The 144,179-nt window shown below is 37.7% G+C and overlaps 1 non-coding gene and 2 pseudogenes across 1 annotated transcript; all 3 read left to right on the forward strand.

Moving 5' to 3' along the window:
- The first annotated feature begins 11,081 nt into the window (after positions 1-11,081).
- Positions 11,082-80,525, forward strand: LOC115283526 (annotated as a pseudogene).
- On the forward strand, positions 60,350-60,453 carry LOC115284461. The gene has a single exon (XR_003905215.1). It is a non-coding gene; the product is annotated as a U6 spliceosomal RNA (small nuclear RNA).
- A 55,438-nt stretch (positions 80,526-135,963) lies between the features above and the next one.
- Positions 135,964-143,622, forward strand: LOC115283527 (annotated as a pseudogene).
- The last annotated feature ends 557 nt before the right edge of the window (positions 143,623-144,179 follow it).

Here is a 144,179-nt window from a genome sequence, read left to right on the forward strand (position 1 = left end):
CCTTAGAATAAAACCAAAACCCCCTGAGAAGATTGTCTTTTCTGTTTTAAAGAGAGATCTCATACACACACACACACACACACACACACACACACACATATACATATATATATGTATAGTGTGTGTGTATGTATGTAGACATAGACTATATATAATATATATACTATATATATAGTACGTATTTACATATATTTAAACATGAGAGACATTCCTTCCTTCTTGGAGGATTAACAAGTGCTAGCTTTTGTACTATGTGATTTGACAAAATTCCCAATGGTTCAGGTTATGTTGAAGCCAGCTCTAAAGCACTCCCTTTTGTGTGTGTATGTAAAATCTGTTTTTGTACATCTGAACCATCTTTCCTCTCCTTGTCTGCAGCTCTCTCTCCTATCCCCACCCCCCACTTCTCTTCCCCATCTTATGAAACTTTAAAAATTAATCAAAAAGTAATTCAGTTATTTTGCATGCACTCTAGGGATACCTAGTCTAGATAAACAACCAGAATTGTCTATAAGATTTAAAAAAGGGAAAGTTGTTAAATGGTGTTTCTTTTTTGTGGACACTGAAAAGTTTATATACACAATGGGCTTTCTTACTACAGCTGCAAGGTAATAAGTGCTTTAGTTAAAAAATATCAGAGTCTTTAAAAAATTAGCCACATAAAAACAATGTTAGCATAATATTTTGGTTTGTTCAATACCAAGGTTAAATTCCTTATAATTCAGGTTTTCAGTATTTCCCATGTTGGCTTAATGAGTTTAAAATCTTATCATTGTTTCCACAAATTGTATAAAATTTAAAAATTTTATGTAGAAAATTATATTACACTTAATTGAGTAACAATAGTGGGTGTCTTTCTTTTTGAGAGAGAGGGAGAGAGAGGATTAGATACAGGGCAAACAGGGGACAGGGAGACAGAGAGAGAGAGAGAGAGAGAGAGAGAGAGAGAGAGAGAGAGAGAAAGAGAGAGAGAGAAACCTAAGCAGGCTTCATGCTCAGTGCAGAGCCCTATGTGGGGTTTGATTCCACAACCCTGAGATTATGACCTGAGCTTAAGTCAAGAGTGAGACACTCAACTGGCTGAGCCACTCTGGCACCCTAACAATAGCGGATGTCTTTTTAAAGGATTTAATTTTATATAATTTTTAAAATGGTATCAGTCATAAAGATTTAATATGTTAACTATGTTCTAATTTTCAGATTCTTAACATTAATATCTTATACCTCAGTCAATTGATAAATGATCTCTGAATGTCTGGACAGTTAAAAAAACAACAAATACAAAAAATGATTACCAAACATTTAAATTTATTTCTGTTTCTTAAAATGACAACAGATTAAATAGACTGACAAACTATGTAAATATATTTTGCTGATATTTCAGGATGCAAAATTAACATAAAAATCAATTGCACTTCTATACTAAAAATGAAATGTCTACAAAAGAAAGTAAGAAAATAATCCTCTTTACAATAGCATCAAAAACAGTAAAATACTTGTGAATATAAATTAATCAGAGATGAAAGATCGGTATACTGATAACCATAAGGTATTGGTGAAAGAAATTTTTAAAAAGACACATTTAAGTGGAAAGATATCCTGTGTTCATGGGTCGTAAAAAAATATTTTTAAAATGTCCATATTACTCAAAGCCATATATACATTGAATGAAATTCCCCATCAAAATCCCAGTGAAAATTTTTAGAGGAATATAAAAGGCAATCCTAAAATTCTGCCAGAACCACAACATATTCCAAATGGCAAAGCCATCTTGAACAATAGAAACAAAGCTAGAGTCATCACACTGCCTGATTCCAAAATATACTAATATTGGAATATATTATATAATATACATGAATCCACATACATATGTAAACTAATCTTGGACAAAGATACCAAGAACACACAGCAGGGAAAGGATAGTCTTGTCAATAAATGGTGTTAGGAAAACTGCATACCCACACATAGAAGAATGACATTGGATTCTTATTTCACATCATAGACAACAATGAACTGAAAATGGGTTAAAGACTTAAGCATAAGACCTGAAACTATGAAACTGTAAGAAAAAACCCACAAAGAAAAGACTTCTTGGCGTAGGTCTGGGCAATGATTTTCTTAATGTGATCATAAAAGCCCAGGCAACAAAAGCAAAAATGAGTAAATGGGATTGCCTCAAGGTAAGAGGTTCTTCTCAGTAAGGAAAGCATTCAACAGAATGGAGAGGCAACCTACAGAGTGGTAGAAAATACTTGTAAACCATATATCTGAAAAGGGATTAATTTCCAAAATATGAAAAGAACTCAATAGCAAGAAACAAATAAATGGGATTAAAAAAAGGCCAAAAGACCCAAATACACTGTTCTCCAAATATGACATACAAATGCCAACAGGTATCTGAAGGGGTATGCAAAGTCACTGACCATCAGGGAAATGCAAAATAGTGAGATATCACCTCACACCTGTTAGGATGGCTATTATCCAAGAGACAAAAGATAAGTGTTGATGAGAATGTGGGTAAAAGAGAACCCAACCCTTGTTGGGAATGTAAATAGTTGCAGCCATTATGAAAACCAGCATGGAGGTCACTCAAAAAATTAAACAGAACTGCCATGTGATCCAGCAATCCCACTTCTGGGTATATGTCCAAAGGAAATAGAATATTTTGAAGAGATATCTGTCCCCCTATGTTCATTGCAGCATTATTCACAATAGCCAAGATATGAGAACAACCAAAGTGTCAGCCATTGGATGAATACAAAAAGAAAATATGAAGAAAAAAATAAAACAATGGAATATTTTCCAACCTTTTAAAATATTTTTAAATATTTATTTTGAGAGAGAGAGAGTGCAAGAGAGAGGGGCAGAGAGAGAGAGAGGAGGGCGGAGAGAATCCCAAGCAGGTTCTGCACTTGTCAGCACAGAGCTGGATGCGAGGTTTGATGCGGGGCTCTATCTCAAGAATCACGAGATCATGACCCTAGCCAAAATCAAGAGTCAGACTCTTAGCTGACTGGGCCACCCAGGCACCCCTTATTCATCCTTTAAAAAGAGGGAAAACCTGTCATTTGCAACAACATGGGTGAAACTGAAGGATGTGCTGAGTGAAATAAGCCAGCCATGGAAAGATGAATATTGCATGGTCTCGCTTGTATGTAGAATCTAAGAGTAGAGTTCCTATCAGAATAGAATGGTGGATACTAGGGTCTGGAGAGTGGGGGGAAATGGGGAAATGTTAGTCAAAGGGTACAAATGTGGAGGATAAGATATGCAAAGAGAGCAGAGTAGGTAGGAGGGACTATCATATTATGGTGCACTTAGTATTCGTTATTGCTCTCTCATACTTTTGTAAAAATGTAGTTACGAGCTCTATTCAAAAGTCTCACATTCTGCTTATGTGGGACGTACTTGATAATATAGGTTCATCCTTATTAAAAACTCAGCATTCTGATCATCTATGTAGCAATGTACAGAGCACCATTACATTTATCACAAAGTACCTGAGGATCTTGGAGGGAGTTGTGGGACTTCTCTGTCACTGTGCTCTGGCTCCAGACCTGGAGGTGACATTTGTATAGGCAGGCAGCCTTCAACACCTCATTCAGTGCTATCAGAAATTTTTGGTGGACACAACTCCAGGTAACACCTACTCTTCAGTGCAAGGTATTTACATACACTCAACAGTCAGTCACCTCCAATAAGTGCAAAGCAAGATGTGACTCAGCAGTAGGGGATTTTGATGGAAGGAAATTTTGGTAGAAATAGAAGCTGTAGAAACTGCCCTAGGTTCTTCATGGAGGCATTAGCGTATAATCCAGGGAAGAGTGCAGACTGGAGTTTTAGCCAGAACTTGACTTTAATCTTAGCCAGGTAGTTAACAGCTTGGTGACCTTAGGCTAGCCAGTTAATCTTGTTGAGCTTCAGTTACTTTGCAGAGTTGTCGAAAGGATTGTAGACCATGTATAATAATTCACTTGTCAAAATGCTTATCTCACAGTGGGTATATATCATAACTGCTATATGTTTTCTTGGTGGTGTTGTGATTACTATTACCACCTCTATACGTCAGCTAAGTATAGACTGTCAGAAGGACAGAAATGCATCTGGAAACCTTAATATCATGCTTCTTTTAAAAAAGTTTTTTACAGCTTTATTGATGTATAATTGACATATAACTTTGTATAAGTTTAAGGCATACGATGTAATGACGGGATACACATATACATTGCAAAATGTTTACCACAATCCTTCAGTTCAGGTAATTACCATTTTGTCATTCTTGTTATTATGGTGAGAATCTCATAGGAACTTTCGAGGTTAACAGTGTTGTTAACTAGCGTCACCACGCTGTCCCTTACATCCTCAGAACATATTCATATTATACCTGAAAGTTTGTACCCTTTGGCCAACATCTCCCCTTTCCCCCACCCCTACAGCCCCTGGCAACCACCAGTCTACTCTCTGTATTTATGAATTTGGCTTTTTGTAGATCCCACATACTAGTGAGAACACACAATGTTTGTCTTTCTTTGTCTGACTTATTTTGTTTAACATAATGCCCTCAAGGGTCATCCATGTTGTTGCAAATGGTAGGATTTCCTTTTTTTTATGGCTGAAAGTATTAAATTATATACATTTTCTTTCTTCATTCATCCATCAGTGGACATTTTGGTTGTTTCCATGTCTTGGCTATTGTGAATACTGCAATGAACATGAGGGTGCAGAGATCTCTAGGAGACAGTGAAGGTCACCTTTATGTACATTACCTGGAGTGCCTGACCCATTCATTTATTTAGCACATCCCTAACCTCTCTTGAAGATTACTGTCTACTGGTTGGAGACAGGTATTAAAAAGGATAAAATGGATATTATAGGCCATATGATGACCTTTTTTTTTTAACCTAAGTGAGATGGGAAACCACTGGATGGCTTTGTTATATTTTAACAAGTTTATTCTTCCGTGGGAATGCAGCCTGAAGTGGGAAGAAGATAGAAACAGGGAAACCAATAAAGATGCTTTTGTGACAATCTAGGAAGGAGATGATGGTGGCTAAGGCCAGGGTGTTAGTAAGAAGTAATCATGTTCTGGATATATTTTCAAGGTAGAGGCAAGAAATTTCATGACAATTTGGATATGAAGTGAAAGAAAGAGGAATAAAAAATGGCTTCAGTTTTTGGCCCGAGGAATTGGAAGGAAGCAATAGTCTTTAATAGATATAGGGAAGATTAAAAGGCAGTTTAAGTTTAGTTTCTGACATGTTCAATTTGAGAATTGGGTTATTGGACAAAGTCCTTAAGTACTTGATCATTAAGAGTTTGAAGAGATGATAGGTACCAGTTAAAGATAGTAAGATAGATCAGCTAATGAGATAGAAAGAAAACTAGAAGTTTAGTATCCTGGTAGTCAATGGAGAAAGTATTTCAAGTTGAAGGAAGTAACAACTTTATGAAATGCTGTTGATGAATCAGAGATTGAAGATTGAGAAATGTCTGTGGGATTTAGTAACATGAAGGTCACTGTTGACCATGAAGAGAGCAATTTCAATGTAATGGTGGGGGCAAATGCCAGATATGGGTGTGTCAAGAGAAAACATAAGTCTTATTTTAGGTATTGACTTCTGGAATTGGAAAAGGTGAGTCATAACTCTTTTCTGGAGATTAACTGTGGTGGGAAGGAGAATGGTGGGGCAGTAACTAAAGGGAGAAATGTGGTCGAGTGAAATTTTTGTTGCTGGAGCACCTTGATGGCTCAGTCAGTTAACCGTCTGAGTTCAGCTCAAGTCATGATCTCACAGTTTGTAAGTTCAAGCCCCACATCAGGTTCTGTGCTGACAGCTTGGAGCCTGGAGCCTGCTTCAGATGCTGTGTCTCCTCTCTCTTCTGCTCCCCTGTGGGCATTCTCTCTCTCTCTCTTTCTTTCTCTCTCTCTCTCTCAAAAATAAACATTAAAAAAATTAAGAAAGAAGTTTTTGTTATTAAGATAGGGAAAACGATGGAATATTTATATGTTTATGGAATTATACAGTAATGATAAATCAATAAAGCAAGAGAAAGAAGGAATAATTGCTGGTGTGATCTCCTTGAGTAAGTGAAAGGAGATAGAATCCGGTGCACAGGTGGTGGTGTTGGCCTTTTCTAGAACAGAATTTATCCTCTGTAACAGAAGAAAAAGCACCATATATGGGTAAAGGTTCAGCAGTGATGGTGGAAGCCCATAAAATTTCTCTTTTGATTATTTCTATTTTCTCACTGAAATAGGATGTCAGGTCATCAGCTGAGTATAAGGTTGAGGGAGGAGGTGTTAGAGGTTTAAGGTGAGACAAAAGTGTGGAATAGATAGTTAAGAAGTTGGGAGAGTGGATGAATCGGGGTCCTATACCATTATTGTGCTGGTAGCAGTAAGTGACCTGTTGATGTTCTTGGCCATGAATGCTAAGTAGTCAACATGATTTTGTGGTTTTCTCCATCAATGTTCAAATGTACATGTGTAAGTGCAAAATGGGCAGAAAGTTGACTTTAACCAGGGTGGTTTTTCTTTTTTAATAGTTTAGTGTCAAATTGGTTTCCATACCACACCCAGTGCTCTTCCCCACAAGTGCCCTCCTCCATCACCACCACCTCTTTTCCCCCCTCCCACCTCCCCTTCAACCCTCAGTTCATTTTCAGCATTCAATAGTGCATCCCTCTCTCTCCCCAACTCTCCCTCTCCTTTCCCCTCCCCCTGGTCCTCCATAGATGTCTCCTGTTTTCCTGTTAGACCTATGAGTGCAAACATATGGTTTCTGTCCTTCTCTGCCTGGCTTATTTCGCTTAGCATGACACCCTCAAGGTCCATCCACTTTCCTACAAAGGGCCATATGTCATTCCCTCTCATTGCCATGTAGTACTCCATCGTGAATATATACCACATCTTCTTGATCCATTCGTCAGGGGATGGACATTTAGGCTCCTTCCATGTTTTGGCTATTGTTGACATTGCTGCTATGAACCTTGGGGTACAGGTGCTCCTATGCATCAGCATTTCTGTCTCTCTTGGGTAAATCCCCAGCAATGCTATTGCTGGGTCATAAGGGAGTTCTATCGATAGTTTTTTGAGGAACTTCCCCACTGTTTTCTAGAGCGGCTGCACCGGTTTACATTGCCACCAACAGTGTAGGAGGGTGCCCGTCTCTCCACACCCTTGCCAGCATCTATAGTCTCTTGCTTTGTTCATTTTAGCCACTCTGACTGGTGTGAGGTGGTATCTCAGTGTGGTTTTGATTTGTGTTTCCCTGATGATGAGTGATGTTGAGCATCATTTCATGTGTAACCAGGGTGGGTTTTGCCTAAGCAGATATAAAGATGAAAGAGACAGACAAGGTAGTTGAGGGTATAGGCAAGGGATTGGAACATGAAACTCAAACTTGGTAAGGATGGAGGTAAAGGTGTCAAGGGAGTGAGGGCGATACCAATGTTGTAGGATCAAGGATTCTAGATTCTTGTGTATTCAAGGATTGTTGGGTTTAGAGCTATTGAAGAGAATGGGTTGGAAAGATCAGAGGTGGTTATGAGATTGGAATGCTTGCCATTGTAATTAGGGAGAGATTGCAGTTATTGATAATGATACAGATTGAAGAGCATGGTTATGGGAGTAAATGAACTAGACTGGATGGAAGATACATTTAATTTGGAGGAGAGGAGGTCAAGGAAGTGAAAGTACAGCATGTTGAAAGGGTCATCCATGGGAGACCGAAGTCACCTAGATAGGGGACTGGGAGGAGAGAAAGGTATTCCTTTGACTCCAGATTGTGCCTTCCAGCTCCTCCCTCCATCTCATTACCACCATGTACACTAGCTTTGAATCCCTCATCAGATTACTACCTTCAACTATAGTCATCTATAGATTCTAGGCCCAAGGTTAGGAGGGGAATAAAACAGGTCTAATGTGAGAAACCTTCAGGGAAAGCAGTGTCAGGTTTCAGTTAGATTCTAAAGGAAGAAGGGAAAGGAAACCTTGAGAGAAGAGCTTGAGAATATAAAAGATTTTGCTGATGAGTTCCAGAAGGCAGTAGAAAGGTTTTAGGGATTGGGATGGAGTGAGGGACAATGTAAAATAAAGGTATGTTGGCAGGGGCAGGGATAAATAGTGAAGGGGAGGAAGAAATTTTCCTTGGTCCAAGGTTCTAATAAGCAGGACTAAGAGTTAAATGTAGAGGGGACAGATTAAGAGGAGGAAAAAAGCAAAGTTTTATCATGTGTACATGGAATGGCAGTAATGAAATTGAGACCTAAAGAAATGACCAAAACAGGCAATGTTTTTATGCTTTTTAGGCAAAGAGATAATAAATATGTGAGGAATTGATAGGACAAAGAAATCTGAACTGTGGGAACTCCAGTTAGTAAAGAATTCTAAACAGGATTTGAGCTGTGGTAGTAAATTAGTAAAAAGTAACAAGGATTGTTTATACAGCCTTCTCAGCTTTACATTCCCTATCTCTGGTGAGAAAAAAAAGAGTCTCTAAGGGCTCTAAGGGGCTCCTGGGTGGTTCAGTTGGTTAAGTGTCTGACTTCCACTCAGGTCATGATTTCATGGTTCATGAGTTCCAGCCCTGCATCAAGCTCTGTGCTGATGGCTCAGAGCCTGGAGCCTGCTTTGGATTCTGTGTCTCCCTCTCTCTCTCTGCCCCTCCCCTGCTCACACTTTGTGTGTGTCTCTCTCAAAAAATAAATAAACATTAAAAATAATTTTAAAAAGTCTCTACTGATACAGGGTGTATTTTAAAAGGGGGATTTACTTCCTGCTTTCAAGTGAACAGAAAACGTTCTGAGTGTCCTTCCCTGGACAGGCTGTCTCTTAAGTAACTTTTACTTAAAATAATCAATATGCCAAAGTGGCACATTTTGGGGTGGACTGTTCTTGGTCTGCTATAACAGCCATGAGTAAAAATATGTTGCATGTTTTACTGATACCTTTCTACAATCTCATCTTCCCTAAACTTTATGTGTTGAACATTACGGAATAAGATCATGTATGAAAAAATTCTGTAAACTCTAAAAGTCCACTGCAAAATTAAAGTTTTGCTATTATTGAGATACAATTATGATTTCCTGCTACGTCTGAAATCCTTGAAAGTAAGTTCTTCATAAAACACTGGAAATTTTCAGCCACAGCAATTTTATTTCTGTTTATTTTTAAGGTTTTATTTAAATTCCAGTTAATGTGCCATGTAACACTAGTTTCGGGTGCACAATATAGTGATTCAACACTTCTATACAACATGCAGTGCTCACCACAACAAGTGGCCTCCTTAATCCCCATCACCTATTTAACCCATCCCCCACCCGCCTCCCCTCTGGTGACCATCACTTTGTTCCCTATACTTAAGGGTCTGTTTTTTGGTTTGTCTCTCTCCCTGCCTTTTGCTTGTTTGTTTATTTCTTATAAAAATTTTTTAATGTTAATTGTTGAGAGAGAGAAAGACAGAGCATGAGCAAGAAAGAGGCAAAGAGAGAAGGAGATAGAATCCAAAGCAGGTTCTAGGCTCCGAGCTGTCAGCACAGAGCCCGACATGGGGCTCCAACTCATGAACTGTGAGATCATGACCTGAGCCGAAGTCAGACGCTTAACCGACTTGAGCCACCCGGGTACCTCTAGTGTTGTCTCTTTTATATGATTTTTTTAAACTGCTGCTGTATTCTGTGCCCAAGGACAGAGGGATCTGTTTCTGGTCCCTCAGTACTGTCCTTCCCTGCTCCTGTTCACAGTGTCAGGGGTAGAGGTTCCCTTTGTTCCTGTGTTTCCGCCGTGTCTCTTGCTACTCTCTTGCCATCCTGTCTTTTTGTTCAATAGCTATCTAGTCAGCCCTCACTTCTTCTTTAGGAAGAATTGTTCTATTAATAGTTGTAATTTGATGTGTTCCTTCGAGGAGGTGAGTTCAGTTTTCCTACTCGCTATCTTGAGCCAGAACTCCAACATTTCATAAGTTTTTTGCTGGATAAAATTAATGATCTTTCCTCCCAAGGGAAGCAATATATCAAAATAGTTATAAACCTTAGTTTTAAAATTTAAAAAGTCTTGAATTCTAATCTCAGATCTGTCACTTACAAATACCATGCTTTAGAACAAATTAGCTCCCTATATTATTTGAGTTTCACTGTCTTATGAAAAAGGAGATAATAATAATATCATCTTTATAGGATTGTGAACATTAAATTTGATGTGGTGAGGAACGCATGTAGCATGTTGCATGTTACATAGTAAACATTCCATAAACCTGAGCAATGCTTTGAAGAACAGAAAACAGGTTTGGAGCAACAGAAGAATTTGTGTTTTGGCTGGATCTAAAAGCAATTCATCTAGTTTAGTGTTACTAGATAAAATACAGAATATCCAGTAAAATTTGATTTTCAGATAAAGAACAAATATAGAGGCACCTGCCTGGCTCAGTAGGTAGAGCATACGACTCTTGATCTCAGGGTCGTGAGTTCAAGCCCCATGTTGGGTGTGGAGCCTACTTAACCAAATAAAGAACAAATATATATTTTTAATATGTGTCATGCAATATTTGGGGCATACTTATAAAAATTAATTTTTGCTTTTCAATTTAACTGAGCGTTCTATATTTTTATTTGCCAAATCTGATTACCTGACTTGGGATCCTTTTGTGAGTTCTCATTTTCTTGAATTAGTACATCAGTCCTGCCTGCTTTGGAGTCAAGGCCTGGTTAGAGCTCCTTCACATGGCCAACAGCCTGCTAGCTTGGTTCTCTCCCTTATGTCAAGGCCAACATCATTTACGTGAATTTTTTTTTAACTAGGTTTTTGCATTTCATTAATGAAATTCAAATCTCCATAGCAGACACTGTTGTCTTTTGATATCTCTCAACTTTATTGTTTCTGTCACGTGACACAGAATGCTACAAACTGTCATTCCAGCATGCTTTGAGGTTCCATTGATAATTAGGAGTATAAAGCATAGATATTCTTTCTGGATAGTCTGTTTTGTTTCTTTAAAGCCAGAAGAAAAACCTCTCAGTGTAGACCTGATTTATCTCAGAATCTTCAGAGAGGGCCCATAGGAGGTATTTTTAATTCAGGTGTCATGGCGGAGACCATATTCAATTGCTCTCTAGAACCACGCGAGAGTGGGTTAGTCCTGCCCTTGCTGCTATCTATCTTTCATTTTTACGGCATCCTGTCCTCCTTCCTAAGAGGTGTTATATCAGGTAGCAGTGAGGCAGGTAAGGGGGACTCAGGTCCCCCGCAGCCCCTTATTAGAACTAAAGCTACTCAACCAAAGCCTTATCTAATATGCTGATTTCTGAAATTAGAAGATGACAAAAAACGAAACAGATATTTAACCATAGTACTTTCTATATACAACATCTTACTCTCTGTCCGAATTTCCCCCCTCCCCTGGTGGTCAATGATCTACCCCATCCTGTTTCATCATTCAAATTTCAGGCGCCATAAATCGTTGCCTGGATGAATTATATAATCTTCCTGCTCACTGTGAGAATCAAATATCTTTAATTTGTTTTAGTAGAATGCTTTGGACTGGCTGAAGACAGCATGATTAGTTTGCATTACATACCATACAATCTGAGGGTAGGTCCTCACAAGGAGTTTTAATCAGGGTGCTGTGGCTTAGCTCCGAAAGCCAAAGTGTCCTGAATTGCGTGCACACGGCCACCTTACTGGTCCCAAAATGTAAGCAGTAGTTGTGGAATTGGGCTCTGGGACAGACGGAGGTGCCAGACTGTAGCTCATCTGTAGGGATGTTAGGATGCAGGCCTAGAGAGATGCCCTTGAGTTCAGACAGAGACCCAGTCATGCTGTGCTGTGTACTGCATTGGCCCGGAGCCTGAGAAATTCTCAAATATATATCCCATGAAGCTCCTTAAGGAGTTCCACATCAGCCATGCAACTTTTAAGTTGGGGAGTTTTATGTTAACTCAGCAATAGGCACTATTCGAATCAGGGTTTTATTTCCCAGAACAAAGCAGGTCTTTTGAATTTATATTCTTCCCAGTAAACCCATAAGGAGCAAATTAAATGCAAGTATTAGGGACTGGGATTGAGTATTGCTACCAAGTGTTATAGACCATAGATCTTACATACTCAGGATAAATGTGGTTTCTTCTACCTAATGGTGGTGCCCTTTTCTTACATTCTCTTATATTTACCCTGTGGAAAAATGTTACTCCAAGAGTGTGAACTGTTTCTGATGCCCTCTTTAACATTACCTGTGTAAACTATCAACTGGCCTACAAAATACAATGGGTATTTCAGTCTTTTTTTTTCTTCCCAAAGGGCCACAAATTACTAAATAGCTCTATACATTCAAGGATTTAGAGTTTCCTGTGAGTCCTTTGTGCTCACAAAAAGACATTGAGGACTAGTATCCCTCTGAATTGGTAATTCATCTCGGTTTTCTTTGGGGTGTTTTTGATGATATTCATCAACTTAAATGATACTCTTGCAAACAGATCACAATTTATACTTTTTTGAATACTATGGCTTTATAACTGAATGATAAAACAATATGACCATGAGATGTTGTTTTGTATACCACTGGTCAATAACATCTTAATATGAAAAGGCATCTTGCCTAGACTTTCATTACACATAAGAAATTACCAAAGGTTGCTTTAAACTCCTAATATAGCTGTGTGTGAACTTTCCAAGAACAACTCAGACACCTCTTCCTGCCACTTTATGCATAAATTATCGTATCAAAGAGCTGGTATTTATTCTGAGCTCTTTGAAATTCTAATCACTTTGTATACATGTTCCAGGCCAGTTGTCTTTTGAAATTTGGATTACTTACAATTGGCTATTCACTCCACCCATTTAGAAGCCTTTAAAGATTCATTGTTCCATTTTCTTTAATGGAAATTTAAATGTTTGATAATGATTTTTAAATGACTCTGCAATTTTCTTTATTTTAATATTAATATCCTTTATAATATCTTCTGTGCACATTGAATAGTTTTTTAGTTAAACAGATAGGGTACCCAGAAATCATAGGCTGGAAACCACCTAAAGATGTCATCAAGTTAATTTCTCTTGATTTGACCCACATGGTGTGAATATGTATTGGAGTGTGGGTTCATGTGTGCACTGCCACACACACACACACACACACACACACACACACACACACACACACACACAATTTCTTTTCCTCAAAATATCTACAGAAGGCTTTGTAGTCTTACTTGATATCAAATGTATGTTCCATTCACTACTATTTCATCCATCTCATATCTGCTTTGATCTCCTCTTCTGGAAGTTTTGGTTCTTGCCCTGCATCTGAGGTGAAATATGCCAAAACATTTCCCTATTTTGTCACTTGCTGGAGGACCAACTTTGTAGCCCCTATATATAAAAATGAAGCAAGAGACATACCTAGAACTTTAGGGAGGAGCTCCAGAGGAGCTACCTAAGATATATTAGACCTAGTTACTATGAGAAAGCCATCAGATAATAATAACCCATTGCATATGCTTTTCTTAGATACATTCAGTACTAAAGCACATTACTTACAGTTTGTTCTATACACTGTTTCATGTGTAGGACACAGTTTACACAACATTGGCCCATGATTTCTGTTATATAATGTTAATGATAGAAAAATTGATTCTGTGAATTATTCAAGAAGTTTAAAACAACTTAGAAGCTGTTGCTGCATTTCTTAAATGGATTTCTTCTCTTGAGAAAAGAAAGAGCTACATATTTTTGTATTTGAGGGAAAGATATAAAGTATTTTGTTTCAGTTTACTTCAGCTAATGTTTCTAAACTTACTGTTTGTTAATGATTCTACACTGGGATATTTTAGGAGATCACAAAATATTATCTTTTCAAAGCATTGTTAAATTTAAGTCGATATTGTTTAATATTCTGTGAAAAACTAAATTCTGGGCTAGATTATCAACTTATCAAGTCTTAAAAGTTAATTTAAGTTACTATAGCAAATCATCATGTTATGACTAAAATGCTCAGATCTAGTTTCATATTATGAGTTCCGTATGTTCACAGAAAAGCAACTAACAATTTAATGACTTCATCTTAGATTTCTAAGAAATCATTGAAGGATACAATATAGGTTAAAATTTAAGTACCAGATTTTGACTAGAGGAGATTTAATATTAGTGATGCTTAGGCAGCAAAGATCAGGATATATTTTAGAAGACATTCTGTTTTTATTTTCAGGAATGACATATAAGTGTCCAGAAATTGTTAGTTTAGGTACAACACTTATTTGAGAATCCTAAAGTTAGAATTGGGTGTCACGTAGTATCTCAAGATGATTTTTGCTGTAAGGAATACAGTATCCAACTAAAAGTGGCTTAAAGAATGACATTTATTATCCCATGTAACACCAAGTCTGAAGCAGACTTGGTTCATTCAACGCTAAATGACAACTTCAAAGGTCTAGGCTCTTGCCATCTTTCTGCTCTGCCATCCTCAGCAAGTTGTTTTTCAACTTTAGAGTTGTACTTTCCTGGTTGTAAAATGGCTGCCAAATGTTACATTCTCACTGGCCATATTCACAGGCAGGAAATACTGATCCTGTTCACAGATTTTGCTTCATGTATCTCTTCCCCAGAAACCTCCTAGCAGGCTTGTCCTTAGCTATCATTTTCCAGGATTCAGTCACACATGTTACCTGCTACAAAGGTGGCTGGGAATTGATCCGGCACAAAAATGCAAACTGATTCCAGGATGATGGAATAGGCATACTCTCTTCTATTCTTCCCACTAAGTACAACAAAAACCCAAGGCATCAAAAATAGATTCCAAGAGGTAGAGAAAAAAAGGTACCCTGGCTAGGGACTTGGAGATCCGAGGAACAACATGGACATGTTTCTTGGATTTCCTTGTTGCTTCATATATCCTAGAATTGGAGATGAAGAAGCCAACAACCCAGAACACCAACAAGTATAGAAAAATAGCCTCCATTAAAGCCTGGTCTCTCTGTTCAAAGGATCAGGAAAGGGGCAGCCTAGCAAGACAAAATACTATTAGAATATAGTCACTCCACTCCAGCCAAGCATCACAGAAAAAACTGTGGGACCATTCTTACCAATGCCAGAAAAAGCTAAATAGTGAACCTGTACTTCCACCCTCACCAGTCTTTAATGAGGCACCCTGACCCCCATGCACTTCTGGCAAGGTTGTGTCAGAGAATTGAATTGGGTAATGGACTTTAATCACCTCCAGTAGGTAACAAGATATCCCCTCAATCCACAGTGTCATTAGAGACCATGCGGAGAGCTAAGAGTTTCATTGTCATCATAAACTAATATGGTACCCTTCTGCCTCCCTCCTAGTGGTATAAGAGGAGGCCCAGTGGTATCATAGGATGCTTGGTGACAAGGTCACCACCTCACATAGTGTCAGAGCAGGCTACATGGGGAGTGGTGATGAGGAACTCCTACCCCTTCTATCCAGAAAATTATCAATGAAAGTGGAGCCTTCCCCTCAGTGTCAATAGAAGCCAAATGGGGAATATAGACTTCTACCACCACCTGACAGTAGCAAGGTAACACACCTCTCTTTCCCTCCCAGAGTAGAGTCAGAGGAAGCCAGCTAAGATGGAATGTTTAAATGGTATTCAGAATCTCATAACATTTTGCCCAAAATATTTGCCCAAAATGACTCATACTGAGGACCATACAGATCTTCTCTTAAATTGAAAAAAAAATCAAGAATTCAATAGATGCCAACACTGAGATGTCAATACAGATACTAGATTTTTCTGACAAAGGTTAATATAGTCATCATAAAAATGCTTCAAATCAGCATTTATGAACATGCTTGACACAAATGGGGAAAAAATGTCTCAAAAACCGAAATAGAAGATAAAAAGAAAAGCCAGATGAAATTTTAGAAAAGAAAAATAGAATAACCAAAATTTAAAAAACTCAATGGATGGACTCTTGTTCTTTTTTATTCTCACCAACACTTTGGATAACATAAAAGATATGGATAAATTCCTAGAAACATACAACTTACCAATACTAAATCACAAATAAATAGAAAATATGAACATTTTAATAACAAGTAAGAAGCTTTAATCAGTAATAAAAAAGCTTCCAAGAAAGAAAAGTCCAGGACAAGATGGCTTCACAAGTGAATTATACTGAACATTTAAAAAATGAATGTTCAATGTTTCTCAAACTCTTCCAAAAAATTGAAAAGTAAGGAACATTCTCAGATTCAATTTATGAGACCAGCATTACCCTGACACCAAAACCAGATAAGGACACTACAAGAAAAGAAAACTATAGGAATATCACTGATGGAAACAGATACCAAAAAAAAAATACTAGCAAATGGAATTCAACAGCACATTAAAAAGACCGTATGCCATGACCAACTGGAGTTTATTCCTGGGATACAAATATGGTTCAGCATCTCCAAATTAGTAGTGGTGGTACACCGCATTAACAAAATAAAGGGTAAATATCATAATCACCTCTATAGGTTCAGAAAAAAACATTTGAAAAAAATTAACATTGTACTTCTGTCTGGATCTTTATCCATGGATGTAAGTGGGATATTAAAGGTCCCTACTATTGTATTGCTGTCTATTTCTCCTTTGATTTATGTTAATATTTGCTTTATATGTTTGGTTTCTTCTACATTGGGTGCATAGATGTTTACAAATGACATGTCCTCTTGTTGGATTGACCACTTTATCATTATGTAACGCTCTTCTATGTTTTTTTGTTACAGTTCTCTTTTTTAAAAGTCTATTTTGTCTAGTATTAGTGTTGCTACCACAGCTTTGTTTCCATTTCCATTTTCATGGTATATCTGTATCCATCCCTTCACTTTCAATCTGTATGTGTTCATGTTTGAAGTGAGAATCTCTTGCAGGCAGCATATAGAAGAATGTTTTTTCGTACATTGACCAATCCTATGTCTCTTGATTGGAGAATTTAGTCCATTTCCATTAAAGCATTTTGTTAATTGTTTTCTAGCTGTTTTTGTAGTTCCTTTCTTTTTCTCTTTCTGTTGTTGTTTGTTTTCTTTAGTGTTGCATTTAGATTCCTTTCTCTTTTTTTGTGTGTTTACAATAAATATTTTCTTTGTGATTATCATGAAGCTAATGTATAACATCTAATATATATCCAGGCTCAGGATGCCTGATGTGGAATATAGTCCTTTCACTTCTTAAGGGAGAATTCTGCATTTTTGGGATCGCTTTTTTTTTTTTTATTTTGTGATCACTGCATTTGAGATAGGGTCCTGGGTAAGGTCATGTTTCTGCCTCTCCTACCCTTTTCAATAGTGTCTCTCCTGTGTTTGTCATGGAAGAACTGTTTACCTAGTTCTTGGATCCTTTCCAGAGAAAAATCATAATGTATGTAGCTATGAATTTGTCAGTGGGAAGAAGTGAGTTCCAGGTCTTCCTGTGCTGCCATCTTGAATCCCCTTTGCATAGAACAATAAATTCTTTTATTATTTTTTTATTTTTTTAATGTTTTTGTTTATTTTTGAGAGAACAAGAGACAGCATAAGCAGGGGAGGGTCAGAGAGAGAGAAGGAGACACAGAATCCAAAGACAGGCTCTAGGCTCTGAGCTGTCAGCACAGAGCCCGACGCAGGGCTGAACCCACAAATTGTGAGATCATGACCTGAGCAAAGTCAGATGCTCAACCACCTGAGCCACCCAGGTGCCCCTAGAAAAACAAGTTCTGATAGCAAAGTCTTTGTTTTCAATGACTTGAGCCTCATAGAGGGTAACAGATATGAATTAATAAGGAGAGTATGTACAGTTATTTTCTTTAAAAATTTTTAATGTTTATTTGCTATTTGAGAGAGAGAGAGAGACAGAGACAGAGAGAGACAGAAAGAGAGGGAGATACAGAATCCGAAGCAGGCTCCAGGCTCTGAGGTGTCAGCAGAGAGCCCGACGCAGGGCTTGAACTCAGGAACTGTGAGATCATGACCTGAGCCGAAGTCGGGTGCTTAACCAACTAAGCCAACCAGGCATGCCTAATTCTTTTCTCAGGGGAAGTTAGATTACAAAAGATTTAATAGAAAAGGAACTGCTTTAATTGTTAAAAATGCCTAGATAAATGCTGTGGGCACAGGAGCTGGATGATATTTTACATAGAGGAATCAGTGAAAGTAGAGGCTTATTGGACTTAAGAGTTTCAGGTTGGGGCAGATTGAAATAAGGGTTAAGAAATCAAAGCACTCTGGGGTGCCTGGCTGGCTGAACTGGTAGTACATGTGACTCTTGATCTCAGGGTCCTGAGTTCAAGCCCTGTTTTGGGCATGGAGCTTACTTTAAAAAAAAAAATAGTCCAGATTCTAGACAACCTGGCATATATTCCCTGGTAAGTAGTTTGGGCATAGTCCCAAATGCAGGGGAGTTATCGTGAGATGAAAGCTCATTCCTCCTGTATTCATGGATCTTTTGATTACTAGTATAACCTAAAATGGAAGATAACTTGGCAAGGAAAATCTTAAAAGGTCTTATTGTTAATTTTTCTATCATGTGGCAGTCAGATTATACCCTCTATTCAACTCTGACTCTGAAAGGAGGTGTTCTAAAATATTTCAAAATTTCCAAATTACAATAACTTCGCTAATTTTCTCTCATTAATTGCATCATTCTCATAAAAGGATTTTAGTGGTGATGGTGGGAAAGAGGGTACTTGGCAGGTTTTACTGAAAGATGACAACACAGTTAAGTGGAATTCTGAAATATCCTACTATCCTTTGGTATTCCAAGTATATACCCCAGGGTGTACGCCCTTTTCTTATGGTTAACTGACCCCAAACAAAAGCATGGACAAAACCTAAGTAGCTATTCTAGTTATGGTATGAAATGAACAATTGGAAAGCCATCATGTAGAAGTAATTACATTGAAAGCCATTTTACCTTAAGAGGAGTCTGCCAATGGGAGAGAAAGCAAAGTGTGAAGTTTTCTACCCTCTTTGAGTTCCTTGCTAATTATATTTTAATATGTATAATTAGTAATATCATAACTCACTCTTTGCCTCCAGCAGAATGGCATAACTGAATTGGTGTCATAGAAAGATAATTTTGAATGCCTTGCGAGAGATGGATGTCAGTGAGTCCATGCCAGAGGCAAGGTGACCAGTTAAGAGGTTCTTGGAAAATCCTTCTCTAGATTGATTGAAAATATACCTGACTGCAACTTCTGATGGTGAGGTTCTTGCTTTTGGAATCTGTATGGCATATGGTTTTCCTACATTTTGCTGCATTTGGCATTGTTAGGCTTTCAGTCTAACTCCTTCCTGACATTGTACCAAATCAATATTGCTTTCATGTGCTAAACCTGAGTTCCTTTATGAATTCCTAGAGGTTGACCATGTAGCATGTCCAGCTCATTAGAACGACATTTCCCTTTTTGCAGTCCAGTGTTAAGGAAGCCTTCTCAAGTAGGAGTGGCTCCAGAAAGAAAGGACTACTAGTGCATGCAGATAATGATCCAGTAAAGGTATCTATATAAATGATGGTTTTTAGGCAGATAAAAGACATTTTACATTTTTATGGAGGCTTTTTTTTTGAGAAAGCAGGTTGTATGTAGTCTGTTTAAAGCTTCAGCTTTTCAGTCATTACTTTTTTTTTTTAGTTTTTAAATTTTTTTAAAAATTTATTTTTGAGAGAGAGAGAGGCAGGGTGTGAGTGGAGTAGGGACAGGGAGAGTGAGACGCAGAATCTGAAGAAGGCTCCAGGCTCTGATCTGCTAGCACAGAGACTGATGCAGGGCTTGAACTCACAAATTGCAAGATCATGACCTGAGCCAAAGTCAGACACTTAACCAACTGAGCCACCCAGATGCCTGTGTAGTCATTACTATATCAAATCCATTCTGGAGTGTGCTTCCCTTCATCACTCCTATTGTAAATTCTTTTCTTTATATTCCTCTCTTATTTCTTCTTTACTGTGATCAGTGATCATAGTTTAAAATTTTAAGACTCAAAATATGAGCTCCTTTAAAATTTGATAAACATAGCACTGCATAAAAGGCTGTAGGCAATTCAATTATTAAAGATCTCTAGAAAACAAAAAGTTTGAGAACCCTTTTCTTATCCTAGCTCTAACTATCTCACTCCCCGGAATTGACCACTTTTAATAATTTTTTGAAAATACAAATGTATCATATTGTAAATATCTATTACAGATTTTCCTCTTTGCTTAAAATACATGATGATCATATTTTCATAGCATTACATATGGATTCTGCTTTTTCTTTTAGCTATCTTTCCAATATTCCTTTGGATGGCTTTACTGTAAGTTATTTAACCAGGTTCCTATTGATGAATAATTAGAATGTTCCCAATTTTCCATGATTGCAACCCATATTGCTGTGAGCATAGAACAGTGAGCATGTATAATAATATAACATGAGTGAAAATACCTATAAATTATATTGCTGATTCATAATGTATATTCATTTTTGAAATAACAGAAACCTAGTATTTTCACAATAAGAACATGGAGTATTTTTTGTTCGAATATTTTCTTTTTGACCCTGATTCCTGACACAGAGATTCTAAATGCCTCGTAATTTCCTAGGTGATAAGAATATCCTTCATTGTAATGAAGTGAGTCTTGGAAGGTTCCTGGCTGCCAGCCGTTATCAAAAGTTCAAGCCATAATTTAAAGCTTGGAATTTGTAGCCCTACCCCCCATTCTCCAGAGAGGTGAGAGAGGATGGAAATCAAGTTAGCAATTGGTCATGGCTACATGATGAACTCTCCAAGAGGACCCTAATAGTGTAGGGTTTGAGGAGCTTCTGGGCTGGTGAGCATGTGGAGATGCTTGTAGAGTGGCTGGCATGGGACCCTGGGCATCTCTTCCCAGGATATTCCTGAGTTATATACTCTTTTATAGCAAACTTATAAGCTAGGAAGTAAAATGTTTTCCTACCTTCTGTGAGCCACTTGAGCAAGTCAGTCAAACCCAAGGCAGGGGTCCTGGGAGCCTCTGATTTATAGCCAGCCAGTCAGTGTGGGTGGTGTCTTGTGGGACTAAACTCTTATCCTGTTGGATTGGGCACTGTCTCAAGGTAGGCCATTTCAGCTTTCCATTTCTTCACTATTACAAACACTTAGAATGATGACGTTTCCTATATTGTTCAAACCACTGTCATGTGTCTGGTCAGAATTAAGAGTTGTGGTTCCCTTCTTTATGTTGTATGTTGGAGCACAGGGTTGATTGTTCATCCAGCATCCATGACCCTGTTTGTTGTAATCACCCTCCAAGAGAGAGATGAATTCCCCACCCAACATTCTTTCCACTGTTGAGACTGATAATGCCAGTAGGCTCCAAGAGGATGCAAAGAGATTTTATTAATGATATAAGGAGGCTTTCTGGGGGGAGAGTTGGTGGCTCCCGAACAGGTCAGAAAATGGCTTAAAAGCTAGGAAGAGGAACTGGTGGGGTTGGGGTAAGGATTCTCACAGATGGGCCAGGCTGGAGTAAACTTCCTGCTGATACTAAAGAACATAGGGCATAGGATTTCTTCTTTGCTTGGCCAAATGTGGTAAAAGAAGAGAAGAAAGAGGGGGTGGGGCTTGGAGTTTGTCAGCCAACAAAAAAATGGAGTCCGATATTTTGTTACATCCTTCCTAATATATTCTGATATCCACCCTTATTCTGGATTGTATCTCCTATCCCGCAGTGGAAGATGATCCCATCCCCCAACTCCAGAAGTGGGCCTGATCAGTCTAAACAATTCCATGTATTTGCCAGTTATGAGTTTATAACAGGCATATGTCAATCAGCACATATGCTCCTGGCCATAGGAAATTGGTATATGACCAAATTTTGTCCTATAACGTATAAGGGGAGGTTTCTTTTTTGGGAGTTGGGGTGGGTATGTAGGAGGGCAATTCTAGCAAAGTTTTTTCTCACTTAAGAGAAAACCAGTGTAAGAGATAAGCTTTCTCCTTCTGGGCATTGTTGTGTGCATACCTGAGGCCCAACAGTGCCAAAGTCACTGTACTTCTGGCTTGCTCCTCAAGAGAATAAGAAACAGAGTCAGATTTCTGGCTATGTCATGTCTGATGACTATCCTACATCACTCCATTTTTAGTCACTTGAGCCAAGCAATTGACTATAATTGTTGATACTAATTTTCATATGATTTTCTCTTAATTCATCTCAAAACAAAAACGAAGTCTGATACACATCCAATTTCTCTTCCAAGACAAAGAATTTTCAGGAAAAGTCTTATTGAGTGCTGTGCTTTTAGAAGAATGAAATCTTCCATGAAACACAGACAGCTCACGGCCTCCTTTCCATCACTAGTTGTTTGTTTTAATTGCCAGTTTGACAATCTGTACTGGATTCCACTATCCCCAGGTTCTTCCTGTCTCAAGAATTTATACTCTGATCTGTTTCATAATTATATCATTTTGGTTCCTCTTATTTTCTCTTCACCCAAGGGTTTTCTCTAGACCTGAGGTATTTTGTTTTGGACAGCAAGTGATCATCCTTTATCCCTATTCCTTTTGAACTGCTTATTTTGCATAATGTAAATCTTAGATTGCCAGTTTTCACTCATGAGCTTCATTCTAGGAACTCGTCCCTTCCTGCCAGGTTTTGAGGCTATTCAGGAGTCAGTTAAAGAAGTATATTAAGTAAATTCAACTTGATAATAATCTTTGGTATAGTCTATTCTTTTGTTGGCATTTGTCTTCATTGTTTCATGTTTTATCTACTCCACACACTCGTTGGATCCCAGTGTCTAAAGTTATTTCTAGGAACAGTCAATTTTATATATTGTACCATTTTTATTCTACATGATTGTGACTTTTGGTCATTGTAGAAACTTACTAGCTTGTTCATCATGGCTGAATGTCCATGCCTGTAAATCTCTGGAAAGCAAAAGGAATATTACAAGGTAACTTTAAGAAATAATATTACTTGGGGCACCTGGGTGGCTCAGTTGTGTTGGACTCTTGACTTTGGTTCAGGTCATGATCACACGGTTCATGGGGTCAAGCCCCGTGTCTGGCTTTGCACTGACAGTGTGGGGCCTGCTTGGGATTCTTTCTCTTTCCCTCTCTCTCTGCCCCTCCTCTACTCTCTCTCTTTCAAAATAAATAAACTTAAAAAATAGTGTTACTTAGTGATTTTTGCTTTTTAAATATTATTTCCACATATACTTTCATAGAAGCAGTACACGTTCCCCAGCAATTATTAGACTCATGTTGCCTAAGCCTCTTTTGTGAGAAACTTCAGAGAGAAGCCATTATCAATTTATCAAACTGGTCATTTCATTATATGTATGAAGATGCATTTATTAATATATGCAAAAGAAATTTATGACATGAAATATCAGTACAGTTAATGGTTATTATATTGTCAGGATGATGATGATTGTTTTTAATTCTGTTTCTAGGTGATACAGATGTTAATGTTATTTAAGGAATATTTTTATAACTTTAAGGTCAATACCTGCATATTTACATATACAAATTACAAAATATTTTTGCCTTACTTTCTTTTAACACTGTGTGTATGTGTGTGTGTGTGTGTGTGTGTGTGTGTGTGTGTCTTTGTGCACACGTGCATGCATATTTTGGTGCAGGAGAATTGAACGAATGTTTATGACACTAACACAGTATTCATTTTGTTCCCATGGAGCAATTCTACCACTTATCACCCTCTGACAGGCAATTAGTTCCTGTTGTGTAATTAATTATTAAAGTCATCTTATTGCATTTTAAAAAACTGGCACACACTATAATGTAAATCACAATGATATCTATTCTAACGTGTGTAATGCTATTCTGTCTAAATAAATAATGTTTGTACTTAATGTAAAGGAGATGGATTATTGTCACTCTGAAAGGTAGCATAATTTTCTTTAATGTCATGTCAGCAAATATTTTGGCAAAGCTGTATTTGTATTGGTGAGCATGTTTTCCCACCTGAAGAAATGTACATTTATTACTAATTGATAAAAATTTTGCTCATATCAATATATTCACATTTCCTGAATTTCTCAAGGCTTTAATATGATCAATACACTTACTAGTAGTCCTTAATTTCAAATACCAAGGAAAGCTTTATCAAAAGTGGAAGTCATTGGGCTTAGACTTAACACCAGATCTTAGGCCAGCTACTATACCATTAGAAAGATAGGTATAGAAAGTTTCCTGGCACATGATCAATAAGAATTTTTCAAGCTCCTACAGTGTGCTGGATGCTGTGTTAGGAAATTTTGTAAGTAACAACACAATTTGATAGTATTGAAATTTAGTTTGACAGCCTTTTGTAGTTTGGGAATTTTAACACATTTAGTCATTCCTCAGATGAGGGCCAGACAGATCAAATAAATGAACGAAAGGCGCCTGGGTAGCTCAGTCAATTAAGCGTCCAACTCTTGTTTCAACTCAGATCGTGATCTTGTGGTTTGTGAGTTTAAGTCCAACATGGAGCTCAGTTCTGACAACATGGAGACTGCCTGGGAGTCTGTCTCTCCCTCTCTCTCTTCCCCTTCTCTCTTGTCTCTGTCTCTCAAAATAAATAAATTTAAAAAAATAAATAAATGACTTATGATGGAGTGGGGGGTTTGCAAAACGAAGAGAGAAGATTCTGCCTAAAAAGAGCCACAGTTACTCTGTTAATCAGTTTTTTTTCCCCAAATAAAAATCCAAATCCAGTGCTATGATAACTCCTAAGTAAGTTCTGTGCCCAGTGTGGGGCTTGAACTAATGACCCTGAAATTGGGAGTTGGATGTTCCACTGATTGGCCCAACTTGGCACACTTGTGATAACTTCTCATTATTCAAGTGAAGACAGAAATTTAGATTTTTATGTGAACTTACATACTTTGTAAAATATCAAGTTTATTTTACCTGTCTTAGAAACAGGAAGTGTTGTTTGTTGTATGTTTTAAACATATTTATTAAAAAATAATTCACATAACATAAAATTCATCCACTTAAAGTGTACATTGAATGATTCACTCCCTCCGCAGATGTGCAACCATCATGGCTATTTAATGATGGAATATATTTTTCACTCCCAAAATAATGTTTGTACTCATTAGAAGTCATTCCTCATCCTTCCTTACACTCAGCTCCTGGGAATCACTAATATAGTTTGTCTGTATGAATTTCCTTATTCTTGAAATTTTATGCAAATGAAATCATATATTGGGGTGCCTGGGTGGCTCAGTTGGTTAAGCATGTGTCTTTGTCTCAGGTCCTGATCTCACGATTTGTGAGTTTGAGCCCCATGTCGGACTCTGTGCTAACAGCTCAGAGCCTGGAGCCTGCTTCAGATTCTCTGTCTCCCACTATCGGCCCCCCTCTCCAACTCGCGTGCTGGTGCTTACTCTTTCTCTCTCTCTGAAAAATTAAAAAAAAAATCAAATGAAATCATATAATGTGTGGACTTTGTGTCTGGTCTCTTCCAATTAGCATTGGTTTTTACGGTTCAAACAAGTTATAGCATATATTATTACTTCATTACTTTTTATGGTTGAATAATATTCCATAGTATGGATAGTATGGCTATATGGCATTTTGTTTATTCATTCATTAGTCGAGGGGTACTTGGGTTGCTTCCACTTTTTGACTGTGATATGTAATGGTGCTCTGAACATTCGTGGACAAGTTTTTGTACGGACATATGTTTTCATTTCCTTTGCTTATGTATCTAGGAATGTAAATGCCCAGTCATGTGGTAACTCTGCATTGAACATGTTGAAGAATAGTCTGTTTCCAAAGTGGCTGAACACTTTACATGCCCACCAGCAGTACATGAGGATCCAGTGTCTCCACACCCTCCTCAACTCTTGTTGTTGTCAGGTCATATTGATTATAGCAACCTTAGTGGGTGTGAAACGATTTCTCATTGTGGCTTGACTCACATTCTGCTAACAGTTAATGATGTTGGGAATCTTTTCATGTGCTTATTGGACATTCATACATCTTCGGAGAAATGTCATTGAAATCCTTTTTCCATTTTACAGCTGGGTTCTCTTTTTTTATTTTTGAGCTGAGTTTTAGATATATCCTGAATACGAGATCACTACCAGATACATGATTTGCAGATATATTTTTCCCAGTTTGGGTTGTCTTTTTTGCTTTATTGATGGTGTCTTTTGAAATATAATAGTTTTCAATTTTTATGAAGTACACATTTTTGATGTTATATTCAAGAATCTATTGCTTAATTCAAGGTCATACAGATCCACATTTGTTTTCTTCTATGGATTTTATAACTTTGGTGCTCACATATATATCTGTGTTAATTTTCAAATACAGTATGGGGTTGAGGACCAGCAGATATCCAGTTACCCCAGCAGTATTTTCTGAAAAGACTATTCTTTTGGGGAGTCTTGCCAAAAGTAAACTGAATAAAAATATAAGAGTATGTTTCTGGCCTCTCAAGACAATGCAATCGGTCTAAATGTTTCTCCTTATTCCAGTACCACACTGTCTTGCTTGACTATTGTCTCTTTATACTAAGTTTATGAGTTAGGAAATATGAGTACTCCAACTTTGTTCTTCCTTTCAAGCCTGTTTTGGCTATCCTGGGCTCCTTACAGAAGGTCTGGCATATAAATATTGGATCAGCATATCAGTTTTAAGGAAAAAAAGCCAGCTGGGATATTGACACACATTGCATTGAATTGTGGATCAATTTGGGGAATATTACTATTTTATTAATTTTAAGTTTTCTAATTCATAACATGTCTTTCCATTTTTAAGGTCATTCTTAATTTCTTTTAAAAACACTTTGTAGTTTTCAGGGTACAAATCTTGTATTAATACATTTATTCCTAAGTATTATATTCTTTTTGATATTATGAATGAATTTGCTTTTTATTTTTTTAATTTATTTATTTTTTTCCATGGAAAAACCCTCTTGTTTATTTGATTAAACAAAAATAAAATAAGCTGCATAGGAAAAATTTTAAAGTCCAAAGAGACACCAACTTTGTTTTAAGGCCGTCGTAGCTGACACTGCATCTCCTTGCTACCTTCTCCAGCCTTCTCTGAGGACCACAGGGATACATTCAGAAGCCTTGTTAGCTAACACACGAGTTTTCGAACACTTTCCCATTGGTTCTTCCCCTGCTCATTGCCCGTCATGCCTGCAGCTGCAGGGTAACCTCTAAGATTTAAAAGTAAAAATTCAGAGGGTAGGAAAACCAACCCCGAACGAAAACAAAAACAAAACAAAATAAAAACCCCTTTAAAGGTTTGGGTGGAAACCTTTGCTTCACCTTTCTTCACTTAATTGCTGGGATCTGGAACTAATAATGTCTTTCAGCAAAGATGCAGGATACAAGATCAATATACAAAAATCAATTTTACTTCTACAAACTAGAAATGAATGATCTGGCCATGAAATTTAAAAAGCAAACTTTAGCTTGAATTTGCTTTTTTTGTGTTTGAACTTGTTTTTATTCTTTATTTAAAATTTTTTAAATTTAAATTCCAGTTGGTTAACATACAGTGTAATATTAGTTTCCAGTCTACTTTCTAGTGATTCAATAATTCCATACATCACTCGGTGCTCATCACAAGTACACTCACTAATCACCCTTAACCTATTTTACCCATCCTCCCACCTTCCTCCACTCAGGTAACCATCAGATTGTTCTCTGTAGGTAAAAGTCTATTTCTTGGTTTCTCTCTCTCTCTCTCTCTCTCTCTCTCTCTCTCTCTCTCTCTCTCTGATTTTTGTCCCTTTGCTCATTTCTTTTGTTTCTTAAATTCAACATATGAATGAAACCATATGTTATATGTCTCCTGACTTATTTTGCTTAGTATTATACTCTCATTGTGTATACTTCATCTTCTTTATCTAATCAATTGATGGACACATGGGCTATTTCAATAATGCAACTACATCATGAGACCCCCTGTATAACACCTGTTGATGATGACTCATTGTTCTTGGGATAAAATAAAGTCCAACTTCCCTGTTATTGGATATGTCATTAGCAAATATCTTCTCCCATTCCATAGGTTGCCTTTTAGTCTTATTATTGTTTCCTTCCCTGTGCAGAAGCTTTTTATTTTGATTAAGTCCCAGTAGTTTATTTTTGCTTTTGATTCCCTTGCTTCAAGAGGCATATGTAGAATAAAGGTGCTATGGCTGATGCCAAAGAAGTTACTTACTATCTGTGTTCTCTTCTAGGATTTTTATGGTTTTAGGACTCACATTTTAGGTCTCTAACCCATTTTGAGTTTATTTTTATGTTTGGTGAAAAAAAAGTGGTCAAATTTTATTCTTTTCCATGTAGCTCCACAGTTTCCCAACACAATTTGTTGAAGAGATAGTCTTTTCCCCATTGGATATTCTTTCATGCTTTGCCAAAGATTAATTTACCATATAATTATGGGTTCATTTCTGTGTTTTACATTCTTTTCCATTGATCTATATGTCTATTTTTGTGCTAGTACTATACTATTAAGGTTACTACTGCTTTATAATATAACTTAAAGTCTGGAATTGTGATGCCTCCAGCTTTGCTTTCCTTTTTAGGTTGCTTTGGCTGTTTGGGATCTTTTGTGGTTCCATACAAATTTTAGGATAGTTTGTTCTTGCCCTGTGACAAATATTGGTGGTATTTTGATTGGGATTACATTAAATGTGTAGACTGCTTTGGGTTGTGTAGACATTTTGACAAGATTTGTTCTTCTAATACATGAGCATGGAATGTCTTTCCATTTCTTTGTGTCCTCTTCAATTTCTTTCATCACTGTTTTATACCTTTCAGAGTAAAACTCCTTTACCTCTTTGGTTACATTTATTCCTAGATATCTATTGCTTTTGGTGTAATTGTATGTGAGATTGATACCTTAATTTCTCTTTCTGCTGCTTAATTATTGGTGTATAGAAATGCAACAGATTTCTGTATGTTGATTTTGTATCCTGTGACTCTACTGAATTCATTGATCAATTCTAGCAGTTTTTGGTGGAGTCTTTTGGATTTTCTTTATAGAGTATTATGTCATCAGCACATAATGAAAGTTTTACTTTATCCTTGCTGATGTGGGTACCTTTTATTTCTTTTTGTTTTCTGATTGCTCTGGCTAGGACTTCCAGTACTATGTTGAATAAAATTGGCGAAAGTGGATATCCATGTCTTGTTCCAGACCATAAAAGAGAAACTCTCAGTTTTTCCCTATTGAGGATGATATTAGCTGTGAGTTTTTCATATATGTTCTTTATATGTTCTTTATTATGTTAGGGTGTGTGCCCTCTAAACCTACTTTGTTGAGGGTCTTTAACATGAATGGATATTGTACTTTTTCAAATCTATGCATCTATGTACTTTGCATCTATGGAAATGACCATGTGGTTATTATCCTTTATTTTATTAATATGATGTATCATGATTGATTTGCAAATATTGAACGGCTCTGCAACCCAGGAATAAATACCACTTGGTTGTTGATACCTATGAATTTTGATTAGAGCATTTAGTCCATTTACATTTAAATTAATTATTGATAGATATGTATTTATTGCCATTTTATTACTTGTTATTGTTTTGTGGGATTTTCCTTTATCCTTTCTTTTCTTTCTCTTTTCATGTTTTGCTGATTTTCTTTAGTGATACATTTGGATTTCTTTCTATTTATTCTTTGCAAGTTTATTAGTGGTTTTTGATACATGGTTACTATTAGGCTTGTATTAAGTTGGTGGGTATTAAATTTGAATCCTTGCTTTTCTCCTCTCCTCTCCACATTTTCGGTATGTATTATTATATTTTATATCCTTTTCTGTGATTTCCTTGACAAATTTTTTACACAATATTCATCTTTTACTGCTTTTGTATTCTTACCTTTATACTGTCATTTTTGTTCTCTCCTTTCTACTCAAAGAATTCTCTTTAATATTTGTTGCAGGGCTAGTTTAGTGGTCATGGACCCCTTTAGTTTTTGTTTGTGAAACTCTTTCTCTCTCCTTTTATTCTGAATGATACCTTTGATGGATAGAGTATTCCCATTTAGCAGTTTGACATTATCATGAAATTCCTTTGGCTTTCAAAGTTATTGTTAAAGAGTCTCCTGAAAACCTTATGGGATTTTCCCTTGTAAGTTACCCACTTCTTTTTTGTCTTGCTGCTTTTAAGATTTTTTTAAATTAAAAAACTTTTTTTAATGTTTATTTATTTTTGAGACAGAGAGAATGAGAGAGAGAGCAGGACAAGGGCAGAGATAGAGAGGGAGACACAAAGTCTGAAGCAGGCTCCAGGCTCTGAGCTGTCAGCACAGAACCTGATACAGGGCTCAAACTCATGAACTGTGAGATCATGACCTGAGCTGAAGTTGGACACTCAACTGACTGAGCCACACAGGCACCCCCCTGCTTTTAAGATTTAAAATAAAAATTTAGTGTTTATTTATTTTTGAGAGACAGAGAGAGAGCAAACAGGAGAGGGGCAGAGAGAGAGGGAGACACAAAATCCAAAGCAGGCTCCAGGATCTGAGCTGTCAGCACAGAGCCTGATGTGGGGCTTGAATTCACAGACTGCAAGATCATGACCTGAGCTGAAGTCTGACGCTTAACTGACTGAGCCAACCAGGCGCCCCTTAAGATTTAAAAACAATGTTTATTTTTGAGAGAGAGAGCATGAGTTGGGGAGGGACAGAGAGAGAGAGGGGCAGAGGATCTAAAGCTGGCTCTATGCTAACAGCCGTGGGCCCGAGTGGGGCTCAAACTCACCAACAATGAGATCGTGACCTGAGCCAAAGTTGGACACCTAGGGAGCCCAATATATTTTTTCTTTATCACTGTATTTTGCAAATTTAATTACAATATGTCTTGACATTGGCCTACTTTTGTTGGTTTTGATGGGAACTCTCTGTTCCTCCTGGATCTGGATGTCTGTTTCCTTACCCAGATTAGGGATGTTTTTGTCTATCATTTCTTCAAATAAATTTTCTGCTCCCCTTTCTCCCTCTTCTTCTTCTGGAACTTCTATGATATGAATATTATTGTGTTTGATGGAGTCACTGAGTTCCTAAAGTCTATTCTCATATTACATAATTCTTCCTTCTCTCTTGTTCATCTTCATTATTTTCCATTACTCTGTATTCTAGGTGATTAATTCATTCCTCTGATTCTTCTAGCCTGCTGTTCTTTGCATCAAGCCTATTTTGAATCTCGTTTATTCTATTTTTCACCTCTGATTGCTTCTTTCTTAACTCTTTTATCTCTGTGGTAACGGTATCACTGATGTCTTCTCACGCCCAGTGAGTATCCTTATGATTATTGCTTTAAATTCTCCATCAGCCATGTTATATCTGTTTCACTAGATCTCTGGCCATAGCCTTATGTTGTTCTTTCATTTGAGATAAATTCTTCCATATTCCCATTTAGTCTAAGTCTTTGCCTTCTTCTCTGTGTTAGAAACTCCAATTATGTCTCCTGCTCCTAAAAGTAATGGCCTTATGAAGAAGAGGTCATGTACTTCCCATGGCTTGGTACTTCAGGGACTGTCTCAGGTGTGTGCTGTGTGCCCTTTGCCATTGTGATCTGGCTGCTCTGTCCTTCAGGCCAGTTATCTGTAGAGGCTCTACTTGCCTGCTGTGGACAGTGTTTGGTACCTGGCATGAATATGAGGAGTTTTAACTAGGTATGCTCTGGTCTGCTTGTGAAATGGGACCTGACACTACCTCTACCAGAACTGATGCCCTGCAGAAGTCTCTGGTCAGGAGACCTGGTATAGGCAGGGGTTTGTGCTGGTCTGGGCAAGGAGCCCACTGCACTGGAGCTAAGGCAAGTGTGATTGAGAAGGGCATTTCCACTGGAGCGCTTAGTGTAAACAAGTTAGGCAGCCAGTTTCTATGCTGTGCTGCTATCTGCTGGTGGCTCTCTGTTTATGGTGAGGGGTGGGAAATGGTAATGGTGCTGGCCAGCTCCTTTGTTCCTGGACAGGTGTCTCTGTGAATGCTGCCTCTCAAGTACATGCTCTGAGATGAGTGAATAATCTCCACACTGTGTTCCCCAGGTGCTCTTCAGATCGCTGTTTCCATGCTATCTGTCCTCGGGTTGTTTGCCTGCTTTCTCTCTAAGAGCAGTGCAGTGACCTCTGGGTTCTCTCAGCCAAGCTTTCCGACCTTTAGAACTCCAAGGCTATAAGCCCCACTAGTTGCAAGAATTCATGAAATTCAGCCCCTCACATTCTCTGAGTCAGTGGCTGTGGAGAAGCATTCTCCTTATGTGTTCCCCTGTGTTCTGCCCTCTTTCATTCTCTGTGAAAGCTCCCTCCCCCTGCAGCAGCCAGGATCTGTTTCTTCTTGAACACATCTCCACACTTCCTACCTTCTTCTCTTGACCTCTTCTCTCTCTTTAGTTTTGGTGTTGGTTCTGTCTTCAGGTTGATTTGTGGGGCACTTAGGATGACTTGAGAGTTATCTAGTTGTATTTGTGGGATAAGGTGGGTCTAGGGTGTTCCCATCATCTTCCTGTCTCTGTGTGTGCACTTTCAATAAACAAGATCATATGAATGGTAAGTACAGAATATGTTGCCTCTTCCTTTCCAAATTGGATACTTTCATTTCTTTTTCTTGTCTAATTTGTCTGGCTAGAGATCCTAGTATCTATTAAATGGAAGTGATGTCATGCGCTGAATTTTGTCTACCATCTCTTAAATTCATATGTTGAAATCTTAACCCCTAGTACTTCAGAATGTGACCATATTCGGAGACAGGGTCTTTACAGAGGTTATTAAGTTGAAATGAGGCCATGATGGTGGATCCCAGTGCAATATGACATATTCTTACAAGAAAAGAAAATTTGTATACAGACTCATATTGAGGGAATATAATGTGAAGACAGAGAGAAAGATGGCTATTCACAAGTCAAGGAGAGAGTCTTGGAACAGATCTTTCCTACATGGCCCTCAGAAAAACCAACTCTATTGACACATATTTCTATCCTCCAGAATTATGAGAATAAATTTAGGTTGTTTAAGCTGCCAGTCTTTGATACTTTATTATGGGAGTCCAAGCAAAATAATACAAGTTGCAAGAGAAGACATCTTTGTCTTGTATCTGATATTATGGAGAATGCAGTTTTTTACCAGTAAAGGATTTAATGAGTTCTAAGACTTTAGAACGGATAAAATGAAAAGACATGACTATGAGATGACATTATTGCAGAATAAGTAGCATTGGGCAAAGTTTGGCCAGAATTACATGAGAGGGGAAGTTCCCTGGGGTAGATCTTCCAGAGATGAGGGACTTGGTCACCACCCAGCAGGAGAAGAGGGCAAGGGATTTGCTGGGAGAGAGAACTGATATGTGTGGGCGATGTTGCTCAGCAGTGTAGAGTGTTGACAGATTCTCTGTCAGAGAGCCCCAAAGGGCAGCAGTGGTTTGGGATATTTTATAGAAACAGAGTTTGTCCATGGCTAGCAGATGCTGGCCACAAATTTTCAGGTTATGCAAGGCAGGCATATTCTGAAACGCAAAAACTATTATTTTAGGGGATGTCTTTGAGGTAATTAGATGTGTAAAAAATTGAGTTTGATACTAGCAGGCTTCCTAGCCTGCTATGAAAAAACAAATAGCAAAGAAGGCAACATACAGCAACTGTCTTTTACCCATTTTATGACAAATGTGATGCTATCTGTGTGTTTTTATAACTAGTTTGAAGAAGTTGAGAAAGTTCCCTTGTGGTCCTAATTTGTTGAGTGTTTTTATCATGAAACGTTGTTGGATTTTGTTCAATGCCTTTTCTGCATCCAGGGAGACAATCCTGTCATTTTGTCTTGTATTCTATATGTTATATTACGATAATTGATTCAGATGTTAAACTGATCTTGTCTTCCCAGGATAAATACCATTTGGTCATGGTATATAATCTTTTTTATATTTTGCTGAACTTGTTTGCCAATAATTTTTTGAGAATTTTTGCATCTATATTTGTAAGAGATAATGGTTAGTGGTTTTCTTTACTTGCAGTGTCTTCTGGTTTTGTTAACAGAGTAACACTGTCTTCATAGAATGAGTTAGGAAGTGTTCCATCCTTGTCTAGTTTTCAGAGAAGTGGTGAAGGATTGATATTAATTCTTCTTTCAGTGTTTGGTAGAAGTTACCAGTAAAGGCATCTGTGCTTGTTCTTTTCTCTGTGTGAAGACTTGAAATTATGTATTCAGTGTTTTTACTTGTCATATTCAGACTTTAATTGTCAATTCAGGTTTCTGTTTTTTCTTACATATATTTTGGTAATTTGTATCTTTCAAGAAATTTGTCCATTTCATCTATTTTTATGTACATACAGCACTTCATTATATTGCTGTATAATTCTTTTTATTTCTACAAGTTCTATAGTGATACCTCCTCTTTTATTCATGATTTTAGTATTTTGAGCCCTCCCTCTTTTTGTTGCTTTGCCAGTCTAGCTAAAGTTTTGTCAATTTGTTTATCTCTTCACCGATTTTCTCATTTTCTATTCTCTATTTTATCTATTCCCATTCTAATATTTATTATTTTGTTCCTTCTGAATGATATGTATTTACTTTTCTCTTATTATTCTACTTTTATAACAGAAATTTGGCATGTTGATTTGAGATTTTTCTTCTTTTTGAAGATAGGCATTTGCAGGTTTAAATTTCTCTTTAAACACTGGTTTAGCCCCATCCTCATAATTAGGTTTGTTGTTTTCATTTATATTCATTAGCAATTAGGCAAGACAACAAAACAAAAGGCTTTCCAATCAGAAAGGAATTAGTAAAACTGTCTCTGCAGATGACATGATGTTACATATAGAAAATCCCTAATGCCAGAAGTCCAGCTCCAGCAGGTCCAGGGTTCCCTGAAGGATGGATGGTGTCAGTGAGAGAGAGTGAGAGAACCTCAAGTTTCTTTCTGATCACCAGGCAGGCATCTCTGCACTGACCTGAAAGCCAGCTTTATTTATCAAAAAAATGTATGGGGCCAGCACAGAAGTGGTATTTGCCTTAGACAGTGATTTCTGGTGACAAATTTCTTTCTGGTAAAAATGTCCCAGAACATAGATTGGTAGAAGACTCATGCATAATCTTTATCAATAGTGATTGATGTAGGTGATTTAGATGCTTATCATATGGGGAAGGAAGGTATATTCAGCATTCAAATACAAGACCATGTTTTTAGCATAAGAAAGGCAAAAGTTAGTTCTTTGTGAGCAGAGGTCAATAGCCTGTGTTCTTGAGGGGAAGTAAAACGGATTTCTCAGTAAATGCAATATTTGCTCCTATAATCATAAAAGAAGAAATTCCTATAATAAGTTCCTTCACAAGGTGCAATCAGCATATTTTAGAATAAGGGGAAAAGTCACTCCTGATGTCAGTAAACAAGGTGCCTTGAGGGTCTGTGCTCAAGCAAAAATAATTGAGTGGGGGTGGATATCAGTCACCATCTGATGGCAGGAGGCCTTGCAAACCCACCTTACCTCACAAGGAGTTTTCTCAACTTAGTGAGTTCAGAAAATGGCTTCCAACACTCTAACATACCACCAAGAAACTGTTAGAACTAATAAATGAATCCAATAAAGTTACAGAATACAAAATCAACATTAGAAGTCAGTTCCATTTCTATATACTAACAGAACTATCCGAAGAAGAAATAAAGAAAGTCTTATTTACAAGAGCATCAAAACAATAAAATAGTTAAGAAAAAATTTAACCAAGGAGGTGAAAAATCTGTATACTTATAATTATAACACATTGATGAAAGAAATTGATGAGGACACAAATAAATGGAAAGATATCCTATATTCATGGATCATAAAAATTAATATCATTAAAATGTTCACATTACTGAAAGATATCTATAGATTCAATGCAATCCATACCAAAATTCTAATGAAATTTTTCACAGAAATAGGTAATCCATCCTGAAATTCATATGGGGCCATGAAAGTCCCTGCATAGCCAAACCAGTCTTGAAAAAGAAAAACACAGGTGGAGGCATCAAACTTCCTATTTTCAAACTATAGTACAACCTTGGTTTGAGAACATAAATCATTCTGGAAACATGCTTGTAATCCAAAGCACTTGTATATCAAAGTGAACTTCAAGTTGTGATCATATGATATTCAGTGTCATGTACTACTCATATTGCAAGATATCACTATTTACCAAGTTTAAATGTGTCAGAAATATTTGCTGGTCTTGCAGAACACTCACAGAACAAGTTACTTGAAATCCAAGGTTTTACTTATAATATAAAGGTGTGGTGATAAAAACAGTATGTTACTGGCATTAAAACATATGCAGAGACCAGTGGAACAGAATTGGTAGCCCAGAAATAAACCCATACATATACTATCAACTAATATTTGACAAGCAATCCAAGAATACTCAGTGGGGAAGTGATATTCATGTGGAAAAGAATGAAATTAGACTCTTATTTATACCACTCACAAAAATTAACTCTAAATGGATTAAAGACCAACATGTAATACCCACAACCATAAAACCTCTGGAAGAAAACATAAGAAAAATCTCCTTGGTATTGGCCTTAGCAATGATTATTGGATATATCACCAAAAGCACAAGCAACAAAAGAAAAATTCAACAAATGGAGTACATAAAACTGAAAAGCCTCTGCACAGCAAAGGAAGCAATCAATAAATCGGAAGGGCAACCTACAGAATGGGAGAAGATATTTGCAAACCATATATTAAATAAGGGTTTGATTTCCAAAATATGCAAGGAACTTACACAGCTTGATAGCAATGAGACAAATAATCCAATTAAAAACAGGTGAAGATCAGAATAGACATTTTTACAAAGAAGACATATGACTAGCAGATGCATGAAAAGGTGTTTGACATCACTAATCGTAAGGGAAATGTAAATCAAAACCACCATGAGTTTCTACCTCACAATTGTTAGATCGGTTGTTATCAACAAAACAAAATATAGGTGTTGAAGATGAGAGGAAAAGCGACCATTATGTACTGTTGGTAGGAATGTAAATTGGTAGTTAGTATGGAAAACAGTATGGAGGTTCCTTAAAAAATTAAAAATAGGACTACATATGGTCCAGAAATGCTAATTCTGGGTATATATTAGAAGGAAATGAAATTACTGCCTGGAAGGGTATCTGCAACCCAATATTCCCTGAAGCATTAATCAAACAGCAAAGTGATAGAAACCACCAAAGTGTCTGTTAATGGACAAATGCAAAAAGCAAAAATGTATATGTATGTATACATATGCACACGCACATACACACAATGGACTATTATTCAGCCATAAAAAGGAGGAAATACTGACATTTATTACAACATGGATAAGACTTGAGAGCATTATGCTAAGTTAAATAAGGCAAATAGAGATAAACAAATACTGCATGATCTTGCTTATGAGTGGAATCTGACAAAGCTGAACTCACAAAAACACAGAGTAGATCTGTGGTTGCCAGGAGCTGGGGGTGTGGGAAGTAGGAAGATAATGGTTAAAGGGTGCAGACTTTCAGTTACACGATGAATAAGCTGTGGGGTTTACTGTACAGCATGGTGATTACAGTTGACAATACTGTACTATCCACTTGAAAGTTACTAAGAGGGTAGAACTTAAAGGTTCTCACCACACACACACACACACACACACATGCACATGGTTATTATGTAAGATGATGGATCTGTTAACTAACCTTATTGTGGTAATCATTTTGCAAAATTATGTATATCAGATCATGGATTTGTACACATTAAACTTACACAATGTTATCTGTCATTTATAACTCAACATAGCCGGAAAATTTTTTTAAGTGTATTTATTTATTTTGAGAGAGCGCAAGTAGGGGAGGGGCAGAGAGAGAAAGAGAGAGAGTATCCTAAGCAGGCTCAGCACTGCCAGCACAGAGCCTGATGTGGGTCTCAAACTCATGAACTGTGAGATCCTGACCTGAGCTAAACCCAAGAGTCAGACTCTTACCCAACAGAACCAACCCGGGAGCCCTCAAAGGAATACACTTAACTCCCTTTTTAGGGGCAGGATGTTTCTAGTCCTGGAACCTGAGTCTCCCTACAGAAGGGCACGTCTTACTTTCTCTTTCTCTTCTCTCTTAGAATTCCAGGTGATTTACCATGTTGTTTGTTGCTCACCACCTGGATCTCCATTGTTTTTTGTAATTCTCTTATCTATGAACTTCTACACATTCTGTTCCACCTAAAGTCAGTCTGCTTAGGAAGAGCTGTGGTTATATCTGTTCCCATAGCCTGCTTCTCCACCTGAGTGAGAACTTTTTCCACTGCATGGAGGCTAGAGGCAAGGACAGTGGCTTGCTTCTCCTGAAGTATACTCTTGAACTTTGAATGAGGGAACTAGATTGCGATGGTCGCCCCGGGTCTTTTCACCTTGCCCTTTTGTGCGTGGAACGTTCATTCTACAAGCAAGCCACAGCTGGGCCAATTAGATTCCAGTATTCTTACCCCACCTCACCTTGGGCAAACTTCTGTGTAAATGGGAGCTACTTAGAGGAGAAGGGATCCCCAGTCCTTTCAGCATCTGCCAGAAATATGACCTCGACCACACAGAGCTGTTGCTGAATGAGAGAGGCTGGCATTAGGACCCTCTCGTGTTGTATCTACTTCAAGATGCCATCAATTGTAATATTTTTAAATTGTACGATGATTTAATACTGAACTCTTGGAAAAGAAAAACTGTTGTGTTTAATTTCAGGTTTCACAAACTAAAAGAATCCCACATCAAGTAAGTAAGAAATTGTGAATAATCGAACCCATATTGTGAAAATAGAATTCTATATGGTTATTGACTGTGGCAGAATTTTTGTGTCTGGAAAGAACTTTGAACTAACTCCTCTGTAACATAGGCACTGCATCTGGCATAGAGATTGCTGCACCTTGTATTGTGGCTGTTACTTTATTGCAGAGGATTCTCTGACTTGTTGATAGTTTTCATGCCTGCTTCTCTAGATCTAGATATTTTGTCTTTCTTTGCATAGAATGTAAGATATGCCCCTCTCTTCTGAAATACCCTGCTAAATGTTTTCTATTTTCTTGAAGAATTTCACCCTCTACTACCATCTAGATGGCCCTGGTGTGCTCTGTTTTCATAAGTTGAGGAAGTTTGCCACTTTACCACCCTAGCTATGTCTCTCAATGAGGAAACAGAAACCTCGACATTGACTCTTCCTTGGCCATATATAATGTCTAGATTGCCTCTTTCTTGGACATATATAATGTCCCCAATATTACATAATTGGACAAAAGCTTCTGTAGCACTCACTACTTTCTTAGGCGCTTATTTAATCCTCCTCACAATTCTGGGGCTACAAATCTAGCTATTGTTCTTATGATTCACATTTTACAAAAGATTCTAATTCGCTATAGGATACATGGCCAGCAAGTGTCAAAGCTGGACTCTGAACTGCTGAAATCTGGCTTTTGATTGCTCACTGTTGACGTCTGTAATCTATGAGGACTGAAGGAGTGAATCGGCCAGAGCTCTCTAAGGGGAGTCGGAATTTCACTTCTGTTCTCTCAACTCCTTGTCTGCTGTTTCACTGCTCCCCACAATCCCTCTCCCGGCCACTAGGTTTTCAGTCCCCTGTAAGAGGCTGCATGAGAGGTTGGAATCCTTTCTGGATGGCCTCCAATGGAAATCTACTCAACATCAGAGAGCTAGAGGGAAGCTGGGGTGTATTGGTTCCCAGGGTCTTAAGCTTTCTCTTTCCTGCCGCTACTGCTACTGCTTCCATTCCAGCTGGCTCCTCCGTCCCTCCTAGATGGCTGCCTTCATTCACCTAGCCGCTGAAGAATCACAGCTGTGCCCCCTTTTCATAATCCCTAAAGCTCCCAAACCAATATTCACTTGAACGAGCTTCTATCACTCTGTACACACACACACCAGAAGCTATTCCTGGGCAAGATGAATGAAATCATTCTTTGTTTCTATGACAAGTTCACAGGCAGCCAAGATTTCCCTATCCCATTTAGAAATAGAGGCAGGAAGTTACTAACATCTATATAAGTACTGAAAATTAACTGATTTCGCATTAGATGCCCTTGAGGTAGCCAGGCCTCCAGCCAACTTCATTTCCATCGCCCCCCCACCCCCAAGCCTCAGTACCTTGGACTTTTTGCCAAAGCTGCTTGTTCAGCTGTAAGACCTCATGCTGTGACAAAGATAACTGACTGTATAAATTAGAAGTGGAACCTCTAGCAGGCACAAAGAGAGCTATAGAATCCCACAATCTCAGGGAGTGTTTCACACCTATTTTGCCAAAGTGTGTCTGTGTTGGTGAATGTGGGTACTTTCTGACAGTAAAAATCCCTACTTCGGCGTTACCATGTTGCACTTCTTTCTTGTCCTCAAAAGGGTTATTTCCTTCTTAGATATTTCCCAGAAGATACTATGGAGCCAGTAAATATTGCAACTACCTGCATTTTTTTCTTGATGAAATTCGTATTATAGCATTTTTCTCCTACGAAACTGTCAAATCTTGCACTGGGCTCACTCATCCTCAAAAATGGATAAGGTCCCTTCTTTGATATTTGGGCTTGAGAGTTCAGTGAGTTTGTTCTAACCTTCTGTGTCCCGACTGCCCTACACTGCTCTCACGACACTTTACATATACACATATATGTGTGTGTGCCTATATATAATATATATTTTAAAGTTTATTAAGTGATAGGGCCATCTGAGTAGCTCAGTCAATTAAATGGCTCAGGTCAGGATCTTGCCATTTGTGAGTTTGAGTCCAGCCTTGGGCTCTGTGCTGACAGCTCAGAGCTTGGAGCCTGCTTCGGATTCTATGTTTCCCGCTCTCTCTCTCTGCCCCTCCCCTCTTCAGGCTCTGTCTGCCTCTCTCAAAAATAAACATTAAAAAATTTTAAATTTATCAACTTATATATACTATACATTTTTAATTTACTAAAACAATTTTTCTTAATATTCCACAACCAGAAAGTAAACACAGTTATTTATTTTGAGTATTTATGATTGAGTTTTATTAGAATTCTCTTTCTTGAAAGCAACCAAATGAATAAGAAAAACATTTAGATTTTCAATTTGGCCTTTTGTCCGAGTCAAGACTGTGTATACATTGTATTCTACATCCCCCAAAGTCTTTAAAACAAAAGTGGAAAACATATACAAAATTGATAATTCGGTGACGGTCAATCTGTTGAGACTATTTTCATTAATGAGAGAAACTTTACCCATGTTAAGGCCACCTAGATAATTTGACCAGCTACGTTCTGGAGTTCTGGTAAAAGTAGAACGCTATCTAAAAAGAGTTATCATATAAATAATATTAGTAATATTTACTCCTCATGTGTATATAGAACTTTCTGGTTTTGAAATCTTTTTATATCTCACTTGATACTAAATTCCTCATTTGATACAAAACCCCCAAAATTTTTTTTACTTGTATTAAGGTGACTTAGAGGAATTCTAAGAGCAGGATGTGCAGTCCCAGGGCCTCATACAGGAAGCAGCAAGTATTTCGTGTTTGGTAAACATTTGCTGATTGAATGAATCGATGTCCTGCCCTTAGATGGCAACCCCACAATCGGTTGGCCTTCCCTGTCTGGGGGCGTTTGGAGAGTACAATGCATTGAGGAGGCCATGTTCTGAGTGGACAGTAAGGTTGTAAAAAAGGTGGCTGTTATAAGAAAAATAAAAGATCAGAAATTGCTATATGTCTGTGTCTCTGAGCTCCTCACGCTAACCAGTTGTGGCCACTTACGGTGTCCTACGAGTGCCCAGGCTGGCCTTATTCTGTAGCAGTATCTCACTGCTCTGTAACAAGTTCATGTGACAATCTTAAAACCTCATTGCTTAAAAGGATGATTCTGACATGGATTGTATCTTGCTTTTGGCCTTCTGAATTATTCGTTTAAAAATTTAAAAAAAAATTTTAATGTTTATTTATTTTTGGGAGAGAGGCAGAACACAAGTGAGGGAGAGGCAGAGAGAGAGGGGGCACATACAATTCCAAGCAGGCTCCAGGCTCTGAGCTGTCAGCACAGAGCCCAATGCGGGACTTGAACCCACAAAACCGTGAGATCATGACCTGAGGTGAAGTTGGACTCTTAACCAACTGAGCCACCCAGGTGCCTCCCTTCTGAGTCATGCTTGCTGTGATTCTTCAGCGGCTAGGTGAATGAAGGCAGCCATCTAGGAGGGACGGAGGAGCCAGCTGGAATGGAAGCAGTAGCATTAGCGGCAGGAAAGAGAAAGCTTAAGACCCTGGGAACCAATACACTCCACCTTCAGTGGAATGGCCATCGCTTACTTCAGGCTCCTTATTAGTGATGACAGTGTTACTGGCCTTTGCCTATCACTCCAAGGACTGACTCAGAAATCTGCTTTCTCACATAAATCTTCTGGGTTGTGATCTATGTAGTAGCTGAGTAACATTTCAAAATGTCACTTTAAAGGAGTAGGCATTGCTGCCTAGAGAAGACACTAAGAGTAGGTCCATTTGTGTGGCTGCAGAAAGCTTCCCGGAGACAGTGTTGAGCACTTGGCAGGTATGGCAGCCATGGAGGTGTGCTGCTCAGACCCCCTTTCAAAAGAACCTGATGCAAGGCCCACAGTGGCCCACAGCCTCTAGCTGCTGCATCTTTATATTGACCATAGTACTTTCTGCAAGTCCACACTTCTGCCCGGGAGTCCTCCCAGGTAGGGACTAATCACAACAGGCAATAGGGGTACTGGCGCCAGACCATTGTTGCCTGATACGGGACTCCTCTAATGAGCCAACTTTGCCTGGAGCCTTCTTATTGGTCAGGCTGAGAATTTCTCAGTACTGTCGTCAGAAAGCTGTGTCAGTCTAAAGGCTTTTCCTGCTTATTCCTGCTCCTTCCCCCGTTATCAGTATGTCTCTTGTATGTCTAATCGCATCTCTACATCTGCTACTCCGAGGACCCAAGTACATGAGAGGGACAGGAGCTATTCAAGAAAAAAGATGGCGAGATCGGTTTTGAGACTGGCTTGCTCCCTGCCTGGCAAGAACAACATTTTTCCAGTTAGATAGGAGATAAGGATAATCCTTAGCACAACATGATAGCCCAGTTGCTGAAGATTTCATCAGTAGTGACCTGAGAGAATGTCTGGGGAAGAGAGGAATTCAACAGCTGGAGTGAAAGTTTGGATATTTGAAAGATTTGGTTGTGGTGGTGAAGGGGGTGTGGTGGAAAGCAATGCCTACAACAACAATAGAATCAACTAATGATCATTAAATGGCATTATCCCCTGAAAAAGGATTTAGAAAACTGAGAGTGGGTAAGAAATAGATAAGGTGTAACTGTGGGAACTGAACTAGAGAACATTTTTGATAGCTTACAAAGAGGCCCTTCTATAGTCAAAGAGTAGACAAAGTGAAGACAGATTCAGAACTTAAGGAAGTTCCAAAACTGAAGAGATATTGTAATGCTTAGCATTTTGGCTCAGAAGACATCCCTTAACCTTCAGAGCTTATAGAGGAGGCCCAGTACTCCTGTGAGCCAGAAAACCTCTTCTATGTGAGAAGACATAGTAGAGACTTCATTCAAACAAGCAAGAGACAAGAGATCCCCTCAGAAACCACCTTCACCTATTTTCTTGGTTGCCAGACCAATAACTAGGATTAAGTTCAAGCAAAACTCAACTAGGAAAGTTTTAGAAGGATTGTACCCCAAATGAGCTGCAAGAATTAGCTAATGTACTGGCAGGAGACAAGAGAGTACCCTTGGAATTGGATATTGAAGGTGCTTGATCAACAGATCCAGATCATAATACCAGATAAAGAAGAATTCGCTGAATAGGGGCATGAAGCTTTTTTTTTTTTTTCAGAACACAAAATTTAACACCTTTGCAAGGACCTCAGTGGATCGTGTAAAGTTGCTGCTATGATGGCTACTTTAGAGACCAAGAGAAAGCAGGGCACCTGGGTGGCTCAGTCAGTTATGTATCCAACTTTTGATTTCAGCTCAGGTTGTGATCTCATGGTTTGTGAGCTTGAGTCCCTCATCGGCTCTACGTTTCCCAGACAGAGCCTGCTTGGGATTCTGTCTCTCTCTCTCTCTCTCTCTCTCTCTCTCTCTCTCTCTCTCTGCCTCTCCCCTGCTCCCTCTCTCTCAAAATAAACTTTAAACACTCTTTAGATACCAGGAGAAAGCAATGGCACATACCAGTGACATGGAAATTCTTGAGTTTCTGTGGCAGATGAGGAGGGAGAAATTAAAAATGCTTAGAGCATGCTTAAACAGATATAATATGTGATACCAGAAGACTTTCCAGAGCATTATGTTCTACAGAAGGGCCCAGATGATACACATAAATGTGTTTCTGAGAAGGCACTAGTAAGTGTTGGCTGTCTTCTGTGGGCTAGGACTAATGGTTATAGAGATAGTCACAGAGGTAAGCTTTTTTAATATTCAAGAAAATGATGATGCCTCCAATTAATAGAGGCCAGGTGGTGGTGTTTAACTGTCAGAAGCTAGAAAGATAAAATTACTGCAATAATCACCAAGTTTGGAGAAGCAACAAAAGGGCCTTGTCCCACAGGGGGCTGCAGAGTTTGCTAATAGTGTGGTGTGACTAGGTACAGAATAGGAAGTAGACAAAAACAGTGCTATTTAATATCTACAACCAGACAAATGGCAAGAATGGAGGACCAGGAGGCTGATGGTCGTTGGCCCAATAAAAATTTATCATCTCCCACTCAATACCTGGATCTGAGCCATTTTTCAGATGTAGAACCTATTGACTGAGAATTTGAAGCATCCATAGGAGTAATGACTATGCCACACAATGGCCAGTATATACTGTAATGATTTCCCCAAACAGACATGCAGCCCTTTATTTCGATAACTTCACACTGAGGAAAGGGGACTACTCAAAATTTTGTGGACTATTGGACACTGGGTCTGAGTAGACATTAATATCTAGAGACCCAAAGTATTATCATGGTCCTCCTGCTAGGATGTGACCTCATAACCCAGGTAGTAAATGAAGTACTGGCTAATGTCTGGATTATAATGGATTGGCTGGCTCTTCAGAACCACCCCCTGTTCACATCTCCAGTGTCTGAGTGTAATACTGGGTTGACATATTTGGCAGTTGGAATAACATCCACATGGGGTACTTAGTCTGCGAGTTATAAGGTGTCAGTAATACCAAGTGGATGCCTTTAAAACTGCTCCCCATCCTCAAGCTAAGATAGTAAATAAAAAGCAGTATTGCATCCCTAGCAGGAAGAGAGGATGGTAGAGAACAGAGTGGTCCCTATTATCTCTCTATTTAATTTGGTGTTCTATGCCTTGAAGAAACCAGATGGATCCAAGAGTATGACTATAGATTACTACAGGCTACACCAAATAGTAACCTTGATCATAGCTATGATGCCAGGGTTCAAAGCAAAACAGGACCTGAGGGAACGAGCAGATAGCCCAAACCCTCCCATGCCACCCACCATGGTTGCTCAAGAGGCCCACCTTTACTGCATACCAATGGCCACACGGGGAATCCTTTATGGTTAATTGGAGAAGAAGGAAAAATCTTAACCTTGTTGTAGGGGTGGATTGGCTTAGCCTGTAAGTACAGACCAAAAATGGATAATGGCTGTGTTATACTCACATTTAGGGTTAGCCTTGAGAGAAAGAGGAGAGAGGAAATTTTTCTCAGTGTGTAGAGCTAGGAGTGGTGCATCTAGAAGTAGAAGTCACCTAGGTGAAATTTGAACAGATACCTAGGCATTGTCCAGTGGCGTAGCTGTTATGGTCAGGGGTCCGGAAGTCTAAGGACTACAAGATTGAAAGTAAGGAGATTTGTAATAAGTGTACGTGAATGGACATGGGAGAGGACACAAAATGTACAATGTACATAGCAACGGGTACCAGAAACCATCTACCATGAAAAAAAGCACTGAATAGCCAAATAGACACTGGTGACTCAACGATTTGTCATTAGCCTTGTCTCACTGATGGCAACATGAAAACTGGCATATTGGGCACATGAAAGGACTGACCCCCATAGAAGATGTGGAAGCTGTGCATGAGCCCAACAAACATGGACTCTCACCGAGACCAATCTAGATACTTCTGCCTCTGCAAACCTGAAGTGTTAGTGGTTACAAGTTCCCCAGGATAGCACTTTATTCCTGCAGCTAATTGGGTCACTTGACAGCAAGTCAACTCTATTTCTAGAGTTCTGTTAAGAATATGAGAGAGATACTCTCTGAGTTGCAGGTATAGAGGAAGGGCAGGATAGAGCAGCAACATTGAGAAACATTATTGACCAACTAGCCCAAGCACAAGTCATTCTAGAGGAGTTTGTAATTAAAGGTTCATCAAGGATAATGACAGCAATAACAAAACCCAAACTGAGTCAACTCCTGATGAGATTAATTTAACCTATAACAGCCATGGCGTAGCAAAAGAAGGCTGCCAATGTGCAGTAATTAATTGTATTTACCTCAGTCTCTACAATTCTATACAGAGTATCTGGAATTTAATAAAACATGAGATATACAGAAAGGCAAAAATAATCTACTTTCAAGAGATAGGTCAATCAAGAGAACAAGATTCAGATTTGATCCAGGTATTACAACTCTCAGAAAAAAAAAATTAAATGACTATGTGTAAATTATTTTTTATAATAGTTTATTGTCAATTGGTTTCCATATAACACCCAGTGCTTCTCCCCACAAGTGCCCTCCTCCATGACCATCACCTCTCCCCCCCACCCCCTCCCCCTTCAGCCCTCAGTTCCTTTTCAGTATTCAAGAGTCTCTCAGGTTTTGCGTCCCTTTCTCTCCCCAACTCTCTTTCTCCCTTCCCCTCCCCAGGGTCCTCCATTAGGTTTCTCTTGTTAAACCTATGAATGCAAACATATGGTATCTGTCCTTCTCTGCCTGACTTATTTCACTTAGCATGACACCCTCGAGGTCCATCCACTTTCCTACAAATGGCCACATTTCATTCTTTCTCATTGCCATGTAGTACTCCATTGTGTATATATATATATATATACCACATCTTCTTGATACATTCATCAATTGATGGACATTCAGGCTCTTTCCATGATTTGTCTATTATAGAAAGTGCTGCTATGAACATTGGGGTCTATTATTCCTATGCAGCAACACTTCTGTATCCCTTGGGTAAATCCCTAGTGTAATTATTTTAAAAGCTTTAAAGTGGGGCATCTGGGTAACTCAGTGGATTAAGCCTCTGACTTTGGCTCAGGTCATGATCTTACCATTTGTGGGTTTGAGCCCCGCATTGGGCTCTGTGTGGATAGCTCAGAGGCTACAGCCTGCTTCAGATTCTATGTCTTCTATCTCTCTCTCTCTGCCCATCCCCTGTTCACACTCTGTCTCTCTCTCAAAAATAAATAAACATTTAACAATTAAAAAAAACAAAAGCATTAAAGGAAAATGTTGACAACATGTATGATCAAATAGGGAATTTCAACAGAAAGCTAGAAACTATATGAAAGATGTAAGCGAAAATGCTAGACATAAAAACAAAAAGAGTCACAGAAATACGATTTAACTTTGGGCTTTTTATTGGATTCAAGAATCAATTAACTGAAGATAGGTTAATGAAAACTACCCAAATTTAACATGAGAAGAGAAAAAAATGAAAGAATAAAACCAGAATATCTGAGATATCTAGGATAATATCAAACATTTTAACACATGTGTGAATAGAATCCTAGAAGTGTTCAAAAAAGTAATACAGAAAACTTTTGAAACACAGATCAAAGGTGCTGAAAGAACCCCAAGCAAGAAAATAATACACACACACACACACACACACACACACACACACACACAATTCCAATCTAGGTCCAGTAGTGTCATGTATCAATTATCTTCTGTATCTCATGCTAATCTGCATTCTGACACCATCTGCACTGGTGTGACTGTCTCTCTCTCTTTTTTAAATTTTTAATATTTATTTTGAGAGAAAGAGAGAGAAAGAGACATACAGAGTGTGAGTGGGGGTGGGGTAGAGACCAAGAAAGACACAGGATCTAAAGCAGGCTCCAGGCTGCGAGCTGTCAGCACAGAGCCAGACATGGGGCTCAAACTCCTGAACCATGAAATCATGATCTGAGCTGAAGTCAGACGCTTAGCCGACTGAGCCAGCCAGATGCTCCTGTCACTTTTTAAAAAAATTTTATTCACTTATTTTGAGGGGGGTGGGGCAGAGAAAAAGGGAGTAAGAATCCCAAGCAAGCTCCACACTCAGCATGGAGCCCAATGTGGGGCTTGATTCCATAACGGTGAGATCATGACCTGAGCCAAAATCAAGAGTCAGATGCTTAATTGACTAAACCACCCAGGTGCCCTCTATGACTGTCTCTTTATGTCACCACTTTCCTTGGTTGTTCTGCCTGTAGTTACCTGAGCTCATACATTGACTGTAGAGTCTTTAATATCTCAATTTGTATTTTCCTAAATTTACTTACTTCCTTTTCTTTAGTAATCTCTACACCCAACATGGTGTTTGAATTCATGAGCCTGAGATCAAGAGTCACATGCTCTTCTGACTGAGACAACAAGGCAACTCCTTTATTTGTATTTTTAAGGTTAGTTTTTCCTCATTGGACATTGTCTAAAATTCCATTGGTCAATTTTGAGCCCTATTTGATATTCACTATCTCCATTTTTGGTGTATAAATAAGAAGTTTCTTATTAGTCCCTGAATTATTTGGGGGAAAATAATTCTTAGCAGTTTCGGTATAACCAGGAAAACAAATCTCCCATTGCAAAGACATTGTGAAAATGAAGGTGCTTCATCTTTTACTATGTACTCTTTCTTTTGACTACAAACATCTAATGGTTTCCACGTTAGCTCTTTCATGCTGACCAGCTATAGACTGCATATACTTGACACAGGCAAATTTATGAAGCAGAAGGGGTGACAAAACAGATTTGTTTGGCCCAGTTTTTAAAAGCCATCCAATGGCCCTTATTTTCTCTAAAAGTCACCCTAGAGATACACTAAAGAAGCACCTGTTAAATGAATGACCGCTGAGGATATTTTTCACTTGTGAATTGTTGCAGCGAGACTAAGGCAGCAACATAAAGGAAATAAATAGTTTTAACCATACATTTAATTGAATTACCTTAAATATAATTGTTTTTATACTACTTCTCTAGCTAATCAATTTAAGGTTATTCTCTAGAAAACTTTATATAACAAAAAAGGGTTAAAGTATCAATGTCTATACACCTAGCACTTAGCACAACCTCTGTTATATAAGAGAAACCAGAGGTTTATGTTATATTGTCAGGAAATTTGTTCAGTGAATGAATGCATGACAGTAATCTTTATATTTTATGCTCCCTGGGCTATACTTCTTTGCATATACATCTTATTTCCCTTACTGGATTGTGAGCTCATGGATCATGAGGCAGAAATGATTAAAAAAATTTTTTTTACATTTATTTATTTTTGAGAGACAGAGAGAGACAGAGCAGGAACAGGGGGAGGGCAGAGAAAAAGAGACACAGAATCTGAAGCAGGCTCCAGGCTCTGAGCTAGTGGTCAGCACAGAGCCCAACACAGGGCTCAAATCCACGAATCATGAGATCATGACCTGAACCGAAGTTGGATGCTCAACTGACAAAGCCACACAGGTGTCCCAGAAATTTTTTTTTTTTTTGCTATGTTCCCAGTACAGAGGACAATACCAGGAATGTAGCAGGATCAAAGAATGTGGGTTGAATGGGTCAGGTCATGATCTCATGGTTTCTGAGTTCAAGCCCTACATCAGACTGTATGCTCTCAGCACAGAGCCTGCTTCGGATCCTCTGTCCCTCTCTCTGCTCCTCTCTCACTTGCAGGTACTCTCTCTTGGTCTCTCTCAAAATAAATAAACTTAAAAAAAAAGCATGCCATCACCAAATACTATTGAGGATGTGAAGACGCTAGATCTCTCATACCTTGCTGGTGGGAATGTAAATAGTACAGCTGTTCTAGAAAATAATTTGGCAAGTTCTTTTATAAAACTAAACAGACCAGGGTGCCTGGGTGGCTCAGTCAAGTAAGTGTCTCTTGATTTCAGCTCAGGCCATGATCCCATGGTTCATGGGATCGAGCCCCACATCAGGCTCTGGGTAAATAGCGTGAAGCCTGCTTGAGATTCTCTGTCTCCCTCTCTCTCTTTCTGTCAAAATCAATAAATAAACATTACACAGTTACTGCATGACTCAGTAATTACATTGCCAGTCACTTACCCTGGAGAAATGAAAATTTATGTTTTACTCAGAAACCTGTAGATGCATGTTCCTGGCTGCCTTGTTAACAATAGCTAAGAACTAGAACTGATGCAGGTGCCCATCAATGGACATCCATACCATGGGATAAAATTAACAACAACAACGAAAACTCAATATAACAAATTGAATGGGTCATAAGTACATTTTGCTCTGTGAAGAAAGCTAATCTCAAAATGTCTGTGGAATAATAAAAAATATATTTTTTGTTATTTGTCCATAGTTCCTGGCACAGACCTCCTAAAACCCTTGGAATTTGCTGAGTGATAGGAGTGTATTTTATTATTTACAACAAGCCCTTTTCAATCACACTTGAATTTAGCATAAATATCAAGACCCTAGATATTCTCAGGACTGGTAAGGCTGGTCACCAAATCAAGATAGTAGAGGGCTGGGATTTGTATCCCCATCACCTACCTGTGAGGAAGGTGCTAGAGATTGAGTTTTATAAAAACTCAATAACCCTGAGACTCAGAACTTCTGGGCTGATGAACACATTATGGTGCTGGGAGGCTGGTGCCCCACAGAGGGTATGCAAGCTTTTCACCCTCCCTGGCTCTCTACCATTGCCCTTCAGATTCGGCTGTTCCTGAGTTGTATCCTTTATCGTAAACATAAGTGTACTGAGTTCTGTGAGCCATTATAGCAAATTATTGGAACTGAGGAAGGCGATGTAAGAACTCCCAAATTTGTAGTTGGCTGGGCAGAAGTTTGGGTAGCCTGGGCATCCCATTTGCAGCTGGCCTCTGAAGTGGGGGTAGTCTTATGAGAAAGGGCCCTTGAACTTGTGGGATCTGATGCAAGCCCTAGATAGTGTCCAAATTGAATTCTTGGGCACCCAGATAATAAGAATCATAGAGGTCTCGTACTGTATGACTCTGTTTATGTAAAATCCTCAAATGATAAAATTAGGGAGACAGAGGAACATAAGTGATTAGTAAGGTTTAGGGATAAGGTGGATGGGAGGGTGGTTGTGACTACAAAGCAATAACATGAGGGAGATTTGGGTGATTGAATAGTTCTGTATCTTCATCTTCAGGGTGGATTTTACATAAATTTACACATGTGATAAGATGACAAAGTCCTACACTCACACTTTACATGAGTGTGAATTTTCTGATTTTGATACCGTCCTATGATTATATGAGCTTTAATTGTCAGGGAAAACTGTGTTAAGGTTGTGGTTGCGTGGGATCTCTCTGTACGATCTTTGCAATTTCCTGTGAATCTACAAGTATTTCAAAATTAAATTAGAAAAAAATCCCTCATAATCCCCATGGACTCCTCCATTAGCCTCTCCACCACTAAAATCTAAATACTGTCTTCCACACATCATTATTTATATATTTTTCTCCATCCCCATTCCTACTGCCTCACTACAGGCTACCATAATTTCTTTCCTCCATTATTACCATACCTTTCTAACTCGGCTGGAGGCTTCCATTCAGGTCCCTTCCAAACCAGTTTCCATTCTGGTGAAGTTGTATTTCAAAAAGATGTGTATTGTCATAGCATGCTGCCTCATAAACCTTTGGAGATTCACATTTCCTTTGAAGCCTCATTTCTAATTCTGCTTTGTTATGACCACACTGGACTGATCGCCTTTGCCTAACTAGAGCCCACACATTTATTTGCTCAGGGATCTCCTTTACCTAGGGTGCCCCTTGTTTACTCTCCCAGACATGCTGAAAATCCACCCAGACTTCAGCTTCTGGCTCAAATATGCTAATCTCCATGATGCTTTTCTTACTTCCTCTAATTTTAATTTTATTTACAAATTTGCATGCGCTTCTTCATTCAGTATAGAAGACTGAGTATATGCTAGTCCCTGTGCTGAATCCTAGGAATAATAAACACATATGTTCCTTGACTCCAAGTAACTCATATTTTTATTTAAGAAAATGTACTTGCACTCTGCCTAACTCCACAAAGGATATGTAAGCAGTTCTATAAATGTATTTACAGCAAAAATATAAAGATACTTTAGTTGGAGTAAATGGACTATTTGATTAGAATAGTAGGAGTAAAATTAATAAATAAAATGAACTAACTTTAGAACTCTGGTAATAAAAGATATTTTACACATTTGATGTCTTTTCCTGTTATTTCAGTTGGAGGTACTTGAGACCATACATTAACAGATAAATTATAATCCAATTTGGTAAATCTTATTTTTTATTAAGAAAGTTTTTTAATGCTTATTTTTGAGAAAGTGAGGAGGGACAGAGAGAAAGAGAGAATCTGAAGTGGGCTGCACGCTCTGAGCTGTCAGCACAGAGCCCAACATGGGGCTCAAACTCACGGGCCATGAGATCATGACCTGAGCCAAAGTTGGACACTCAACTGACTGACCCACTCAGGTACCCCTACCTGGCAAATGTTCTAAAAATGTTATATACAAAAGAAGATGCTGGAGGGGGTGAGTAACTGCCTGTGAAAATCAGAATGTGTTTCTGGTCATAGATGGTTGAATTATATTTTTGTAAAAGGCAAGGATGGGTAGAGACTTTAAAAGCAAAGGGAATGGTAGGCATAATGACACAGTTATGACAGGGGAGTAGGGCAAATTTCAAAATAGTGTGACTATAGGGTACGTATAGGGAAAGTGGCTGGTAAGGTTGGAGTTAAAACCAGAAAGAGGTTTACTCCCGATTGTTACCCCCTTGTTTTTATTCTATCCTTAACTGGCATTCATAGAAGGTATGTTTTAACTCCATGATAACATTCATAACACATTTTTGCATTATATTGAGTTGAATTAATCTTTTTTCTTTAACAAGACTCTGGGATCTCCAAAGGGCAACCGATGTTTTTCCATTGATCTTTGTATACCCAATGATTAAAAACTTTTTTGATGGTGGAGAGTCTGCATTGGCTGACTGGCTGAAACAGAGATTTCAAGTCAGGTAGTACAAAAAGATTCCATGATTTTCCTCCCCTTTGTTTATAAGCAGTTTGTTTTACCACCTGCGGGTAAGGAATGCCATCTGCCAGTGTTTGTGCTGAGAGATGGTGGGAAGATCATAAGCGTCTTCATCTGTGCTGCGAACTTGCAGCACTGCTGTGTTACGTAGTAACATGATCTGGGAGCTGCTATGGCAGAGAAAGGTTTCCTGCTGCAGAGCTTGTTTTGAAACTATTTTTACAGATGAGTCAGAAACTGAAATTAAAGATTTATAACCATTCATTGTATTGCAGAACTAAAATGGTCCATATAGACCATCTAGTCTAAACACTTAATATTGCAGAATTGGAAACCAATTCTCAGACAGGTTTAAGAAAGCTCATGAGTACATGCATTAAATTTTTTTTCATGTTTATTAATTTTTGACAGACACGGCATGAGTGGGGTAAGGGCCGAGAGAAAGGGAGACATAGGATACGAAGCAGGCTCCAGGCTCTGAGCTGTTAGCACAGAACCTGAAGTGGGGCCCGAACCCACAAACCGTGAGATCATGACATGAGCTGAAGTTGGACACTTTAAGGGACTGAGCCACCCAGGCGCCCATGAGTTCATGCATCTAGAGATTCTGAGTTAAGACCAAAACCCAGGACGCCTAACACTTGGTCCATTGCTTACTTTTAACACAGAACTTTATGTTCCATCCACCTTTTTGGGGGAAAGCATTGTCATTTATGATGTCCCACTATTAATATTTCTGTAAGCAGTGACCTAAGGGCCCAAACAATACAGTCTTTTTAAATTGACCAAATGACAGTCAACATGTGTTTTAGAGCCTTTACCCTTGATTCTATCAAAACAAATGGAGAATATCTACAAACAGGGATTTATCTCACTTCAGAAAAATATATAATCAAACTTTTAGGTGGTTTTGGAGGATGGTAGTAGGGATCTTCATCTTGGGGAGCAGAGAAATATATAGAATTTATTATCTCAGTATTTCTCAAGCAGTAACTGCGGGCCAGGAGTGATGTTGAGTCTGTAACAATATAATGACATACAGAGAAGTGTGGCTTCAGGAAGATAGATGCAATGTATCTTTGGATAGAAAGGACTTGATATTCAGAGAACTTGGTAACAAGAAATTGAAAGACACCCTGCTGATTCTACTGTCAAAATAGCATTCATATCTGCTTTCTATGCTGTAGTTCCACCATGCATATTGAAGATCTTATCAGTTCTCATAGAATACAATGAAATGCTTTTATTTTTTTCTTCTATTGTTCTTCATATGCTCCACAATGGAACACTGTATAATTAGCAACTCCATTTACCTTTAAATGTCACAGGCATAAAAATTGCTATTTTTTGTTTGCTTTTCCAAACTGAGGTTCAAACTCTGTTCCTACATTACCAAGGTAGGAAAGGTTTTATTATTGCTAAGTTGCACCAAACAACTGTTCTTCTATGTAAAATGAGGGCTTAAAACAGCTATTCTCTCTGAGACTTTTAAGATCTGCTAGTCTCTGAGTTGCTAACTTTCTTACTCTTTCTGGATTAAAGTGATATTAAACTCAAGCTCCCTCCAAATAATCTCTTCATGAGAGAAAGATGAGTGCAATTTTACTAAGGTAAGAAGGACCTATGAATACATTAAGTTACATAGCAAAGGGGGATTAAGTTAGGAGGTGGAATTAAGTTTGTTGAATACAAATTTCTCTTGGCAGTCCTTTTGACTTGAATCCAATGGCTGGCGTTCTATACTAGTCTCTTTGAACCTCTCTAAAGTCTCCTGAGCTATTCATCATAAGGGCTATGATCTTGGTGAGGGCTTAGAGATGAGGTACCTGACACAGGATTAGCTGGAATACTTAAGCCTCCATGTTACCCCATTTTGTATGTGCCCCTCCATTGATAATAGCTATCTACTTAGTCAACTTTGGAGCAATCAAAATTTCTATGATCTGTTGACTATTCTTATGGGGTTCCTACTGAGGACAGGAACATTGGTTTTCTCCAGAGTATTCTAAAACCATAAACCAACCACAAAACCCTATCTGCTACTAGAGTATATATTTTCCTTCTTACCTCTAGCCAAGTAACAGGTTCTGAAGAGCAGGAGCACAATGAGTCTTGCCACCTAGGAAGATGTTACTACTGGAAAATGGTATTTGGCTTGCATGCTATAGGGAAGTAGAGAATGACTACTCTAATTAGGATTCTAAAGTCCCAAACAAATCTATATTCCTGCCTGATGGGTTTTCTGACTATAGGGATAGTAGTGTTATAAGGACTGGTACAAAGTTTGATGAGTCCTTCTTGTAACAGACTTCTAAGTATTCTGTACTTCTGTAGCTTATACTTTAAGAGGGTATCATATGAGTTTGGGTAGAGGTCTAGGTAGATCCATCTGAACTTTGCTGGGTTCAGTCCCAGTGATGCTGTATCAGGTTATTTATTTTATCCACAAAGAAGTCTGATACCTCTTTGAGATCTTCTGTTTGGGTTTGATTCAGACATAAGGGTAGCAGTAAATCAGTATCTAATTTAGCAATAATCTTATCATGAATAAAAGAGTCCTGAAAGATTTTGAGGAAGAAAGATTAGGAGATCCTTTTACCTGGCTATTGCCTTTGCATAATAAATCTCTTCACATCAGGTTAGGCAATGTGTATCACAGAGGAGGAAATAATGTTTCTTGGTTAAAGGTCTGAGGGTGATTATTATGGGCTAGAACATGGGCTAGAAAATTACTATTCGAGATAATAATAATTCTTAGTCACCACCTGAGAATTTGTTGATTCCAAGGGACATGTTAATAGTGGTAGACTTAAAGATCATATTACAGTGTTCATATCAAGATAAAATATATTTAGATTGTGCTTATATGTATTGAGAAATTTCTTCTAGTGGGTTTAAGGGTAAGGACAGGAAAGTTAGTGTTTTATTTCCCTTTGGAATACCTTTGTTGATAACTCACATTACAGTTTTTCTTTTCTTTCTTTTTTTTTTTTTAAGGTAACACAAGATAAATTTTTCCCAATATATTTTCAGTTTAAAATTTGTGTCTGTTTTGAGAGACTTTCTCTTCCAGTTGGTGGGAGCATAATTTTCTTTTTCTATAAGGCTGTCAATTTATTTTGAGGCTAATTTTGTCTCTGTTCTAAGACTCTTTCAAAATAATCAGAGTGATGTTGGAGGTGTATATATGGGGCTCTTTCCCATTCTAACATTTGTTTACCTTTCAATTCCTTTCCAACTTCTGGCTTAAGACACTTACAACAAGAGAGGTGAGAGGTAAGAATGTGCATGCTTCAGAGTTTATTCTGCATGCTGTAAAGGTGTTAAGATGTTTACCTCTGAAGTCTCCAATGGATTCTTTCTTTTTTCTTACAGGACTGAATCAGAGTCCAATATATTTTCATAAGAAAGACCAGGGATAGGCTGCTAAAGACATTATCTAATATTTAAAGTTTTTAGAAATTTCTCTGGGAATGGATTAGGCTAAGAACTTGAATGGTTGATGTCACAATTTAAGATTAGATGATCTTTACAGATCCCCTTCTCATAGACTTTGTATACAGAAGTGTTGGGCTTTACATTAAAGCTGCAAAAATTAATGGTTTACATATCCTTGTAATAAACTCATTTAATCATTTTCTAGAAGAAGACTTAAGACCACTTATTTAAAAAAATACAATAGCTCACTTTCTAATTTGCTTTCTCATTAGGTCCTTCCAAATTAAGATCGTAAAGCTGTGAATGACATTTTTCTCATAATGATTCCTCTCAGGACATTGTGTAGCATGGGTGAAAAGTATAAAGGGGGGAAGATGACATTTTAACTTCAAAAGCTTTATTTTCAGTATAATCCTCCCTAATTGAATGCTTTTCTTTTCTTGCTCCGTTAACACAAAATACAAATCAGCACCACTATCCAGTTTTCAATATTTTCACATGTAATGTTAATTTATAAAAAGTATTTTGCATAAAGTTGCATATGTACTGAGTATATACTTCAAGTTCAAGTCTTTATGTTCTAAAAAAGTTGAAAACATGAAAATTAATAATATTCTTAGTTATAGGCCTAATGAGAGGAGTGTGCTGGCATTAGTGTGAAAAAAAATTCAAACAAAACAAAATGAAACAAAATGCAATCAAGTACATTTGAAGATTTAATTGGCTTTAGGAAGTGATTCAGGAACCAGACAGCAAGTAGAGAGGGAGTCCCAAGAGTTGTACAAAATGGAAGGTTGTTAGAGCCAGAGGGAGGGACAAAGAAGTTATTAGCTAAACAAAAGATTGTTTTATCTTCTTTTAGGGGAAGGGAAAGGCAGGGTTTTTGTTTGTTTCTTTGTTTGTTTTTTTATCACACAGATGGCCTCACCAGTGCTAATCAGGAAATTTTAGATGAACTCTCAAAAGGTCACTTTCCTGGGAGAGGTGGAAGCTGATTAAGTTTTGTTTGGCTGTTGTTGACCAACGACTCCATTTTGAGCTTCAATTTTAAACAGTGTTGACTGCCATTTTCTACATTTCCCTATATATTCTCTGTATTATGATAACCAGCCCTCATAATAATTGAACCACTCCAAAAAAGGAAGAAAGAAAAGTGAAACCAAATACGCCACCCCGAAATACACCTTTTTGTTAGAAGGATTATTTTGAACTAATTTGAGAACAGCAGACACAGGAAAAGCTCTGAAAACCCAGTAAAGTTACCCTTTTTTAAGGGACATTTACATTGAAAAGGGAAACCTCCATTTGTCAGGATGTTTCCTTTGTACCAAGAAGAGGAAGATAACTTTAAATCCTTAGAAACCTATCAACAGAGAAGGCCTTCACTTTAAATCTGTATAACAACCTTACCCTTGTTAATTGCACTTCCCACCCCACCCATAACCTCCCCAAACTGGCTCTTCTCCCCCCAATAGCCTCTTTTGTCTTCAACTGGAGATAGCATGTTAGGTGGTGGCTTGTACCATTACTCAGTTTTCCTGGGTCTCTCCCATGTATAGGAATTATCCATGTTATTAAGCTTCTGTTTGTTTTACCCTATTAATCTGTCTTTTATTATAGGGCAAGGATCTCAGCCAAGAACCTAGAAGGGTAACGGAAAAATTAGTTTTCTTCTCCAACAAAAGGAAGGAAGGAATGAAACAAGAAAAAAAAAATAGTTTGGCATCACATACCTATTTTTGTTAAATCACACACAGAAATACATAATGAAACCAAATGGAATAAATTTCAAACTTTTGCATTCGTATTGCTCATGGGCAGAATTGCACAGTGAACAATTACCAGATTATTCCCTTGATTGCTCTTTATGCCATTCATATTATTGAATAAGTTATTAATCCATTAATCGATTATTAAAATTATCAAGTGATTTTTACCAGCACTAATGAAACACTGCTGTGTAAAACATGTCAGTCCAGAGAAGTAATATGGTATATCTATTATCAAATAATTTAGCTAGAGTATTTTAAGTCTTAAATTATAAGTCAAGCATTCAAAATAAATTTGAGACTAAAAATAAAGCATGTATTTCAAGAAGTGAACATTAATTTCTTATTTTTCAAATTTCCTATTTAGGAACTGGCGCAATTTCAGAGTTTTTATTTCTATGACTTGTCTTTTACTTTTTCCTACCACATGAACACATTGTTTGACAATGAGAAAACTCGATTTAAAAAATTCTTTTAGGAATTTGGTATAAAAATTGATGGATATGGCATATTAGTTTTACTATGATTTAAAAATTAAACCTAATTTAAGTATAGGCAAAGAATTTGAATACACATTTTGTTTTTTTTAATGTTTATTTTGAGAGAGATAAAATGTGTGTGCATGCACATGAGCAAGCTGGGGAGGGACAGAAAGAGGGGGAGAGAGAGAATCCCAAGGAGGCTCTGCTCTTGGGTTTGACCTCATGAACCATGAGATCATGACCTGAGCTGAAATCAAGTGTTGTATGCTTAACCAACTGAGCCACCCAGGCACCCCTAAATACACATTTTCCAAAGAAGACACACAGATGTCCAATAAACACATGAAAATATGTTCAGCATCATTGGTCATCAGGAAAATGAGGGTGAGAATCATAATGAGACACTACTTCACACTCATTAAGATTGCTATAATTAAAATGACAGATACTAAGTGCTGTGAAGAGGTGAAAAAATCAGACCCCTTGTACACTGCCAGTGAGAATGTAAATGGTGCAACTTCTGTTGAAAACGGTTTAGTGGCTCCTCAAAAAGTAAAAAATGGAGTTACTATGTAACCTCACAATTTTATTTTTAGGTATATTCCCAAGAGAAATGACATGTTCACACAAAGACTTGTACACAAATGTTCAAAGTAGCACTATTTACAATATTTACAATAACAAAAAGTGGAAACAGCATAAATACTATCTGTTCAGTGAACAAATAAAATGTGGTGTATCCACATTGAATGTTATATTATCCATCAACAAAAAGGAATACTATACCATTAATAAGTCTTAAAAATATGCCAAGCAAAAGAAGCCATTCACAAAATACCACAGATTGTATGATATCATTTTTGTAAAATGTTCAAAATAGGCAAATCTAGAGGGGCAGAAAATATATTATTGGTTGCCTAGTGTTGTGTAGCTTGAGAGGAAATAGACAGTGACTGCTAATGGACCGAGAGTTTCTCTTCAGGGTGATGAAAATGTTCTAAAATTGATTGTGGTGTGAGATGTACAATTCTGTGACTATACGAGAAAACATTGGATTGTACACTTTAACAGAGAGAATTGTATGGTATGCAAATTGTTTCTCAATAAAGTTTTTTTTTTTAATTTCATGTGTTCAGAATGGAAAAATGACTCATCAAAGATATCCATGTCCTAATCCCTGAGGCCTGTGATTATATCACCTTACATGGCAAAAAGCACTTTGCTGATGTAATTAAGTTAAAGGTCGTGAGACGGGAGATTATTCTGGATTATTCTTTTCTGCTTTGAAGGACCCTTGAGATTACATTGGCCAGCCTGGATAATCTTGGATAATTTCCTTATTTTAAGACCTTAACCATATTCACAAGTGCAAATTCCTTTTATGATGTAAGGTAACACTCTCCTAGGTTCCAGAGATTAGGACATGAACATCTTTAGAAGGTCATTTTTTTCCCTGCCCATCCCAAGTCCCTTTTCATTGCTGAGTATGCTATTACATTGATGTACTATAATTTATTTATTTAAAAAACATTTTTTGTGCTCTCTTTGGCAGCACATATACTAAAATTGGAATGATACATAGATTAGCATGGCCCCTGCACAAGGATGTCACGCAAATTCGTGAAGCGTTCCATATTAAAAAACAAAACAAAACAAAACAAAACAAAACATTTTTTAGGTTTATTTATTTATTTTGAGAGAGAGAGAGAGGGAGAATCCCAAGCAGGCTCCACATTGTCAGTGTGGAGCCTGACACAGGGCTTAAACCCACAAATCATGAGAGCATCACCTAAGCCGAAATCAAGAGTCAAATGCTTAACCAACTGAGCCACCCAGGTGCCCTTATTTTATTTTGAAAATAATTTGTTTTTTTAAATTCCAGTATAATTAATATAGGGTTATGTTAGTTTCACGTGTACAATATAGTGATTCAACACTTCCCTACATTACTCAGTGCTCATCGCAAGAAGTGGTGTCCTGGAATTTATTTAGCCACTTATCAGCTGATGAGTGTTTGTGTTGTTTTCACTTAGGGTTGATTATGAATAAAGCTCCTATTAACATTCTGTGGATCAGTGTTTTCATTTCCATTGGGCAAATACTTGCATAATATCCACATAATTATATTTTTTGATGTCCACAATCTCATCAGAAGAGAGTTTAAGTATTAGGAACCTTTTACACTTACTGTGGCAGATATAAGTATTTCAAAATTTTAATTTTCACTGAAGACCTTGCATTTTATCAATGCTGGTTATTTTCCTTGAAGTGATAAGCTCATTTTCTTCATTTTCAAGAACCTATCTGCTCAATATCTGTATCTGACAAAGGCAGAGTTTGTCAGTTGTTATTATCAAGTAAAAATGGCGTGACATGAAAAGAAAGGGCTAATTCTGCTTGCAACTGATGCAGTCCACAAATGCTTTCCTTTTTTCTTATGTTTTTTTTTATTTAGCTTTGATACAGAGAGAAACAGAGCATGAGAGGGGGAGGGGCAGAGAGAGAGAGAGGGAGATACAGAATCAGAAGCAGGCTCCAGGCTCTGAGCTGTCAGCACAGAGCCTAACGTGGGGCTCGAACCCACAAACGTGAGATTATGACCTGAGCTGAAGTCGGAGGTTTACCAGACTGAGCCACCCAGGCGCCCCACAAATGCTTTTCCTTAAGGCAATCATCCTGTTTCTGTTGTAGAAGTATTTTATGTGTACTTCTCATGAGTTACACAGAATATTGAAAAGTTATGAGCTTATGGTAAAGATTTAGTTAAAATAGTAATTTTCTTTCTTCAAAAATATTCTTAATTGAAAGTGACTTTTCTTTGGAACCATTGCCTTAATTTCCACTCAGGCACCCGTGATTGACCCGCCAAGGCCTTCACAACACCAGTGCCAATATCCACACAGTGAAAGGGCAAGTAATACCTTAATGTTGCTCAGCACATGGTTTTTAACCTCTCCCATGAAAGGGTCTTGGGCACAACCAAAATGTCCATAGATCACACTTTGAGAATAAATGCTATAGATAAATCATTGTCCACAGACTCCTTAAATGTTGAGGTTATTTTCATAAAGTCATAAAACACCCTGATTGGCAAATATAGAGAAATCTCAGTGTACTAAAAATATCGAATCTGTATTTTATATATCTGACATTTAAAAAATATCTATTTTAGCTTTATTTTTTTGTAAAATTTTATTTAAATTCTAGTTAGTTAACATATAGTATAATATTATTTTCAGGAGTAGAATTTGGTGATTTGTCACTTACATATAACATCCAGCACTCAACACAAGTGCCTTCCTTTTAAAAAAAATGTTTATTGATTTATTTTGAGAGAGAGAGAGAGAAAGCATGAGTGGGGAGAGGCAGTGAGAGAGAGAGAGAGAGAGAGGAGAGAGAGAATTCCAAGCACATCCCATGCTGTCATCACAGAGCTAGACACGGGGCTCAATTCCATGAACCGTGAGATCATGACCTGAGCCAAACCCAAGAGTCAGTTATTTAACCTACTAAGCCACCAAGGCATCCCCAAATGCCATCCTTTATATCCATCACCCATTTATCCCATCACCCACCCACCTCCCTTCAGCCCTCAGTTTGTTCTCTATCTGACACTTCTAATATCTTTTTTATTTTAGTAACTGAGATGATGTTAGGGTGGTTTTATCTAGCCTGTAAACATGATTCAGTTACCATTTGTTGAAAAATTCAATGTAAAAATGTTTTATGGGAGGTAATGTTAGTATCTCTCTCTCTTTTTTTTTTTAGTATCTCTGTTTTATAGATGAAAAGAGGTGGTGATTTTGTAGGAGGACACTTGTGCGGAAGAGCACTGGGTGTTATATGGAAACCAGTTTGACAATAAACTATTAAAAAAGAGTTTTTAGTTCAGGGAAGTTAATTAATTTCATAACTGGAGTGAGGTCAAAATTTAAAGCCAAGTCTGTCTTAATTGAATAGCTGGGATCATTCTGCTGCATCATGTTTTCCTCTCATAATATAAATGGTAACTCTGGAAATGAAGGAAGATAATAATAGAAGTGAATAATTACATGCATACATCAATATATTTCTATTCCTATTTATATATAAAATACTGAAATGCCCATTTTATATGAAACTCAGCCAGCCTCAATGAACTTTTCTATGGATGTCATTTTACATTTCTCTCAGGAGATATAGTTCAATTCGAAACCTGAGGTTTGTAACAACTTTCATTTGATTTATCCCGTCACAAATTAGCAAAGTCAAAGTGATTAATTTTTGTCACTGTTCTGTCCTTAATCTTCCCAGTGTTTCCTAACTAATTTCCTTGTAATTTGTTTCTGGAAATTGCTGGTTGTAGAATTATGTTTGAGATGTCCCTCAAAGAGAATTTCATCAAAAATAAGAACTGGAGTAGAAGAAATTTATTTACATTGTTTAGAGACATATTAGAGTTGAATCTTCCATGAATCCAGTTCATCTCCAGACAATTATGGCCACATTCTTCTGATACCAGTAGAATTGGATAGGACATAAATGTTTGGTTGATTCAGTGTTTTGTGATTTTTTTTATGATGTCCCTATAGCAAAGTTGGTATTACTGTAATCCATTACTCATTGATCTATGCCAATAGCCTAGTGCGTGTCACAGTGAGTGTGGGGTGAGAAGCTGGGATGATCAGCTGAACACACTTTCTCGCACAGTGAACACTCTAAACCAACTGCAACCTTGAATTTCTCACCCTAGTTCCATGGCTTCCCCTTTCTTCTCTGTCTCCTGGGGATATCTGATAGGGATATCTGATTTCATCCATACCCTAAACATGGATATTGGTATAGTGGAAAGAACAGTGGGCATGCAATAGGATAACTTGAGATCTGGCAAATACTGTATGTCTTTTTCTGGGCCTCAATTTCTGTAGCTGTGAAAAAAAAAGAGGCTGGGTAAAATGAACTAAAGTCCTTTCAATCTCTGTCTCTGTGAGTGTAAGGAAAGAGGAAGGAAACTTGTGGTATAATATACACCTATGCAATTAGTCTAATTATGATATAAAGACTAATACTGTATAATTGCCCTCTTTTGATAATCTTGGTCAGAGTTTTTGGTCCAGTTTATGGTAAGGTCATAGACATCCTTTTCCTTTGAGGTTGCTCATAGAGCATTTGTACAATATGTTTAATTGAGCTGTGTTTAAAATACCACAAACATGGGGGATCAGTGTAATGGATGAAAACATGATCTTAACATTAATTTAAAAATATGGGTACTCTCCAGAGTTATGTGAATGGATTTGTTTCTGTTTAATATTTCTACTACCCTGATAAAGATATAATCTCAACTGGAAAGCATCAATAATGAAAGAGAGCCTCAAAATATTTATTTAAGGGTATTTTTTTAATTCAGGAAAGCTCATAAAATGGACTGTAAGAAAATATTTTATGAAAATGACTGTAAGCCAGAAGTCCAAAACACATTAAATTGTATTCAAAGATGATGCTAACTAAATTGAGTCACTGTTTAGAACATTGTCCTTTCTAAATGTCCGGTTTGGGGTGTGAAAACTGATAGAACACAGAAGGGGGGAGCTAAGATAGAGACGTAGTAGGAGGACCCTAGGCTTGCCTTGCCCCCCAAACTCAGCTAAATAACTATCAAATCATTCTGAATACTGAAGAAATTGACCTGAGGGCCCATAGAACAAACTGTGCAACTGGAGGGAGAGAATAGGTCACATGGAGAAAGGCAGGAAGTGCAGGGATGTGGTTTGGGGAGAAAGGGATCATGGATGCTGTGGAAGGGAGGGAGCCCTGATCACAGAGAAAAGCAAGAGAGAGTGGAGCACACAGAGATAAACATAAGGAGAACACTTCCCCAAAAGCCATTGGCTTGGAGAGGGGCTGAATTTCATGTTTTTGCTACCAGCAGGACTCAAAGACTGGAGTTTAACAGTTCCCTGTGACTGGCTGTAATAGAGACCCGAGGACACTGCCCTGCTCCTGGAGAAGAGACAGGCAAACAACCCTGGGGCAGAGACAGTACCATCTGAGGTCACCTAAGGGGCACGGGGAGAGACTGTTCATACTTATTGGAGCTTATCTGTGAGAGGTAGCATTGCCTCTCTGGGGACAAATGAGCCAGCAGGTGCCTTTCCCTCCTTGCCCCTCAGCACAGGTGCAGAGACACTTGCTGAGGGCGGCTAACTTGGACTCTGGCTATTTAGTCAGCTTGCTCCAAATCCCAAGGCCCCTGCCCTCCGGCACAACTGCCCTGCTGGGTCAAACCTGTCTTAGTCACAGTGTGGTGAGACCCTTTCCCAGAGTACCAGTGTGGATCCCTGTCACACCAGCTCTTTGAAGTTTGGAATTCTAGTCAGGAGGCCTGGCTAGGGTAGAGCTCAAGATACACTGTGCTGCTCCAGGCAGGCAAGTGACTCAGAGACAGCGTGAAATCAGGGATCTGCAAAATGCTTGTGACACGTGAGGAAAAATTACCACTTCTCTGAAAGTGCTTCCCCGAGAGTAGCAAGCATGAACTCTCCTCTCCAGGGACAAAGTAGTGTGCTGGTGCCATTTCCCTCCTCTGCCCCTCAACATAAATCACCTTCAGTAAACAGTACAGCACCAACACTGACTGCATAATCTGCTTATTCCAAGTCCTGCCCCCCTGCACTCTGCTGGGACTGCTTTTCTCAGGCCAGTGTGCCTCAGGACCAGCGCAGCAGGCCTGTCCTCCAGAAGACCATCACAAACCCCTGTAAGCACCACGTCTCCTGACCGTAGAGTTCTGCAAAGCTTCAGCTCTAGTGGAACTAGCATCACGTCTCATCAAGCAGACCAGAGCCCACCTAATTAAATTCACCACACTCTGCCCAAGGTATAAGCACGCCCCACTATAGGAAAGGAGAAATTGCAAAAGACTGCCCAAGGAATAGAGCAGCCATAACACAGCAGAAGAGTAACAAAGCAGAGACACTTCCTGTAGTGCGAGGCCCTGGATAGTATATGACCTCTTCATCATAAGCCATTTCTCTCAGGTGCAGGAAACATAACAGGCTTTCCTAATGCAAAGAAGAAGATAGAAACCTAGACAAAATGCCAAGACGGAGGAATTCATCCTAAAAGAAAGAACAAGAAAAGGTCATGGTGAGGGATCTAAATGAAACAGATACAAGTAATATGCCTGATTCAGAATTAAAACAACAATCATAAAGATACATGCTGGGTTTGAGAGAAGCACAGAAGACATTAGGTAGACTCTTACCACAGAGACAAAAGAGCTAAAAACAAATCAGGCTGAAATGAAAAATGCAACAACTGAGATTTGAACCTGACCACAGGATCAAAGAAGCAGAGGAACAATTAAGTGATAGAGAGGATAGAATTTTGGAAAATAAAGAAGCTAATCAAAAGATGGAAAGAAAAGTCTTAGATTACGTAAGTAGACTTAGGGAACTCAGTGACTCCTACAAATGTAATAACATTTGTATGATAGGAATCCAAGAAGAAGAGAGAGAAAAGAGGGAAGAAGATTTATTTGAGAAAATTATAGCTGAAAATTTCCCTAATCTGGAGAAGGAGACAGACATCTAGATCCAGGAGACACAGCGAACTCCCATCAAAATCAACACAATCTGGCTAACACCAAGACAACATGTAATTAAATTTGCAAAATATAGTGATAAGAAAAAAATCCTAAAAGCAGAAAAACAAAAGAAATCCCTAATCTCTCCACAGAAACTTGTAAAACCGAAAGGGAGTAGCATAATACATTCAAAGTGCTGAATGGGAAAAGTCTGCAGCCAACAGTATCCTATCTATCAGAATAGAACGAGAGATAAAGAGTTTCCCAGACCAAAAAAACAAAACAAAACAAAACAAAACAAACAAACAAACAAAGCCTTAAGGAGTTTATGACCACTAAACCAGCCCTGCAAGAAATATTTAAGGGAAATCTTTGGGCAGATCAAAAGCAACAAAGTCTGGAAAGGAACAGAAAAAATCTCCAGAAAAATGTCTGAATAAGTAGTAAAATGGCACTGAATACATATCTATCTATAATTACTCTGAATGTAAATGAACTAAATGCTCCAATCAAATGACATAGGATCAGAATGGATTAAGAAAAGATCCATCTATAGGTAGCCTATAAAAGACTCATTTTAGACCTAAAGGTACCTGCTGATTGAACGTGAAGGGATGGGAAAACATTTATCAGGCAAATGGATATCAAAAGAGAGCTGTAGTACCAATATTTACATTAGACAAACTAGTTTACAAACCAAAGACTGTAATAAGAAGGGCACTATATCATAATAAAGGGGACTATACAAGAAGATCTACCAATTGTGAATATCTATGCCCCCAACTTGAAAGCACCCAAATATATAAAATAGCTAATAACAAACATAAAGGAAGTCCATGGATAATAATACAATAATAGTAGGGGGCTTTAACACTCCACTTACATCAATGGACAGATCATCTAAGCAAAAAGTCAAGGAAACAATGGTTATGAATGACACACTGGACCAGATGAATTTAATAAATATATTCAGAGCATTTCATCTAAAAAGCAGCAGAATACACATTCTTTTCAATTGTACATGAGACATTCTCCAGAATAGATCACATACTAAATCACAAATCAGACCTCAATAAGTACAAAAAGATTAAGATCATGCCATGTATATGTTTTGACCACAATGCTATGAAACTGTCAGTCAGCCACAGGAAAAAATGTGGAAAGACCACAAACACATGGAGGTTAAATAACATCCTACTAATGAATGAATGGGCCAGCCAGGACATTAAAGAAGAAATTTTAAAAATAGATGGAAACAAACGAAAATGAAAACATGATGATTCAAAACCTTCAGGATATAACAAAAGCAGTCATAAGAGAGAAATACAGCAATACAGGCCTACCTCAAGAAGCAAGAAGATTCTTAAACTGACAACCTGACCTTACATCTAAAGGAGTTTAAAAAAAAGAATAAGCAAAGCCTAAAACCAGCAGAAGAGGTAAATAATAAAGAATAGAACAGAAATAAATGGAAACTGCAACAAAAAACCCAGTAGAACAGATCAGCTGGTTCTTTGAAAATAGTCATAAAATTGAACCCCTCCAGCCAGACTTAGTGAGAAAAGAGAAAGGACTCAAGTAAATTAAGTCATAAATGAGAGAGGAGAAATCACAACCAGCACCACAAAAATACAAATGATTATAAGATAATATTATGAAAAATTATATGCCAACAAATTGGACAAGATGGAAGAAATGGATAAATTCCTAGAAACATAAACTAGCAAGCTCAAACAGGAAGAAATAGAAAACTTGAACACACCGATAACCAGCAAAGAAATGGAATCAGTAATCAAAAATCACCCAACAAAGAAAAATCCAGGGCCAGATGGCTTCCCAGGGGAATTCTATCAGACATTTAAAGAAGAGTTAATACATATTCTTCTCAAACTATTCCAAGATATATAAATGGAAGGAAAGCTTCCAAAATCATACTCTGATACCAACCAATATTACCCTGATACGAAAAACACCAGACTCCACTAAAAAAGAGAATGACAGGTCAATATCCCTGATAAACACGGATGCAAAAATTCTGAACAAAACACTAGCAAATTGAATCCAACAGTACACTGAAAGAATTATTCACCACAATCAAGTGGGATTTATTCCTGGGTTGTAAGGGTGGTTCAATGTTTGCAAATCAATCAGTGTGATTTATCACATCAACAAGAAGGATAAGAATCATACAATCCTGCCAATAGATGTAGAAAAAGCATTTGACAAAGTACAGGATCTATTCTTGATAAAAACCCTTAGCAAAGTAGGGATAGATGGAATATACCTGAACATCATAAAGGCCGTATGTGAAAGACTCACAGCTAATATCATCCTCAATGGGGAAATCCTGAGACTCCCTCTACAGCCAGAAACAAGACAAAAACGTCCACTCTAACCATTATTATTCATATAATACTTAATTCTTAGCCTCAAAAATCAGACAACAAAAAGAAAATAAAAGGCATCCAAATGAGCAAGGACAAAGTCAAATTTTCACTATTTGCAGATGACAGGATACTCTATGTAGAAAACCCAAAGGACTCCACCAAAAAAATGCTAGAACTGATACATGAATCCAGTAAAGCTGCAGGATACAAATCAGCATACAGAAATCTGTTGCACTTCTATATCCCAATAATGAAGCAGCAGAAAGAGAAATTAAGGAATCATTCTCATTTACAATTGCACAATAAAACAATAAGATACCTAGGTATAAATATAACCAAAGAGGTGAAAGGCATATACTCTTAAAACTATGTATACACATGATGAAAGAAATTGAAGATGGCCCAAAGAAATGGAAAAACATTCCATTCTCATGGGTTGGGAGAACAAATAATGTTTAAATTCGTATTACGCAACGCAGTCTATACATATAATGCAATCCCCATCAAAATACCACCAGCATTTTTCACAGAGCTAGAACAAACAGTCTGAAAATTTGTATGGAACCATAAAAGACCCCAGATAGCCAAGAAATCTTCAGAAAGAAAAGCAAAGCTGGAGGGGTGCCTAGGTGGCTTAGTCTGTTAAGTGTCCAACTTTGGCTTAGGTCATGAACTCTTGAGCCCTGCGTTGGGCTCTGTGCTGATAGCTCAGAGTCTGGAGTCTGTTTCATGTTCTATGTCTCCCTCTCTCTCTGCCCTCCTCCACTCATGCTCTGTCTGTCCGTCTGTCTCTCAAAAATAAATAAACATTAAAAAAAAGAGAAGAGCTGGAGACATCAGAATTCTGGACTTCAATCTATATTACAAAGCTGTAGTGGTCAAGATGATATGGTACTAGCACAAAAACAGACACATAGATCAATGGAACAGAATAGAAGCCCTAGGAATGGATCCACAACAACATGTCAGCTAATCTTTGACAAAGCCGGAAAGAATATCCAGTGGATGAAAAGACAGTTTCTTTAACAAATGGTGTTGGGAAAACTGGATAGCAACATGGCAAAGAATGAAAATGAGCCACATTCTTACACCATACAAAAAATTTTTTAATGAATTAAAGACTTCAATGTGAGGCCTGAAACCATCAAAATCCTAGAGGAGAACACAGGTGGTAACATGTTTGACATCAGCCATAGCAACTTTCTACTAGATACGTCTCCTGAGGCAAAGGAGACAAAGGCAACAATGAACTATTGGGACCTCATGAAGTTAAAAAAGCTTCTGCACAGCAAAGGAAAGAATCAACAAAACTAAGAGGCAGCCCTCAGGTGGAAGAAGATATTTGCAAATGACATATCTGATGAAGGGTTAGTATCCAAAATATATAAATAACTTATAAAACTTAACATCCCCAAAACCAATAATTCAGTTAAAAATGGGCAGAAGACATGAATAGATAATTTTCCAGAGAAGACCTACAGATGGCTAATAGACAAATGAAAAGATGCTTAGCATCACTCATCATTAGGGAAATACAAATCAAAACTACAGTGAGATATCACTTCACACCAGTCAGAAGAGCTAAATTTAACAACACAACAACTGGTGCTGGTGAGGATGCAGTGAAAGGAACCCTCCTGCACTGTTGGAGGGAATGGAAATTCTTGTAGCCACTCTGGAAAATAGTAGGGAGTTTCCTCAAAATGTTAAAAATTAGAACTACCCTATGATCCAGCAATTGCAGTACTAGGTATTTACCCAAAGGACACAAAAAATACTGATTTGAAGTGGTCCATGCAACCTGGTGTTTATAGCAGCAGTATTATCAATAGGCAAATTATGGAAAAAGCTTAAATTTCCATCAACTGATGAATGGATAAAGAAGAGGTATACATACCGTGGAATATTAGTCAGCTGTAAAAAGAATGAAATCTTGCCAGTTGCAACCACATGGATGTAGCTAGACAGTATTATGCTAAGTGAAATAAGTGAGTCAGAGATATATAAATACTATATGATTTCACTGATATATGAAATTTAAGAAACAAAACAGATTAAAATAGGAGAAAAAAAGAAAAAAGGGGAGCAAACAGAAAACAGACTCCTAACTATCGAGAACAAACTGAGGGAACTGGAGAGGAGGTCAGTGTGGGGGTGGAGGTTGGGTGGGCTAGATGGGCGATGGGCATTAAGGAGGGCACTTGTTGGGATGAACACTGAGTATTGTATGTAAATGATGAATCACTATATTCTACACCTGAAACTAATATTACACTGTATGTTAATAAACTGGAATTTAAATAAAAATTTGAAAATGAAAAAAAAAAGATAGAACACAGAGTAACTGCATTGATTCATTGAATACCCAATGGGCTCTATGCATGCTGGGCTTTACTGGAGCACAATACGTGTGTACAGTTGCCCAAAATGCCATTTGAGAATGGGCTAGGTAGGCCTGCTAAGATTATTACCTGATTGTGAAAAGCTCAATCCTAATGGCATTTTACTTAGCAAAGAGGTGTTTTTATTTTTTTAATCTATTTTAATGTTTATATTTTAATTTTTGAGAGAGAGAGAGAGAGCGAGAGCGCACAAGAGAGAGCTTGAGCAAAGGAGGGGCAGAGAGAGAGGGAGACACAGAATCCGAATCAAGCTCCAGGCTCTAGGGTGTCAACATAGAGCCTGGTGCAGGGCTTGAACTCATGAACCGTGAGATCATAACCTGAGCTGAAGTCGGACGCTTAACCGACTGAGCCATTCAGGTGTCCCAAGGAGGCGTTTTTAGAGCTATTATCAGTGCTTTGAAAAATATTTGTACTTATAAATACACTTGGAGAGACATGAAAAGTTAAATGACTACCATTGTTGAGGAGATCAATCAAAATGGAGGAGAATGACTACTATCTCAGGTTCCTGGGAGATCTTGATACTGGGCTTTTCTTACTCTCTATGAAGCCAGACAGGAAAAAAAAATCAACATGGCTTTGGAAGAAACAAGGACCTCAGCATTAAGTGCAAGGGAATTTCAGGAAGTAATTAGGAAGGTAGAAACAGCCATCTTCCCTTAAAAAGGTTTCTACGCAAGAAGTACTAAATTAATCATAGTCCACATGCTGGTTTAATGAGAGCATATCTGATCGTCTTGTCTGCTCCATTGTAGTCTGAAGAAGATATGACACAGCACTACTGCAGTTTACTGTGAAACATTTGAGAGAAGAAATTTGAGAATATGAGAGAGATTATTCGACAAGCCTATGAAATTCTGAATCAAATATCAAGAAGCATTACCTAAAGAATAAGGTTCATCTCTAATCCGAGAATATAGATACACTGAAATGTGGACCAAAAAATTGAGCATAATACATGCAAGTCTCTGCATTCAAATTTTAGTGGAAATATTGCCTGTCAAAGCCATTAACGTTGGCAGCACACATATGAATATATGTGCATTTGGCATATATGAGCCAACCCTGAGGTACAAAGAGTCAGAGAGGACAAGTTGGCTTATTTTGAGAGGACTGTAGATAAAGTAAAGTAGCATCCTTGGAGAAAATGGAATTTCACTTTAAGATTAGAGGTAGAGAATATTGAGGAGATTGCTAAATGTGAGGTCAGAGTTCTAGAAGGGTAGGAGTGTGGATGATACCTAGCAAAAGAAATTTAGAGAAGTGTGAAGACACATGAAGTAGAGCTCTCTTGGAACTTGTAATTTGGGTGATGACCAAAAATAATGGATAGGTGAGAAATGGAATTAGTTCTAAACTAGGCCAGACCTCAAGAGGTTTGATGACTAGTAAGAATGATCCAAATTTTACTACAAAGCCAGCACATGGCTATAGAGTGGGGTATCTGTGATACACAGAATGTCTGGCGAGAGGATGTCTGGGAGATATGGGATGATATAGCTGCCTGTGCCTCTTGGTCTCACACAGGATTGTCCAGAGTTTGTGGTTTGGTATGTATGTATATATACATATATAAGAACTACATATAATGTACAAAGGGTGTGTTAATCGACTATTTCTGCTATTGGTATGGCTTCAGTCAATGATAGGCTATTAGTAGTTAACATTTGGGGGAGTCCAAAGTTATGTGGAGTTTTCATGGTGCGGGGGTTTGGAACTCCTAACTCCTGTGTTGTTCAAGGGTCAACTGTGTATTACTTTGATATTGATTAATGATGTTTTGGGTTTTAACTGCTTCAGCATTTGCTAGAGAACCAGGTAGATTTATGAGGGACTTGACAAAATGGGACAGTGATTGTTCAATGACCTTTCAAAATATATTAGTTGGGTGGGCATTTTATTTGTTACTCCGTTCCGGTTGCATAACGCCTTATGAAATAAACATCTATTCCGTGGTAGTAACAACATGGCAAGCTAGACAATGTACAAAAGAAATTCAACTTTGTTGGAATATAATTTATTATTACTACCCCCTTAATCAGAAAGTTAAGATAGTATTCAATAATTTGATCGATTATCTTTTTCTTTACGCTCATGCAAACAAATTGTCCTGTGTGCCTTCCTTACTTGGATACCAATTTGGGGGCTTGATGAGATAAAATGTGAGTGCTGTTTATGTGATAATGATTTTGTATACAATGAAGTATGCTCATATTTTTCTATGTGATTATTGCTGTTCCTTGAAAGTTTCAAGTCTTTTGTTCCTTTTGGCTTCATATTTTAATTCTTCAGTAAATCTGGCATTTGTTCTATAATGTAGTATGAAGGGAGATCCCAATTTTATATTTTTATTAAAATGTTGACAACTTGTCTTAAGCAACATTCATGTAATCCACCTTTTCTATATTGATTACTGATGGTTTTTTAAATAATCTGCTAATTCCTGGGCTCTGTGTCTCAGGTATCTGTTCATTGTCATTTATTTTCCATCTCTTCTTATCCTAGTTCCTCTTTTAACTATTCTATCTTTGTGTTATAATCTCAAGTAGGGTTAATTCCCTGCTCTTACTCTCCTTTGTGAAATTCTTTTAGCTTTTCTTACAGTTGAATTTAGAATAGTTTTGACACAGTTAAAGGAAAAAAATCCTGCTCTTGTTGTTTTTGTAATTGTACTAAATGCATGTAGTAATTTAAAAATACTTGGTTTTCCTACAGTATTCAGTTTTCTTTTCAGAAATCATGATTTCGTCATGTTTTTGAGTCCTCTTTTATATCTCTCACTACCATTTTGTACTTTTTGTCATAATGTGCCCCACCCCTCAGTCTTATGTTAAGGGAAATTTTGTTGTTGTTATTTCTTCTGAGAAGAGGGCTACCCCCAAAATATTTTATTTGTTCTCCCAAAGGCTGCAGACTTACACATACTGAAAGATATATTATCTCTTTCTGTGTCTACTAGAAGTCTTCAGGAAGAATCAAACAAAGCATGTGTGCATATATTAGAACACTATATTGCTGAATATAGTTCAGCAGTACATTGGTTTTCTGAGGAACTATTTTACATTCTCTCTGCAGCAGTGATTTGCCTTTTTAAAATATAAATATGCAGTGAAGCTAACAGGACCATGAAAAAAATCTTAACGAACAGAACATTTCTCTGATATTAACAGACTTAATATAACTTCTTGACGTGACAGTAATCTACCTTTTCTGGGAGAAATACAAAGTTACTGTTATTCCTTCGTTCAACAAACATTGAGAGAGTATCTTCTGCTATGCACCTGCTACTTCTAGAGTGAGGTATTGAGGACAAAAAGGAAGCGTCAGGCAAATCTGAGTCAAGTGTAGTTGCCAGAGATGTAGAGGTCAGAGTCTGGCGGAAGTGACAGGCACATGAGTGGTATGTGATACAGTTTGTGGTGTTTTCATAGAGGCGACACAGAGTGCTCTTGGATTATAATAAAGGAATGTATCAGTTGTGAATAGAGGAAAATCTCCTATGTGATGTAACATTGGAGCTAGGTTTCTAAGGTTGAGTAGACCCAACCTTTAATGAACTGAACCCAAGTGAGTGATATTTAAAAGTAGAGGGTTGAGGCGCCTGGGTGGCTCAGTTGCTTGAGTGTCTGATTTCAGCTCAGGTCATGATCTCATGGTTCATGGGTTCGAGCCCCACATCAGGCTCTGTGCTGACAGGCTTGAGCCTGGAGCCTGTCTTCTGTTTCTGTGTCTCCCTCTCTCTCTGACCCTCCCCTGCTTGCACCGTCTCTCTCTCTCTCTCTCTCTCTCTCTCTCTCAAAAATAAATAAAAATATTTAAAACATTTAAAAGTAGAGGACTTTGATGTATTCATTTGATTGACAAATACAACTGAGTACTTACTGTGTGTGCCAGGCACTGTTCTAGGCACTGGAGGTACAGAAGTGCTAAAGGCTGATAAAACCCAAGTCCTCATTAAGTTCATAGTCTGGTAAAGGTGACTTACATTAAACAGTTATATGTAACATAATTTTAGGTACTATATATTCTATAAAGAAGAGATAGTAGAAAGAGAACACTGGAGTGGGAAGGTGCATATATTATTGTTTTAGACAGAATGGTCATGCAAGTAAAGGAATAAAGTAAAGGAGCAATGCAAGCAAAGATGTGTGTGTATGGGAACATTAGTGAAGAGAAGGAAATCAAGTGAAAGGCTACTATAGGAACAAGCTTGGAGGCATATTCAGAGAATAGTAAACAGATCGATGTAGCATTTAGATACATGGTACAAACGTTAAGGTAGATTGGGGATGGAATAAGAAGGGTCTCGAATACCATACCAAAGTTTTAAAATTTTGTCTCTTTTTTTCCTGCTGTATTTAGAAATAACTGACATATAATGCTGTGTAAGTTTAAGGTATGCAAGATGTTGGTTTGATACATTTATATGTTGCAAAAGACCACCATTGCATTAGCTAACACCTGCATCATGACATTTAATTACCATTTCTTTTAGGTGGAGAGAACATTTAAGACCTGGTCACTTAGGGGCACCCAGGTGGCTCAGTTGGTTAAGCATCTGACTCTTGGTTTCAGGTCAGGTCATGACCTCATGGTTCGTGGGTTCATCCCCTACATCTGGCTCTGCTCTGTCAGCCAGAAGCCTGCTTGGGATTTTCTCTCTCTCCCACCCTCTCCCTACCCCACTCATTCTCTCTCTCTCGAAATAAATAAACTTAAAAAACATTTATTCACTTAGCAATTTTCAACTATATAATACAGTATTAACTATGACCACTATGCTTTACATTAGATCTTGAGAACTTATTCATCTTATAACTGGAAGTTTGTATCTTTGACATATATCTCCCCTTTTTCCCTGCCCTGCAACCATTGGTAATTACCATTCTAGCCTCTGTTTCTATGAATTTGGCTCTTTCAGATTCTACACGTAAGTGATATCATACTGTATATGTCTTTCTCTGTCTGACTTACTTCACATAGCATAATGCCCTCTAGGTCCATCCACATCACAAACTGCAGTATGTTCTTTCTTGTGGTTTAATATACACACATCACATCTTCTTTATCCATTTTACCACTGATAGACACTCTTTTTTTCCCATGTCGTGGCTATTGTGAATAGGGTTGAAATGAACGTGGGTGTAGAGGTATCTCTTTGAGCTCTCATTTTCATTTTCTTTGAATATATACCCAGAAGTGGGGTTGCTGGATAATAAAGCATTTCTATTTTTAAAGTTTATTTATTTATTTTGAGAGAGAGAGAGAGAGCACATGTGCATGTGTATAACAGGGGAGGGGCAGAAAGCGGGAGAGAGAGAATTCTAAGCACGCCCCGTGCTGTCAGTGCTGAGGCCAACGTGGGGCTCAGTCCCACAAACTGAGATCATGACCCATATGCTTAACTGACTGAGCCACCAAGGCACCCCTGGATTTCTATTTTTAATTGATTGAAGAACCTCCCTATTGTTTTCCATAGTGGCTGCACCAATTTATATTTCCATCAACAGTACATAAGTGTTCCCTTTTCTTCACATCCTTACCAACACTAGTTACTTATTGTCTTTTTGATTGGAGCCATTCTACCAGGTGTGAGGTGATATGTCATTGTGTTTTTCCTGATAATTAGTGATAGTTCATGCTGTTGGTCATCTATTCATTAACTTTATTCTTTAAGTAATGGGAACTATCATTTGTTTTAAAGTTGATTGGAATAATTGTTGATCATTTTGAAGATTGTTTAGAACAAGAAAAAATTAGAGGCAAGAACTCAAGTTAGGAAGAGTACATAATATTGGCTAGGATATATGATGTCCTTGTCCTAAATTAAGACAATGGCTGTAGTATGAGAGATGATAGGGTGGATTTTAGATGTGCAGAAAAACTTGACAAGAAGGTAGGCATGATGAGAGCAAGGATTTTTGGTAATTGCAGTATCCCCAAGCATCTGAAACACTATCTGCACATGATAGATACCCAATAACTCTCTATTGGATGAATGGGGAATTTGGCAGCTAATTAGGTATTTTGGAAAGAAATGAATCAAGAGTATGTTTGAGAGAGTTGTAGAGGATGATGCTGAGCTTTTCCTAGATGAGTGATAAAGTGCAGAGTGATGCCTTCAGTTAGGGTAGACAAATCTGAAAAAAGGTGGCCTGGGAGTGGGAAGGAAGTATGGAGGAAGAACCGTGCCTAATAGCCTAATAGGAGTGAAACTGGTTGGAATGATTTCCCACAATCTATGTATATTCTGTGATTAAACTGTGCACCTCTAGAATGCCTAGCTGCAAGATTTTTTCAGCATGGGCAATTTTACCTCGATCATCCTGTGGTTTGCTGAGGATCTTCTTTTTTTTTTTTTTCTGGAAAATTCTTTATTTCAATTTTGTTTCTGCAAGCTCTTTCCCCTGAGTATAAAATCCTAAGTTGACAGTTTCTTTTTTTTATTTAAAAATTTTATTGTTTTTTACTTTATAAATTTTCGTATTTTTTAACATACACAATTATTTTCCATCATTTACAATACAGTAGTTGCAATGACACTCCAAACAGAAAAGCAAAGTAAAAACTCAAAACACCAACTTCTGTTTCATGTAATTAGACTTATACAGAAATTAGAAGGTTAAGTAACAACTAGTTAATCACCTAATTTCACAGCTGAGGATCTTCTATGGGAGGGGTGCAAAGAAACAGGGTAATGGATGCAAGTGGCAAGCTATGGAGATGGAAATGCCTGTCACTCATTGGTACTGGTTAGGGGAGATTGAGAAAGAGAAACAGGTAAGAAAAACTGTAAAATTTTGCCTTTTATACACTATTTTTACAAAATGATATATTTAGCTATCCATTGAGAGCCCCTATTGATTTGTGCCAGGCTTCAGTCCCAAGAAGGACTCAATAGCCCACTTACATGTCAGAGTAAATGCAAGGAGGACTTACTGCTTGTACCATCTATTAATCACCAAGTACCTCTACATGATGGTGGATTTCTGGGAGGAGATGAGTTTTATGTGCTGAACTCAGAGAATAATTTAGCACTTTCCAGTGGGGCAGCACTTAGAAGTTCCTCCTAAAAACAAAGTAAAATGTGAAAGGGAGAACACTGGAAAGTGATTAGATCTTTATAAGTAGCTTTACCTCTCCAGCTTCCATCTCAGCTAAGCACTTCCTGTGTTTGTTGCATTGGGAAAAAATCTTTTAGAATTCACGTTTTAGAAATGATCACAATAAGAAATAAAAGTTTTGCCAAGGAGAATTATCACTTTCTAAAGTATTTTACTGTTTGAACTTTGATCTTTGCAGATATGACTATATGGCAGCCCATGAAGGCAGAGCACTGGGGACAGTGGTACAGCAGGAAGGAGACGTGGCCATAGACAAGGCAAATGGCCTAGTGCCAAGGCAGGACAATGTCACTGTGTTTCCTATGCAGCTTACCAGACCTGACATTCAGGCACTTGACTGTTACCAGAACTACAAGGATACAGTACCTCAAGCTTCTCGTCAGTTCGGAAAACTGGAAGAGCTCATCAACCCCCCACTAAACCATTCACCCACTGGAAATTACAACTTCAACTTTCTGTTGTCAGATGTGGATAAAGAAGAGACCCAACACACTAGCTCAATCTATAGTTCCTCACAGCTCAGTCGCCTAAGCTTGATGGAAGATAAAGGGATGGCATATAAAACAACGAACTCTTATCAGATGACACAGGTGAGAAGGCCCCAGGAAGAGGAGGAATCCTCGAACAAGGTGAAAAAATTTGGAAAACTAACTATAGTGAAAAGAGCGCCGATTCGGAAAGCACTGCAAACTGTTCCCGATCCAGTGCCTCAGAGAAAAAGAACAACTCCCATTAATCCTGCATATACAATTCGAAAATCAAGAGTTGCCAACAGTGTTCACATGAGACCCTATAGGGATAGGGTGATTCACTTACTGGCACTGAAGGACTACATGAAATCTGAACTGCTTCTTCGGCTTCAGAAAGACGGCAAAGCCAAAGATGACAAGAACTCCCTCGGGGAAATTCTACACCAAGTAGCCAATTTTAATACTCAAAATTTTTCATATACCTTAAAGGATTATATTTTTAAAGAGCTCCAAAAAGACTGGCCTGGATATAATGACATAGACAGGCAGTCATTGGAGCTACTGCTTTCCAGAAAAGCAGATACATTTCAGAATGCTTCTGGCACTGAACGCACAGAATCTTCTCAAGGTTCTGGTACAGATAAAATATTGGAGGAACAGTTTTCCAGTTTGGCTCATATTAATTTATTAAAGACAAAAGTTCGAATATCTCACCTGACAACTGCAACACAGTCAATGTCAAAGAGTCATTCCAATAACACCAGCGCAAAGGCTACTGTAGGCCTCTCGAGACCTTCTGGCTCTCCGGACAATTCTCTCACCCCTTCACTGCCCCCAGACCACCTTCCCCTTCCAAATTCGTCTCAGCCTTCATGTTCTAACAGCAAATCTTGTAGCTTTGCGAGAGGCACTGGCACTCAAGATCCAGGTGTTAACAGTTATAGTAAAAATATGAAAATCTTTGTGGGGGAGCAGGGAAAACATCCTTCCCTGGAAACATTACCCCCCATCTCTGTTCAAAGGAACTTTCTAAAGTGTAAGAAGGAAAAACGTGCAATTTCCCACAAGAACTCCAAATGTAAATTTAGAGAACACAAAGCAAAGAAGCAAGAGCACAATAGTGAGATGAGAGAGACACAGAAGCCAGATCTGGAAAGACAAGAGGAAAGTGCACAGCCAAACCCTAATGAAGGAGTTGAAGAGGTTTACACTGCTTCTGATAAGACTTGTTCAGCATCTGGCTGCCCCGATTATTTGGCCAACTATGTCACTATAATGTCTTCTGAGCAACGTCAGCACTATGAGCAGGAATTTCAAGCAGAATATGATGAATATCAGGCCTTGCATGCCAAGATGCTAACTTTATCTCAAGTATTTATTAACCTGGATTCAGAAAGGAAGCACTTCTCTCCAGACTCAGAAGAATATCAGAATATTAATAAGAAAATCTCTCTAGAATATAAGAATATGATACAAATTAATCCTAATTATTATGGAGAAAAACATAGATGCCAGTACCTTTATAACAAGCTGGGTCACATTAAAAGATTAATAAATTATTATGATGAGCAGCAAATATAATCATTGCATTAGAATAGTGCTAGGATCAGAATAAATAAATATAAGCTTATTTACTGAAAATACTGAATTCCTTGCTCTATGATTCTAAAGGGATGAAACCACCCTGTTGAAACATTCAGGATTACCATTTTAATTTTCCTTTCTTTTTATGTTTATTTTTATTTTAATTTTTGTTTTTGGTGTGCTTATGTTCCTTTGATTTAATATCACTTTATGTTTGTTTATTTTATTTTTGTTATTTTTATTTTTGTTTCTTTATTTTTTGTTTCATTTTCCTTTGCTTTTCTGTACCTTTGAACCTGTCTCATGTGTCTCTTTTACACCTAAAACTTAGGTTTTCACTCTTAAAAAAATATCAAGGATTCAGTATCTTTGAGTCACACTTGTTTGTACACATTAAAAAAAATAAAAGCCTATAATGAGTAATATTAAATGCTAGCGTCTTTTTTAACCTTTAATGCAAAATCATCCTTAAAACATAGAAGTTTAGAAATTTACACTAAATACCATGATTCTTCAAACAGTTCACATTTTCATTTCATTAAGTTTCTTCATTGACCTTGCTTGATGCTACTTGTATTTATCTTAGGAAACAAGTTATGTGCTGAAATGAGCAAAGATTTTGAACTAACAATTCAAATTGTGTCATCTCTTCAAAGTATTATAATTTGCAATAGGAAACATTGTTTCTCAATCTAAGTTTTTAAATGTTTTCCAAAACTTGAGTACTGTCTTTATTAGGTATTTTTCTCCACCATCCCAAAGACCATTGGTACATACCAAAGAATAAGTTATGTCTGATAGGAAACTTAATGATAAAATGAAAACGTATAAACTTACCCACTGTTTTAGGAATTAGGACATTCCCAATACCATCGTAGCTACCTTTGTTTTCCTGTCATCTGCCCTGTGTCCCTGCGTCCCCCCCAAGAAGTGGCAAACACTTCCTCAAATTTACTTTTACCTTTCCCTTGCTTTTCTTTTCTTTTTTTTTTTTTTACTACTTCTGCTATATTAATAAGCATCCCTAAGCAGTATATTGTTCAGTTTTTTAACCTTTATGAACACGATGTCATACTGCTTATCATCATCACCTTAGTTTTTTCAGTCATTCTTAGGTTTCTGGGATTTATTTATGTTGATGTATAAAGCTGTAGCTTATTAATTTTCTCACTTTTATGTTGAGTCATCATGTGACCTCAGCATAATTTAGTTGTCCATTCTCTTGTTATGACAACATAACATTGTTACTACAAACAATGTTTCTGTGAATATTTTTTTACACTTTTATCCCTTTCTATCATATTTGACATGTTTTATTTTAAAAATGTTTATTTTGAGGGTGGGAGAGAATGAGTGGGACAAGGGCAGAGAGAGAGAGAGATAATCTCAAGCAAGCTCTGCACTGTCAGCACAGAGTCCGATGTGAGACTTGATCTCACAAACTGCGAGATCATGATCTGAGCTGAAATCAGGAGTCAGATGCTTAACCGACTGAGCCAGCCAGGTGACCCTGTACTCTCTCTATATTTTAAACCCCACAGGAATTTATTATTGCTTTTGTATGGTCAATACTTATTCAGATGCATATGCATTTTCCATTATGTTTCAGGCTTTCCTCCATTTTTTTATGACTGAGATGATTTTCATTTTTCATAAAAAGGTCTCTTTATATTTTATTTTTTTATTTTTTATTTTTTTCTCTTTACGTTTTAATGTAGCCTGTGCTGAAAGTGAATCCTCTTAGTTTGGTGTGCATGTCCTTTTAATTGATCTTTACATTTGAAAGACAGGTTAACTAGATGCAGAATTCTAAGTTGGTGATTACTTTTGTTGGCAGCATAAAAATATAATTGCATTTCTATTTCACTGTTTCATTCATGTGAAGGGAATTAGCTGTCAGTCTTATTGTTCCTCCATTGAGGTTCATATGTCTTTTTTCCATATATGTTTTTGGCTTTTCTTCTTGTCTTTGGTTTTCAGTAGTGTTATTGAGATGTATCTAGTTGTGAATTTTGTTACATATCCTGCTTGAGGTCCGGAGTGCTTGAGGTTTGATGTAGTACATTAGGCTTGGAAAATTCTCGGCTAATATTTCTGTAAATATTGCTTCTCCCCTATTCGTTCTCATTTTCTTTTCATGTTCCTATGTCTATTTTGGTAATTTCTGTAATTCCTATCTTTTCTCTCCACGTTTCCCTCTGTATATTTTCTATTGACTTAACTTGTAGCTCTCTTATCTTTTTTCTCTGTGATAGGCCCCATGTTTCATCAGAAAAAGTTTTTTCTTTATAAAAGTATTGTAATAATTCAAACTGGAGGTATATAGACTTAAAATGGAATGTGGAGAAGTTGAAATAAAAGTACAATCAGAAAATGTGTATAAATAATTTGCACACAAAAGAAATAGTCTTTAAAATCACTAGCTGATTTATTAATTTCATTTCAGTTATTCTCATAAATGCTATTTTTTGAAATATAAAATATACTACCTACCTACCTATATACATACATACCATATAGGTAGCTAGCTGGCTAGTTAGCTAGATTATCACATAGCAGAACGCTGGAGGTATAATGGACACTTACTAAAAGGCAATTGCAATTAATCACTATTATTCTGTTGTTGTGTAATACTACCACAAACTTCGCAACTCAAAATGACAAGCATTTACTTGTCATCTCACAGTTTCTGTGGGTCATAAGCCCTGGCACAATTTAGCTGATGGTTCCTCTGCTTCAGGAGTTCAAGATGAGTGGCCAGGGCTGGGGTATCATCTGAGGCTAAAATGGGGAAGGGTTCAGTTCTAATATCAATTCTGGAGTTAGCAGCAAGATTTAATCAATTGCTTTTGGGTTTTGGACTTCAGCCTTGGTTGCTTCCAAGATGATGGCTGGAAAGGGACTGTAGTTCCTTGCCATGGGGACAGCTCACAACTTTGTAGCAGGCTTTTGTTTTTTAATATTTATTATTTTTTGAGAAAGGGACCAAGTGTCAGTGGACTAGGGGCAGACACACACACACACACACACACACACACACATACACACACAGAATCTGAACCAGGATCCAGGCTCTGAGCCATCAGCATAGAGCGTGACATGGGGCTTGAACTGTGAATGGTGACATTGTGACCAGAGCCGAGTCAAATATCCAACCAACTGAGCCACCCAGGAATCCCTGTAACTTATAATCTTATGCACCATAACCATTGAAGTGACATTCTATTACCTTTACCATACTGTATTGGCTAAAAGCAAGCCTAATTTAACCACATTGATTAAAAGCACATCCACACTCAAAGGGAGCAGATTACATAAGGACATGAATATCAGAAGGTGAGATTGGCGGGGGTTCTCTTAGAGTCTGTCTGCCACAACTGCCTTGCTGTTTAAAAACTCAGAATTCTTTTCATATAACCATTTTCAATATCACCTCTTTAAACCAGTTTATCAGATCTTTCCTCATACTGTAGGAACAAAAACACATTTGTTTTCTTTTAAAATACCTGTAGACAACACATGTTCAATTTGTACAGTCAGATTGTCAAATTAGGTGTCTAAAAGTTATATCACAGGAGATGGTCTTTGACGAAGTAAACATTTTGATGCAATGTTCTGTAAATCAGTACATAGCAATATTATTATATTATTAGCACGTGACTGATTAAAGCTCTCCTTCACTTTTAGAATGAAAAGCACATTTTCATCTACTGACTGATTCCATTAAAATATCTTTCTGAGTCATCTTTACACATCAAAAGTTATGAATGCCTCTGCTACATATTCATTTGTTAGCATTTTTATTTATATTCCCTAGAGGTGACCTTACAAATTAGCTCGCATGCTTAATAGTACGTCTGTGCTATTTCTCAATGGGCAAGGTGGCTTCTTTCATTTGACAAGCCATATGCTTTGACCTTCTTTCTTTTTCCATGATGAGATTTTCGCCCGATGTCCTTCAAGCTTTTCAATTTCAGCTCAGAAGGCTGTACCCAAGACTGTCCAAACTCTGCAATCTCTGCAAACTTCTCTCATGTCATAGCTGCTCTGCTCTGATGAGGATTTCCTCATATAGAAATTGGTCTGTCCTTAGGGGGACATCTCTTTCTGTCCTGCGTTTCAGGGGCTATACCTTGTCAGGAAATTCCTTCCAGAAGAGACTATTTGGAGGTGTCAGTGTTTAACAACACTAAATGTTCCATTAGCTAAGAGACTGGGAAGCCAGAAAATGCCTGGAAGGCTTGGTATAGCCTGAAATTTGGAACGAATCAAGGCAGGGTCTTCAATTCCCACCAAAGTGTTCTATGGCAGCTGGGAGGAAAATTGTATCAAAATGTACTGAGTGCCAGGGACAAAACTGGGTGCTTGAGAAACTGGTTACTAACAAGAGTTCCTGCCTTTGGGCAGATCTCACAGAGCACATAAAGAGATAAAAGCACACCACTATGACAAGGGGGGAGGTGCTGGAGCTGGGGACCAGAGATGGGGAACAATAACCCTAAGAGTTGTCCATCGTGGGGCGTGTTCCAGGCATGACACTAAGTTCTTTATCATAAGATTCTGACTCAATTCTCACTCCGGTGCTGTGAGATAGTTATTCTTATGTCCAGTTTACAGGGGAGAAAATTATGCCTTGTAGTGTTTTGACCACAGCTGTGAGAGTAGGTAATGAGACCTGAGATTTCAACCCATTTCTAAGTTAAAACATCGACATAGGGGCGCCTGGGTGGCTCAGTCGGTTAAGCCTCTGGCTTCAGCTCAGGTCAGATCTCACGTTCGTGGGTTCGAGCCCTGCATCGGGCTCTGTGCTGACAGCTAGCTCAGAGCCTGGAGCCTGCTTCTGGTTCTGTGTCTCCTTCTCTCTCTGCCCCTCCCCCTCTCATGCTCTGTCTCTCTCTGTATCAAAAATAAATAAAACATTTAAAAAGATAAAACATTGACATGAGGGAGATCAAGCAGGCCTGAGACTGACAGAGGTTCAAATGAGGAGATTATCAAAACACTAATCAACACTCGTTGCCTTCTACAGCATTGTGGTGGAGACTAGGTTCTGAATCCCGACTGGGCCGCTGTCTGTATAACTTTGGAGAAATTGCCCAGTAGCTCTGGAAATTGGTTTTCCTATCCGTGTTTTGGTCATCATAATACTCACAGGATTATTGCGTCTAGTGCAAAGTAAGCACTCAGTAACAGAACTGATCTTGTTACGATTACTTTCCCCTGGTAGACATGGGCATGTGTGTGTTACAAATCAGAGGGCAAGGGGAGCAGCTTCAAAGTTACCAGCCAAACAAGGAATATCTACTATGGCTTGGGATCCATAGAGAAACACTTAAGTTAGAAACATGGAAAAGACATCAAATGGATTCTGTGATAAATTCAGGTACCTGAAGACTCTGAAGGCAATATAAATTTGTGGAGGAAAGCTTTCCCCACATAATTCAAACGGATGTTGTTTTAGTTCGTAACCAAAACCTAAGCAACATGTAACAGTCAGTCATTTTCTTAGTGTCACATCACCTCTAGAAGCAGTATTAAAAGGCTGACAGTCCACCTGATTGGTGACTCAGGAGACCAGCATTCTATTTTCTTTTGCTGAGTTTTCTAATGTGAGTCATTTCACAGGGATATGTTGATCTGACAGTGTGATGACCACATTAGACAGAGAGATGCATTGTATCTGTGTGGGATGGAATGAGAGATACGTCATTAAGAGTAGGGGTAGTTGAAAGGTGCCTGGGTGGCTCAGTCAGTTGAGTGTCCAACTTCAGCTCAGGTCATGGTCTTGTGGTCTGTGGGTTCGAGCCCTGTGTGGGGCTCTGTGCTGACGGCTCAGAGCCTGGAGCCTGCTTCAGATTCTGTGTCTCCCTCTCTCTCTGCCCCTCTCCCCTTGTGCTCTGTCTCTCAAAAATAAATGAATGCTAAAACAAATTGTAAAAAAAGTAGTGGTAGTTGAAGCTATGACGTGAGAGTCTAATGGCTAGAGAAGACAATATAGAGAAAAGAGTCAATGACTTGTCCTGTCCTGGGAAAGGCACCAACATTTAGAGAATACAAAGAGGAACAGAAGCTAGCAGAATGGCCAGAGAAGACGAATGGAAACTTGAATGGCTGGGAACCAAGCAAGAAGGTAATCCACAGTTCCAAATCACACCAAGAAGTCAAGATACTTGGGTTCAACTCCCCACAGAGCAGCATGAAAATGCAGAACTGTGGGGACCCTAAACAACTCTATTAGGATCCGTGATACTTCCCCAGCACACACCAAAAGTATACTGATTCCAGTTCTAGAAAATTTCAGTATATTAATTTAAAAAGTTATAGAATATCTGAATCCCATGTGAAATTTTCAAATGATTCTTTTTAGGTGAATTAGATCTTTATGTAGTAAGAATAGAATGTTTTGTGATATTATTACTTCCACCTGAAGGAAATAAATGCACAGGATACTGAACTGTCCATTTTTCTCTGGTAGATTAGGAAGCATTTCTCAGGGTAGATGATTTTGACGGCCAAACCGAAATTTATTTGATGTTCAGAATGTGTGTGCTGGTTTTATTTTGCATAATGATAATCAATTTCAGTGAATGATGAATCTTCTCTGTGTACCTTCTAGGTTTCATTAAACTTTCATTTCATTCTTTTGATTAAGAAATCATTAATAATTTTGGCATTATTATCTCTACAGTTTTTACTGTCACCAACACAGATTATTTTTGTGGTTGTTGTTAGTGTTATATAATTGCCAATATATTATATTATATTATATAATTGTTATATAATTGCCTGAGTACAAACCAAAATAGGATTGTTAACCATCTAATTTACAGAAAACAATTTTGAGATATTAGCAGATATACACCTTTATACTGTGTGTTGCTAGTAACATATTTGTTATTTTCATTTTAATTCCTTGCCCCTTAAATCGAGATACTTACAACATTGGCTGAATGCATTGCTTCTCCTGTTTTGCAAGCCTTTAAAGCATTTGAGCAATATGCCTCCCCCTTTCAGTCTGAGTCCTTGCTTTCCATGCAAGGAAAAACATTAGAATTTTGGAGTTAGTCAATTTCTTCTTCATTTCAATTGGAGTAATCTTTGACATTAACACAGTGAGGTTTTCTCCTATTTTCTCTTCAGGCAAATGTGTCTTTCCCAGGTACAACTGAGGTTTGGAATAACCTCTCTCTGTGAGTCCAACAAGCTGTCCCTTCAATGGGCTACCTGTTCTCCTTTCAAGATGAGATATCGAAACTTGACTTAAAATCACTCTTCTCAGGTGCATGACCTCGTCTGCCACTTGTCTAATTAGGTGTTTACTTGATACGAAAGTGGCTTTCATTAATCATTAAAGGTGTTGAAACTGAAAGGCATGTTTCTGACTTTTCTTTTCACAACATCTCAAATTAACTTCTTCTACAACATAAAACAGAAGAGAAGTTGTGATGGCTTTATGTACCTGTTCCAGGGACACTTTTTGTCAAATAATGAATGCTTTCCAAACTGAAATGAAATATCTGATGCAGCTAGCTCAGGAGCAATTGGTATCACTATCTTGAATCTTGTCATTGATGCCCTGGGTTTTGATCAGGGTAATTCAACTCCAATATAGAGATGATAATTGATAATCTGTGCTTCCCACAAAGCCATCAGAGAAAGTTCCTTACCTGGATATGATACACTTTGGAAACCATTTCACCCGCATATCATACCAACAGTATAAACATGTTGATCAGCTAAATGTTGCAATTGCATCTTTACCAAACTTTTGATAGTATAGTGTGAAGACCAGTATATTTGGATTATTTTTCTTGAAGTACTTTATTAAATGACTACAATTCCCAGGATCCTGTATATATGGTTAGTTCCTTAATAAGAGATTAATCAAGTCAGCACGACAATAATAAAATATGTTGTACAATGTTATTCTTTTCCTTAAGAGATCTCCACGGGGCATGAAACTTTTGATAACTGAGCTGTAAAACTGAAAAGGTAGACCCATGCAATCAATTATTTAATGATACTGTGGCTTGGGATTTATGGAGAAATACTTGACTTAGCAACACGGAAGAAAATCAAATGGACTGATTGATGAATTCAAGTGCCTGAGGATTCTGAAGGCAACCCAAAAATGAGAAGAAAAACTTCACTCACCCTCTACAGATAAAATAATAAAAGCAGGTTTTGTTGTAGTCTGTGACCCAAACTTCAGTGAATATTTCCAGTCAGGCATTGCTTACAGTGTCACACTCTCTCTTGGAAGCCGTGTGATGAGGTTGACGGTCCAGATGACGGGGGAAGCCCAGAGACCAACACTCTATGCCTTGGCCAGATTTTCTCAAGCAAGTCGTTTACCCAGTCTTTGCAACAGATTCTTCTGGAATGGGTCTGAAAATATATGCTTTTTCTAAATTATTTTGAACTGCTCTGAATGACATCGTACTCTTTCATGAGTGCAGTTTATTATTTTGACCTTAAATAAAGGTCACGATTAAAATATTTTACAGGTGAAGGATGCCTGAGTGGCTTCGGGGGTTAAATGTCTGACTTCAGCTCATGTCATGATCCCAGAGTTCGTGAATTCGAGCTGCGTGTTGGGCTCTGTGCTTTTGGTGCAGAACCTGCTTCAGATCCTCTGTCTTCCTCTCTCTCTCTCTCTCTCTCTGCCCCTCCCCTGTTCATGTGAATGCTCTCTCTCTCTCTCTCTCAAAAGCATTTAAAAAATAAAAAAATAAAGTGTCATTAAAAAAAATTTTTTTTTTACAGATGAGAAAACAAAACCCAAAGAAATCACCCAAAGTGATTTATTTATTTAGAATTTTTTAAAACTTGGCACTATTGACATTTTGGGCTGGTAATTCTTTGTTGTGGTGGGTGGAGGTGTCCTGCACACTGTGGAATGTTAAACAGCATCTCTGGCCTCTGTTCGCTAAATCCCAGTAACAAATTCCCAGTCACAACCATTAAAAATGTCTTCAGACATTGTCAAATGTTCCCTGCAGGGGCAAGATGGCCCCAGATTCAGAACCACTGGCCTAAATAACTCAGAAAAATACTGGCAAGATTTAGAAATGAAGTCCTCGCCTCCTGCCCCCTACTCTGGTGTTAGTATTGTACACTGCCTCACACATGAACTGGAACTTTGAGTGAGGGTAGATATCAGGTTAGGTTCCCTTTCCTTGCCTAGAGATAATCTTCTCTGGAGTTTGTTACATTGCATTGCTGTGTTACATTGTCCCACATTAGCATAATGAAAACATGTGAATTGAAAAAGGCCAAGATGACATATGTGAGTGATCTATTGAAAAAAGCCTTGATTATGTACAATTACTAAAGTATAGTGTCTGTATCTCATTAATGATGAATATATTCATCAGTGTATATCTGACAAAATTGGGCATTACAGCAAACACTCATTTCAGCATGCAGAAGTCAAATTCAATAACTGCTTTATGAATACCTTCAGGTGATAAATTTCACTTCTATTAATAGCTAAATAGCTTCAGGGGCACCTGGGTGGCTCAGTCAGTTAAGCATCCAACTTCAGCTCAGGTCATGATCTCATGGTTTGTGGGTTTGAGCCCCGTGTCTGGCTCTGTGCTGACAGCTCAGAGCCTGGAGTCTGCTTCGGATCCTGTGTCTCCCTCTCTCTGCCCCTCCCTGACTCGTGCTCTGTTTCTGTCTCAATAATGGAGAAACATAAAAAATTAAAAAAAAATAGCTTCATAAAACACACAATTATTCTAATGATATAAAAACAAGTTTGACAGAGGACCTGTATATTCAGGGAATGAGACTATGACAAAGTATAGGACAATTTTAAATAGCATGGTTGAGGAAAACTTTACTGAGAAGTTGGCATTTGAACAAGACTATTTAAACTATTTAAATAAAAAAATTACCTAGAAAACAAAACAAAACAAACAAAAAACAAAACAAAACAAAAAAGAAATACTTTCTTATCACTTTAAAATTCTACTTAATTCTTATGGAAAGAAATCTCAGACTTAATTATACATCACTTATCATCTATTGTATGCCTATGTAAAAAGGAAAATTTAAGCTAACTAAATTGGTTAAAGCCTTAAAAAGAAAAAGGATGCAAGAGAGTATGTCATACAGATATGTGGAGAAATCACATCCTCAGGCATAGGGCAAATGCAACAGCACAAAAGAAAAATAAGTTCCTGAAATGTTTGAGTAACCTCAGGAACTCCACTGTTTCTGAAGCACAGTAAGTAGGTAAGTTGTGGAAGAGATAACAGATCTACTTAGTTTTAGAAAGAGTACTCTGGCTGCTGTGTTTAGGATACACTATAAGGAACAAGAATCAAAAGAGGGATAGTATTTAGGATGCTACTAGAGTAATTAAGATGAAAAATGGTTTAGTATGGAATTAGTGGAAGGAGTGCAGGAAATTATTAAATTATGGATATTCTGAAGGTATATGAAATATGTTTTCCCCAGTAGACTGGATGTGGGATGTGAGAGAGTTCATGACAGCTCCAAGTTTGGGGCCTGAGAAATGTGGAAGATGGTGCGGACATTGGGAAACCTGTGTGAAAAACAGACTTGGGGGAAAGATTAAGGTCAGGATTTGGTAAGGCTATATTTGAGATGCCATTATTTGTCCAAGAGTATATATAAGTTTTGACATGAGAGGAGAGGTACAGGATGGAGATAAGTATTTTGGAGTCGTCAGCGTATAGCTATATATAAAGCTGCAAGACTGGATAGGTTCACTAAACAGGTAATAGAACATTCACAGGTACATTCAAGGGTACCGCCACCCATGTAAATTTAGTAAGGTGGGGAGGAATTGGCTAAGGAGAGTGAAGAGAAATGGCCATTTATAGTTCTTTTCAAGCTGTTGGCTGGATGTAGACCTCAGTTTCTTACCATGTGGACATCTCCATGGGGCATCTCACAACTTGACAGCAAGCTCTATTAAAGCTAGCAAGGAGAGAGTCTGCTAGCAAGATGGAAATTATAATCTTGTATAACAACATAACCATGGAGACGACATCCTATCACCTTTGTTATACACTATTGGCTAAAAGCAAGCCACAAATTCCACACACACTCAAAGAGAAGATTACACAAGAACATGAATATCAAGAGGTGGGATCACTGGGGGCCATCTTAGAGGCTGTCTGCCAAACTGTCACCCCCTTTAGAAATCTCAGAAAGAATTCTTTTCAGGTAAACATAAAAATAATGCTAGAATATCATGGTGTCATAGGAGCAAAGTGAAGACACTGTGGAAGGAGAGATGACCAAACGGTGGAATGTTAGGGTTGATGTTCTGATTGGAATGGGTCCAAGAAAGTATGGGAGGAGAGGAATTGGCGGTCTCACGTGTAGGGAACTCATCTGAAGAACTTTGGGGTTGAGAGGAGCAGAGAAGAAAGGCTGTAGGTATAAGTAGGTCAGAAATGGTTTCATATGATAGGAGAAATGATAGCATGTATGTATGCTGCTGGGAAAAATCCAACAGGGAAGGACATTAGAATGATTCTAGAATGATTAGATAATTGAAAGACTGATGTTATTTTCTGAGTTAGGGACTTGGGTAAAAGTTGAGCAGCTGAGTGGAGCAGAGCACAGACAATGAGTCAATATTGATGGGAGGAAAGGCATAGCATATGTGTATATTTATGGGAAGGTATACAATATATATTGTTATAGCTTGTGAGATTCTTTTCTGAAGTTCTTTATCTGTCTCTCTCTCTCCCCTCCTTTTTTTTCAGCAATGTCATCAGCCAAGAGTAAGGGTTGAGAAGAAAGTGTTGCATATATGAAGTGGAAGGATAATGGAGAAAATAGGTTTCTATGACAGTGAGGGAAGGAGTGAATTACAGAAATTTATTACAATTGCCTCACAGCATTAAGGGTCTTACCTAACTTCAAGAGGTATAGAATGGAAATTTTTCTGTATTTCCAGAAGTAGAAAAGTAGTTATATTAATGTCTATCATATTGATGGACTGTGGAATTTAAGCTAGGTTGAAATGAGAGAAAAGTTACTAAGGGCAACGCGTCTCGGTGGGGAGAAGATAATTGGAGTCAGGGTGCTGGAAAACATGAACTGCAAATATAGAGCATCATAGACAGAATGAGATGTTTGAAACGGAAATGGTGGAGTGGTTACATCTGTGATTATGATAGGGTCTAGTGTATAGCCGTGGGAGTAGGGAGGTGAGATAAGCTGGAAAACAGGAACATTTAGGAAGAGAAAGTCAAATGAAGCTTCCGGGTGTTTGAAGCATTATCCATGTGGATAAGGAAATTACCAAGACTTATGAGTGTGGTAGTATTCGAGACTGACAGTGAGCTAAGAGATAACGTCTCCAGGAAAGGATGGAGAGTGACATTGACATCATAGTTTTGGGGTGGTGGGGTGGGGGGGAATTGGCCATTTTCAAGTTCATTACAAAGACAGAATGTTTACTGTTAATCTGATATCATCTCGCTCCTCTAAACACCCGAAGCCACTATAGCTAATTTTAATCTCTTGACGAATTGAAACATTTGTTCAGATAATCAATTAATTATTCAGTAGTCATCTGTGACTGATGTAGAAGTGGGTCATTAAGTGCGGAGATTTTCCTCAAAGTAGAAATATAAAACTGCAAACTGGGAATCATTATTTTATGGGGAGTTTGAAAGCCCAAGGGGAAATGACTCAATCAAGATCATAGGAATCATAAGCTGCAGGGCCCACAATAGAATAAAACTGAGTTAAGATAGACAGATTTCACCAAAAAGCAAAATAAAACAAAAGCAACAACAGCAGCAATAGCTACAAACAAAAAAGAAAACAGGATGGTCTGTTGACTTTGGATTTCACACAGTCTTTGTTTTTTTAAATTTTTTTATTAGCAGTATGTCTCAGATATTGTCACCAAACTTTCTTATGGGCTGACAACCCTGTCCTCTGGGAGCCAGGTCATTGGTTGTCTCTGCTTCTGTCCTTGTTGCTAGAGAGCCTAGTTGTATAAGGTATATGGGGTGTGTGTGTGTGTGTGTGTGTGTGTGTGTGTGTCTGTTGGGGGAAGCTTCTTGTAAGAAACAATGGTTTGTATTTTCTTTGTGCATAAACATGATACCTTTAGAGTATTTTACAAGAGTTGAAGACAATTATAACTAAAAGTCAGATAAGCCAAACGGATGTGGCAGGTAAAGTGGTATTTTTTTTAGTTTATAATATTTATTTATTTTTGAGAGAGAGAGAGAGAGAGAGAGAGAGAGAGAGAGAGAGAGAGAACTCAAAGCAGGCTCCAGGATCTCCAGGATCTGAGCCATCAGCACAGAGCCCTACACGGGGCCTGAACTCATGAAACCTGAGATGATGACCTGAGCAGAAGTCGGACACTTAACCAACTGAGACACCCAGGCGCTCCAGGTAAAGTGTTTTTTTAAAAGGCTGCGTCATCACACTAAGCATCCGTCTCTTACAAGCACTGCTTCTTATCTCTTTCTGATACTCTAACAATTCAGGAACTTCTCGCCAATAATAATTACAATTTCTGGGGAGAGGCAAACTTTTGTTGGACAGTCCGGGAAACAAATGGTTGTACCATTTTCCTTGCCATAGTTTGTTGTACTTATTTAGAATCATATTGTTAGCATAAATAGATATGATTTATAAACAAGGACAACAAATGTTCACTAACCCACATATTTTGTATGAAACCTTTGCCCAAACTATTGCCTGATCTCTTTCAGTGACAGCATCTTTAGTTCCACAGCTATTCAAATTCTCTCTAAATGACTTACCACATCATTAGAGATTACAACTCTCTCCTGGACAAAATCAATCAGTTTAAATAGGAAATGATTTGCTCCCAGATTAACACACCATTAACATCTCAAACTATTGACTAAACGTGTCAGCCTTTCACATTTCAAATAAATAGACTTGCAGTTACCAAAATGATGAGGTGACCAAACCAGTTGTGGTTGGTTTCACGTTATTTGGCAAAATGGCATTAAAAATTTTGATATGGGAAACTATTTCCTCTGCTTCTATGCTCTTCTTAATGTGAATTGGAATTAGTCAGTTATTGGGCATCCTTTTTCTAACATCTTCCTATAAAGTCTCAGTCTTTAAAGATATAATGTTCTAGTTCCTGAAGATGCTTTGAAAATGGTGATTGATTACAAATACAAGAAAATAAGTCACATAAGGCAATATTCAACTATTAATTAGCCACTTAAAAACTTCCATAAAAATGAATTAGTGTCTCAATTGCCCATTGGTACTAAGTTAGGTTTTTAGAAATTGGTATAAGCCTTGTTAAATTGATAATAACCTTCCTTTTACTTCTGAGTGCATATATTGTGCCATTTACTTCTCATAATGAAGCTGTGCAATTATTTTGGATGTCGAAAAGGAAGCTCAGAATGTTAAGTAACTTGTCCAATGTCATGTAGTTGGCAGAGATGAGATACAGATTCCAAAGCCTGTGTTCTGTCTCCTGTGGAGTTACACAAGCCTTTGAAAAAGAACTCACTATTGATTGGTGATACATTTTACAAGATAGTTTTTGATGATTCTGAAAGAATCATTATTACTCATGGACAATCACTTATTTGTATATTGTGTTACCATTATTATACTACCTCAGTTTCATTTTAAACTCATATCCACCATCAGAGATAGACAAGGTCAGTATATTTAGCTCAATGTTACCAATAAAGTAGCCACGAGGTTAAATGATGTTGCCAAGGTCATCGATGAAGCAACAGGACCAGGAATCCAGCCAGTTGCCTGGTTGCTGAGATCTTCTACACACCAGGCTGATGATGCCCTTTGGATGCCATCCTTATTCACTCTGCTCAGGCTCTGACAGACTGCGTGAGGTGTCCTTTTGCAGATGCCTTCATTCCTTCCTTTGGTTTCTCAGACCCGGAGCTGGGCCTCTCTTTTATGGTGCTGCCCTCAGGTTTGGAAAGCCTTCTGTGTGTCATACGGCTTCTTCCAGACTCCAGGCATGAAAACCTGAGCTGCTAGTCTCATCTAATTCTTTAGGACTGAGTTGTTCTGGAACAGAAGAAGAGGAAAATCTCTTGGGGGATATGGTCCCTGGGTGAAGGGAAGGAAGCACACAAAGACAACTTCACCGTTACTTAGTTTTCCTTTTGTAGTTTGCTAAAAATAAGAGGCAGTTTTGCTAGACTGAAGCTATTGAAGTCAGGGTCGGAGGCCGGCAGGCACTGAGCGGTGAATTCTCCTCAGATACTGAGGAGAGAACCACAGAATGGGGACTCAGCATTCTGTGTTTCTCATAAAAGATGTAGCTGGCTCCCTCCAGAGGGGCACAAAAACAAGGCGAGACTCTGAGGAACGCAGCAGAGATTGGCAACTAGGACGCGAAGGGGCAGAACAGCGATCCGACTTGCTTTGTTTTTGAGGCATTTTATTTGTATAATTATTTGTTTAATATTTAATTTTCTTCCCATGGGGAAGAAAACGTGTACAGCATGTTTTTTTCCTCTCATCAAACTCTTGATTTCTTAGACTATATTAGTATAATATACATATCATATATTTTCCACTATGTCTCTTCTGTAATAATTGTTTTTACATTGACATCGAGTTTTATAACCAAGTTAAGTTTGCTTTAAGTTTGAAGCTTAGCCCTACACCCGTCAACAGCATGTGATTATTGTAAACTCTCTTTGCAGCTCTCTGTACAGAGTGGGTTAAGTGTTTGAGGTCAGTCTTCTTAAAATCAGAATTCTGCATCCATGAGTTATTTGTTCGAAATGTGTTTTTGGGTGTGTGATCTCACGTAATGCCCTGCTTGGAACAATGGCAAATGATATGACCGAATAATGCAGAAACGGAGAAATATAAATAACCAGGAAGAATATGCAACCGTGCAAAGTGTTCATTCACTGGAATGAAAATTGTGTTCATTCACTGGAATTAAAATTAAATAACAGTTATCACATTTGAAACATCAGAAAATAAAAACACTAATACTCAGGGTTGGCTCAAAGATGGGAAAATGGGTCCTTTATACATTGGTGGGGTAAATGCAAATTTGTAAAAGGTTTTTGGAATGCAGCTTGACAAAATGCATCACATTTCTTAATGTGTTAATATCTATTTTTCTTTAAACATGTTTTTAATTTAAATTTTTTTAAATGTTTATTTTTGAGAGAGAGAGAGAGCAAGTGGGGGAGGGGGACAGAGAGAGAGAGAGGGAGATACAGAATTTGATGCAGGCTCCAGGTTCTGAGATATCAGCACATAGCTTGATGCGGGGCTTGAACTCGTGAACCACAAGATTATGACTTGAGCCAAAGTTGGGTACCTAACCAACTGAGCCACTCAGGCACCCCCATACCCATTTTCTCATGTGGATATTATAAATATTATAAATATTGTTGCTATAGACATACTTTAATGTATATCTTTGGTTCAATAGTTTCTTTGAGGCTAGTAGTTCTCTAATATTGTCCTCCAACACCTTAGGACCTTAGGACCGCTTTAAACTCTTAAAAATAATTGAGGAAAACCCCAAAGTGCTGTGCTTTATACACATACACACATATGTATATATACAAAACATACTATATTAGATAGTAAACAAAAAAATTGATATTTATGTCATTTCATTTGAACATAATAAACCCATTACATGCTATTAAAATATTTTCATAAGGAGTAACTATATTTTCAAAACAAAAAAAATAATAGGGACGGGGGCATCCCTTTTTAGTGTCCAGATTAAGAGCAGCCATTTGGGCTAGCATATCTATTTCTGTACTCAATCTATTGTGATATATCATATTGGTTGAAGAACTTTTTTATAATATATGCGTTTGAAATAATAAATTTTATTTTATTAATGCTTTAACTGCATTCCCTTAATTCTGATATGCAGTATTTTCATTAACATTCAGTTTGAAATATAATTGTTATTATTTTTTTTTATTTTTGGCCTGTGTTTTATTTAGACCGGTGAGGTCTTCAATATAAAAGTTCAAATTAAGTTTTCCAAAATCTCTAAATACCTCTAATGACAAATGTAGCTTTTATGTTTATTTATTTTCAGGGTTCCCATTTTTCCTGTTAATTTCATACTTTCTCATGAGGTGTGGGATACTTCATAATATATATGTGTATCAAATCATCACATTGTACACCTTAAATTTATGCATGGTATATGTCAATAATATCTCATTAAAGCTGTGGGAAAATGGCAGCAGGGAATAAGGTCTATGTGTAGAAGTTCATTTCTTTAGTTTCAGGAGTGTTGGACTAAATAAACTAGCCCACGGTTTTTACAAAAAGAAATAACTTTAATATCTTTTAAATTATTAATGTTTTTTTCTTTTAAATTTTAGAAACTCTATTTGGCTATTTTATAAATCCCAATAATTTTTTTAAAGAACGTATTTCTTCTTTTTCATATATTTCATTTAAAAATTTTAATCATGTATTTCATTTTCTCATTAATTAATTAATTAATTTTTACTTAATTTTATTTTTTTAAATTCAGGTTAGTTAACATACAGTGTAGTATTGGTTTCAGGAGTAGAACCCAGTGATTCATCACTTACATACAACACCCCTGCTCATCCCCCACAAGTACTCTCCTTAATGCCCATCCCCCATTTAGCCCCTCTTCCCACTGACCTCCCCTCCAGCAACCCCTAGTCTGTTCTCTGTATTTAAGAGTCTCTTATGGTTTGCCTCCCTCTCTGTTTTATCTTCTTTTTCCTTCCCTTCCCCTATGTTCATCTGTTGTGTTTCTTAAATTCCACATATGAGTGAAATCATATATTTGTCTTTCTCTTCCTGATTGTTTTCACTTAGCATAATACACTGTAGTTCCATCCATATCATTGCAAATGGCCAGATTTCATTCTTTTTGATAGCTAAGTAGTATTCCATTACATATATATACCGCATCTTCTTTATCCATTCATCAATCAATGGACTTTGGGCTCTTTCCATAATTTGGTGATTTTAGTTAAATATAAATACACTAAGGGCGCCTGGGTGGCTCAGTTGGTTCTCTCTCTCTCTCTCCCCCCGACCCCGCTCCTCTTCCCTGCTTGTGCACATTTGCTCTCCCTCTTAAATAAATAAATAAACAAATAAATAAATGTCTTGTGGTTACCCAGATGGAAAAACACATGCAGGGATTAGCGTTGGTTTAATATGCTGATTCTCAGCTTCTTCACTTTGATTCTTCATTAATGTATTGTGAGTTTGAATATGCATTAAGAAGTTGTATTTGATAGTTTATCTGGCCTGTCTATCCATTTTATACTGGAGTGATTTTAAAGTTCACTAATATACTGCTAGAAAGAGCAGTCTCATAAAGATATTTTTAAAGACACGTTTATGAATATATTTTTCAAGGTTATGGTGAAGGGAATGCCCTCTGAGCTCCCTCTGGGGTTATTAGCAGGTACACGTGGGAAGGGCATGCAAAGCAAATCGTTCTCATTGGGTTCATTCCATACATTATACCCAGAACTTCCTAACATTTAAATTCTATTTACTATGACTACCAATACTAACATGTTTTAGTCAGCGAACTGGGCAAACAGAAGCACTCTTAACTTTCTGCTGGCCGTCAGCAAAGGATACCTATAATGATAATTTTAACCTGATATAAAAATGCTTTTCTTTTACAAATTAAAAATTCCGTGTAATCTATGCTGTATATGACTTACATTCTAGCATTAAGTTTTTAAATTAATCTTCCAGAGAATACTGGGATCTGGCTCTATTATTAGACAAAGAGGAACACTGACCTGTTCTCAGAAGGTGTCTCCTCAGTGATAGTGTTAGTATCTGAAAACAAGAAGATAGAGAGGAATGCTTATATTTAATAAGGGAGGCTGGGATAATTGGACTGTGGGAATTTGGGTTTGGGATTACCCTGAGACCTCTGTACCTGCTAATATTACCCTTCCTGATACTCAGCTTGTTTCTGTTCAATGTGATATCTCCCAGCAGAGACTTGGGGAAGCTATGGATTTAGCTGGAATTGTGATTTGGCAGCTACCAGGGTCATAGTAAGTATTTGGTTTTCCTCTTACTCAACCCTATAAATAAAAGAGACAATAGATTCATTTAAGCGTGCTCATGGTCATATAAATCCTTGCCTTGGGACTAGAATTTAGGGATTTGAGAATCTTGTTCTTCTTCCACAAAGTGGCCAGAACTCTTGGAAGCAGCCATTTGTACCCCATGGCCCTTTAATTTCTGCATATTGTCCTAAACAGTGACACTCACTCCCCCAAATCTTACCTTCAATGATGACCACATTCTAGGTGCCTGGATGCCTAATTTAATAATCCATTTTGTCATTGTATGCCATGGGCCACTGAGTGATTATCCACAAATATGAATGGGATCTTTCATAGCATTCAATCCACACTAAGCAAAAGAATCAATCCTAGATTTCCTGTATTTCTGGGTATCTATGGCATGCAACACGTTAATTGTAATTCTCTCAGTATCGCTTGGTATTGGTTGCAAAGAACAAAAACCAATTCTAGTTGACTTAAGTAAAAAGATCAGGGGTATTGCAAAGCTGCCAGTTTTTTCACAGAACTGACATAAGTGAAGGAGAAGAAAGCTCAAAATATAGAAAGGACCAAGGGAGACTAGGGCTTGCCTTCAAGTGTGTTTAGATAATAGATAGCTGAAAGCAAACTAAAAAAAAAGACAGATGAAAAGTATAGTGAGGAAAGGCACAGTTTTAAGTCTTAGTATGTCATGTCAATAGGAATTGGTCAAGCAGAGAAGCAAGTAACCTCAAGAAAGTAAAAATGAGTTTCAGGAGAACCAAATCAAATAGGACTCTCACATATGTACAAAGTAAGCAGATATAGGCCACAAGATAGGAGCTCAATCCAAACTGGAAAGAAAAAGGCAAATAGAAATGAAGTTCCCATAACATGCTACCGGGGTTATGTTAACAGCATATTAGGACTATGGCTATAACCAAATGACAAAGCTTTGCAAGCTTATGCTGTAATCTCAGAATACCACTCTAGTTTCTATGAAAAGGTAAGTGGTTGCGTAATGAAAGTTAGAAGTAGAGTCTACTTGATAGCTCTCTTGGGATTCCAGCAGTTGCCTGTACTAGACTAAACAACAACAACGACTATGAAGATGACAACAACAACACTGAATAGCAAAAGGTTAGGTTAAGTTGAAATTTTATTACAAAGAAACATAAAAGCACTGAGTCTCCACTGTATTTGGGGCGAAGCTCTGGCATTTTGTCTTTTAAATTTCAAAGTCTAGGCGATGCCTGGGTGACTCAGTTGTTTGAGCATTGGACTCCGGCTCCGGTCATGATCTCACAACTTGTGAGTTTCAGCCCTTCGTTGGGCTCTGTGCTGACAGCTCAGAGCCTGGAGCCTGCTTCAGCTTCTGTGTCTCCCTCTCTTTGCCCCTCCCCTGCTCATGCTCTCTCACTCTCGCTCAAAAATAAACATTAAAAGAATTTCACAAGATATGTTGGCCCTAGCCAAAAGCAAAATTAGGATAAGGTCCACGATTTTAGGTTTTATTTTTCTGATGTATCTTAGGTCTTTGGAGAAGGATAATTTGAAAAGTTTAGTTTTCTCCTACGGATAATTGGATAATCAAATCTAAAGATTTAAAATTATATGCTGTAACACTTATCATACTGTATTGGTATCATATGCTATGAGCTTCTTGGAAAGAAGATATAGAAACCAACCTTCAAAATGGCTCCCAATGATGCTTGCTTCTTGTACGTATTCCCCTGCATTGTATTCTCCCAAGTGAATCAGGGCTGATTCTCTGTAACCAATAGAATATGGAAAAGTGGCTGTTTATGATTTCCAAGACTGTCATAAAAAGCAATATGGCTTCCACATTGGTCTCTTTTTACCCACTATGGGGAAAGCCAGCTTCTGCATTAGAAGGACACTCAAATAGCCCCACGGAGGGGCCCATATAGACAGAAACAGTATTCACCTTTTCTCTGGCCACACCACTTTGCCAGCCATGTAAGTGAGCAACCTTGAAAACTTCTCTCCCAGCCACAGTCAAGCCTTCAGATGATTGCAGCTCTGAAAGACATCTGATTTAGAAATGGAACCAAAATTACCCAGTGAAGTACTACTAGAATTTCAGACCTAGAGAAACAATTAGAGTTATTAAAAACTTAAGGTCATTTCAAGCTATTAATATTTTGCAGCAATAGATTACTAACCAGTAAGGGAACATGTCTGACTTATTATCAAGAGTTGACAACCAATAAAATTTTTTTTTCTGTGAATGAATAAATGAATTTCCATAGAAGTAGGGAATCTCTAAAAAGCAGTGCTGATTTATAAGTGTCACCTTCTCTGTCAGAGGTACCTTTGGTTGGCGTTTGGAAATTTGACTCACCGGAAAAAAAGGCCCCTGCAGAGTCTTTCCCAGGCTATACACAGCCATGACTATATGGAAATGGAAACGATAATGCTTTTCTTCACCACTCCTGTCTTATCAGGATGTTTCACTGGAAGAAGTTTACAAGGACGACCTAATATTTAGGATCCTGAATTCCTTTGTAGTTGCAAGCGTACTTGCTCATTTTATGGGGTTGGTCAGCATTTGCCTGCATTTGCCTTCTTCTCAATTAAGGCTCCTTTATTATTCTAAAGGTAAACCATTTTATAAAGCAGTATTGTAGGTAGACGAAAAATCTGTCCATTTTTTCTCCTTTTGAACTAATAAAAGATAACCATTGATAAACCTTTTGTTCTAATGGAGAATTATTCCAAAGCTATTCTAATGAAACTGCTTATGAGATGTTACTTATAGCTTATTAAAATAGGCAAAATCCTTGCCTATGACAGCCATTTAGTAATTTTGACTGAATAAAGCAGTCAACAAAGAATCAACTGTCAAATTGATGTTTTGTTTAGTGTTTATATTTCCCCCAAATAATTAATCTTGGACTAAGTCAATTGAATTGACTGCATGTTTTATTTTTAATTTTTTAAAGTCTATTTATTTATTTTGAGAGAAACAGAGACAATGCAAGTGGGGGAAGGTCAGACAGAGAGGAGACAGAGAATCCGAAGCAGGCTCCGTGCTGCCAGTGCAGAGCCCTACGTGGGGCTTGAACTCAAGAAACCATATCATGACCTGAGCGGAAACCAAGAGTTGGATGCTTAACAGACTTAGCTACCCAAGTGCCCTAACTACATGGTTTAGCATCAGATAAACACAGCATTAATGTCTGGAAACGGTGGTAATCTGAATTAGACTCTGGGGATATGAAAGTGCTTATTCTCACTGGTAGAGTCACATCTAGACATATCTACTATACAAACGGTTTCCACTTTAATTTTTTTCTATTTTTAAATTTCTAACTTACAAAATATTTCAGATGAAGAGCAAATGTAAAAAGCAAATATGATCCTCATTCAGATTTTAACAGGTAATAATTTTTGCCTTATTTGTATCAGATGTTTTATTTATTTTATTTGCTTCTATTTAGAGTATTTTTTAAGTTTTAATTTAAAATGTAGTTCATTAGCACACAGTGTAATATTAGTTTCAAGTGTGCAATACAGTGATTCAGCACTTGCATATGACATCAGTGTGTCAGATCTTTCAAAGAAATTAACGAACCTGAATAATTTTTTCTCTTCTCTTCTTGGAGAAGTTGTCTATCATCCCAATGCCAAGTTTTTAAATTTTACTATATATTATGTGTTTACAAACAATATGTGGTTTTATCGAGTTATTTAAAAATTCACATAAATTGATAATAGCTAATAAGCCTAATAAAAACATAAGGCTAATAAAAACTACATTAGACTTTGTAGGAGATGATAGTTTTGCTTCTTCCTTTCTAATTCTAATTTTTTGTTGTTTTATGTTATCTAAGATCTCCAGTATTAGATTGATAATGATAATATTAGACTTACTTACCTTATTCCTAGTATAGAAGGGAATATTCCTATAAGTTGCACCATTGAGATATACTGAATACTTTCAGTATAGATTTTGGTAAATACACTTTATCATGTGAAAAATGTTCTTTCTTTTCCATTTGTAGTGCCTGGGTGGCTCAGTCAGTTAAGCATCTGGCTTCGGCTCAGATCATGACCTCATGGTTTGTGGGTTCAAGTCCCGCATTGGGCTCTGTGCTGACAGCTAGCTCAGAGCCTGGAGCCTGCTTCAGATTCTGTGTCCCCCTCTCTCTCTGACCCTCCCCTGCTCACACTGTCTCTCTCTGTCTCTTCAAAAAAAAGTTAAAAAAAGAAAACAACATGGAAAGTGGTCATTTTTAACTTTTAAGATGTGTTGTGTATATCGCCTTTGACACGTAGTAATTACTTGGTGAAATGTTAGTTCTCTTTCTATACCTCTTTGACCTCTTCCTTCCCTTCTTCCTTCTTCCCATCACAACCCGCTATTTGCTTTTCTGTTTTTAGTATAGGGCCGAAGTATCACTTGTGCCTGGTGTTTGAGTCTCTGTGCTTTAACATCTCCAAAGAGTAAAGTCATCTGCTGGGTTATGGAGGTTTAATTGTAAGGATGCAGGTCTGATTCAGGTTTCCCCTCTGACCTTGAAGGCCAGCTAACACCATTAACATTTCTGGGGGCGGGCCTAAAGATGGAGGTTAAGACTAGTCATGCCCTACCTGAGGGTTCTGGCTCCACTCTGTAATTGGTTAAAGTTACTGTCAATGATGTGATACTATATTGATTGGACCCCTGTACCTGTGTCACAATTTCCTGTAACTCCCCTTCCCAAACTCATAAAAGGCCCTGCCCCGCCATGTTCAGGGCTCACTCCACGTGGATCCAGTGTGGTGTTGGAGTCTGTGAGCCCGAGTTTAGGCTGGCCGGGCCTACATGCGTAATAAAGCCCTTTGCTTTTGCATGCGTGCTTCGGTGTCCCAGGTAATCTCTATTTTTTGGGGGGCGATATTAAAATCTGGGTACAACATAATCACCTACTTTTTGTGGGATGGGTATGTGGACCTACTGACTATTAATTAATTTTCTGGTTTTTAGTTCCACCCATTTACTCTTATTTTTAATTCTAAATCGTTCTGGGATTCTGGGGCCTGAATGAGCTGACTTCTTGGGTTTCTGAACAGCTGCTACTTTCAATCAGCTATTCCCATCCTATATGTTTTTCAACTGTCTTTTTAAAACTTTTTAAAACTATTTTTTAATGTTTATTTTTCAGAGAGAGAGAGAGAAAAAAAGAGAGTGGGGGATGGTCAGAGAGAGAGGGAGACACAGAATCTGAAGCGGGCTCCAGGCTCTGAGCTGTCAGCACAGAGCCAGACGTGGGGCTTGAACTCAGGAACCGCAAGATCATGACCTGAGCCGAAGTTGGTCACAAATCCACTGAGCCACCCAGAGGCCCCTCCAACTTTTCAAAATTTTATTGCCTCCTCTCCCTTTTTTAAAATATTTATTTATTGATTTTTTGAGAGAGAAGGAGATAGAGTGAGAAAGCACACACACACGAGTGGGTGAAGGGCAGAGAGAGGGAGAGAGAGAATCTCAAGAAGGCTACATGCTCAGCTCAGAGCCCATTGCAGAGCTTGATCCCACAACCATGAGATCATGACCTGAGCCCAAATTGAGAGCGGGATGCTTAACTGACTGAGCCACCCAGCGCCCCCACCTTCTCTTCCTTTTTGTTATATATCTATACATTTTTAATTCTTTTAACTATTGATTTAGTTAACAAAACAGTATAACAGTTACTCAATAAAAATCTCATTCTTCTGTACACACACACTGGTCACGACTTTGATCAGTTTCTTATCTATCCTTCCAGAGATTTATTAGGCAAAAATAAGAAAATATGAACATATGTTATTTTTCTTATTTTCTATTTCTCAATTTATTTTTCTTACTTTCTTATTTTCTTATTATCTTATGTGAAGAAGGTAGCATACACTCTATATGCTACACTATTGGACTTTGCTTTTTCTATTTTAATCTCACATTGTATACTGGAGCTCTTTCCATATATGTATATAGAGAACTCTCACTTTTTTAAATTGCTGATGAGCACCCCACTGTATGATTATATCACAATTTATTTAATTATTCCTTATGGATGGATACTTCTACTTTTCTGATATTTAATTCATGCATGTATGTCTCTAGAATAAATTCCCAGAGGAAAGATTGCTTCATCAAAGGGTAAATGTATTTGTAATTTTATGGATATTTACAAATTGCCCTTCAGGGGAATTTCACCACTCAACACTAGGCACATCTATCAGCGATGTGTGAGGATGCATACACCACCCCTCTCCCCCGGCCTTGCCCACAGAACTGTCAAATTTCTAGATTATTTACCAATGTGATAGGTGAAATATGCTATCTCAACAAAATTTTAATTTCTTTTTTTTTGCTTTTAATTTTTATCTTATTAGACAGCCAATGAATTTAATCTCAATTTATCAAAGCAAAACCTTAACAATTACCCATGAAAACTGAGACAGACCAAATTAACTATTATTTATCAGGAACTTATTTGTACTGTAGCAAAGCAACAGACTTAGATTAATTCAAACATTGAATGAGCACATGCGAGACACTTTGTTGCCTAGTTAATTTTGACCTGGAAATTTGATGCAAAAACTTGACTTCTGTGGTCTTTTGTTTCCTCTCACCTAAGGTAGAGGGAGGGGAACCTGATGCCTCCGGCAATTTATGCAGATTGGCCTCTCCCCACCCAGTGGATATGGGCTAAATCTCCTCTAGAGTATTCAGGGAGCTCAGGAAGGTGGGGCTACCCTTTAATGGCCTGAGTTAGTTATGCAGGCCGGCCCTTCCCCACCCAGGTGGTACAGAAGAATGGGGGAAGGGAGAGCAAGGGGGGCAGAGAAGGAGAGTTTCCAGTTTTAAACTTTTAGCTGTTAACCTGGGAAATGAGGGAGAAGCCCTCACTTCTACAAGGCAGAGGAGCACAGAGAGTCAGTGTCCCCTATGATTTTATCTCAGACCAACAAGGTCTCCTTCTCTGCACAGTCCCATAGGCTTTTCGGGATCTTAAGGATGCCCACCCGTGGAGCCACAGACTCGAACTTGGCAGGCAAGCCAGACAGAGCCGCCCACTCACACTCACATACACACCAGAGGTTACTACATTCCCTCCCATAGACTTTTCACAGACAAGACCAAAAGCAATGACAATAACAACTGGACAAACAAGTACAGAAGTGGCCACAAAACAGAGGCTTACAGATTTACTAAAGGGCCGACCGACATCTTGGTGTGGCCTTGGGGCAGGAAGTCGTGACTCCAGGCTTCCACTTAATACCCCAGACAAAAGGACATGTGCATTTAAAATTCAGATGATAAACTAGCTTACCTCCGGAGGTTCTAACAGGTGACTCTTACAGATTACTGGCCCCATTTTCAGGGTGGCAGAAAAAACAAGAGTGCCTCCCCAGCTCCCAAAACCTAGCTGTCCTTGGGAGTGCCTTTTGCTCTTAGCCCCTGAGGCTGGGAGAAGACAATGAGGCATATCACACCCAAGTAGGTGCAGAAACAAAGAATGGGAGGGGAAGCCAGAAATGTTACTGAAGAGCTCCAATACTTCTGGTTTCTCAGGTGGCAGTAATTTTCTTGGCCGCTAAGATCCTAGGAGAAAGAAAACATTTTAACCAGGGTGGGGAGGTCAAAGGTCCCATCTTCTGGCCATCCAACGTTGAAGGTCGGCCATTTGTTCCTGCAAAAAAAGACCTTCCCTTTCTTGACATCCACTGATAAACTGTCCCATGTCCTCATCAGTCAGAGTCACAATCAAAATTACACTTAGAGGCACAGCAAACAGATTAATTACACTTCGCCTTCATCCCGGTGAGGACTCACACTTTGCCTCCCTCCCTCGGAGGACTTAGACAAACAGGTGCACAGCAAACAGATGCACAGAGAGATATACACAAGAGTCTCCAACAAAAATGAAACTCTGCTGCTTCCACCAGCAGGATTTCTAACAGACAGACAGGGGGACCCAATCTTTTCCCGTTCTCTGGGGTCCCTGCAAGCACCGCGGGACTGGAACCCTCTCTCAAACCTTACACAAACGCGAGTGAGTGCCCTACCTACACCTGTGTCTCCAACAGATGCTGCACTTGCCACTCATATCTCCGCGAATGCAAACAGGTAACGACGCTTGCCTGTGGAATTAAGACATTTTGTTTCTCTCCCGAGGAGGACTTACACAAACAAAGCACACAGAGAAACATACCACACCATAAACAGATGCACAGAAAGACAGACACAAGTTGGCTCTATGGCTAAGCCAAGGGCACCCAGCTTTCCCTTGCACCGCCAGTGTACAACCCGTTCCAGAGAGCCACCAGAATCCTGGCAAGAGACTTACCCCAGCCCCAGTTTCCCCCTGCCAGCAGGCCATTTTGACACCAGAGCCACGGAACCTGCCCTCACCCGTGTATACTCTGGAGTCCGTCCGAGAAGAGGAGACCTGCCCCAGTCTTCCCTTGTACCTAAAGGGGTCACACTGCTGCCACCAGTGGGGACCCCCTGGACCAAGAGAGTCAAACTCTAATTGCCCCCCCTTGGCCCCCTGGGCAACGCTGGGGTCATTTCAGCCACCCCCTCACCAAGGAGGAATCACACAATGGGGTCGTTTCGGCCACCCCTCACCAAGGAGGAATTACACTTTGCCTCGGTCTTTCACGAGGACTTATTCTCTACCTCCCTTCCTCACAGTGGGTCCGAGGTGTCTCTTGGCACCCACGGTCCTGAGCTTTTCCATGGCGCGTCCACCTGGCTCCTTTGGGACCCCACGGAGGTCGTTTCGGCCATCTCCCGCCTAGGCCCCGCACACAAGGGCCCGCGCACACAAAGAACCGACCAGACAAACAAGAAAGACTTAGATACAGACGGACAAGAAAATGAGTGCACTCACCAGCCAGCAATTAGGCCCAATGTGTCGGGGTCCCAGGAGCTCTGGGGGGAGGATTCCCGGCCAATGCACCATATGTAATACCCGAGATTTCTTTATTGTCCCCCAAAACCAGAAACCACCAGGGAGACCGAGTCATGCATGCAAAAGCAAAGGGCTTTATTACGGGTTTAGGCTCACCAGGGCTTAAACTCAGGCTCACAGACTTTACTGATGTGGTGGATCCATGCTGAGAGCCCAAAATTTTAATTTCTAATTTGTATTTATCTTATTTTGAGAGACACTGAGCACCTTTTATATGTTTAATGGCAATTTGTAATTAATGTGACATGTTAATATACTTTGATCATTTTTATTGGATTATCAGTTTCTTTAATATTACTTTAGGGACACAAGGTCTTTGTATGTAATATGATTTTCAAGCTATTTCCAAATATGTCATTATCATTTGATATCAAGTTTTTTCCATGCAGAAGTTAATAGAGGTTTATATATATATATACACACATACTGTAGTTCGTCAATCTTTGATGGCTTCTGAATTCAGAGCCATTAGAAAGGTTTCTAATGGTTGTAAAGAAATTTGCCACTTTTTTTCCAATTACTTTTATGTTCTCAAAAAAAGTTTGGCACATGTAGAGTTTATCATGACATTTGATAGAAGTGAGCTCAAGTATATTTCTTTCTTCATATGGCTGCATAGCTATTTCAAAGCCATTTACTAAAAAGTCCTTTCCAAAATTGATGTATGATGTCATTCCCATAGATATCTTTGTGTATTTCTGGAACTGCTATTTTGTTACATTGTTCTATTTATATGCCCTCTATATTATTTTTCATCATTGAGGCTTTATATAATGTTTTATTATCTGGTAGGGTTAATATCCTCTCATTGATAGCCCTTTTTAGGATTTTGCTGTACATATTTACTGTTTCAGTTTTGTATACAAAAATAGAATAGAAAATCCTATGTATAATTTTATTGAGCTGGAGTTAAGTAATGAATTAACAGTCTTCTAAGGAGAAGTGATATGTTTTTGACATTGAGTCATCACTCTTGCATACATGGTGTATGGAAGGTATTATATAAGGGTTTAATTAATAAAATAATCATTAAAATAACATGTAACTTCCAATTAGAAGACTGCAGTCAAAAAAAAAAGAGGTCATACAATAAGATGTACATTCAGAAGTGCCTGGGGGGCTCAGTTGGTTGAGCATGCAACTTTGGTTCAGATCATGACCTCACGGTTCATAGGTTTGAGCCCCACATGGGGCTCTGTGCTGACAGTCTGGAGCCTGCTTCAAATTCTATGTCTCCCTCTCTCTCCTCCTCTCCCCGACTCATGCTGTGTTTCTCTCTGCCTCAATAAAAAAAGATGCACATTCAAAAAACAAAACAAATACCAATCATATCTGCAATATTATTAAATTTAATTGGGCTAAATTCACTTGTTAAATGTACATAAGAGATATTTAAAAAATATGACTTGAAAGGTTAAAATGATGGGCAGATAGGAGAGAGTTTGACCTTGAAAGTTCTCCTCACAAGGAAAATATTTTTGTAACTTTGTGTGGTGACTGGTGGTAACTACACTTATTGTAGTATTCAACATGTAGTATATACAAATATTGCATCATTATGTTGTAAACTTGAAACTGACATAATGTTTTAAGTCAATTAGACTTCAATTAAAAAATGGGCATATAGGGGCATCTGGGTGGCTCAGTTGGTTGAGCGTCCAACTTCGGCTCATGTCATGATCTCACAGTTTGTGGGTTTAGGCCCTGTGTAGGGCTCTGTGCTGACAGCTTAGAGTCTGGATCCTGCTTTGGATTCTGTGTCTCCATTTCTCCTCTCTCTCTGCCCCTCTCCTGCTTGTACTCTGTCTCTCTCTCAAAACGAAACATGAAAAAAAGTTTAAAAAATGGACAAATATATACCAGGTAAACAGAAACAAAAAAAATCAAGTTTTAAAATCTTAATACTAAAATTCATATAATTCAAGCCTCCTAAATATTAAAAAAAATTATTTGAGAGGGAGAAGGAGAGAAAGAGAGAGAGAGGCTGAATGCAAGTAGGGAGAGGGCAGAGAGAGAGAGGGAGACACGGAATCAGAAGCAGGCTCCAGGCTCTGAGCTGTCAGCACAGAGTCTGACACAGGGCTGGAACCCACAAACCGCGAGACCATGACCTGAACCAAAGTCGGATGCTCAACCAACTGAGCCACCCAGGTGTCCCAGGCCTCCAAAATATTAAATAAAGCAAAGAAGGACAATTTATTATGCTAAACATAATTAATAAGAAATGTGTGTGTTTGTGTGCATTTTTCTAAAAATGTTCTTTTCGCCTTCATTGTTGAATAGTATCTTAGGTGGCTGTAGAATTTTAGGAAACCAGTTATTTTCCCTCAGCACTTGAAAGCTTTATTTTCTATAATCAGTCACTGTTCTCTGACACTGTTAGTGCCATTGAGATAGCTACTATTGGCTTATCTCTCTTTCATAGATAAGCTGTATTTTTGCCAGTGGCATTTCAATTTTTCTTTTTGTTTTTGGTATATTATGTTAAATGTTATTTGTTTTTGTGGATCCTACTAGTATTAAATATTTTGTCCTTCCCTCCAAGCAATTGTTAATTTTATTTTATCAATTCAGGAAAAAATAGGATTTATTCTTTCTAGTCTCTATTTCTAGGATTTGATTGAAAGTATGTTAATTTTCTGATTTTTCTCCCTCCGTTATTTTGGGTAACTGGATCATATGTAGCTTCCTGTTCAGCATTTGCTGTTCATCTATGTTTGACGACTTTTTAATGTTAACGATTGCATGTTTTCAATTAAAAAATAATTTTGTGGGTTTTCCAGAGCTACCTGTGGTTCTTCAATGAGATTCTGTATTACAGCAGTTCACACCACAGATTTACACCATTTACTGACTCTGAGAACTCAGTCCATTCACTTCTACTCTTTTTTTTAATGTTTATACATTTATTTTGAGAGAGAGAGAGAGAGAGAGAGTAAGGGAGGGGTAGGAGGGACAGAGAGAATCCCAAGCAGGAGCCATGCTGCCAAGGCTCAATCACACAAACCATGAGCTGAAATCAAGAGTTGACCCCCCTCATTTGACTTAGTCGTCCAGGTGCCCCAAAATTCACTTCTCTTGATGCCCTCATTACCTCCGCCATAAAATTAGGATGCAAGCGGTTTTCTGTTGTAGCTCATCTCTTGGTTCACTCCCTGTACCTCTTTCATTGTTTACAGAACCAATATCCTCAATAAATTAATTACCTGTATTTAAAAAATTTTTAATGTTTATTCATTTTTTAGAGAGTGAGAGACAGAATGTGAGCAGGGGAGGGGCAGAGAGAGAGGAAGACACAGCATCTGAAGCAGCTCCAGGCTCTGAGCTGTCAGCACAGAGCCTGATGTGGGGCTTGGACTCACGAACCTTGAGATCATGATGTGAACTGAAGTTTGATGCTTAACTGACTGAGCCACCCACGCACCCCAAATTACCTTTATTTTAAATAACAGTTTTTATTCTTGGATGGACTCAGCTCTTTGTGTTTTTTTTCTGAATCCCCTATTCATTTTTATCACAGGAGATTTCCATTTTTTCTTGCAAATTCAGCTATGCATTGTTTATAAAATTCTCATATTCTGTTTAGTATTTCTGGATTTCTGTCATGACAGAATTTTCAGGCTACCTTTGTTGAAACATTATGCCAAACCTGTGCATTTGTATTATATATTGGTTACCAAAAAAGTTATTGTCATATTATTATCAACATGGTACCCTTGTGGACATAAATGGAAACAAGTAACATACATAATAACATTTATCTCTTTCTCAAGTTTAGTGAGTTGTTTTCTTTGGACTTACATGGCTTACACTTCTAAAGGAAATTGTTTCAAAAGTAAGTTAGAAGTAACTGGTTAATGGTAGAGGTGGAAGAATGATTAGTATTATTAAGCTGAGAGAATCACATAAGAATTGACACAGAGTTAATTTTTTATTTGTCTAGAATAGAAAAAAGTTAGCTATACTATAGCTCTTATGTAATTAAGAATTGTGACCATTGTTGACCACAAGGAATTATTAAATGGGATATAGATTTTTGTATTCATAGATACTAGGCCACACTTTCAGTGCAGAAATCAATCATTTATAAAATAATTTTCTTAATGTTTATTTATTTTTGAAAGAGAGAGAGAGAGAGAGAAAGAGAGAGAGAGATTGGGGTAGGGGGACAGAGAGAGAGAGAGGGAGATACAGAATCCAAAGCAGGCTCCAGGCTCTGAACTGTCAGCACAGAGCCCAATGCAGGACTCGAATGCAGGAAACATGAGATCATGACCTGAGCTGAAGTTGGACTCTTAACTGACTGAGCCACGTAGGAGCCCCCAGAAATCAATCATTTTATAACCAACACTTATTGAGCAAATGTGTGTCAGGCATTTTAGGTACCAATGATGCATTGACAATATGGACTAAAATCTCTGCCTTTCTGGGTATGTATTTTAGGGAAGAAAAACAAATAGATCAAGGAAAGGATATTGGGATTATAGAGAGGAAGGAGTGGGGATATTAAAAAGAAGTTGGTGTAGGCCTTGCTGAGGAGGTTACATTCAAGCTAAGTCTTACGAGAGGTGGAGGATAAACTGTCGAGATATCTGGGATATGAAGCACCTGTGCATTGTGAGTAGACAAGTCAAAACCCTGCATGTGAAACAAGGCCTGGCACGTTCAGAAAGAAATTAAGTCATTTAGTCCTCTTTAAGCGGATAGTCTCATACAATGCATCACAAATCAAGACGGATTGGCTCAGGAAGGAAATTTGTTTACTTTAGTAACAATTATTGTTGAAACTGAATGTGGAGAGTGGGCTGCGATTCTGACATTGTTGCATTTATGTGAGAATCTTGTTAGAGTAATTGGGAATGAAGAACTCAAGAGGAAAAACAGAATTAATAGGGATTGTACATCAGAGAAATTAGCAAACTAACAAAATAAAAATGTCACACTTAATAATTATTTTTGATGGAGACAAATCACAATGCAAATTGTCATCCTTTGATTGAAGACTTAGTGAAGACAATAATTCATGTCAAAACAAATTAATAAAATGTCAAGGATTCTCACAAATGAAACTGTATTGTCGTATATGTCCAATATCTTTCCAGTTATCACATGCATTTTTTTAAATATCACTAACAATACATAGAAAAGAGATATTTAGGGGTGCCTGGCTTAGGGTTAGGGTTAGTCTCACAGATCCTGGGTTCGAGCCCCATGGCAGGCTCTGTGCTGACAGCTAGCTCAGAGCCTGGAGCCTGCTTCGGATTCTGTATCTCCCTCTTTCTCTGCTCCTCCCCTGCTTGTGCGCTCTCTCTCTCTCTCTCTCTCTCTCTCTCTCTCTCTCTCTCTCTCTCCCTCTCTCTCTCTCTCTCTCTCCCTCTCTCTCTCTATCTCTCTCAAATAAATAATAAAAAACATTAACAAATTAAAATAAAAAAAGAAAAGGGATATTTAAAGGTTACTAGCACAGAGAGGAATCCTGAATTTCAGGGCCAAATATAACTTGGGATTTTATTGGTCCTGTGATTGCAGAACAGCCAGGAGCCCTTTTATTTTTGTATCTTTTCGAGCCTAGATGGTGACATATTGCATGTTTTTGAAACCACTGGATCTTTCTAAGGAATTCCCAAGTCATTTCCAAAGAAAGAAAGTGCTGAGTGTGATCGTTCCTCCTTATAATGTAAATTGCACTCATTAGGAATTTGATGCACACTTTTTTTTTCTCTATTGAGCTGTCGGATTTCTTAGGCAGCAAAGACACAGCCGGATTAGCCAGAACAAAGGAGATATTGAAAATTTGCCATACATACCGAGCAGAATTAAGTACAAATTAACAAAATCAGTTTGAAACTTAAATGGCATAAAATCATTTATAATTATCAAATGAAACCTCATGTTCATTCATGGTTTATTAGGCTTCTTTATGGCAAATTCTTTTTCTATAGATTAACATTATACCTTGCAATTAAATTTATATAACTGCTCAGATTCTCAGCTCTTTCTGTGGGGTCTCTGCCAAAAGGTCAAATTCAATATCAGGTCCTTTTCATTTAAATTCAAGGATTTTTCTGATCCCAATAAACTCTCCAACCTTTAAAATTCGGTATGAATTATTTTGCAACTTGATATCCAATTTAAATTAAGAGACATTCAGTAGTCCTCAACGTTATCAGGTTAAATAGGTGTTATCCGTAGAAATATATACTTTGAAAGAGCTAATGAGGAATCTAAACATAACCACAGTTCCAATTTTGTGAAAATGAAGCCGTTTTTATGAAAAACAGTAACACATTCTGACTGAAAGACAGTTTTAGCTGTGAATTCCCTAATTTATAGTGGAATGAAAAGTTTCCTGCTCATTAAAAATGCATTGAAAACCAGATCACTAAATAATCAAAATAATCATAATATGCAAATCGTTTAGTGCTTTGAGAATTAAAGCAGCAAAGTAACATTGTGTTTGTGGATTAATAATGTTATTAGCAAGAAAATTCAATAAGGGAATATGGACCAACACTAATTAATGTAATGTGGTTATTTTCAAATACGCAATATATTCAATCTATTGGCAGCCTACAGGTCATTTCTTTGGGGTTGAAGGCAGCTGACGTTATTGGTGGCAGGGTTCCTATAACCTCTATTTTTTTAGATTTCTGAAAATCAACTGTGGCTCTTTTGGTCTTTTCCGCCTCAGGCTTCCAATAGTTGCATAAGCCTCTCATTTTCTATTTTCATGGTTGGACTCTGACAGATTCTTCGAAGACACAATGTATTGGTATTTTAGGTGTGACTCCTGGTGGATAATGCCCCACTTACTTGATCTCTCTGTTGTACTTGATGCTGTAAATAGTTTGACTTCTTTCATTTGTTCCTGCTATTGCTTACCATGAGCTTGTACAGGGTCCTTTCCCTTCAGTTTCCTCTTAAATGTTGGTGTACCCGAGTTCGATTCTTGAGTCTTCTTTAACTGTACACATTATCCCTATATTATCTTTCCCTTTTCTCAAAACTCTATATCTTGTAGCCCAGAAAAAAAAAATCAATGAACGAATAAAGGAAGTAGAGAAAGAAAACTGAATGGCAAGAGAAAATGTGCACTTTTACCATACATTATGTTTTAATTGAGCATATTGGTTCCACCTCCAGAAAGGGAAACACATTAATTCGGAAGTTGTTTTAGGCATATTGAGGATGTTCAACTTGCTGTAAGTACTTTTACTGATGAGAAATAGAATGGAGAAGATGGTTGCTGACTTCGGGAAACTGAGGAGAAATTTGAACTTTCGGGATCGTGGAGGAATGTGTTTTCTGACTTAACTTCTTCTTGAGTGTTAATGGCATGACCCTGTGGAAGACAGTTCGGTAGTTTCTTGCAAAACTAAACATACTCTTCCCATACAGTCTAGCCGTTGCTCTCCTTGGTATTTATCCGAAGGAATTGAAGATTTATTTTCATATAAAACCTGCACATGGATGTTTATAGCAGCTTCATTCACACTCACCCAACTCTGTCCATGAAAAGACAGAGAGGTACCTTAAATGCATGTTACTAAGTGAAAGAAGTCCATTTGAAAGGTTCTGTACTGTATGATTCCCACTATAAGACATTCTGGAAAAGACAACACTATGGAGACAAGAAAAATATTAGTTGTCTGGTAGCACACAGAAGATCTGTTGGGCAGTGAAAACACTCTGTATGGTATTATAATGATGGATATATGTCATTAAACTTTTGTTGTAATCCATGGAATGTACAACACCAAGAATGACACCTATGGTAAACTATAGACTTTAGGTGATTATGATGTGTTGGTGTAGGTTCAGGCTTCATTAAAATAACAATACCCTTCTGAGTGGTATTGATGATGGGCAAGGCTATGCATGGGATATGGTGTTTAGGGAACTTTTTGTACCTTCCTCTCAATATCATTGTGAACCTAAAACTTTTCTGAAAAAAAAATGAAGCCTCTAGGAAAAATTAAATTGTTTTGTCACCGCTTCATATTGCATTTACTTTTTAAACAGGTTTCCTCAAGAATTTAGGCAGAGATGTTCTGGTGCCCCGGTTGGTTTCTTAGATAGAACCCTGATTCATTTGTAGAGCTTTTGCTGGGGAAACGGAGTAGTGCCCTGGAGAGAACAGTATTGAAAATAACACGGCAGAAAGGAAAGATTTCCAGAAGACAGGAAAAACACAAAATTCTGTTTGCCCTGCCTGCAGTCAAACCGTAGGTTCAGAACCCTTGAAGCCAGTGGCTGTGGGGAAGGGGAAATGCAGAGGGATGGTCAGAGGTGCCACGTTTCAGTTCTACATGTTAAATAACTTCTGGAGATCTGTTATTCAGCATAGTGCCTATAGCTAACAAAACCATATTGTGTGCTTAAAATCTGCTAAGAGGGTAGATCTTATGTTAAATGTTCTTACCACACACACATGCAAATAACAACAATAAAGGGGCAGGAGGAAACTTTGGGAGGGAATGGATGTGTTTATGACCATAATGGTGGTGATGGTTTTATAAAAGTGTATACCTATCCCCAAGTTAAACTTGTATATGTGACATATGTACAGCATTTTACACACCAATAACTCAATAAAGTGGTTTCAGAAATATAAACAAGAACCATGAAAGCACCCCAAGTATATGGCATGCCATCGTAAGTAATGTTTATATGGGATGCCATTGAGGGTTTGTAGTATTTCCACCAATTACCTATGCTTCCAGCATGGCCAAAGGTAGCACAGGGTCAAGACTTAAGAGGCCTGTTAATGGAGGTTAGAGTGGTAACATGTATAAACAGATAACATATGAATAACGGAGCCCAGTTACCTCAACCAACTGCTTTGTCTTGCTGCTACATAGGATCCTAGGGTAAGGGAGAGATAGCTCCAAGAATTACTTGGATAGGGGCGCCTGAGTGGCTCAGTTGGTTGAGTGTCCAACTTGAGCTCAGGTCATGATCTCAGGTCATGATCTTTGGTCCCTGAGTTTAAGCCCTGCATGAGGCTCTGTGCTGACAGCTCAGAGCCTGGAGCCTGTTTCAGATTCTGTGTCTCCCTTTCTCTCTGCCCTTCCCCTGCTCATGCTCTGTCTCTTTCTCAAAAATAAATAAATGTTAAAAACATTAAAAGAAAAGAATTGCTCAGATAAAATTTGTCACCAAGTGGTGTTATAAAAGGTTTTATTTGGAAGAGAATGTGGTATTTCTGAATACCTATGTTTTTGAAATTTAATTCATAACTATTATGATCCACTGGGATTTGATGTGAGATTTCATTGGAATAAAATGGGTTAACAAGCTACAGACTATAGTCCAAATTCAGGCTATCATCTGTTTTTATAAAGTTTTATTGCAACACGGCCATGCCCATTAGTTTACATATTAACTATGACTGCTTTTGTGCTACAGTGGCAGAAGTGAATAGTTGCAACAGAGATCTTGGGGCCAGCAAAGTAACAAATACTTACCAATTAGAGTCTTCCCTATACAGAAAAAGGTTGCTGGCCCTGGAGCCCAAGTCTGTGTGTCTATAATAAATTGGAGAACTTTTGAAGTAAATCAACCTCAATCATTGTAAACACAGAAGAAAGAAACATGCTCACGATTTTGGATGAATACCAGAGAGACTACTGATAGGGAAAAATCTGTTATAAGATGGGCGACAGGACTGATAAAGAAACACCTGTCCCTGATCAAAGGCTCCCCCTTATAGGGTCTTTATCCCACCTGGCTTGTCCTGCGCATTAATGAGGAATGCGGAAGTAACAGGCTATAACTTTTTCCCTCTGCTGATGCTCTGGGCTCAGACCTGTGGAGAGTGATCCTCTGTGCTCACCAGTGTAAAATAAACCTCCTGCCTTCCAAGATCTCCAAGTGCCGCTTGGTTCTTCCACCGGATGATCCAGACCAGATTCCGTAACACTACAATTTTCAAGTGTTTATTGGAATATTTTAACCTTGAATCCATTTTAGCTTTATTCTAATCGTAGGAAAATTCCTTCAAATATGATCTTACTTGCCTTTATCCACAAGCATACTACATAGTGCCCAAAGTCTTGTAACTGCTCATATTTAATATGCAATATTCCGAAACAACAGGCATGCACTGTATTCCCCTGGAATCACCCCACAGGGCATTTAGGCTGCCCAATTTGATTTTAAAGTGTACAGTTTGCTTTTAGCTGGATGTGTGGATTCTGATACTGATATGGAATTGTGTTAAGTCTCGAACTATAGACTCCATTAATGTTTTAATTTTTCCTCTTAAAAAAGAGGGCACAATTCATAATAATGTTATGTTTAGTTAGAGCTTCTAAAATGACTGGATTGAGATGAGGCCCACTTAATAAATGAAAACTGGACATTTTTATCCATTGTGTAGACATTTCTAGATGAATGAGTAAATGGTAATAGCTGAGTGAATCAACTGTCTAGATAATTAATAGATGAATGGAACTTTTCATTTTTCCTCAGGATACTCAACATATTGCACATGCAGTGTTTGTCTAGCAGTGTGGGATTCATCAGAGGAAACCAGAGGTGAGGAGTATATAGGAATGATGCACCTGGCCAAAGTATCTATACATTTTATGACTATGATAAAAAATCTTTAGCCACAAACTTTAACAACCTGAACAAAATTCCCAGCTTAAAAACAAAACTCCAGTCTTTGTTTAAGACAGTTTGCTCTCCCTGACATCAAGGAAAGAAGTCGCTAGTAATTCTAATCCCTTTCTGTCTGTAATTCCTGAAGACAGCTAGATGAATGTCAGGGCAGTTCACCAACACCCCCACCCCAACCCCGCCAAAAAAAATTCATCATCTTTGTTGATATTGGGCTTAAGCAAAGCTCAGAGAACCATAGAGTCATTTAAATGCATTTTCCCTATGAAAAAATTGCATCACTAAGGATTCAAGGCCAAGAACAAAATAGAAGAGAAATTCATGCTGCTTCAGCTGGAGAATTTCAAAAGTAATTTAATCACCAAGGGAAATCTCAGCCTGAATTCAAACCATCACTTAGCATATATAGTCACATTGTGCTGCCCTATATCAAAAAGATTGCTTGTGCTAATTGAAAAGGAGTTAAAAATATAGTCCTAAATGAAAAGATGGAGTGCCTCTCCTGGGTTTCCACCATTTGCCTAAGTTACCTGTTTTCTTGTATGTTGATGAACACTAATGATGCCAATTGGAATCTAATAAATGTTACCTATATCATGTTTGGAAATCTGAAAAAATATAACAGAAAATTTTATTTTCCTTTAATCAAATTCCCTAGTTAAGTGAGAAATTGGTTAGACATACTGAGAAAGGCTAACTATATGTCACAGTAATTTAGTTTGGAAAAAGTGATATTAAAGGAGACAACAGACAGTTAAAGAGCATTCTAAAATTGTTATCTGATATGTCATATATATATGACATAGTATAGAATAACAATGTCCAATAGAAATATAATGTGAGCTTCCTATATAATTCTAAATTTTTTAAAAACCACAATAAGAGAGGTAAAAGGAAATTACTTAGTAATATTATTTATTATTACAATATATATTAATTTAGTAATATATTTTATCTAACCTGATATGTCCAAAATAGTGCCATCTAAAACTTATACTCAATATAAAAACTACAACATATTTTACACTCTTTTTTTCATAATTTTTCTTCAAAATACACCATGTAGTTTACATATATGGCACATCTTAATATAGACTTGTCACATTTCGAGGACTTAATAGCTGTATGTCACTAGTGTCTATTTTATCGACATTAAAGGGCTAGGTTGTTTTACAAGCTATGTGCAAAGGAACATCTTCCCATTTAACACTGAAAATTCTATATGCTTGTTTGGTCAGCATTTAGCTATGTATAATAGAGCACATCTAGAGAGTATGTGAGAAGTGGTTCAACATAGCACCTTTTTGCAGTGAACCGCTGGGTAAATGATTTGAACATAAAAGTAGGGTTTTTTTTTTTGTGGCTCAACACTTTAAATGTTTCCTGATGTCATGATAAAAGGCTATTTTAAAGACATTATTTTCTCTCTTGTTTTATTGAACTAAGGTTGACAGATGGTCCTACTTACTGATAGCTTCAGTGACAAGGTACATAACTTAGTTGGAGGCCTTGTTGTTACTATTTTTTTTTTTAATTTGGTGATTACACAAAGGCACATTGGTAGCCACAGCATTCTGAAGACGGAGATCCTAGATTGTTATTTCCCCCAGTCATTCATGTTTTCTGAGGTTGGTCATCGATATCAGCATATTGAGTCCAACGCATCATATGGTTGGCCAGAGATATCTTGAAGATAGCTAAGTCTTAAATAAGGGACATCATCTGAAACACAGAGTTAGAGACTGGAAGAATTATTGACAATATTGAGTTTTTGAACTTACATATGAATGGGGGTGCATTTTATGATCAAGTCAGCTAGAATGTGAACTGCAACAGGATTTCACTACATTACTTAGTTAACACAAACAGACACTAGGCCACTGAAATTCAGAATTTGGGGCCTACAAAGCACACTGGGCATAACTGAGTTTCAGTATTGTTTGGGGACTGAGAGATCACAGTGCACCTCATTACACAAGATAGAAAGCTGGAAATCATCTTTAACTCTTCCTTGTCTTTTGCCCACATATGCACATCATCTCCTTTCCCAAGCCTGGCAATCCTTTTACCAAAATAGCTTTGGTCTATCTCCTTCTCTAATGTCTCATGGCTCCTACTTTAATTCGGCCACTCATGTCACTGGGGCACGTGTTATTTTTCATTGACTGAAGACTGATGAATAAGAGTTTGTGTCTTCCCTCATAACTCTTAAAATAACTATACTGCATTTGAGTTTCTGGGAGGAGCTTACACAAGCTTTTTGTGTTGGTATGAAAAAGATGGCTCAATTTTGGCTGTATCAGAATATAGTTATGTGGGTTGGTTATGGATTAAATAAACACACTGGGTGACTACTTAAAGTTATTGCTAGAAAATGTAGCATAGCCTGAGGTGCTTAACTCTAGGCCCTGTCTATAGTATGGAACAGAAGGAGAGATTATTTTACTGGTAAAAGAAAATGTATAGGTTCAGTAATTATATGCAGTGCATGTAGTGAGATCTTATTGGCAGGTAAGTGGTATAACCACGAGGCTGAAAATGTATGAATATGTTTTGTGTGTTAGTAAAAATATGTATGAAATCCGTGGAATTAGACAACTAAGACTTTACTAATAAAAACACTTCTTGGTCAGCAAGGTGTGAAGATACAGGCAAGACAAAGAAGAAGATATATTACTCTTCTGTATTTATGTGACTGTAAAAGTAAAGTGAGCAAGGAATGTAGTTAGAGACTAAGTAGAAAAGACATTTTGATCATGGATAAACTACATGTGCTGCCCCAAGTTGCCCTGCTTACTGCTTCCTTTCATGCTCCTGACATGATACTGGACATGGCTGTGGGCCCGTGATGAGTGGTAGTGTGGTGTGAAGTTATACGCATTCCTCAGAAGCCTCAATCAAGGGGAAGGGCTAGCGTGCAGTCCAAGTGAAATTTGGTTTTTGTTTTCCTTCCTGCTACAATCTGTACTGTCTAACTGCCAGTCACAATTCCATTCATGGCAAAGAGTATCACTTATGAAATGATAGAACTTCTGCTTCTCATTATTATGATCAGCTGGATTTCCTTGTTGCTGACTTTGTTAGTTTACTGCCTGAAACTATGGTCTTCCCTTCTGTTTTCATAGAAAACCGAGCCCTCCTAGCTTTTACTAGTGAATATGGCCACTTTGGAAAACTCCAAGTATAGGCAACATAGAATGGAATTGTTCCAGAGGGCAAAGCACATAGCTCAGTATCTAATTGTCTTATTAATGGGCCAAGAATGTATTATATTTCCCAGAGGTTATGGGGAGGCAGTGCCCAGATGGATAGAAGGAGGATTATCTTCATGAAAGGGATGAACAGATTTTACTGCCTGGCTCTAGTTGAATTACGGGGGAAGGTCAGAATCTGAGGAAGAAAATTGACTGGGTGCAGAGTTGGATGAAGCTTCAAGTAATTAAAGACTTCCATTTAAAATCACATGGAAAATTTAGAATGTCTAGAAATACATCCTGACCCTTTTATAAGTCATTTTGCCCTCACGGGAAAGTAGGGGAAATTAGAGGAGTTTTTAGTGCTCCAGGGACCATCAAGGCTAAAGGGCAAATTCTGATCATATTTTGAAGTTGAACCATCAGGCACAAAAGGGGAAAAAATGTTGAGGCCACATCTTTTCAAAATGGGAGACAGGGGATAATGGGTAGGAGGGTATTTCATTGACTATCCTTACAAAAGAGGTTAAAGAGATGAAGAAGATTAACCATAAATATTAGAAAACATTGAATACAGTTAGGCTCTGTTCTGGTCACAGGTTTTTTGCACTTTCTAGTTTATTTTTTTTAATTTGAGAAACTATTTTTAAAGTACTGATTTAATCTCCCCTTGAGGGAAACAATGGTGGAATCTAAAAACCAAACAAAACAACAACAAAACAACAACAACCATGGAACTGTAACTTGGACTAATTTATTGAGTGCTAATTGATTTAAAAATGTGTTTAGAGACTTCAGATTTTCAAAAATAATTACCAGGTTGGGAAGGGTCATTTCAACCAACAGTTAAGACTACCTAAGTGGGAACATAAAATTTCCATTAATAACATTTTAAGAACTTGTTTAAAAACATAGTTTTTGGAACATATTTGAACATCCTTTGCAAGTTAGATGCTTGGATCCTGTGTCAGAAGAGTTAAAAGGCTAAATAGTCTCTCAGTGTGAGAATCCACTATGATCCTGGAGTATATACACTAAAATAGCAGAGAATGAGGATAATTAATTGCTGTGTTATTATAAATTAACTTGTCATTTGTCACTAATCTTTATATTCAAATTATATGTAAAGGCTTGCCCATGTTAGAAAAATGTATTTCTGGGGCACCTGGGGGGCTCAGTTGGTTCTGTGTCCAACTTTGGCTCAGGTCATGATCTCGCTGTTCATGGGTTTGAGCCCTGTATCAAGCTCTGTGCTGACAGCTCAGAGCCTGGAGCCTACTTCGGATTCTGTGTCTCCCCTTCTCTCTGCCCTTCCCCTGCTCATTTGCTGTGTGTTTCTCTCTCTCTCAAAAATAAAGAAACATTTAAAAAATTAAAAAAAATAGATTTCTGAATCTTAACCTAGATTTCCAACTGCATGCTGATATCCTCTTTTGAATAGCTGATTACAACCTGAATTTAATGTGTACCAAACCACACTTTTCATATTACATTCCATGTCAACTCCTCCCACAGTCTTTCCCATCTTAATAACAACTTCAGTCCTCAGGTCAAAATATCTTGCCATATTCTTGACCTCTTTCTCATAGCCCATATATTGTCCATTAATGAATCTTATCACCTCCATTCCTGAAATATATTCTAGATTTGACTATTTCTTTTTTTAAATATTTTTATTTATTTAGTTTTGAGACACAGAGACAGACACAGAGCATGAACAGGGGAGGAGCAGAGAGAGAGGGAGACAAAGAATCCAAAGTGGGCTTCAGGCTCTGAACTGTCAGCACAGAGCCTAATGCGGTGCTCAAACCCACAAGCTGTGAGATCATGACCTGATCCGAAGTCGAACCCACTTCAGCTTAACCCACTGAACCACCCAGGCACCCCTAGATTTGACTGCTTCTAACTATTCCCGCTGCCATTGACTTGATTTAAAACACCACTCTCTATTCCTGGATTATTATAGTAACCTCTTAACTGGTCTCCCTGTTTGTTTGCCTCCCTTTAATCCAGTCTCAAATTAGGATGTCAATCAGCTCATGTCACTACTCTGTTTAGAACCCTCCCATGATTTCCCAGCTTCTTGAGAATATAATTCACAGTCTTCACCGAAACCTAAAAGGCTGTGAATCATCTGGTTCTCTTTCCTCCCTCATTTCTCTGACTTCATCTTCAATGACACTCGTGTCTCACTCTCGTCTCTTTTCACTTCAGCCACATTGATCTCTTGGCTATATTTTATTTCAGATATTTGTTTTTGTATTTTTAAAATTATTTCTATTGTCGTGATTTGGATCTATAAATTCCTTTTCTAACTTCTTTAGCGTATTCACTTTCCCATTTTTATTTTTAATGCAAGAGTCATGTTAGCTGCATCTAACAGGTTTGGTGATTTTGTATTTGGTCTCTTCAGTATTATCTACTTTTACATATTTTATAATTTCCATCATAATTTGTTTTTGACATGAGTGTGTTTTTAAATTTCCAAATATGTGTTTTAATGTTGTCTTTTTATAACATTGGTAATTGGAATACATCATGGTCAGATAGTACAATGTGTATGACACTGAATACCATACTTTGAAATTTGTTGATGGGATTGATAGTCAAATATGAAGTTAACTTTTATAAATGCTTCACACACACTTGAAAAGAATGCATTTCCTAATGTGAGAGTATAGGAGTAAGCTTGTAAATTGTGTTGCTTAAACCATTATCAGTCCATTTGTGCTTAGTGTGATTACCAATATATTTGGATTTTCTATTTTATTTTCTATTTTGTCATTGTACAATTTTTCCTTGATTGTTTTCTTTAATTCTTTGTCTTTATTTAACTGGTGTTCTTTTGCTCTCATTTTGCTTTTTCCCCCTGTGTTTCAACAAATTTTTATACTTTTAATTTTGTTTTATTTTATTTTAATTCTACTATAGTCAAAACAGTGCTATATTAGTTTCAGGTATACAATATAGTGATTCAACAATTCTCAATTCAATCATTCATCATGATATGTATACTGTTTTTTCATTAAAAATTTTTTTTGAGAGAGATAGAGAGAGGACACATTAGCAGGAGAGGGGCAGGGGGAGAGGGAGAGAGCATCCCAAATAGGCTCTGTGCTATGCAGGGCCTGAACCTATGAACCTGGGATCATGACCTGAGCCAAAATCAAGAGTCAGATGCTTAACCAACTGAGCCACCCGGGCACTGCCAGTGCCCCTTCACCTATTTCACCCACCCCCTCCCCACTTCCCCTGTGGTAACCATCAGTTGGTTCCCTAGAGTTAAAAGTCTATTTCTTAATTTGTCTCTCTCTCTCTTTTTTCCTCCCTCTGCTTATTTATTTTGTTTCTTAAATTCCACATATGAATGAAATCATATGGTATTTGTCCTTCTCTGACTGCCTTATGTCACTTAATATTATACTCTCTTGCTCCATCCATGTTGTTGCAGATGGGCACGATCTCATTTTTTATGGCTAAATAATATTCCATTGCATGTATAAACAACATCTTTATCCATTCATCTATCAATGCATACTTGGGCTGCTTCCATAATTTGGCTATTGTAAATAATGCTGCTATAAACATAGGGGTGCACGTATCCCTTTGAATTAGTGTTCTTATATCCTTTGGGTAAATACCCAGTAGTGCGATTACTAAATTCTATGGTATTTCTAGTTTTAATTTTTTGAGGAACTCCATATCCTTTTCCACAGTGGCTTCCCCAGCTTGCATTCCCACCTACAGTGTACAAGGGTTCCCTTTTCTGCACATTCACACCAACACTTACTATTTTTTGTGTTTTTTATTTTAGCTAATCTGACAGGTGTGAGGTAAAGTGATAGCTCATTGTGTTTTTTTTACATATTTATTTATTTATTTTGAGAGAGAGAATGTGTGCATGTGCACTTGCATGCAAGGGGGGAGGGGCAGAGAGAGAGGAAGAGAGAGAATCCCAAGCAAACTCCCTGCAGGCAGCGCAGAGCCTGACGCAGGGCTGGATCTCACAAACCATGAGATCCTGACCTGAGCCGAAATCGAGTCCAAAGCTAACTGACTGAGCCACCCAGGCACCCGTCAGTATGGTTTTGACTTGATATGGCTGAATAATCTTACTCATTTGCAATCTGGCTATTTGCACCAACATGGATGGACCTTGAGGGCATTATGTTAAGTGAGATAAGTTAACAAAGAAAGACAAATACTGCATCATCTCTCTTATGTGTCAAAACCATCAAGCTCATAGATAGAAAACAGATTGGTGGAAAAATGGGTGAAGGGGGTAAATAAAATTAATAAAACAAAGCAAAACAAAGTAGGCTCCTGTCTGTTGGAACTTTAGACGTGGTGCAAACAGAACATCTCTGTGCCTTCTGGGTATGGAGTAAAGTGATAGTTTATTTGGAACTAGTCTTTGTCTTGCCAATTGAAGATCTTCTGGGTTTAGTGGAGCTCAGGCAAAAACCTGTGAATGATTAATCTTTTTACTGAGTCTGCATAGTACAGCTGTATGTTCACTGGCTGTTTTTCCATTCATTCTAAGTAGTTTTTCTAGAAGCCCTTGCTCTGAGTCTTTTTTCTGAGGCCTTAATTATTTGCTATCATACTCTCTCCAGGCTCAGGGAAACCAAGTCCATATGTACATGGTCAAAATTCAGTAAAAATTTCCTTTTTTACAACCAAAAAATGTTTAATATTTCAGCTAAAATTTTATATCCTCCAAACAGGACATTATTTTTTATACTAACAATTTCTGTTCAGATTTACACATGTGGTTAACATTTTCTTTGATAACCATTCCTCTTGCATCTTACACTTAACTTTTGGGATCATAATTTTCCATTCTTGAAGTGCCAGGTGTTTCTTAAATGGGACTTTTGATGATAAGCTCAGTTGCTCAAAAGACCTTCCAGGATTTTAACTGGGATAGGGTTCTATCCATAGATGAAATGGGTGAGACACAATATCTTTCTAGTATTGAGTCTTCCACATTTGACATCCTCTCATTTCTGACATTTATTTGGATCTTTTCCTTTCTCCTCAACATGTCTTTCCAGAGGTTGTGTCATTTTAACAATTTCAAAGAAGAATCTTTCAGTTTGATCATCTCTCTTAAATTTGTTCTCTCTTTCACTGATATTGGTTCCTTTATTATTTCTCTTCTATTATGATTGGGTTTACTTTGCTATTCTTTCCTTTTTCTTTTTAAGTTTATTTATTTTGAGAGAGAGAGAGAAAGAGAGAGAGACAATCCCAAGCAGGTCTGCACGGTCAGCACAGAGCCTGATGCAGGGCTCCATCTCATGAACTAGGGACCATGACCTGAGCAGAAATCAAGAATCAGGTGCTTAACCAATGGAGCCACACAGGTGCTCCACATTTTGCTATTCTTTTCTCATATATGAGATGAAGTCTCACGTAATATTGTTGATTTTTAGCCTTTTGCTTCTAATATGAGTATTTAAAGCTATAAGTATTTCTTTGATTACTGCTTTAGCTGCATTCTACATGTTTTAATACATCTGATTTGCATTATCATTTATGGTAAAATACTATCTAAATGCAGTTATTTTCTTTTTCTTAATGAGTTATTTAGATGTGCACTGTTTAAATTTTAAAACTTATGGGAATTTTATAGTTACTCTTTTGTTATTTATTTCTAGCCTAACTGGTCAGAGAATCTTATTTGTAGGTTTTTATTCTCTATATTTGTTGAGATCTTCTTTAAGGACAAAATAAATATAATTTATATTGTAAGACTTTTTGGTCATCATCTTATGTACTATCAATATTATTGGGTTTCTTTTGATTAGAATTTACTGTATATCATATCCCATCCTTTTCCTTTCAACATTTATTTTGTCATCCACACATTTAAAATTACACAGGGTAGGGGCCCCTGTGTGGCTCAGTTGGCTGAGCATCCAAACTCTTGACTTCTGCTCAGGTCATGCTCTCACGGTTTATGTGAGGGAGCCCTTCATTGCTAGGGATTCTTTCTCTCCCTCTCTCTGGGCCCCTCCTCTGCTTGTACTCTCCATCTCAAAATAAATAAATAAACATTTTTAAAAAATAATAAAATTACACAGGGTCATACTCTTTTGCGGTACAGTTCTATGGATTTTGAGAAATGTATACACTTACATAAGCATGAGCATGCTCATGGTACAGAACAGTTCCATCACTTCTCCAAACCCTCCCATGCTGCTTTTCTGTAGGAACCCATCTCGACTCCCAATCCACAGAGACCACAAATGTTTTATCTATGTCTACATATAAATAGAATCATTTAGCACATATAATTTTCCCATCTTCACTTATGATAATGTATCTGATATTTATCCATATTGCTGTATGTATTCATGGTATAGTCCTGTGTATTGCTGAGCAATAATACATGATAAGTATATACCATAGTTCACTTTATCCATTCACTTACTGCAAGCCACTTAAAGTTTTTAATGATCATGTATAATGCTGCCTTCAACTTTCCCTTAGAGGTTTCTGAGTGAACACAAATGATCATTTTTCTTGTGTAGTGTCTAGGAGTAGGACTGCTGTTCCATATGGTAAGTGTAGGTTTGACTTTATTAGAAACTGCCAAATTGTCTTCCTGAGTGGTTGTACAATTTTGCATTCCCACCAACAATGTACAAATGCTCCCATTTCCATGCATCTTTGCCATCGCTTATTATTTTCAGTATTTGTCAGAAGCATGAAATGTTTATATTCTGGAATGGTTTTATATTTACAGACATGTTACATAGATAGCACAGCATATGTGTAATCCTCTTGCCCAGTTTTTCTTTTTGTTAGCATCTTACATTATCATGGTACATTTATCAAACCTAAGAAACTCACATTGGTATATTATTATTACCTAAACTCCAGACTTTATTTGCATTTCACCAGCTTTTTAATTTATGTTTTCTTTTTGTCCCAGGGCCCAATCCAGGGCACCACACTATTTTTAGTTGTTATGTCTCCCCAGTCTCCCCTGGTCTGTGACAGTTTCTGTCTTTTTCTGTTTTTTTAATGACCTTGCCATCTTGAGGGATAGTGGTTACTTATCTAGTAAAATGTCCCCCTATTTATGTATGTCTGATGTTTTTTGTCTGATTATATGGGACTCCTGTGGCTGGGGAAAGAGATTATATAGGGGAAGTACCGCGCTTTGCCATCACACCAAGGGGGGCGCCATGATATTTATACAGCTTTAGTGGTGATGTTAAGGTAGTGTTTTTCAGGGTTCTCCACTACGATTACTCTAGGTTCCCTTTGCTTACCTCATTTTAGGAAGTCAGCCACTAAGTCTACATATAGTAAGTCCTGTCTTCTTTTATTATTATTTGCATGATATATCTTTTTCTTCTTCTTTTACCTATTTATTTATATTAAAAATGGGTTTTTCATCAATAACATATAGTCTGTGTTTTGATCTGAAATAACAATCTCTATTATATTTACTGCAAATTAACTTACATTTAATATAATTATAAATAATGTTGGAGTCACATCTATCCTTTTGTTGTTTTTCATTTGTTTGCTTGGTTTTCTGCTCCTTTGTTTCTGCTTTTCTCATCTTCTTTTTAGATTAATGTGCTTTTTACAAAAGTACCCTGGGGCGTCTGGGTGGCTTAGTTCGTTGAGCAACCACCTTCAGTTCAGGTCATGATCTTGCGGTTTGCGGATTCGGGCCCAGCATCAGGCTCTGTGCTGACACCTAGCTCAGAGCCTGGAGCCTGCTTCAGATTCTGTGTCTCCATCCCTCTCTGCTCCTGCCCCTCTCATGCTCTGTCACTCTCTGTCTCTCAATAATAAATAAATGTAAAAAATTTTTTTTAAATGTACCTTATTTTTTAGAATAATTTTAGATTTACAGAAAAAAGAAGACAGTACAGAGTGTTGTCATATACCCCATACCCACTTTCCTCTATTAACATCCTACATTAATGTGATATATTTGTGGCAATTAACAAACCAGTATTTTCAAAATTTTTTTTGAGAGAGAGAGGCAGAGAGAGAGAGAGAGACAGAGACAGCGACAGAGATAGAGTGTGAGTGGGGGAGGGTCAAAGAGACAGGGAGACACATAATCTGAAGCAGGTTCCAGGCTCTGAGCCGACTCAGGGCTCGAACCCATGAACTGTGAGATCATGACCTGAGCCACAGTTGGAGGCTCAACTGACTGAGCCACCCTAACGCCCTTTAAGGAACCAATATTGATACATTGCCATTAACTAAATTCACTCTTTATTCAGATTTCCTTAGTTTTTATCTAATGTCATTTTTCTGTTACAGGATTTCATTTAGGATACCACATACTCTTAGTTGTTATGTCTTCTTAGGCTCCTCTTGGCTGGGACAACTTCTCAGACTTCCTAGTGGGTAATGACTTTGACAATTTTGAGGAGTACCCATCAATATATTTTGTAGAATGCTCCTCTATTGGGATTTGTCAGATGATCTTCTCATGATTAAACTGACCTTATGTTTTATTAGGAAGAATGCCACAGAGGTTAAATGTCATTCATCACATCATATAATGTTTTAACCTGATTTGTAGCTATTCATATTGACTTTTGTAATCTGGCTAGGTAGTGTTTGTCAGTTTCTCTTTTGTAAAATTACTCCTCACCACTCCCACACTTCCACCCTGCTGTGCCTAACTTCTCTCTTTTCCATTCTGTCTTTTTAGGAAGCAAGTCACGATGTGTACCCTACACTTCAAAAGTGGAGAGCTATACATCCTATCTTTGAGGACAGAGTATCTACAAATTATTATTGAGAATACTTGAATGCTTAGCATTTTAATTTTTTGGGTTTTTTTGTTATGTCACTGTATTATTTTTTAAGTAATTCCACTGGCTATTGACATATACATATCTAACCTTTTCCACTTAGAGTTACACTTTTACCACGAGAAGTAAAGTGTAGGCTTATAAACATCTAGGCCCCTTACCTTCTCTCTTTATGCTATAGTTATCATATGTATTATATCTCTGTACATAGAATACTCCCCTAGACAATGTTCTAATGTCATATTTAACATTCATACATATTTCACAGCAATTAAAGAATTATAGTTCTTGGAATATTTACTTAGATATTCACAATTTTTCTTGCTGTTCTTTCCTCTTTTCTCTTTCTGGTCTTTCCAAGTATCCATCTGGTATCATTTCCTTTAAGCAAGAAGAGTTTTCACAGTACGTTTACTAGTAACAAATTCTCTTCACTTTCCTTTGTATGAGAATATCTTTAATTTGCCTTAAGTCCTGATGGATATTTATAGATTGACAGTTCATTCCTGTCTGCACTATAAAGCTATTTTCAACTGTCTTTTGCTTTCCATATAATTTGATGTAAGAATCTATGACCATTCCTATTATTGATACAACTTGAAAAGCAAAGAGAGAAACTGGAATTGGAAATAAAATGAAGAGAGTCTTAGAGATATTTGGGAAAATGTAAAGTCATGGCCTTAGAATTCTGTAAGGAGAAGAAAAAGATTTTGAAGTGGAAAAGAAATAATAATGGAGAAACAATGACTCCAAAATCCCCAAAATTATCAAATAGATTAATTTAAAGATTCAAGAATTTCAAATTTCAAACAGGTAAACTTAAAACCATGCTTTGATGCATTATAATTATATTCTTGAACATCAAATATGAAGAAAAAATATTATGAGCAGCTTGAAAAATGTCACATTTTATATGATTTCACAGATTTATATATATGTAACTGTTATGTAGTTTTCCATTACCATATAATATGTTCCTATTTTTATGTATTCAATTTTTGTTTATATTTTCCACATATTTACTATGTTCTACACTTTTTTATTTCTTCTTGCAATTTAGACCTTCCATATGTGATCCCTTTTTTGTAAAAACTGATAGCCCATTTCTTTATAATGCCCAGGAAAAAAGCAATTTTAGTGATTAGTTTATCTTTTTAGATCCCTACCTTCACTAAGATTTTATTTTGATAATTCATTACTATCTTTTCAGATCCTCAGCCCTATGAGAAGATCTTTTTGACTAGTGTTTTTAATAGTTTTCAGCACGACAAACAAGAGAATAACTATCTCTCTCTATTTCTAACTCATGCCTGGAGTATGAGAATCAGAAGTAAAATTTTTTTACTACCAACTTACATAATTTACCTTGAAAAAATGTCTCGCATTTTTGTCTGTTTATTTTTGGGAGTTGGAGTGGGACTTTGACACAACTGCTTCTGCCATATTACTGGGAGTCTCTGAAGTAACTTTTAAAAAGTTTATTAAAGGATTTAGAATAAACTAAATGGGAAAACATAGTGATATGTTTTATAATAGAAGTGGAGAGTCTAATATTCCATTATCATTAATAAGTCTATCCAGTCATCTCATAATTTAATATGCATCATAATTTAAAGTTGTCAATTTTTCTCTTATTTTTGCACGTTTTTAACCCCTGAAGGTGACTGTGTTTTATCACTGTGGTGACTGTACAATTACCACAGAGTATATGATACATGCATGACATATTATAATCCATGTCAAATTTTGGTTATTGACACTAAAATCAAATGGCCATAAGTTTCTGCACTTTCCACTTTCTGAAATACTTTCTCCTATTTGAAAAATCTTGGGCTATACCAAACATATCTATGAATTATTTATGATGATATTTGGGGAGTTGTTTCTGAATATAATGTGAATATGAGACTTTAAGTAGAATGTACTGAATTCCAACTGAGTATGTCTTTTATGAATTGGTTCTTAGTAGCCATTCCTAGATTACGGAAGTAACTTTATTTGGGTTTCTAATCTGGAGTTATAAAATGGAACCATTCTCTAAGTCATTCTTGTTATTAAGTTGCATTAACATTTTTTAATGTTTATTTTTATTTTTTTGAGAGAGACAGAGCATGAGTGGGGGAGGGGCAAAGAGAGAGAGAGATACAGAACCGCTGTGCTTGAACTCATGAACCATGAGATCAGGACCTGAACTGAAGTCAGATGCTAAATAGAGCCACCCAGGTGCCCCAATTAAGCTGCATTTTTGACACTTTAAACTAGTTTTGTGGAATTATGATGGTTTAAAATTTAGGTAATGAATATATGAATACACTTACTAAATAAGTTCTGAAATCGGTGGTTCAGTTATCATTCTGACTGAGACGAAGGAATTGCTTAGTGACACAACTAAAAACAATAGTTCAATTACAAATACCAATGAAATAGTATAAACTCTTTTTTGAACCCTAGCTACCTTAAATTTCTAATTTTACTGGAGCTCTTCTCTGTCTTCGAATAGAAGAATTCAGTGGTTGTTGGGATGTCTTTATCATTTTAGATAGTTGACCTTGTGTTGAGATGATATTGACAGGTAGGATTATCTGGACCAGTACCTTTTAAACCAATTCCAATTTCAAACTATTAATGGCCAATTCTGAATGTGGCACATATATATTATAATATTATAATAGTTAAGCTGAAAACTGAAAAAAGATATAAATAGATCTCTTTTAAAGAGACTTTAAAATTGATCAAAAGTGCTCATATTAAAGAACTTTGTAAAGTTAATTTGGAACTCAGTACATGAGCCTGTATGATTTTATTTCAGTAAAATTATCTAAGCTGTTTCTACTCTTTTTTTGTAGTTTCCAAATCATTGTTAATATACATTTTAGACTGATAATAGCATTCAAATATAAGCATAAGAGTGCCCAAGAGGTGAAGGGCATGGGAAAATACATAAATAGGCCTCTTTTTGTTGGGACATATATTTTGACAGACACATGTAATTGGTAGGAAAATGGTGGGTCATATTTACCTGAAGAGAAACATTGTGCTTATATAGGAGGTTTTATTATGTTAATTACAAGTTTATAAACTATATTTGGTTGTGTGTTATATAAAATAAACAGGAAATTATCCTCATATATTTGTATATTTGGAAATGCTTTGAGAATTAACATACCAGAAACAAATGCAGTGAATTAGTGGGATTAGGTGAACATGACTGGGTAATAAGTACCCCACGTTGTTTGCAAGATTCATAAAGATACAGGCAGTATAAGCAGGAAGAGTTTGTATAGATTTTGCATTTGGGGGGCCCCCAGAAGTGAGCTCAGATGCCTTGTGACCAAATTAGTAGGAATCTAATGAAGCAGAACAAGGATCTTTGTTAAAAACACACTGACTTTGGGGCACCTGGGTGGCCCAGTCAGTGAAGCTTCCAATTTGGGCTCAGGTCATGATCTCCTGGTTCATGAGTTGAAGCCCTGCATTGCGCTTTCTGCTGCTTATCCACTTCCCTGTCTCTCTGCCCCCCACCCCCACTGTCTCTCTATCAAAAATAAATAAAATTAAAAAAAAAACCAGACTGACTGCAAGTACTACTGTCAATTGCTCTGGTTCCCGGGATTTTTCCTCATGCTTATGACATTACCAGGGACTAACCTGCATATTAATAAAGTGAATAGCATTTAGGGTTAGAACAGCAAATGCTGTAGCTTCATCCACCGGAAGGAAAATGCATGGTAGAATTTGGGAGGACTTTGTACAAATAATATGGGGAGAAAGGATTCAATTGTGAGCTCAAGAAAATTTTTGCCCTACCTTCTGTTTCTTTCTTTTCTCTCTTGTGAATGTGAGCTGTGTTACCCTTTTTCTTTTATCTGCTGGCATACTAAGGAGGCAACCCTGAAATGAGAAGTGGAAGAATTCATTCTCTAGAGAGGTTTTCACCAAAAGGCTTGGGTTCCTAAGTCTGCTGCTATATAGTAGCTCTCTCTAATTTCTTGCTGTTGTGAAAGGGGGCTGAGCCTGTCCAGGATAAGAACAATATGGAGCTTAGAGAGTGCCCTGACTGCATATTGATTGAGTTAATAGGATTGATGAAAATGAGGAGAGAGACTGGATCAGTCAAGATTGACTATGTACTCACAATTCCCCTTTCCTTGACCAAATTTTAGTCAGGCTTCTCTCCTCCACACGGGTCCTTGAACTTTGGTTTTGCCTCTGCTTAAGCAAGCATTAAGTAAGATACAGACATCTTCCCTTATAGCTCATTCCATGAATTGGCTGAATACAGAAAAAATATTTTGCTGTTGTTGACATGCCTTGAATTTTCCACCTTCTCACCCCCACTGCTTGTCCCTCTCCCCCCACAAAGTTCCTACTAGCCTTCTTACCCCTTCATATTTTTAAAAAACCTTTCACTGTTTGATTTTGAGACACTTGCAGATCCTGAGGTCAGCATGTTCTATTTATTTCAATCATCTTTTTGAATATTCTTTCCTTATGCAAGTTCAGATTTGTTGTTATTTGACAGCTATTACAAATAATCCCTACATTTCAATGGCTTGATACAGACAAGTTTACTTTTTCTTCACACTACAGACCAAGATCTGTTTTATGCAGTCTTTCAAGGATCTAGGCTCTTTCAATCTAATTCTTTCATTGTTTTTTAAGGCTTTGGAGTCCTTCAATGGATCATTTGTATTTAGCCAGGAGACAAGGGATGAGAGTGTGGAGGATTACAAAAGAGGTTTTATGGGTCAGGCCTCCAAGTAACATACTTCAGGCTCATCCACATTCTATTTGGGCCAAACAGAACCACCTAATTGCAAGATCCCTAAGAGATGTCACATAGAAGAAGTCTCAGGTAGAAGAAGAGAGTACAATTATAGCTGAGGGCTAGCATTCTCGGCTACATTGTGTGTCTCTGTCACAACTAGAAATGACTTTAATAGTCTGGAATGATGAAGAAAACCCAAAAGCAAATAATAATGAGATATGAACGAAAATGTTACAGTTTTAAAATCCAGCTACACAAATATTGAATTCAAAGAAAGTTACAACTGTGAGAGCAAGTTAGAACGCCTTAGGCCGATAGCTTATGGCACAGGTGTGATGTCACTATGTGCTTAAGAGAAAGAATAATGACTCAAATACCGTTATACTTCCCTCTACCCCAGAAAAGTAAAAATCTGACAGTGACATGGTAATAACAAGTTTCTCTTAGCATCAAGCAGAGGAAACTAATTTTAGTGTTTTAAACAAAATGTTAAGTACACTGAAAGGGTACTGTTGTATTTCAGTTTTGAAGAAAGATTTTTAAAAGCCAAGATACACAAAGGGCAGAAATCATGGTGGGTCTGGAACTTCAACAGTAGAAAATTGTGGCTCTTCTCCATGACATTCTGTCATTAACATGATTTGGCTCAGAACACTCCCAGTCTCTGTGTCTAAATGTCCTATAGACATAATTTTATTTGGCCTATGGAAGAGTCCACTATAGTTATAGATTTAAAGTTCACCTGATCATTTGTACTGGTTTCCTCTTTGTATTGAGATTTTTCCCAGGGAAGGGAGAATTACTATGAATCAGATAGTTACCCTAAGAAGAGTGTGCTACAGGTTGGAAGTAAAATGGTAAGATTTAAAGAAAGCCCAAGAGAAGTGGGAGATAAGATGGTGTGATTTCAACCACACTAATTTGGTCTCCATTCATTACAATGCCGTATGCTGGGAGTATGTGATAGAAAGATGAGTCAGACACACAAAACCTAATCTGTCTTTCTGCTGTGCTTTGCCATCGGGTCACTGGCAGCAATTCCAGATTTCAGTGTTACAGGCCAGGAGGCAGAGTTCCAGTGTTCCTGTCTTTAATAACTATCAAATTTAGACCCATCAGTATCTGCATTTCAAGTAGAGAAATTTGTGTGTCATGAAGAGCATACAAATAAGACTATGGAGATTCATACAAAAGAGAAATGAGAGTAAGATGAAATCATGAATGAAGCAATACTGCAGAATATTGACAGATGGTGTACAGAAACTAATGACTATTTACCATAGTTCATTTTTGTTTTCCTCCTAGGCACATAGCTGAACTACATTTCTCAGCCTCACTTGCAATTAAGTATGGCCATATGACAGAATTATAGTCAATGTAACATGAGAGAAAGTCATATTCTGGATCATAAAGATATTTTAATATGACTTCTTACTTGTTCTTCTCCTCTTCCAAGAAACTTATGACAACCTCCCAGGTGCACTTTGAAGCCACATGTTGAATATGGCAGATTGGTCATCAACCTAGGTCTGGTAATGACTGTGGAGCAGAGTCTCTTTCAACAGACCAGAACCACCCTGGACAGTTAAACATATGAGAAATTAGCCTTTAATATGTTGTTTCAATTTAGCATACACTACTCTACTCTATTGTAGAAGTTGATATTAGAAGAGAGGAACTACCACAACAGAAATCTGAAGTATGACTCATTGGCTTCACGGATAGGAAAAGATGTGGTAGGCTTGGAAAGTGAACTCCATTTGATGTAGAATCAAAACATTTGGCAAAACTACCTTTTCCAGTACTTTTAAGTGAAAACAAAGATAATATAAGTATATAGGTCTACTGGAAGTGATCAACAAGAGACAGATTGCTGGTGCCTGTGTATTACTCAGGATTGCCAATTACCTGCTATCTATACCAAGAAAGAGCTCAGGTACCAAATGAGTGATGTTGAAGAACAAAGCTATGAGCCAATCTGGCCCACTCATGCCAGAATGATATGAAAGAAGGAAAAACTTTTCCTGTCATATAAACCGCTGTACTTGAATCTGTTGGTTATATCAGCACTGCCTTTACTTTGATTTATTGGAGGGGGGGTGAGGAGTTGGTGGAGAACATATACAAAGCCACATAAGTAACTTAGGTGTACCAAGAATATGTCAAGGCATTGTGTTTGTCTAGAACATGGGTTGGCAAATTATGGCTCAAGGGCCAAATTCAGCATGCTGACTTTTTGTTCTAGTAAAGTATTATTGGAACATGGCCAAAGTCATTCATTGATGTATTGTCTATTGTATAGTTATTGTCTATTGTACTGTTTACAACATACTGAGTAGTTATAACAGAGACCATAAATGGTTTGCAAAGCCAAACATATTTATTATCTGGCCCTTTACAAAAAAAGTTTTCTGACCCCTGGTCTAGGTGTGTGTTGTAAATAATGTACGGAAATGAGATAATGCCTAAGAATATTTGTTAAAGTCAATGTTGAAGGTCTTAGAAGTCAGAATGAATGGGGTGGTGAGGAACTATTACAAGTATTTAAAAGATTGGTGACGTCCTTATATGTTTCTACAAATCACATTGTAGGATGACACTGACACAAGCTAGAGTGGTCAAAGGACCATAAGTAGGCAAGTAAAGAATCTGAAACCAGGTCATAAATGGACATAGTTGGAGAATCTATAAATATTTAGCCCACAAAGGAGAAAATTTAAGATGTACACTATGTGGGTATTCAAATATTTAAAAGCCTGACTAGTGGGGAAAAATTCAATTTATTTGCAAATATCCAATTCAGTATCTCATCAGAAGGCAGCACTCCTCTAAGACACTTGAGTGGAGCTAAATTGAGATTCTTTAAGAGGTCAAATCAGATAAATACAAATCTACTGTAGAAATGCCTAGCACAAAACCATGCCATATATTTTTTATGTTGAGGTTCCAAGTTCCATTCTCTCATTAATGCACTGTGCTCTGACTTGCATCATCACCACTGCCTCCCATGAATTTGCTTTTGCCAAGGTTACCACTAGCAGCTTTGTTGAAAAATTCATTGAATACTTTTCTGGCATTTATACTATTCATGACCTGCTTTGAAATATCTTCTTGTCACTTTCATTTTGCAACACTAACCTCGCTGTTTTCTCCCTCTCTCTGGACATTTCAAGTTACTCTCCTTCAAAGGCTCTTATTTTGTTGGCCTTCCATTACATATCAGTTTCACTCAAAGTTCTGCAATGGACTCTTTCTTTATTCTACCTCATCTCAGGCAACTGCTGCATATTTTAAAAGTAGATGCTAAAGCCATAATCCATCATGTTTTCAAAGGCTTTTTAAGAGTTCATGAGGTTTTAGGATTAAGTTTTAAGGGAAGTTCATCTCTCTCAATGACCTTAACTTATTGATTTTCAATTGAATGCCTAATTGGCTCTGTTGTTGATGCTGGAGATACAACTGTGTTGGGGGATACATGAGTTTTTTGCTCTTGTAGAATTTTTATTCTAGTTGGAGGGCAAGAAGAGAAGTAAACAAAAATTAATAAACATAAAAATTTCAGAGAGGACCAAGTACTATAAATAAATAGGCCATGATAATTAATCAGGGAATAACTGGGGAAATTATTAATTTGAATAAGATGGTCAAAAATAGTTTCTCTGAGGCTTTAATAATGAGAAAATAGGACTTTTGTCCTAGGACCTAAATAATAAGAAGGAACTAATCATGTGAGGATCTGTGAGGAACAGTATTGTTGCTGTATCGAATAGTGAGTCCAAAGACTTGAAGGTGGGAAATAAATGTAGAATGTCAATGGAACTGAGAGATTAGAACATAGTTAACAATGGGAAAAGTAATAATTGATGAGAATAGAAATAATGGGAGCCAGAATATTCTATGCCTTGTGAGCTATGATGCAAAGTTTGAATTATCTATAAGTGCAATGAAAAGCCATCAGGAGAGTTTTTAGCATGGTGGTGACATGATATCACATTACCTGTATTTTTCTACTTGTTAAATGGTACAAATTATATAACTTTTTACTTTGCTGCAAGGAAATTTAGATCCACAGTAAATTCTTGACCACAGGATACGGATTAGTTTATGACTTCATGTATATTTATTATCTTATTCTTTTTTATTTCTGTTACAATTTTTAATATGTTAGCTTCTGTTGAAAAATGCCTCAAAGTATTTTTGAAGAACTGATAATATGAATCCTATAAATACACTCTGACTTGACATAAGAGCATTGGACTTGGATTTGGTAACCTTCATCCTATGGCAGTTCTAACACTAAATTATTCATGTGAATTTAGGATAATAATTCAAACTCTTTGGGCCTCAATACTCTCATCTCCAAATGAGGAAGTTAATATTTCTTATTTTTATGCTTTTCAGGAATATGTGTGGAGAAGAGGGTGAGTGTATATATAGACAGATAGCTATATCTGTGGCTGTAGAGCTATATATATTCAGTACGTATTTCTTAAGCTTCCTCTATGGGCCAAAAATTAGATATTAAAATTTTGGGATTCAAGATGTACTTTTATAAGAAGAATATGGATAAAGTTATGTTAAGTATATAGCACTAAACCTTTTTAATCCATGTATATTTCATATGGAGAGGGAACTATTGGACATCTTCTCAAGTGTATGATCCTCCTTAGATTTTTTTTTCAGTAAGGAGGTTGAATCTCTTGACAAACATATGAAAATTGAATAGGGAACAGTTGAAGTTCAATGCTAAAATTAGGAGAAAAGTTTGAAGAAGTTCCCTGTATGCATCCTCATAGCTAATGGCTATGTGCAAAGTTTAGCTGATGAATTATTCAGTTTGATATCAATCTTGTCTGTTGCCACAGACTTTTGAAACAAAGAATGCTTTGCAATTCTTACGAATATACCTTTAGGCAACAATGGAAATATTACTTGGCATCCACAGTTCATGCTTTTAAAAATTATTTAAAGTTTAAGTAAACTGCATAAGAAGGTTTTAATTCCTATAACTTTTGAATAATTTATCTTACCTTTTCATCAAGCTCTTGTGTGTGTGGCTATGAAATACTGTCAGCTCCATGTGCGCATTATTTTAACCCTAGATAGGACTGACTTTGTAAATATTAACATGATGTGGATGGCTCATGAAAAGACTCCTTAGAACTCAAGTGCTCTGTGAACCACAGATTGGAAACCACTGGATTATAGAAAACTATTACCTACACACTGATCCCAACCTTCAGAACTGTAATGTGTGCATGAATTGCTATTTTTCCATTTTGTCCATATCAAAATTTAAATGCCTGTTTGTGGCATTGTAGAACTTAAGAAATCTGCTCTCATTATATCTCTTACACTTCCATACCATGGCTTTGGTCTTTCCAACTGTACTTGTGGTCCCCCCCACCCCCAATAATAACCATTTCTTGCCAGCTTTAATACTATGTACCATTGAAGAGTCCATCTTTGCTACTATCATTTCACATGTCTGGAATAGTTACAAAAAGTCCTTTGTTACAAATAGTCCTGCACTGCCTCAGAGCTTTGCCAACTGGTTATTTATTACATGTCTCCATGGCCATCACCAGAAATAATTACAGCCCTGGGGAAACAACTAGTGAAGGTTTCCTGGGAAAATCATTTGTAGAAGGAAGCCACTCCCTAGGTAGGTATTTTTCATAGGATCCCTGGGATAGACAGAAGACATGAAAGTACAGCATCCGTGCTGTCACTCCAAATGAGTGGGACATAGTACAACCACCCATGTTGCCCTGCCCAAGAAATGGACCTATTTCAGTTATTATAAATTCTCCAAAGACTGAAACTGTATTATTTATCTTTATATGTCAACTCCTCTGCATATTAAATGGTACAAATGAGGCCTCCCTATGTACTTGTTGAAATGAATTGCAACAGTTCTGAGACATTGGATACCATTTGTATGCTTTTCATAGCATCACTGTTCTTTCTTTTTTCACAGAAAGAAAACAAACCAGGTATTTATTACTAGATAGACTAAATGAGAGAAGGTTCGAAATTCTCATAAAGCAATTGAAATGTATTTTTATAAAGCAATTAAGTGTGCAGGCAAAAATGATAGTACTGTACCCACTGTTAGAATATCAGTCATTGGAGAAGTCTACCTAGTCAGAAATACCTGGTTGTGTTGGGGCAGATGTACATTCAGGTGCTAGCTTCACCATTTACAGGCTGTGTGACCAGGACCAAAACTCCTGCTTCCTTAGCTGCTGTATAATGGACATAGTAATAATATCTGCCCATGAATATTTAACCAAGATCCTGCATATAAAATACCAAGCACTGTAAGACTTAGGAGTGATTATTGCTTTCAAGCTTTTAGAGGAAAATTAGGGTTAGGGTAAAATGCTAGGTTAGAAAACTTATTTAGGTCCACCCCCACATTCCTTGGAATGTTCTTACAGTCTGGGCTGGGCAAATGGACTCTTGACCACCACTGCCGACTACCTCTTACTCTTACTCTCAAGGCGCTCCCTGGCAACAGGCCCTATATCTGTTCTGTTCTGTTCCCACATCCCACACTCAATTTCAGCTGCCAGGGGTCCCTTTTTCTTTCCCTCTTCCTTTTTGGTATGTTGGCCAAGTCCTAGTCCTTATGGCACTTTTTAATCTGTCAAAGACTTAAAGAATGTAATTTAACCCACCTTATTTTTTCATCAGCAAAACAAAGGTAATAACCTTCCCACCACCTGTGCTCAAACAAACATGATGAGAATTAATGAAATAAAGCTGAGACAGCTTCAGAGATGATAAAGTCTAAGAAATGTCAAAGTACATTAAGCTCATTCGAAGAAATAAAGTTTAAAAAGCATAAGAATAGAGTTCTATTGGTAGTTGGACCCTGATGGCTCAGTTACCATCACACCTGGGGAGGAGCACAACTGTGGCAGCTGGCCCCAGGCATCATCACCTTAACCCTGAGCAGAGAGGCCTATACCCAGCAGTCCCCCCCTCACCCCCGCAGAGCTGCTGACACCCCCAAGATGAAGAACCAGGCCCCATGCTCAGCAGCCAAGGGAGTGGAGGCAGGGAGGCTCACATCTGAGGTGCCTGCCAGCAAGACAACAACGTCATCTCAACAAAGGTTTGGGGAAAATGGTTCTGTGTAAGAAATGGATATGGTTTCATTAACAGGAATGACACCAATGAAGACAAAGAAGTGCCATAAAGAAGAATTACCCCAGGAAGTACCTAACAGTGTAGGAGATGGAGAGACTGTGGAGTTTGATGCTGAAGGAAAAAAGGGTGCGGAGACAGCGAATGTTACAGGCCAGTGTGGAGCTCCAGTGCAAGGCAGTGAAAACGCAGTGGGCCATGACCAATAAGGACATTATCCACACGGCAGGGGTCCTCCACGCAATTCCCAGCAGACTTGCCGGAATTGTGAGCGTGGGGAAAAAGAATGGGGCATCCAAGAGTGCTCCTGAAGGGCAGGCCTAATAGCGCCGTCCCTACTGCAGGTGATGGTAGCAACCTTACTACGTGCAGAGACCGTGTGGATGTGGACCACAGTCTTCCAACCCTCCTGTGCAGGAAGAGGTCATGGAGGGTGTTCACAACCAGGGTGCAAGAGAACAAGGTAGACCAGTGAAATGGAATATGTTTTGGGGTTGTTGACCCACAGAGTCCTCCTTGCCAAAGACAGCTTAGAGAGGAAGACAATGAAGAAGATAAGGAAGATCAAGGAGATGAGACCAAAGTTGAGCATTCACCTCAAAGTGTGTCACAATTTCAATTACCAACGCAGATGCCCTGAAAACCCTAAAGCACAAGATGGCAAAGAGACAAAGGCAGCCGATCCACCAGCTGAGAATCTGTCCTCTTCTGAGGCTGAGTAAACACTGCCTTTCCATTTCTGCCATCATCCAGTTTAGTCATTCAACCAGAAGAAATGAATATGAAATTCCAGCAATAAGAAATGAACAAAAAATTGGCACCTGATGATCATAAGTGGTTTTTTTTGCCTACTAACCAGATAATTCGACCTTTCTGCATTATCTATGCACATGGAGTTTTTATTATTTTTGCCTAAAGACATTCTTTTTGGTAAGGCTGGTTTTTTTTCTCAATATACCTTTAAACTTTTTAAAATTGTTTCATACCTGATCAAGTTGAGATTTTTAGGAACGCCATTTTTAATTTGTAATAAAAGTTTACAACTTGATTTTTTTCAAAAAAAGTCAACAAATGGCAAGCATCTGTTAATAAAGGTCTTAAATAATAAAAAACAAATAAGAGTAGCAACATGACAGCCTTGATACGGTGAATTTCTTGTCAGGAAAATTACTTTGTCTCTCTAGATACAAGTAAAAACTGCATGCACTAATTTACCCATTTTAGTTAGAAATCAACAAATCACCAACTATATGAGTTGGATGGAAACATTGAGATCATG

This window comes from Suricata suricatta, chromosome X, assembly GCF_006229205.1.
Source record: "Suricata suricatta isolate VVHF042 chromosome X, meerkat_22Aug2017_6uvM2_HiC, whole genome shotgun sequence".
Classification (NCBI taxonomy): Eukaryota; Metazoa; Chordata; class Mammalia; order Carnivora; family Herpestidae; genus Suricata; species Suricata suricatta.